The sequence below is a fragment of the Macaca nemestrina genome, chromosome X (assembly GCF_043159975.1).
Source record: "Macaca nemestrina isolate mMacNem1 chromosome X, mMacNem.hap1, whole genome shotgun sequence".
Classification (NCBI taxonomy): Eukaryota; Metazoa; Chordata; class Mammalia; order Primates; family Cercopithecidae; genus Macaca; species Macaca nemestrina.
Genome location: NC_092145.1, coordinates 112,373,060 through 112,517,238, shown reverse-complemented (window position 1 = coordinate 112,517,238; position 144,179 = coordinate 112,373,060). Strand labels below are relative to the sequence as shown.

General features: G+C 42.3%; 3 protein-coding genes and 2 long non-coding RNA genes across 21 annotated transcripts in view; 3 read left to right on the top strand and 2 right to left on the bottom strand.

Moving 5' to 3' along the window:
- LOC105463999 (zinc finger protein 81) overlaps window positions 1-3,278 on the top strand; it is a 101,412-nt gene extending 98,134 nt beyond the window's left edge. For all 8 annotated transcript variants that reach the window (XM_024787350.2, XM_011711592.3, XM_071088893.1 and 5 more), the window contains one exon: window positions 1-3,278. This exon is cut by the window's left edge and continues 15,743 nt beyond it. The gene's annotated coding sequence lies outside the window, so the exon portion shown is untranslated.
- Window positions 3,279-24,376: 21,098 nt separating this feature from the next.
- On the top strand, window positions 24,377-49,177 carry LOC139360814 (uncharacterized). Its single transcript, XR_011618323.1, has 3 exons — window positions 24,377-25,430; window positions 34,784-34,920; window positions 47,649-49,177. It is a non-coding gene; the product is annotated as an uncharacterized lncRNA (long non-coding RNA).
- On the bottom strand, window positions 42,581-138,428 carry LOC105464041 (zinc finger protein 182). 10 transcript variants are annotated; one of them, XM_071088885.1, is made up of 9 exons: window positions 138,068-138,428; window positions 133,929-134,117; window positions 128,032-128,158; window positions 127,663-127,758; window positions 108,456-108,563; window positions 71,348-71,406; window positions 50,994-51,120; window positions 50,657-50,746; window positions 42,581-45,524 (listed from the first exon to the last, which is right to left on the bottom strand). In XM_071088885.1, exons 2-9 carry the CDS (start codon window positions 133,941-133,943, stop codon window positions 43,894-43,896), a joined length of 2,253 nt encoding a protein of 750 aa, XP_070944986.1. In that variant the 5' UTR covers window positions 133,944-134,117; window positions 138,068-138,428; the 3' UTR covers window positions 42,581-43,893. The 10 variants fall into 10 exon arrangements, with proteins under 10 accessions (XP_070944986.1, XP_070944987.1, XP_070944985.1 ...); XM_071088886.1 differs by lacking the exon at window positions 138,068-138,428 and adding an exon at window positions 137,852-138,032; XM_071088884.1 differs by lacking the exon at window positions 138,068-138,428 and adding an exon at window positions 137,650-137,802.
- Window positions 76,379-78,383, top strand: LOC105464033 (sperm acrosome associated 5). Its single transcript, XM_011711657.3, has 4 exons — window positions 76,379-76,637; window positions 77,046-77,204; window positions 78,011-78,089; window positions 78,194-78,383. Exons 1-4 carry the CDS (start codon window positions 76,493-76,495, stop codon window positions 78,288-78,290), a joined length of 480 nt encoding a protein of 159 aa, XP_011709959.1. The 5' UTR covers window positions 76,379-76,492; the 3' UTR covers window positions 78,291-78,383.
- LOC139360815 (uncharacterized) lies at window positions 95,242-100,913 on the bottom strand. Its single transcript, XR_011618324.1, has 2 exons — window positions 96,631-100,913; window positions 95,242-95,704 (listed from the first exon to the last, which is right to left on the bottom strand). It is a non-coding gene; the product is annotated as an uncharacterized lncRNA (long non-coding RNA).
- Window positions 138,429-144,179: the final 5,751 nt, after the last annotated feature.

Genomic DNA, 144,179 nt, shown 5'->3' with positions numbered 1-144,179 from the left:
CTAGGAGCCAGGAACAAAAAGCCAAAACTTCTTTGAGCAAGATTAATCCTTTACTGCATACTGACCCTTTTCTGTTCCAGGATCCAATCCAGGATACCACATTGCACTTAGTTGTCATGTTTCCCTAGTCTCTTCCAATCTGAGACAGCTCTTGGTCTTTCTCTGTCTTTCATGACCTTGATGCTTTTGTGGAATAGTCATGAATATTGTAGAATGTTCCTCAATTTTGTTTTGTCTGATTTTTTTTATCATGAGCAGATTGAGGTTATGAATTTGAGGGATGGATATCACCAAATCTTGGTCCCTTTTTAATGAATTATTTCAGGAAACAGATGATATCAACATGATTTATTACTAGTGATGTTCATCTTGATCACTTTGTTGTGGTGTTGTCTCCTGAGTTTTTCTGTTGCAAAGTTATTATTTTTCCTCTTTCCATACTTTTCATTAGAAGTGAGCCAAAGTCCCACTCATACTAAAGGGGAGTGGCATTAAGCTCCACCTTCTGGACAGAGGGGTATCAAAGACTTTGTGGTCATATCTTAAAACTACCACAGGGGAATTGCTTTGATGTCACACAGATAATCTGTTTCTTCTTAAAGTTTTGCCCAGTAATTTCAGCATTCATCAGTGAATTGTGCCTTCAGCAACTACTGTTTTTCTAATAGTGATTTTCTGTTTCCTTCATTGCTTTCACAATTGTTAATTGGGATTCTTCTGTAAGGAAGATACATCCTGTCTCCCCTGCCTATTTGTTTATTCAGTCATTTACTTATGTCAGTACGGATGAAGGGACATTTATTTTATTCTTTGTGTTATAATCGAATACTACATTATTAATTATGTGGCACAAATTGTTACAGGTTTGGCTATTGTTAGATCTTTCAGGTTGGTTCCTGTGTTCCTTGTACATGACCCCATCCTTTTATTGGTAGTTGAGGGGCACTTTATTACTTCCTGGAACTATAAGGTGGTCCAGGCTCATCTTGTATTTTCCTTGTCCAAGACAAAGAATCTGCTATTTATTTCTCCAAGGAGATGTGGTTCCTTTTGCTGGAAAATGGCATTTGGAAATCAAGCTCTTAAGATTAGGTGTGTTCATTGTTACTGGTGTGTCACTGCTAGGAGTGTCACAGAGCTAGGAAATTCATGTATGTATTCTAATCCGTGTGTGCACATATACCTATTTTTATTTCTTTAGCTATTTATCTGTATACATTTAAACATAAACATAGCTGGGTGCCGTGGCTCATGCCTGTAATCCCAGCACTTTGGGAGGCCAAGGTGGGCAGATCACCTGAGGTCAGTTGTTAGAGACCAGCCTGGCCAACATGGTGAAACCCCATCGCTACTAAAAATACAAAAATTAGCCGGGCATGGTGGCAGCTGCCTGTAATCCCAGCTACTCGGGAGGCTGAGGCAGGAGAATTGCCTGAACCCAGGAGGCAGAGGTTGCAGTGAGCCAAAATCTTGCCACTGCACTCTAGCCTGGGTGACAGAGTGAGACTCCATCTCAAAAAAACTAACTAACCAAATAAATAAATAAGAACATAAGTTCATACTGACATCTCCAACTCAAACCCAGCACTACAGGGTTCCTTCTAGCCTTCTCCCTGCCCTTGCTTATTTGTACTTCTTTCTCCATAAGTCAGGAAAGAAAGACAGTTGACTACATTTGTGTTGGCCTATTTGGGGGTTCTCTCTTCTGTTCTTTTGATCTTTATTTCTGGCTTTTTGTCAATACCACACTGTCTTCATTACTGTAGCTCTACAGTGAGTCTTGAAATTGGGTAGTTCGAGTTCTCCAACTTTGTTTTCTTTTTTCAGAATTGTTTTGGCTATTCTTGCTCCTTTATTTTATCATGTTAATTTTAAAATCAGCTTGTTGGTACCTCAAAAGGGCTTTCTGGGAATGTGATTGAGATTATGTTGCATCTATAGATCAAATTATGGAGAACTGCTATTTCAACTATATTGAGTCTAACAATTCATGAGCATGGTCTGTCTTTCCATTTATTTAGATCAGGGGTGTCCAATCTTTTGGCTTCCCTGGGCCACATTGGAAGAATTGTACTGGGCCACACATAAAATACACTAACAATAATGATAGCTGATGAGCTAAAAAAAAAAACAAATCACAAAAACATCTCACAATGTTTTAAGAAAGTTTACGAATTTGTGTTGGGCCACATTCAAAGCCATCCTGGGCTACATGTGGCCCACAGGCTGTGGGTTGGACAAGCTTAATTTAGATGATCTTTTATTTTTCTTTAAAAATTTTTTCAGCATATAGATCTCACACATATTTACGTATATACACACACACCCCTAAGTACTTCATTTTTGGCAATATTGTAGATGTTTCAAAATTTCAAATTCTGATTGTTCATAGATAGTACATAGCATACAACTGACTTTTGTATATGACAATGTATCCTGTAACCTTCCTAGCTCACTTACTAGTTCTGGGTAATTTTTTTGTGGATTTGTACTATTTTCTACATAGACAATAATGTCTGGAAATAGAGTTATATTTCTTCTTTTCCAATCTGAATGCTTTTTATTTCTTTTCCTTATCTTATTGCACTATCTAGAACTTGTAGCATAATGTTGAATAAGAATGATCAAAGAGGACACCTTTGCCTTGCTTCTGATCTTAGGAAGAATGCATGCCATTTCTCTTCATTCAGTATGATGTAACTTGTAGGTTTTTGTAGATGCCACTTATTGGGTTAAATAATTTTCATTCTATTCCTAGTTTGCTATGAGTTTTTAAAAATCACAAACGGATATTCAGTTTTGTCAAATCCTTTCTCTGCATCTACTGAGAAAATTATATGATTTGTCATATTTAGTCTGTTAATATGGTGAACTACAATGACTGATTTTCAAATGTTGAAACAGCCTTGCATTCCTGGCATGAACCCCTCTGTTGTGGCATGTTTTTATATCTATATATAAAATCATATTTCCATATATCTATATATATAACAAATATCTTGGTGAAGATTTTTATGTCATACTCATGAGGGATATTGGTCTGCAGTTTTTTTCTGTCATATCTTTTTCTGGTTGTGGTATTTGGGCAATGTTGGCCTAATAAAATGAATTGGGAAGTGTTCCCTCTTCTTTTTTCTGGAAGCATTTATGTATTGTGAAATGTTGGCAAGGATGTGGAGAAATTGGAACTCTCATGCGTTGTTTATGGAAATGTAAAATGGTACCGCCTCTGAGGAAACAGTTCGGTGGTTCCTCAATAAATTAAATGTGTAGAATTATCATATGACCCATTAATTCTACTCCTAGGTATATACCCAAAATACAGATTCTCGTTGACTTATGATGGGGTTATGTCCCGATAAACCCACTATAAGTTGAACTATCACAAGTCAAAAATGCATTTAAACATTCTAACCTACTGAACGTCACAGCTTAGCCCAGCCTACCTTAAATATGCTCAGAACACTCACATTAGCCTACAGTTGGGCAAAATTATCTGGCAACACAGAACACAATAGAGTATTGGTTGTATATGTTGGGTTATTGTAAACCACAAAAATAACCAAATTTCTTTGTCAATTGTGTTTCTAATTGTATCCAAACTGGACATTTTGTTATTTACAGACAATTGTTATTTTGTTTTAATTCTCTTCAAAACATAGTTTATATTCAAGCTGTGGGACTTTAACAAGTACTCTCAAATGCAGATTTCCAACAACAACACACACACACACAAAGTACAGAACTCATAAAATGCTAAAATGTTTATAAATATCAAGCAAAACGAAAGTTAATAAAATGGACTATAATAAAAAACAAAAACAAGTTTTTACCTTTTGCTTAGAACACTGCTAATCCTTATTTTACTTTTTGAAGTCAAGAAAACTTGTCTTGAGCTAGCTACAGCCTTTAACAACTAAGTAAATTATACTCTTGTAAATAGGATTTAAAGTGTGTTTCTCTCTACCTAGTTCCTCTAGAATTTGAAAACTAGTTATAAGTATTCTTAAATGACAATATAGTTGTTTGCATCAGTGCAATAAGAATCTGTTTTCTTTTGTAACAGAACACAATTGGAAAAACTGGTTATTTTACCAAGGCTTTGACCGGAATGGTGTGTTCTCCTTTAACTTATGGATCCAATAAAGCCCTTGGAAAACTGGCCTCATATTTTGTGTACACGGTCCCTGTACAGGGTTTCTGATCTGTAGTAAGTAAAGAATGTCACTTCCTAACAGGCCAGGAACCCCAAGTTATCTTCTTAAAACCTCAAGAGAAAAGGAATTTGCCCACCTCATAGGTATTTGATTGTACAAATCCATGGCTGGGCTCGCTTTAAAAAGTCTTATCCCAAATTCCTTCTATGGAACAAAGTTCCATCAAAGCCAATTTAAAAGGCCTATGTAGCAAATAATTATTCGTGCTGCACTGTATACAAATAATTAAGCCAAGTATAATAAAGCAAACCAGTCCTACCATAATTTGTCTTTTAATAAAAATGGGAAACTGGAGAATGAAAATTGTTTCAAAAACTGTAGCACACCTGTTGTTAAATTCTAGCCTTGCCTAATGTTCAATTTTTATCATTTGCTACAGTTTAAATTATATCTGTTACAAAAACCAACTCCTGGTTATATCACATTCAAGTCAAAGCCTAAAAAGCTAAGGAAGCAACCCCTAACAGCCCAGAGAAACATCCTAAATATCAATGTAAAGAAATAAGAAATCTTAAGCTGAAAATCATAAAAAATAAGTAACTGAGTGAGAATTACTCATCTTACTCAGTCTCACCCCTACTTTCTACGTCTCCTTTTAAGCCAAATATTAAAACCTTTTTAATGTAAATTATTTACTATGCTCCCCCGTTGTGGGAATTGCTTTACTCACTCTACTATTTGCAGTAGGACTATATGCTGTAGCACCATCAGGGTGGAATATCAGAAAATCTCAATTACTGTAGCATTTTGCTTAATTATTAGCCTCATAGCAGGAATAACAGTTACTAACAAAAAATAACACATGGGCCTTTCCAAACATGTGAATCTGCCTCTCATTGGGTGAGGAATGTTTCTATCTTAGCCAGTTGGGCCTAGTAAAACATGCTGTTGAAAAACTAAAAATAATAATAAAAAAGGAGGAGCTAAAGAGCTAAGGAAATACCAAAATAACCAAATAAATTATTGGTTTAAAAACAAAATCATAGCATGGGTCAACCCATTCTTGGGCCCTCTCCTAATAATATGCCTGGGACTAATGTTCTTGCCCTGCCTAAGTAACATTTTTCAAATATTTTTAACTGACAAGATCTGGCCATCTCACAGGCAAGTACCCAAAAACATCTACAGATGGTGTTGCTCCAGCAGTCAATCCGAGACCAAGAAACTCTCCACACACCCCCTCCCCCGCTCAACAGGAAGTAGCCAGAAAGAACACATCACCTGTCGTCCTTTTATAACTATAGGGTCTGCAGTGACAGAGCAGGAGCACCATCATCTCAGGCAAACACCACCACTTTAAGTTCCAGCTCCCTTTCTAGCCTCATGCATTTCAAGGAAATCACTTCTCTTCTAACTACAAGCAACCAGAAAACAGCAGACAGTAAAACACAGATAAGACAGCTCAGGCACTGAGCGGGGGTGGGGACAGGGTGGGGGGTTGAGCTGGGGAGTCTCTTGGGTAACTGCCAAACTTTACCCTCATACAATGTGGGCCTTAATAAGCACATTCCTTTCCCTTCGGGTGCATTAAGATAGGGAAGCTAAAAGCAGACTCTCTTGGGGTGTCAGGGGGGGATGCCTGCAGCTGCAGGAAGATGTATGGGAACAGACACACAACTCTCCCTCCCAGGTAAGCCCAACAAAGAGACACAAAAGCAGTCCAAGCCTCTGATAAACTCTCCTGCCCTGAATCCTTAAAAACTCTTACCCCTCTCAGGTGTATTTCTCTAAAATGAACCTGTCTTTGACTGTCAAGCCACCTTTCATGTTTCTTTCCTCTTTCTTTAATTCTTACAGTATACCCTTGTGAACACAGTGGCTCACTGCCACTGCCCAGCATCGTGAGAGACTATCATACCACTTTCTACTCAGTGTGTCATGTTTACACCATTGTAAAATTGAAACGTTGTAAGTTGGGGACCATCTGTAATTGAAAACAGGTGTTCAAAGAAAAACTTGTACACTTGCATTTGTAGAAGCACTAGTCACAATAACCAAAAGATAGAAATTTCCCAGTGTCCATCAACCAATATATAAACAAAATGTAGTATATCTATACAATGGAATATTATTCAGTTATAAAAAGGATTGTGTCATTAATATGTGCCATGATATGGATAAACTTTAAAACTATGCTAAGTGAAAGAACCCAAACACAGAAGGCCACAGTATTTTATGATTTAATTTATATGGAATATCCAGAATAGGCAAATCTGTAGAGACAGAAAGCAGTAGTGGTTGCCAAGGGTTGAGGTGAGAGGGGAGTGGGAAGTGATTGCTTAGTGGGTATAGAGTTTCCTTTTTGTAGTGATGAAAATGTTCTGGAATTAGAAAGTGATGATAGTTGCTCAAATTTGTGAATATACCAAATGCTACTGAATTATACACCTTAAAATGGTTAGCATGGTGAATTTTATATGTATATTTTTGACCACAATAAAAAATGGATCATAGATCTAAATGTAAAATAAAAGTATAAAACTTCTAGAAGAAAACAAGGAAGAAAACCTCATGATCTTGGGTTTGCAAAGATTTCTTAGATATGACATGGAAAAGCACAATCATTAAAAAGTATTGATAAATTGGATTTTTAAATAAAAACCCTGTGCTATATTAAAAGAAAACAAGCCAAAGACTAGGGTAAAATAATTGCAACACATATATCTGACTCATATTAAGAATATATAGATCAGGCATGGTGGCTCATGCCTTTAATCGCAGCACTTTGGGAGGTCAAGGCAGGAGGACTGCTTGAGCCAGGAGTTTGAGACCAGCCTGGGCAACACAGTGAGACCTCATCTCTATAAGAATAAAAAACTAGTCAGGCACTGTGGTGCATTTCTGTAGTCCCAACTACTGGAGAGGCTGAGGCAAGCGGATCTCCTTGAGCCTAGGAGATCGAGGATACAGTGAACTATGAATGTGCCACTGCATCCAGCATAGGCAACACAGCAAGACCCTGTCTGAAAAAAATATGTAAAACAACTCTCAAGATGCTATAAGTAAACAACCCATAAAAATGGGCAAAAATCTTGAGCAGATGCTTTACCAAAAAAAATGACAAATAAGCACATGAAAATGTGTTCAACATTATCTGTCATTAGGGGAATGCAAACTAAAACCACAATGAAATACCCCTACACACCTCTTAGAATGGCTAAAATGAGAAAGTCTGACCATACCAAGTGCTTCAAAGGATGTGGGCCAAGTGGAGCTCTTATACATTACACAGTTTCATATAAAATTAATCATACCACTCAGCAATCCCATTTTTAGGTATTCCACCCAAGATAAATAAAAACTTATATATGCACTAAAACCTGTGCATGAATGTTTTAAGCAGTCTCACTCACAATTGTCAACCTGGAAAGAACTCATACACCCTTCAACTAATGTATCATGACTGTGGTGATGGCTCCATGCATTTGTCAAAACTTATAGAAATGTATACCACAAGAAGCAGATTTTACTATATGTAAAAATTTTAGGAAGGATTTGGGGGGAACCCAAAGTGGAACACAAACTTTAAAAAATGAACACAACTATCTTTGGCTGGGCACAGTAGCTTGCACCTGTAATCCCAGCACTTTGGGAGGCCGAGGCAAGCAAATCACTTGAGGTCAGGGGTTCAAGACCAGCCTGGCCCACATGGTGAAACCCCATCTCTAAATACAAAAATTAGCCGGGCATGGTGGCGCATGCCTGTAGTCCCAGCTACTCGGGAGGCTGAGATGGGAGAATAGCTTGAACCTGGGAGGCAGAAGTTGCAGTGAGCTGAGATCATGCCACTGCACTGCAGCCTGGGTGACAGAAAAAGACTCCATCTCAAAAAAAAAAAAAAAAAGAAAAATCTTATAAATTAATAACATTATACTGAAGGGCATAGAGCAGAAAAGACAGAAATACATAACTTAGAAATAATATTTTTACTGGATACTGTAAGGATATAGACAAAAATAAGTGAACACAAATACTATTTTCTAGTTAGTAAATTTGTTGTTCCCAGGGGTATGAGTTAGCAATTCTGAAAGTTCTTTATGTTAATACTAGAGTTGAACAAATAAGTAAATATATCATAGTTAGTGAGAGCTAGATTTCTCAGTGTTATAATTAAGGAAATGAGAAAGGCTAGAATGAATCCTGTGGTGTTGGATTGGAATCAGAGGCGGAGAGAGACAGAGAGAGAGAGAGACAGAGAGAGAGAGAGAGACAGAGAGAGAGAGAGAATGAGAATGAATATATGTGCATGCATAGGTTACTATATATACATATATTTCCAAGCTTTCAAGTTAGCTGAGAGGGTCTGGAAGCAATAATAACTCAGTACCAATGAGCATATATAGCAGTCAGATCTTTGTTTCTAAATACCATTCTCTAATAAAAGGAACCAGGGTTCCATGAAAAAGTAGTTGAATTGGAGCACCTTGTAGTCTGAGAAGGTAATGAAGCGCTTTTTAAAAAAGATGGAGGCATATCAAAAGAGCACCATAAACTAAACGGAAAGAGCTTGCAGTGGCCAAAGCTGGAATAATTTGAGACAGAAAATAAATAATGATAGATTACAATCCATAGATTAAAATAAATATGTGTGAGTCTAAATTGTTATAAATAAATAATTGAATAAATAAATAAATGGGGGTAAGAGGGACAACTCTTCCTTACTGAATAATTCTAATTAACAAATGTAGAAAGAGTGAGGGAAGTAGAAAATTGCTATTAGAATACTACAGTAATAATTGTTGCAGGGAAGATCCACCTATGAGTGCTAAAATTAGTGGGTAAAACCTTGATGAGAAAGTGTATTTGCATAGTTTCAAAGTACCTTCCCAAGATATTTATTAATTACAAAGGAAAAAATAGTAACTGTATGGTGAAGGAACCTAGTAGATACCACTGGGTTAATCAAGTGATCTAAGTTAATATCGCCAGTAAGATGATGTAGCCATTATGTGACCACTGATATAATGCACTGAGAAGGACACATTGCTTCTGTAGTATTCTTGCCAAAAATGTGTAACCTCAATCTAATAATAAGAAGACAGGCCGGGCGTGGTGGCTCACACCTGTAATCCCAGCACTTTAGGAGGCCGAGAAGGGTGGATCATCTGAGGTCAGGAGTTCAAGACCAGCATGGCTAACATGGTGAAAACCCATCTCTACTAAAAATACAATAATTAGGTGGGTGTAGTGGTGTGCACCTGTAACCCCAGCTACTCTGGAGGCTGAAGCAGGAGAATCGCTTGAACCCAGGAGGCAGAGGTTGCAGTGAGCCGAGATCGCACCATTGCACTCCAGCCTGGGCGACAAGAGCAAAACTCAGTCTCAAAAAAAAAAAAAAAAAAGACATAAGATAAACTCAAATTACAGGACATTCTGCAAAACAGCTGACCAGTACTCTTCAAAAGTGTCAAGGTCATGAAAGATAAAGAAAGAGGAAGGGCCTGCCACAGATTGGTGGAGACTAAAGTGACATGAAAACTAAATTCCATGTGGTATCTTGAATTGGATCCTGGATCTGAATAAGGGCATTAGTGGAAGAACTGGTGAAGTAGGAATAAAGTGTGTAAGTCAGTTAATAATATTGTTCTAATGTCAATTTCTACTTTTTATCATTACATCACAGTTATGAAACATGTTAACATGAAGGGAAACTTGGTGAAGGGAATATAAGAACTCTGTACTATTTCTTCAACTTTTCTGTAAGTCTGAAAGTATTTAAAAATAAACAGTTAAATAAAAGTTCATGAATGATCATGATTTAAGAAATCTAGGTGTGGAATTGTTGGTCATATGGTAAGTATATGCTTAACTTTACAAGAAACTGTTGAACTATTGAACTGTTGACCTTTACAAGAAACTGCTGAACCGAGGTGGTTATACCATTTCATACTCCCACCAGGAATTTATGGGAGTTCTAGTTGCTGTACATCTTCACCAACATGTGGTAGATTAATGTGTATTAATGGTAGTCAGCTTCTAAGATGGCCACAATGATACCCATCTCCTCATATTCACTCTCTTGTGTAATCCCTTCTCCTGAGTATAGACTGGACTTACTGATTAACTTTCAATGAAGAGAATACAGCAAAGATTAAGTTATGAAAAGATTGTGGCTTCTGTCTTGGGTACTCTCTCTAGCTTGGATGACTTGCACTGGCAAAAGAAAGATCCCATGTTTTGAATAGCCCTATTAAGAGGCCCACGTGGTATAGCAAGGACCAAGGTCCTTAGTTCATCAGCCCACAGAGAATTGAGGCCCTCCATTCAGGACCCATGTGAATGAGCTTAAAAGTGTCTCCTCCAGGTCCAGTCAATTGTTCAGATGACTGTATCCCCAGGTGACATCTTGACTGCAGTCTCGTGAGAGACCTTGAGTCAGAAGCACCCAGCCATACCACTCACAGATTCGTAACCCACAGAAACTGTGACATAATTACTATTTGTTATTTTAAACTGCTAAGTTTTGGGGTAATTTGTTACTCAGTGAAACCACACTGAGATATTATCCTTTACCTATAACGTTGGCAAAAAACAAACAAACAAACAAAAACACACAGTTTATGAGAGAGGGGGGCACATGCAGTCTCATACAGTGATGTTGGAAGTGCAAAATAAAAATAGTACAGCTCTTTTGGGGCTAATTTAGCACTTCTAACAAAATCAGAAAATTATTTACCTTTGACCAAGCAGTCCCACTTCTGGAAATTTATCCTACAGGTGTACAATGTAAAAAAAAAATAAAACGTGTCAAGAGAAGAAAAAGACAAGCCACAGATTCTGAGAAAACATTTGCAAAAGATATATTATTCAAAAGATACAAAGAACTCTTAAAACTCAACAATAAGAAAACAAACAACCCAATTTAAAAATAGGCAAAAGACCTCAACAGATACCTCACCAGAAAAGATATACGGATGGCAAACAAATAAGCATATGAAAAGGTGTTCTACATCATATGTCACTAGGGAATTGCAAATTAAAACAACAATTAGATGCCATCACACCTGTTAGAATGACCAAAACCAGAACACTGATAACACCAAATGCTGGCAAGAATGTGGAGCAACTCTCATTCATTGCTTGTGGGACAGCAAAATGGTACAGTAACTTTAGAAGACAGTTTGGCAGTGTCTTACAACACTAACACACTCTTATCATATGATTGAGAAATTGTACTCCTTAGTATTTACCCAAAAGATTTGAAAATTTGTGTCCATACAAAAACCTGCACATGGATGTTTGTAGCAGTTTTATTCATAATTCCCCAACTTGGAATGAATAAATTGGGGTATATCCAGACAATGGAATATTATTCAGCACTAAAAAGAAAGATGCTAGTAAAGCCATGAAAATGTAAGGCTGAAACTTAAGTGCATATTACTAAGTGAAAAAAAGCCAGTCTACAAGGCTATATACTGTATGATTCCAACTATATGACATTTTGGAAATGCACAACTATGGAGACAGTAAAAAGATCAGATTGTCAGAGGCTGGGGAGAAGGAGGGATGAATAGGCAGAGCACAGAGGATATTTAGGTCAGTAAAACTACTCTGGATGATACTATAATGGTGCGTACATGTCATTTTACATTTGTTCAAACCCATAGAATGCACAACATAAAGTGTGAATCCTAATGTAGATGAGGCACTTTGAGTGATAATAATGTGTCAGTGTAGGTTCATCAATTCTCACAGATGTATCTCTCTGGTGAGAGGTATTGATAGAAAGGGAAGCTGTGGGGGAGGACAGAAGGAGAACGGGAACTCTTTGTACTTTCTGCTCCATTTTGCTATAAACCTAAAACTTCTCTAAAAATAAAGTGTATGAAAAAATGAAATATAGACATAGTTATATTGCAGCATTGGAATACATTGAAACCATGTAGAGACAGATCTCTAGAATATATTGAGAAGAGAAAACCAGACTAGGTATAGAACAGTGTAGTAAGCTCAATTTTGTGTGAGAAAGGGAGTTTTATATATATATATATATATATATATATATATATATATATATATATATGTTAAATATATATACAATATACATTTATAAATATATATTTTTATCTATTTGCAAATTATACATATTTGCAAAAAGCAATCCAAGTAAACCCACGAGCTAATGAAGTAAAATTTTACCAGGATCTACACGTCTGTATGTGTTAGACTTATGTGTTTTTATATCACGTTGCTTTTTGAACCACATAAATGTATTACCAATGTATTACCTATTCAAGAAAAATAAAATAGTATAACCCTAGTGTGGGGGGAGTGGGAGAAGCTGTTAGAGTTCCAAAAACACTCCCCCACCGTCAGTTTCCCACTTAGGTAGGAAGTTATAGGTATGAGTTCTAGGGAGGATTAAACAGCAAGAATATGGTTCACATGGACAGCTACCACCCAGGCCACAGTCCACTGTTGTTGGGTTTCCTGATGAATGTTTATGGAGAGAAAACACTAACAGAGATGGGGCCATTGTGTCCAGGGCACCAGATTAGTGTCCCTTCCTCCACTGGAACACAGGGTCCAGATCCCCTCCCCATCCTCACAGGCCTCTGAAAATCAAGAGAGGTAGATGCTCTCTGAGATAATCCTTGTCTTCTGCTAGAGGCAGATGGCAAGCTCGGCTGGGAGAAGTCATGCCTCAACTTCCCATCTTTGTTCCTGAAAGCTCCTAAGGTGGACTCCACCCAACTTTCTTGCTGACCTCTGCTTTGTTCCTCCTTCTGTCCATGATCACTCATGGGCAGGTCTGCAAATGTTACCTACTGCACATCAAGTCTGCTTAATGTGACTTGAACTTGAGTAAGTCTGGACAGACTCCTGAAAATCTCCTGTGATGTATGTCACAACAGGAGGCTCTAGAAGGACTGGGAATGCCACCTCTTGATATGGCTGTTTGGGAGTAGCCTGGGAGATAGGTCTGCACATTGTCTTCTAGAGACCTTGAATCTGTGAATCCCTGACCCATTTCTGCCCCCGCTGCAGTTATTTTGACTCAATTCCTAACCAAACCCTCCATCACCTAGGCCATATACTATTACCTGACAAACTTCAGCAAGACCACCTGCCTACCTTTTATCCACATCTGTCTACCCACCAGAACACAAGCACCTCAACTCTGCTCTGGTAGTGGGAGTGGGGTGGATTACTGGAGTCCAATAGCTCCTACTGAACTGCTAAGAACTCAGCCCCTGACACGATAAACATCCCTCAGTCCCAGTGTTCCTTTTCCTCTTACCCTTCAAAAACAATTAAGGCTCTCGAAAGGGCCAGAACCTCTGGTTCATGGAAAAATCCCAAAATAAAGATCAAAGTGGTTGTATCTATCAGAGTACATACCCCAGCATGATATTTCTCATTGCAGGCACAAGTCTCATTCCCTTCCTGATAAGGTTTGGTTGTGTTCCCACCCAAATTTCATCTTGAATTGTAGCTCCCATAATCCCCACAGGTCATGGGAGGGACCCAGTGGGAGGTAACTGAATCATGGGGGTGGGTTTTTCCTGTGCTGTTCTTGTGATAGTGAATAAGTCTCACAAGATCTGATGGTTTTATAAAGAGCAGTTCCCCTGTACATGCTCTCTTGCCTGCTGCCATGTAAGACATGCCTTTGCTCCTCCTTTGCCTTCTGCCGTGATTGTGAGGCCTCCCCAGCCATGTGGAATGTGAGTCCATTAAACCTCTTTTTCTTTATGAATTACCCAGTCTCAGGTATGTCTTTATTAGAAGTGTGAGAACAGACTAATACACTTGCCCTCTGTCTTTTCCTCTGTAGAGAACTCTCCCTCTGGCCCAACTCCACCAGTGCAGGTATCCAGGGCTGCCCTCCTAGGAACTCCCCCTACTCCCAAGACACTGCCCCAAGCACCAGCCAACCACAGCTGAATCTATCCCCATCCCAGTATGTCCTGGCCCTCTGGAGCTGCACACTCAGAGACAGATACTTTGTGCTGACCATTGGGACATGGCCACTGTCCCCTGAAGGATCTTTAGGAATGGGTCCCACAATCCTTTCTATTATCATTTTTGCTGTCCCAAATTTGATTTAGAAATATCAATATGAATTCATGATATATCTTCTCTTAAAATGTAAATTTTCTCACTCTGTTTCATTAAAAAAAACTGGAAATCCAGAGCCATGAGCATGCGTAGCACCCAGATTGTGATCTCACATATCATTTATCGCTAAGGCTCCTTGGAGAAATGTTTGATTTCAGGTCTGGACAGCAAAGATACATGATAAACCTGGAAACTGGAACATCAGAAAGCAAAGAAGCTCTCAAAAAGTACTAAATTCATGTCAGACTCAGAAGCCAACCCAAATATGTTCCCATCAGCCAAAGATGGAACAACTATGCATCAATAGGAATAATAACTATAATGGATTAAAATACACCAAATGTGTTTAAATTCATGAATTCACAATGATACTTTTAAAATATTATTGGTCATCTTTGGAGGATGCTAGAGAATCATCTCATTATTTGATAATTGGCTTGAAAAAGAAATAATTAAGCATTTATCCTGACTTTCTTAAGTGAAATATACTTCAATGAAATGAGACAGTTATAGAAAGAATGAGAGAATTAGACTTCACCATGGTGAATTAATGGATATAGAAAGTGATCATCAACAGGCGATACCATTATAACAAGAGAGATGACCAACCGGCTGTGGTGGCTCATGCCTGTAATCCCAGCACTTTGGGAGGCTGAGGCAGGTGGACCACTTAAGTCCAGGAGTTCAAGACCACCCTGGGCAACATGGCAAGACACTGTCTCTACAAAAAATACAAAATTAACCAAGCATGGTGGCGCATGCCTGTGGTCCCAGCTACTTGAAAGGCTGAGGTGGGAGGATCCCTTGAGCCTGGGAGGCAGAGGTTTCAGTAAGCTATGATCGTACCACTGCACTCCAACTTGGGCAACAGAGTGAGACCCTGTTTCAAAAAGAGAGAGAGAGAGAGAGAGATAACTAGTCAATATGCGTCTCTTGTCTACTATGTGATGGTCTTGCAAAAAAAAAAAAAAAAGAATAAAATTTGAATACGATCAACCTCTAGATAAGACTATCTATTTGTAGGAAATGCAAAGGATAGAAAAACGTGTTTGACAACATCATAGGGATGTAACCAGCAATATGCATACTGTGGGAAACTGTACAGGACAAATGACCTGGGTTTTGCAACAACAAATAAAATGTAAGAAAAACCATTATAGAGGAGAATCTATAGATTAAATACATGTAAAGAAATATCAACCATTTACAATGTGGTGCACCTTGTGGTGTATAGACCCTATGGTTACCTCATGATTCCTGTCACTTGGTATTCATGCCTTTCATAATTCCCTCTCCTTGAGAATGGACAGGACCTATGACTTGCTTCTAGCCAAAGAATATAGCAAAGGTGAAGGAATTTTGTATATATAGTCAAAATCACAGATCAGTTGATTTTGAGTTAATCAAAAGGAATACTGTAGTCAACTGTAACACAATGGTAAGTATTTGTGTATCTAAACATAGAAAAAGTATAGTATAAAAGTTAAAACTGGTATACCTGTACAGGGTACTTACCATGAATGGAGCTTGCAGAACTGAAAGATGCTCTGGTTGGGTCAGTGAGTGAGTGGTAAGTGAATCTGAAGGCCTAGGACATTAGTATATACTACTACAGACTTTATAAACACTGTATATTTAGGCCACGGTAATTTTTTTCAAAATGTTTTTCTTTCCCTAATAATAAATTAACCTTAGCTTACTGTAATTTTTACCTTATAAACTTTTCGTGTTTTAAATTTTTTAGAACTGTTTTACTCTTTTTTAAAATAACACTTAGCTTAAAATACAATCACATTGTACAGCTATACAAAATATTTTCTTTCTTTATATCCTTACTATATAAGCTTTTTTCTATTATATTTAAATATTTTATTTTACTTTTTTTCAACTTTTTGTTAAAAACTAAGACAGAAACACACAGGGTCAGGATCATCGAGATGTCACTAGGCAATAGGAATTGCATCTCTGTTATAATCCTATGGGACCACTGTCATATATGCAGTCTCTCATTGACTAAAACATTTTTACATGGCACATAATTGTAATAACAAAAAACTTCCCACAGAGGAGTGAAATGAACATGTAGGTCTATGATGCCCAAAGAACCCCCAATAGGCTGAACATTAAAAGATCTTCACTGAGATACATTATAATCAAATTATCTAAAGTCAAGGACAAGGAGAATTCTGAATGCAACAAGAGAAAAGAGAGTATGTGTAAACTATCATATATCAGAGAATTCCCATAAGACTATCAGTAGCTTTCTCACCAGAAACCTTTCAAGCTAGGAAAGAGTGGGATGACATATTCAAAGTACTGAAAGAAAAAAATTGTTGTCCAAGAATACTAAACCTGGAAAAAATATTCTTTAAAAAGGAAGGAGAGATAACATCTTTCCCAGACAAATAAAAACTGAGGGAGTTCATCACTAGATCTGCCTTATAAGAAATGTTCAAGGGAGTTCTTCAAATTGAAATGAAAACATGCTAAACAACATCATACATATCAAAGTATAAATCTCACTGGTGAAGGCAAATATATAGACATATACAGATTAATATAACACTCTAGGGGATGATGCATAATTTGATTTTAACCCTGATATAAAAGTTAAAAGATAAGAATATGTTAATGGATACACAATATAAAAAGAAGCTAACTCTGACTAAAAGATTAAAAAGCGTTGGGGCAGGGGGAGTAAAGGTGTAGTGTTTTGGGGTGGGATTGTACTTAAGCTGTTATCAACCTAAAATAGAAGGGTGTAACTACAAGATATTTATGCAAGCCTCAAGGTAACCACAAAGAAAAAGCCTATAATACATTTAAAAAAGATAAAGGGAAAAGACAATACAAGAAAGTCACTATAAAAAAAAATCACCAAATAACAAAGGAAGACAGCAAGAGAGGAAAAGGGGGCAAAACAACTACAAAATAGACAGAAAACAATTAACAAAATGGCAATAGTAAGTTCTCACTTATCAATAAGTACCTTAAATGTAAAAGAATTAAAATAACTAATCAAAAAGCACAGAGTGGCTGAATGGATAAAAATACAAAACAGGATCCAGCAATATGCTCTCTACAATAGACTGCGTTTAGATTTTAAAAGACACATAGTCTGAAGTGAAGGGATGGAAAAAGATATTTCATGCAAATGGTAACCAAATGAAAGCAGGAATGGTGATACTTATATCAGAAAAAGTAGATTTTATGTCTAAAACTGTCTATAATACATGAAATGTCATTAAATAATGACAAAGGGGTGAGTTCAACAGGAAGATTTAGCAATTATAAATATATACACACCCAACATCAGAGCACCTAAATATAATGCTATGGTTTGAATGCTTTTGTCTCCTCAAAAACCCATGTTGGGTAGGACATGGTGGCTCATGCCTGTAATTCCGACATTTTGGGAGGCCAAGGCAGGTGGATCACTTGAAGTCAGGAGTTCAAGACCAGCCTGGGCAACATAGTGAAATCCTATCTCTACAGAAAATACAAAAATTAGCTGGGCATAGTGGCACACACCCATAGTCCCAGCTACTATGGAGGCTGAGATGGGAGGCTTGCTTAAGCCTGGGAGGTTGAGCCATGATCATGCCACTGCACCCCAGCCTGGGTGACAGAGTGAGACCCTGTCTTAAAAAAAAAAAAAAAAGAAAGAAAGAAAGAAAGAAAAAGAAAAGAAAAATGTTGAAACTTAATCCCCAATGCAAATAGCATTGGGAGGTGGGGCCTACTGGGAGGTGTTTAGGTCATGAGGATTCCACCCTGATGAGCGAATTAATTCTGCTATAAAAAGGGCTTTTAGGAGTGAGTTCACTCTCTCTTCTGCTATTCTGCCATTTCTGCAATGTGAGGATGCAGCAAGAAGGCCCTCACCAGACACTAAATGCCAATGCCTTGATCTTGGAATTCCCAGCCTTTAGAGCTGTGAGAAATAAATTTCTGCTATTTATAAATTACCTAGTCGCAGGTATTCTGTTGTAGCAGCACAAAATGGACTAAGACACATGTAAAGCAAATATTGACCGATCTGAAGACAGATATTGGCAACAATACAGTAAGAGTAGAGGGCTTCAATACCTCACTTACAATAATAGATAAAACATTCAGACAGAATATCAATAAAAAAACAACTGACTTGAATGACACTACAGACCAGACGTACCTAAGTGACATACATAAAACTTTCTGCCCAAGAGCAGAAGAATACACATTCTTCTCAAATGCACACAGAACGTTCTCAAGGATAGATCACATGTTAGGTCACAAAACAAATCTTAACAAATTTACGATCAAAATAATTTCAAGTATCTTTTCTGACCACAATGGAATGAGACTAGAAATCAATAATAGCAAGAAAACCAGAAAATTAATTAGAAAAAAAAACAGAAAATTCACCAATATGTAGAAACTAAACTACACGCTTTTGAACAACCATTTGGTCAAACAGAAAATCAAAATAAATTTTTAAAGTATCTCGAGACAAACAAAAATGAAAACAAACATACCAAAAACATATGGGATACAGCAAAAGCAGTACTAGCAGGGATAAATGTCTACATTAAGAAAGAAGAAAGATCTCAAATAAACAAACTAATTTTACATCTCAAAAAACTGGAAAAAGAACAACAAACTAGGCCCAAAGTTAGCAGAAGGAAGGAAATTATAAAGATTAGAGGAGAAATAGAGAATTAGAAAACAGAAAAAATTAACAAAACTAAGAGTTGATTTCTTGAAAAGATAAACCAACCTTTAGCTAGAATAACTAAGAAAAAAGAGAGAAGGTACAAATAAATAAAATCAGAAATGAAAAGGAGATATTACAGCAGAAATGTCAGACATTGCCTGAGAAACAAAAAGGATCACAAAGGACTATTATGAATAATTATATGGCAACAAAGTGGGCAGCTTAGAAGAAATGGATAACTTTCTAGAAACATATAGCCTAGCAAAACTGAATCAAAAAGAAATAGGAAGCCTGAACAGACCAATTACAAATAAGGACTTTGAATCAATAATAAAAAATCTCCCAACAAAGAAAAGCCCAGGACTAGGTGCCTTCATGGGTAAATTCTACCAAACATAGAAGAAGGAGAAGGAGAAGGAGGAGGAGGAGGAGAAGGAGGAGAAGGAGAAGGAGGAGAAGGAGAAGGAGGAGAAGGAGGAGAAGGAGAAGGAGGAGGAGAAGGAGGAGAAGGAGAAGGAGGAGGAGAAGGAGGAGAAGGAGGAGGAGAAGGAGGAGAAGGAGGAGAAGAAGAAAGAAGAAGAAGGGGAAGGGAAGGGGAAGGGGAAGGAGAAGGGAAGGGGAAGGGGAAGGAGAAGGGAAGGGGAAGGGGAAAGGGAAGGGGAAGGGAAAGGGGAAAGGGAAGGGAAAGGGGAAGGGAAAGGAGAAAAGGAGGAGAAGGACAATGAGAAGAAGAGGAGAAGGAGAAGGAGAAGAAGGCACACCTCCAAATTCATTCTATGAGGCCAGCATCACATTGATACTAAAACCAGACAAAAACACTACAAGAAAATAAAACCATAGGCCAATATCCCTGATGAACACAGATGCAAAAATCATTAATAAAATACTAAAAAACTGAATTCAAATGATCATATACCATGACCATGTGGGATTTATCCTGGGATGGAAGGGTGATTCAACAACCTTCTAAATTAAATCAATGTGACACAATACATTAACAACATGAAAGAAAAAATAATCATCTCAATAGACACAAAAAAAGCATTTGACAAAGTTCAATATCTATTCATAATTAATAGAACAAAATTCTCAACAAGATGGGTATAGAGGGAACTTACCTCAAACAATAAAGACCATATATAAAAACCACACAGTTAATACCATAATCAATGGGGAAAACTGAAAACTTTCCCTCTAAGATCAGGTAGAAGTCAAAGATGCCAAAGCCACTTCTTTTCCACATTGTTTTGGAAGTCCTAGCCAGAGCAATTAGACAAGAAAAAGAAGTTAAAAGACATCCAAATTGTAAAAGAAGTTAAATCATCTCTGTTTTTGGATACCATGATCTTATGAATAGGAGAAACCCTTAAAAAGCCACCCAAAATTTGTAGAATAAATACATGAATTCAGTACAGTTGCAAGATACAAAACCAACCCACACAAATCAGCTGTGTTTCTATCCACTAACAACAAACTAGCAGGAAAATAAATTAAGAAATAAACTCATTTACAATAGTGTCAAAAAGAATAAAATCATAGGAATAAGTTTAACCAAGGAGGGAAAGGTCTGTATGCTGAAAACTATAAAATGCTGATGAAAAAAAAATGAATAAGACACAAATAAATGGGAAGATATCCTGTGCTTATGGATTGGAAGAATTAATATTGTTAAAATGTCCATACTACCCCCAAGTGATCTACAGATTCACTGCAATCTCTATCAAAACTATAATAACATTTTCCACAGAGATTGAAAAAACAATCCTAAACTTTGTATGGAACCACAAAGGATGGTGAATAGACAAAGTAATCTTGAGAAAGAAAGACAAAGCTGGAGCATCACACATCTTTTTCTTTCTTTCTTTCTTTTTTGGAGATGGAGATCTTGCCATGTTGCCCAGGCTGGTCTCAAACTCCTAGGCTCTAGCAATCCTCCCACCTTAGCCTCTGGAGTAGCTGGGATTACATGCAGAAGAATGAAATTACACCCATATCCTACACCATACACAAAATATAACTCAAAGTGAATTAAAGACTTAATGTAATGCCTGAAACCATAAAACTCCTGGAAGAAAATATAAGGGTTTGCTCCTTGACATGGTTTTGGCAATGATTTTTTTTTGCTATGACACCAAAAGCACATGTAACAAAGCAAAAATAAACAAGTGGTACTACATCAAACTGAAACCTTTCTGCATAAAATATATACAAACTATATATCTAATATATTTAAGGAACTCATACAACTCAATAGCAAAAATCAACCTGATTTTAAAATAGGCAAAAGACCCAAATAGACATTTTTTTCCAAAGAAGACATACAAATAGCCAACAGATATACGAAAAGGTGCTCAACATCACTAATCATTAGGAAAGTGCAAATCAAAACCACAATAAGGTGTTATCTCACACCTGTTAGAATAGCTATTATCAAGAGGACAAGAGATAGCAAGTGTTGGTGAGGATGTGGAGAAAAGGGAACCCTTGCATACTATTGGTGGGAATGTAAACTGGTATGGCCATTATAAAAAACAGTATGGGTGTTTGTCAAAAATTAAAAATAGAACAATCTTGTGATCCAGCAATCCCACTTCTGGGTATATATTCCAAAGGAAATGAAATCCATACCTCAAAGAAATATCTGCACCCCCCTGTTTATTGCAGCATTATTCACAATAGGATAGCCAATACATGGAAACCCCTGTCGGGTTTTTCTCAACTTACTTTCAGTGACACCTTACTTCCATTTAAACCAATTCCTTGTAATAGATCAACCACTCCTTGTAATAAATCAACCAACTTTTAAGGTAACTGGACTCAATCTCTGAGAGACTTTTTAGATGTCAAACACTATAGGCCAGAAGAACAAAAAGCTAAACTCCGTATCGTATCATTCCTAAAGATGGAGATTGCTCTCTCCACTGAAACAATACTTGGGAATATTTTGTGAATTTTGAGTTTTAGAACTGATCTTTCACCAAAATGGAATTGAGAAAGTTTTGAGGAAGAGATGGTATATATTCAGAGGCTACCTCACTTTTGTACAACTTACCAAAAAGGCATATTATACAGACTCAATCCAAAGTTCTTTAGGTTTAGATCTACCTGAGGGTACCTATTACTAAAAGTGTCAATGCTTGGCACCAGACCACTCTTGCTAAATGGTTCAACACATTATGATACTATTTGACACTCTATAGGGGTTATTTTATTTTGGTCAAAGACTGATCACTGGAAGACCCCTGATGACCAGTATTCAGGCTGGGTGCAGTGGCTCACACCTGTAATCCCAGCACTTTGGGAGGCCGAGTCAGGTGGATCACCTGAGGTCAGGAGTTCGAGACCAGCCTGGCCAACATGGTGAAACCCCGTCTCTACTAAAAATACAAAAATTAGCCAGGCGTGCTGGCAGGTGCCTGTAATCCCAGCTACTCGGGAGGCTGAGGCAGGAGAATTGCTTGAACCCAGGAGGCAGAGGTTGCAGTGACCCAAGATTATGCCATTGCACTCCAGCCTTGGTGACAAGAGCAAAACTCCGTCTCAAAAAAAAAAAAAAAAATACCTTGGTCAGCAGTAGGGTGTAGATATCAGAGTAGGGTGATCCATCAGTGGATGTGTACTTGATACTGGCGAGGGTACGAGCTTCTCAGGTAAGAAAAGGGCACAGTAACAGAGTAAGGGTTAAAGTCAGAGGTCATCTGTGGCCAGGAATAGGGATCAGATTGTCCTTTGGGTATCGCTCAAGTGGTATTAGTGGTTCAGAGGTGATGAGTGCACGTCCTGCGTGTGGGGAACAGGTCCAGGTGTGTCCCATGGTACCTTTGGTGGAGGACGTGGGTGACAGATGAGGGCGTCTCTCTCTGCAGATGGTGGCAGGTGGTTTGCTGCTCCACAGGGTGAGGAGACACAGGCTGAGGATGGTCCTGGTGGGTGGTCCTCGCAGATCCTCGTCGAGATTGAAGGGAAGTGGCTCGGCTCTGCACTCTCCAGGAGGCAGAAGGTAAAGATGAAAGTACCAGCTGAAAGTTCCTTTGCTGTGGGAACTACATCAAGGCTCCTGAGTCTTGTGAAAGCCGGTAACTATCTCTGGTGTGGGCGTGTACGCCAGCAGGGGTGGCAGTGTCCTGTTGGCAGTCTCTTCATTTATTGTGAATTTCAATATGGTATAGTTATGGTATAGGCATGTGAAATAATGATCAGGCCTATGGGCAGGTTTTTGTTTTTGTTTTTACCATTTGGGGGGCTGTTTTCCTACAGGTTCTCTCAATAGCCCTTGTTTTAAAAGCCCAGAACTTTGGGAGGCCGAAGTGGGAGGATTCTCTGAGCCCAGGAGGTCAAGACCGGCCTGGGCAACATAGCAAGACCTCATCTCCAATTCTTTAAAAAAATTAATAAATAAAATCCCATCATGTCTCTCTATGATATCTGCCTCTGTAGGGTAATGGGGTAGGTGGAAAACCCAAGCAATGTGATTTTGTAACATCCACTGCTGCATTTGTTTGTGGTGAAATAGGAGCCTTGATCTAATCATACACCTTGTGGCAAATCCAAATGCTGGAAAAGCTGATGCGCTAATCCCGCAATAACATAAATAGAGGCTGCTACCTTGCATGGGTAAGCCGATAGATGCCTCTGTAGGTATCCACCCGCTCTTCAGGCATATTTCACGTTCCAGCTGCTGCAGGGAGATGCCCAATGGAATCGATTTGCCAGTTTTGATGTAGCCCTTCTTCTCTCTAAATGTTTCCTCCCACTGGTGGTCCCAATGTCTGGATTGCTGGCACCTGGTACGGTCCCTAGTGACTTTGTTTAAATGTCCCTCCCTGGGTCAACTCCTCTCTTAACAACATATTTTCACAACCTCATGGTGCCCAAGTGCCTTGACCTCATGTGCCCATTGGTGGAAGGGGTCAGGTGGCTTGTTTCCAGGGTCTGAGGACTCGTCCTCCTTCGCAGCCCTGCCTGCTTGGCTGGTTGGGTTAGCTCATGTTTGGCATGGTGTCGCGCCTCCTCTGTGTCTTGTTTAATGTGAGCAGGGGTATGGTACACAACCATGGGCAGAGCAGGGTGAATATGGCAATTTCCACCCCGCCTCCCGCCCCATCTCTTTATCCCAAATGTCTGGGCCTTGTATTTTCAGCCTTGATTCTGCTAACGCCCCAACTATGTAGTCAGCCCATTAGCCTCTGACCTGGTACCAGTGAAATATCTTGGGAAAATATTTGCCAAGAGCACGGTCTGTTGCTAGGAGTATTGCGCACGGCTCAGCCCGCTGGCACTGGAGCCCCTCCCCCACATGGAAAGTAGACTGGTGGCCTGGGGTGCGGGGCTGTGGGTGTCATTGCCTGACTCTCGTATTTCCTGTGTTCCCTCCATCTGTAAAGAAAGAGCGTTGCTTTTCTTGTTTTGAGAGTGCTGTGGCTTTCCTGCCTCTGGTCCTCCCCGAGCAAGGGGTGGAAGCATTTCTAGGGTTTGGCAAGTTTGCCTCACCAGCAGGGCATGTGGCAATTTGCTCATGGGCTTGTGGCACTCCAGGAGGGCCGAGTTCAGCCAGAGCCTGTGGAGCCCATGGAGCCCGTGGAGCCCGTTTCTATTTTGATCTGGGGTCCTCTGTTGCAGATTCGGTTTTAGGGGGAGCTTCTCCCACTGTGCAGGGCATACTAGGAATCTCAGCATACAGGGTGATGGACTGTGTCCCAGGAAGGGCTTCCGTTTCCAGAAGCACCCAGGGTGCTGCCAGGTGATGTCTCTCTTGTGGAAAATACCTTTGGGCTGAGGCTGGGAGCCGCCTACAGCAGAAGCCCATGGGTAGGTGCTTGCTTGTGCATTTGGGACAGACACTCTGGGAAGTAAATTTGGAGGCGGCTGGACCTTCTCACTTTGTGAGTCCTGCCCTCAGGGAAGGTCGGGGAGCTGACATAACAGCCTCCATGCGTTTGTGTGGTGTCTGTTGCTCAGGTCCCTGCTGGAGAGTGGAAGAGGTAAGGGAGACTCCACAGATAGCGCCCAGCAAATATTGGAAGTGGGGGATGTGCTGGTGCCAGAATCCAAACACGCCTGCCACAGTTGGGCGTCCTTGCCAGTGTGGGAGGCTGCAGCTCTGGGAACTTGTCTTTTACAGGATCGGGGACAGTTTGCCCTTCTGAGTTCTACACGTAGCTCCCGAATTCAACAGACCGGGAGGGGCCGTGGACCTTTTGGAGGGGCAGTTGCCCATCCCCTTGCAGTAAGGTACACACTCAGGACTGCGACTGCCTGTGGGACAGCGTCTTGGTTCCTTTCAGTGAGGAGGATGTTGCGGATGTGATGGCAAAGCCGAGCTCTGCTGGGTGTGCAGGCAGCACTCAGGTCCCGTGTGCAAAGCCTGTGTGCAACTGGGGACCGGGGTACTGAACAACCACAGAGGCGACCAGTATAAGGTGTCCTGTTGGCCCCCAAAGGGGAAGACGATTGTGGTGAGTCTCCTGGGACATTTTCACAGAACAGAACATGTCAGCAGCCTCTTCAACTCCAAACTATTTAGCCAGGTTGTTTTGAATGTCGTCCTAAGGCAAAGATGTCTGGTAGAAGCGCTCTAAGCAAGGGGACAGCCTTGTTTAAGGCTCCGTAGTCTGGAGTTAGCCTCACACCTTAGTAGTGGCTTTCAGCACAGCTCGTACTGGGGAGCTGGAAGGTGAGAAGGTGAGATGGTAGAGTTCGTTCCACTTCCCTAACCAAGTGAGCACGGCAGGACTTGCCTCCGCTACTATGGGGGCTACTATGGGGCGTGTGGACCCCCACACTGGCAGGGGAAGGGGCTTGGTTAACCGGCTCCCACCTGGCAATGGCAGCAATAGTGCAGGGCCCTTAGGGGATTCTCTGAGGACACCCGCTGACTGAGAGGGCCTGTTCCAGCGATGGGAAAAGGGGCGGATTGGGGACAACAACCAGGACAGAAACGTCTTTTAGCAACCCTGAGCCAACCTGAATAGGGAAGAGGGTGATGATGCTTTCCTGGTTCCTCCTCCCAAGCGGGCCACCTCCTGGGGAGGGCCCTTTAAAGCTGGAATGTTACCTGAGGTGAGGGAGATTCCAGCACTCCTGTTGAGAGCCAGCCTGTGGCATTGATTTGCTGGAGTCCTCCTGTAGGCGTTGACTTGCTGGAGGGCAAACCACAGTTGATGTGGTAAAGGCTGATTGTCTGCCAGAGGGACCTGCTTCCATGACCACGGGATCCGTGTGGGGCGGGTCCCTGTCCCTGGCAGAGATCAAGGCAGGTGCTGAAGGTGAGGCTGCCTCGGAAGTGGAGGCCTGCCACGGCTGTCCTCCCACCCTGGCTCGTATTGTGTTGTTCCACTGATTTATCAGAGCACGTCTGATTTGGGATCCTCTTGTCCCTTAGGGCTCCATACCACCCGTGATGGTGAACTGTACGTGTCAACTTGCCTAGGCCACAGGGGTGCCCAGACATTGGGTCAAACTGTTCTGGGTGTGGCTGTGAGTGTGTTTCTGGGTGAGATTAACCTTTCCCCGGAAAACTGAGTGAAGCTGACCTCCCTCCCCGATGTGGGGGGCCCCACCCAGCCAGTTCAAAGCCTGAGGCGAACAAGACTGCTGACCCTCCATGAGTCAGAGGGGACTCCTCCTGCCTGAGTGCTGGGGCTGGGACATCAGTTTTTTCCCACCCTGGAGCATGAACTAAAACATCAGCTCTTCCTCGGCCTCAAGCCTGCTGGCTGTCACACTGGACCTGCACCACCCACTCTCCTGGGTCCCCAGCTTGCCAACTACAGGTCTTGGGACTTGTGGGCCTCTGGATCCATGTGGGTCAATTCCTTGTAATAAATCCTGCATATCTCCACATCGACATAGACGTATCGCCTCCTGTTGGTTCTGTTGCTCTGCAGAACCCTGACTAATAGATGACCTCTTCCGTGCATCTCAGGGCTCCCACTCAACTGGGGGCCTGGCTGGTGGTGGTTTATTTGCACTATGAGGGTGCAGCCTCACCGGTGATGTTCCTTGTGATTTAGGCCAGGTGGGGCGTTGTCTTCATAACTGCCGGCAACACTGGGCTGTGAGTTTGTCCTCCATGAATTTCTGTTCCATCCAGGGCAGCCATGGCCTGGTGGATTGTTTAGCCTTAGCCGTCACTGACAGAAACTACTGTGTGGACTCAGCATTCCATTCAGCCTCCTCAGACTACAGAGTCCTCATGCCGCGCCATCTGTCACCAGATAATCCCACTGGAAGGTGCAGAGCTGATGGAGGACATCTTTGGCCTCAGCTAACGTTTTCCATCGCCAGTCTGCCCAGGGGGTTGTGAGGCCTCGTGTAGTGTGGGCAGCTTTCCAAGCCACCACAATTCACAAAAATGCAAAATCCGTACTGACCAGGTGTATGTGGACTGTGGTGCAAAGCCTCCTGGGCGTCCCTCCCAGCTTTTGCGCTAACTGTGCAGAATCCTTTAGTAGGGAAGCCACTTTTCCATCCCGTCCTGGGGCAGCCAAGTCCTTCACTTCAGCCCCTGTCAGGTGGAGCTTACTTTCCGGGTTCCTCCTCCCAAGCGGGCCACCTCCCAGGGAGGGCCCTTTAAAGCTTGAATGTTGCCTGGGATGAGGGAGATTCCAGCACCTGTGTTGGCCACTGGTGTTGATTTGCTGGCGGGCAAACCACAGTTATTGTGGAAACGGCTGATTGTCTGCCAGAGGGGCCTGTTTCCTCTTTGGAATACATTCTCTGTAGCCAGGCAGTCGCTTTTTCATTTGGTTCCTGGGCTAGGTTCTTAAGGACAGGCAGGGCCTCCGGGTGAGACAGAGGGTGTCTCCTCCTCCAGATAAGAAATGGCCTCTCCTTCTTGACCCTCCCCTGTTGTCTCTTCTGTTCTTTTGACTTTGCAGGTGATCACTGGCAAAGGAGAGGGTCAAGTTCCTCACTCTCTCATGGTGGTATTGTGCCGCCTTATCCTCTAGAGGGCGCAAATCCTCTTCTCCAGGGTCCTCTCCTCCTGGTGGTCCGTGGAGGTTGGGCTCCCACCTCCTCTCTGTGAGGTGTCCTGGTGAGCAGTTGTGAGCAAGCCCAACACGCAGACCCTGGTTTGGATTCAATAGGACAGCCACCTTTTTTGGAGGGCCTGGAGGCTCTGGGACTTAAACTTCCTTGCCTTTGGTCACTTTAAGCAATGCTTTATCTGGCTTAGCCCAAGGGTTGGGTTATCGATATTCCTCTGCAAAGGGGCTACAAAGATGACATCCACAAGAGAATAACGGAACGTCACAACAGCTGTGGCATGCTAACTGCTTGTAAAGGCATCTCCCCCAGCTGTGCATATGGGAGTGGCCTCAGCCTGGCGTCTCTGCCTGATTAGCTCATGTACCTGCCATAGTGGTCCTCAACAATAAGCATGTCCTCTTGTCTCAGAGTACCCCATATCACTGGCCTGGCCACAGGGAACTCCTCCCACTCTAGCCCATCCTGGGGTGAGGGTAGGCCACCTTCAGTCCAGAGATGTGTACTCCTCTCCTTTATGTGTGCCGGTCTACAGGCCTTACAGTGTTCAGCGCCTGCCTAGTGGGGCCTCAGGTGGGCAAGCTGACCTTCTTCCCCAGGCAGTACCACACCTCTGACCCCAAAAGTCAGTTCTAATGAGATGAATTCACTCAAATACTGGCATGACCAGGTTAATGAAGCACAGGAAGAGACCACAAAAAAATAGTGTAACACAGGCCGCATGCAGTGGCTCATGCCTGTAATCCCAACATTTTGGGAGGCCAAGGCAGGAGGATTGCTTGAGCCCAGGACTTTGAGACCAGCCAGGGCAACATAGTGAGACCCTGTCTCTACTAAAAATAAAAATAAATAGCCAGGCATAATGGCGCACGCCTGTAGTCCCAGCTACTCAGGATGCTGAGGCAGGAGGATTACATGAGGCTAGGATTTTGAGGCTGCAGTGAGCTTTGAGTGCACTGCACTTCGAGTGCAGTGATCATGTTACTGCACTCCAGCCTGGGCAACAAAGCTAGACTCTGTCTCATAAATATAAAACTGAATAAATAAATAAATAGAGGCAGGAGAATAGACACAGTCAGTCCAAGACCCGCCTAGAGAGACTTAAGAGATTATCTCTAAAATTATCACAACATTCTTAGAGAATATAACACAGCACAGAGCAATGTCATGCCAAACTGATATGGAGGCATTCCAGAATTGAGCCCCAACTACTTGAAGCCATCCAGTATCGATCTGCCAAGTGATGATCCTACTGACCAATTCCTTGATCACTGCCAAAATCCCATCCTTATCACCCCACGTAGCAAGTTTGAAGATTTCAGGGCTGATCTAAGAAAAGACATAATCATGAGATGTCAGTATTACAAAACAAGCTGTGATTTGGGTGGCACCAGGACACATTGCACAAGAGGGGAAGTTCCCTACAGCAGGAGACCTCCTGAGACAGTGGCATGGGGCCACTGCTCAAAAAGGGAAGACGGCAATGGAACTCCCGGTGGAGAAGGGAATTGGAGAAGGGGTTATGTGTTCAGGTGATGTGGCTCAGCAGCAAGATGGGGCGTCTGTGTCAGAGAACTCTGAGGGGCAGCAGCAGCTTGGTGTCTTTTCTAGCCCCAGAATTTGTTTTATCTATGGCTGGCAGAGGCTAGGTGCAGTTTGGCAGGGTATGCAAAGCAGGGAGGTTCTGAATGGCTAAAAATATTACTTGGGCTATATTTAAAGCAACTGATGTGTAAGAATTTGAATTTGGCACCAGCCTGCTGTGAGGAAGTGAACAACAAAGAGTCAATATACAGGGACCATCTTTGGCTTGTTTATGTAACAATCTTTAATTCTCGCAGTATGAGGTAGAGATCAAGATTATTTTTTCCAAGGCTATTCAGTTGCTCCGGCACCAAAAGAGTATCTGTTCCCCATTGAATTTTACTGTGGCCTTTATTGTAGTTCAGCCAATAATCTATGTGTAGATCTATTTCTAGATTGTTTACTCTGATCCATTTATCTATTTGTCTATCCTCGTCCCAGTACTTGACTGTCTTATTTAGGTCTTTACATTCTTTCAATAATATTTTGTAATTTTCTCTACAGTGGGTTTTGTATGTATTTTGTTAAATTTTTTCCTAGTTTTTTTTTGTACATTTCTTGATGTTCTAGTAAGTAGCCTTAAAGTTTCATTTTCTTATTATTGTTCCTGATACGTAGAAATATAGTTGTATGTATACAGTTTTATATGTTGACATTTTATTCAATGATCCTGATAAGTTCACTTATAAATTGTACTAGGTCATCTGAAGATACTTTTAGGCTTTTTTACATTCACAAAAATGTCATCTGCATATTATGGCACTTTTATTTCCTCCTTCCTATCCTTTACATTTTTAGTTTCTTTTTCTTGATGATTGCATTGGCCCTTTAATACAATGCTGAGCAGAAATGGTGATGGTAATAACAGATATTCTTTCCTGGCTCTTAATCTATGGAGAAACTGTCACTCATTCACCATTAACTATGATGTTTGCTGTAGGTTTTATATAGATACTCTTTATCAGATGAGGGGAGTTCTTATCGATTTCTAGTTTGCTAAGTTTTTAAAACATGAATGAAAATGCTTCTCCCAATCCCTTCATTCTGGTGGGTTTATAAATTTAAAAAAATACATATTATTTTAAGGGCAGTATATTTGTGTCTAGGGAGAGAGAAGACTAAATGTTTGTGGCCAATTCCCCTTTTTAATTGGAAGACTTAGATTGTTTCTTTTTTATTTTTAATCTCCTTGTATGTGTAATAATGTTCCCTTTCTCGTTCCTAATGTTTATCTTTTTTCTTAGTCAGATGTCATTGACCTATTACTTTTAAAATCTACCCTAGTGATTTTGTTAATGAAACTTAATATTTTGTTCTGTGTGTTAATGTCTCATTTTATCCTTAATTCCTACTTTTTACATTATTTGGACTAATTTTGCTGTTTTTATATTAAATGTTTGGTTCATTTTTTTCTAGATTCCACTTATAACGTATGCAATGTGCACATTTTCAATTCAGTTTTTGCCACATTCTACATTTTTATATTTATATTATTTTATATTTAATGTGTACTATTGTTGTTCATTTCTAATGTTCATACTTTTATTCTTGATTTTTTCTTTAATAAAATAATAATTTTATTAAAGAAAGAGACTTTTTCCATTTCTAATTTTTTTCACATTGTGCTTAAACAAAGTGTCCCTACAATTTGTTGGGATTCTCTTTGTGATCTTCTACTGAGTCATCTATGTTTGTAAATGTTTCCTGTGTATTCCTCATTGGATTTAAATATGTGTATGTATACCCATATCCATGTATCATACATAGATCAAGCTTAATAATTGTGCTATTCAAATGAGTCATTAGTTTCTGTCTAAGACATGTGTGATAATTTCTGTCTCTGTAATTGAGGGTTCATCACTGACTTTAAATCTATGCTGTTAGGTACATAAACATGCATTACCATCATGTCTTTTGATGAATGTTACCTTTTATTATTATTAAAATATCCTTCTTTGTCCCACTTAATGTTTTTGCTATCAAATTTTATGTCCATTTTTCACTGTTAGCATTTTCCTAATATTTTTTTGAGACAGGATCTTGCCCTGTCACCCAGGCTGGAGTGCAGTGGTGACACAATCTCAGCTCACTGGAGCCTCAACTTCCTGTGCTCAAGCAATCCTCCCACCTCAGCCTTCCGAGTAGCTGGGACCACAGGCACGCAACATCATTCCTGGCTGACTTTTACATTTTTTTGTAGAGATGGGGTTTCGCCATGTTGCCCAGGCTGCTCTCGAACATCTGAGCTCAAGTGATCTACCTGCCTCAGCCTCCTAAAGTGCTGAGATTATAGGTGTGCCTGGCCTTTTTATTTTTAAAGTTATTTTTAAAAATTATGAAATATTTCAAACAACCCAAAAAGTATAGAGAAAAGTAGTTGGGTAATGTGCAGATCACATGTTTGTGTCCCCTTCCCCTGTCCAACTCATATGTCAAAACCCTTAACGTTAACCTTAATGGGATGGTATTAGGAAGTGGGGCCTTTGAGAAGTAATTAGGATTAGATGAGGTCACAAGAGTGGAATCCCCGTGATGAGGTTAGTGTCTGATATGGTTTAGGTGTCTATCCCCTTCAAATCTCATGTTGAAATGTGATCCTTGATGTTGGAGGTAGGGCCTGGTGGGAGGTGTTTGCGTCATGGGGGCACATCCCTCATGAATGGCTTGGTACCATCCTTGTGGTAATGACTGAGGTCTCACTCTATAAGTTCATATGAGATCTGACTGTTTAAAAGAGCCTGGCATACAGAGTGATATAATAGACTTTAGAGACTCAGAAGGGGGAGAGGGAAGGGGGGCCAAGGATTAAAAAAAAAACAAACTATACATTAGGTAAAATATTCGCTACTTGGGTGATGGGTGCACTAAAATCTCAGAATTCACCACTATAAAATTCATTCATGTAACAAAAAAAACACTTGTACCCCAAAAGCTATTGAAATAAAAAAATAAAAGAGCCTGGCACCTCTCCCCTCCCCCTCTCTTGCTCCCTCTCTCACCATGTGACATGCTGGCTCCCCTTTACCTTCCATTATGATTGTAAGCTTCCCCAGACCCTCACCAGGAGCAGATGCTGGCACTATTCTTCATGTACAGCCTGCAGAACCACAAACCAAATAAACCTCTTTTCTTTATAAATTACTTGAGTCTCAGGTATTCCTTTATAGCAATGCAAAAATTGACTAACAGAAAATTGGTACTGAGAAGTGGGGCATTGCTATAAAGATACTTGACAATGTGGAAGCAGCTTTGGAACTGGGTAAGGGGCAGAAGTTGGAAGAGTTTGGAGGGCTCAGAAGAAGACAGGAAGATGAGGGAAAATTTGGAACTTTAACGTTAGAGACTGGTTAAATGATTGTGACCAAAATGCTGATAGATTGTGTTGAGTCTTGACAATGAAAAAAATGCTGATAGAAACATGGACAGTGAAAGCCAGGCTGATGAAGTCTCAGATGGAAATTAGGAATTTATTGGGAGCTGGAGCAAAGGTCACCCCTGTTATGCTGTAGCAAAGAATTTAGCTGCATTGTGTCCATGCCCTAGGGATTTATGGAAGGTTGAACTTAAGACTGATGACCTAGAGTATCCAGCAGAAGAAATTTATTTTTTCTGAATGTGATTTTTTATTGTCAAGAGAGTAAAGAAGACATATTATGATTTGTGGATATGAACAAGTAATATGATCGAAGGAGATGACAAATATTTTCTCAGTCATATGTGATCTTTAGTTAAAGTTTTTTTGTGTGTTTGAGACGGAGTCTCACTCTGTTGCCCAGACTGGAGTGCAGTGGCACGATCTTGGCTCAGTGCAACCTCTGCCTCCTCCAGCAGAAGAAATTTCTAAGCAGCAAAGCATTCAAAAAGAGGCACATGGATAGATATGGGAGCAAAGAAATGACTTTAAAGTTGGAACTTATATCTAAAAAGGAAGCAGAGCATAAAAACTTGGAAAATGTGACCAGGCATGGTGGCTCATGCCTGTAATCCCAGCACTTTGGGAGGCAGAGGCGGGCAGATCACCTGAGGTCAGGAGTTCGAGACCAGCCTGGCCAACATGGCGAAACCCCGTCTCTACTAAAAATACAAAAATTAGCCGAGTGCGGTGGTGGGTGCCTGTAATCCCAGCTACTTGGGAGGCTGAGGCAGGAGAATCACTTGAACCTGGGAGGCAGAGGTTGCAGTGAGCCAAGATCACGCCATTACACTCCAGCCTGGGTGACAAAGTGAGACTCCGTCTCAAAAACAAACAAACAAACAACAACAAAAATAAACTTGGAAAATTTGCAGCCTGGCCATGTGGTAGAGAAGGAAAGTGCATTTTCAGGAGAGGAATACAAGTGGGCTTTGGAGCACCCGCTTGCTGGAGAGATTAGCATGACTGAAAAGGAGCCAAGTGCCAACAGCCAAGACAGTGGGGGAAAGGCCTCAAAAGCATTTCAGAAACCTTCGGGACAGTCCCTATCATCACAAGCCCAGAGGGCTAGGAGGAAAGAATTGTTTCATGGGCCAGGGCCGGGGCACCACTGCCCTGTACCACCCCAGGAGGCTGCTCCTCACATCCCCGCTGCTCCAGCTCTAGCCTTGGCTCAAAGGGCCCCAGACACTGCTCTTGCCACCATTCTAGAAGGCAAAAGCCATAGCCTTGGTGGCTTCTCTGTAGTGTTAAGCCTGTAGGTGCACAAAATCCAAGAATGAAGGAAGCTTGGCAGCTTCCAGTCAGATTTCAGAGGATGTATTGGAAAGCCTGTAGGGCCAGGCAGAAGCCTTCCACAAAGGTAGAACTCCTGCAGAGACTCTACTAGGGCAGTGCCAAGGGGAAATATGGGGTTGGAGCCCCCATAAAGAGCCCCCACTGGGACACTACCTAGTGGAGCTGTACGAATGAGGCCACTGCCCCCCAGACCCAAGAGTGGTAGAGCTATCAGTGGCTTGCACCCTGAGCCTGAAGGCACTTAACTCCAACCTGTGAGAGCAGCCAAGCCACAGATGCAGAGTTGCCCAAGGCCTTGGGAGCCCACCCATTGTACAAATGTGCCCTGGATGCAGGACATGGAGTCAAAGAAGGTTATTTTGGAGCTTTAAGGTTTAATGTCTGTCTTGCTGGGTTTTGGACTTGTGTGGAGCCGGTTGCCCCCATTTTTTGGCTGCTTTCTCCCTTTTGAAATGGAAATGTTTACCCTATGCCTGTACTACCACTATATCTTAGAAGTAAATAACTTGTTTTTTATTTTTACAGGCTCATAGGTGGAAGGACTTACCTCACATCTCAAATGAAACTTTGGACTTCTGAGTTAATGCTGGAATGAGTTAAGACTTTGGGGGACTATTGGGAAGAAGAGTTGCAATGTGAGAACTCATTGCACATTTTGCAATGTGAGAAAGACATGAGATCTGGGAGGCCAGGTGGGCAGAATGATATGGTTAGGATGTTCGTCCCCTCCAAATCTCACATTTAAGTGTAATCCCCAGTGTTGGATATGAGGTCTGGTGGGAGGTGTTTGGATCATGGAAGTGGATCCCTCATGGATGGCTTGGTGCCATTCTTGCAATAATGAGTGAGTTCTTGCTCTATGAGTTCATGCAAGATCTGATTGTTGAAAAGGGCCTGATACCTCCTCCTGTCTCCCTTGTGGCATGCTGGCTTCCCTTTACCTTCCACCATGAGGCCCTCACCAGAAACAGGTGTGAGCACCATGCTTCATGTACAGACTACAGAACCATGAGCCAAACGTCTTTTCTTTATAAACTACCCGAGTTGCAGGTATTCCTTTATAACAATGCAAAAACAGACTAATACAGTGTGCTTATAAGAGAAAGAGATTAGAGCTGTTTCTCTTAGCCATGTGAGAACACACGAGATGATGCCATCTGCAAACCAGGAAGGTGGCCCTCAACAGATTTCAGATCAGCTGGTGCCTTGATCTTGGAATTCCCAGTCCCCAGAACTATGAGCAATGTCTGTTGTTTAAGCCACCCAATCTACAGTATTCTGTTATGGCAGCATAAGCTGACTAAGACAGGTTCTCTCTGCCCAGTGTTGATAGATCTTTATATATTTTTTGCCACATTTGCTTCAGATATATACACACACATATATATGTACATACATACATATACAGATATACACACACCATTATAGATAAATGCAGTTGAAGCTCCCTGTATACACCTTCCTTCTTTCACCTCATTCTCTCCATAGAGTTCATTTCTCCATGTCTGATATTGGTATAAACATACCTACTTTCTTAGGTTAGTCTTTGCGTAACATATCTTTCTCCATCTTTGCTCTCTACCTTTTTGTGTACTCATAATAAAGGCACCCTGCTGTCCTCAGATGCTGGAGACCAAGGCAGCACTACAGTCATAACATTAACAGATGAGCCAATACATGAGCCCACACATGTATCTCAAGCCCAAGGATTGGTGGCAGATCCTTTATAAGCCCAGAACATATCCTGTGCTCAATGTGAGCCTCACCCCAACTTGGCATGAGCACCATTCTAGTGGCTTCATCTCACAAAATCCTATGAAAGAAATATGGGACATGCAGCAAAAGCAATCTTCTTGCAGTACTAGAACCAGGTCCAGTGACCTATCCAGATGCAAGGGCCCAAGCTAGTCTTAGGCATTGGAGAGAGACTTAGAAAACTTAGAGGCAGGCCCTTGCACAGGGACTGGAGCCCCGACTTGTGGGTAGCACTGAAGAAAGCTATGACTCTTAAGGGTAGCACATGCTGTAGTCGGGCTTAGTCTTCATTTGCTCTGACAACCTTGGTCTTTAAAAAATTCTCTGGCTTCTTGGCCCCCCAAATCTCAGGTGCCTCAGCAGCTTTCTGATGACTCCAAATAGTTTTTGTCTTTTATCCAGTTGCTCTCAATAGGAACATTGGTATGCCAACAGCTTGTCTGTCATCACCAAAAGAAGTTTCTCTAATAAGATTTTTGTTTCTCCTCCAACGTGTAACAAAACCCAGATTGAGTGCAAGCATCCTTTGTGTAAACAGAGAAGAATAAAGATCCCATATATCTTTTTCTTATCACCCAGGGATACAGCCATCATGTGTTGTTGCAGGATTAGTAGCATTGGAGGATGAGGAATGAAGGTAGCTTTTAAAACCTCAGTCTGCAGTGGGCCGTCACGTATTGATGCAGGGACCAGTGACATTGGAGGATGAGACTGAGGACTTCACCTGGCAGCAGTGGCACCTGGACCCTGCTCAGAAGACTCCGTGTGGAGACCTGATACTAGAGAATTAGTCAGCTGGTGTCTGGGGAGGGAAGACTTTCCAGGGTAATTTGGTATTTATGATTATTGTGTCTAGGTTGATCCCTTTGGCATACCATTGACATACCGTGTCTTTCTTAAAGGAAGTGGGTCTCTGGTCGTTAGGAAGTGGGTCTCTGGTGGTTACAGGACATGGATACAAGCTCCTCAGATGAAAGGACACCTCCACGTCTTCCCCCATTCTTTGCCTAGCTTTGAGAAAGAACCCTGCTTCTCTTCCTTGTCCTCAGGATCTCATCCCTGCCTCCTTCAGCTGGAGCAAGTCTTTCTAGGTCATCCTTCCTTTCCCTAACCCTTTTCACTTTCCCTCCAGCCACTTGTCATCAACTCCATTCCTTATGCACTCAGACATTTATAGATCTGTCGTTTTTCAAATTTGTGACTTGTACTTCTACTTCCTTTTCTCATTCTTGTGAAAGGCTCAGGTGTTTTCTACTTGTGTTATACAACCAGATTCCACCACACCCCTTAACTCCTCCTTTCAAGGATCTCCATTAGGTGGCCCTATCAGTTGTTTCTGTTCTCCCAAACTGAAGTTATGTTATTGTATTAGTCTACTCTCCCACTGCTATAAAGAACTAACTAAGACTGGGTAATTTATAAAGAAAAGAGGTTTAGGCCGGGCGCGGTGGCTCACGCCTGTAATCCCAGCACTTTGGGAGGCCGAGACGGGTGGATCACGAGGTCAAGAGATTGAGACCATCCTGGCTAACACGGTGAAACCCCGTCTCTACTAAAAAATACAAAAAACTAGCCGGGTGAGGTGGCGGGTGTCTGTAGTCCCAGCTACTCGGGAGGCTGAGGCAGGAGAATGGCGTGAACCCGGGAGGCAGAGCTTGCGGTGAGCCGAGATCCGGCCACTGCACTCCAGCCCAGGCGACAGAGCGAGACTCCGTCTCAAAAAAAAAAAAAAAAAAAAAAAAAAAAAAAAGGAAAGAGGTTTAATTGACTCACAGTTCCACAGGCTGTACAAGAAGCATGGCTGGGGAAGCCTCAGGAAACTTACAATCATGGCAGAGGGTGAAGAGGAAAGAGGCACATCTTATATGGCTGGAGCAGGAGGAATAGAGAACAGGCAGAGGTGCTACACACTTTTAAACAACCAGATCTCACGAGACTTCACTCACTATCACAAGAACAGCAAGGGGGAAATCCACTCCCATGATCCAATCAGCTCCCACCAGGTCCCTCCTCCAACACTGGGGATCACAATTTGACATGAGATTTGGGTGGGGACATAAATCCAAACCATATCGGGTGTCTTTGTTTTCTAGTTGTTTGTTGCTGATGCAAAGAAAAACAATTTCTATAGTTTGAGCTTATATTTAGCAACTTTGCTAAATTCACTTATTAATTCTAACAATTTATCTATAGATACTTTGGATTTTTCTATGTACACATCATCTGCAGAAATTGAAAGTCTTATTCACTTCCAGTCATTACTCCTTTTCTTTTTCTTGCGTTAATGCACTGCCTCCGACCTCCAATACAATGTTGATTAGAAGTGAGCATACCAGGTGTCCTTGTCTCATTCCCAATCTCAGGAGGAAATATTTTCCATGTTACCATTAAGTTTTGCCATGCTTCTTTTAAACACACCCTTCATCAGGCTAAGGAAGTTCTCTTCTATTTCTAGTTTGCTAAGAATTTATACTGTGTTGAATTTTCTCAAATCCCTTTCTCTTTAGAGAAATTAGTAATAGATCATATAATTTATTATGAATATATGAATTCATATATTCATATACATTCAACACAATATCATCAAAATAATAGGTTATATGATCTCTAAGAAAGAACATAGAACCTATTATTAATTACATTGACTTTTTAAATTTATTGGCATATTTTCCATAATTCCCTATCCTTTTAATGTTTGTAGAATCTGTAGTGATGGATATTTATCATGGACATTTGAAAATTTGTATTTTATTTGTTGATCAGTCTAGAGTTTCTTGCATATATTAATCTTTTCAGAGAACTAGCTTTGAGTTTTGCTATTGTTTGTCCTCTAGAGGTCATGAAAACAAATGTGAAGGAGGAAATTCACAAGAAGTGCCAAGCATATATAGTAAGCTAGACACTCATGAGACATGAAGAAAATGCATAGGATGTGTAAAGTATAGATAAGTAAACAAGTAGCTTTTAGACAGGCAAAATTCATAAGATGTGTTATAGTTACCAAGCAAGCAACTTGTAAGACGTACTAAAGATAAATGGAATACATAGAATATGATAGAACAAATGAGTATATTACTTATAGATAGAAAGGGACAGGAACACCAACTCATAAGGTATCCTACCACCTTGGTTATATTATACTTAAATTAACCACCAACTGGTGACACTCAGTACTGTTCCATTGAACACAGATAAAACCCATCACTGTTCAGGCTAATTGGTAAGCTATAAGCTGAGGTAAGCAAGGTATGTCATTGACCTTGAGCACCTTCAGTCTGATTGGGGCCCTTTTTCAAACCTCAACTCTGGTCCTTGTAACCAATAAGGCTGATGGAACAGAGACAGACAGAGGCAGAGGCAGGGTCTATGAACATTCCATAACATAGGACTCAGGAAATGTAATCCTTCACCCTGTTTGTACCCTAAGTCTGTTAACTTACTCCATCTCTTTGCTTCTTCATGTGTATATATACACACATATTTGTCCTATACGTATATATACACATATATATGTATACATGTCCACATATATGTATACATATATGTGGATATGTGTATATATGGATATTTATATATGTATACATATTTGCATTTTTCAAAAAAATTGATTTAATAAGCCATGTGACTCAACAATTTTATTTTATTTTATTTTATTTTAAGGCAGTCTCACTGTGTCACCCAGGCTGGGGGCAATCTCGGCTCACTGCAACCTCCACCTCCTGGGTTCAAGCAATTCTCCTGCCTCAGCCTCCCAAGTAGCTGGGACTACAGGCATGTGCCACCACGCCTAGCTAACTTTCGTATTTTTAGTAGAGACGGGGTTTCACCATGTTGGCCAGGCTGGTCTTGAACTCCTGACTTCAAGCAATCCACCTGCCTTGGCCTCCCAAAGTGCCAGGATTACAGGCGTGAGCCACCATGCCCGGCCTGACTCAAGCATTTTAATTTGGTCTGTGAGCCTTTCTATTCTGAGACTTCTAGGGTAGCTTGCCTGGTCACATATTGAACACTATCACTGTATCAAGGGAATTTCTCACATTAACAGAGCCCAAAGGATAAAGTGGGAAGGGATCATAATTCACAGTTTGGAGTTTACCTAAAGAAACAGGACAATAATATGAAATAATTGGCTAAAATATTGGGGGCCCAGTATTGATCTGGGTGGTTATAGGGCCAATCAAGGGTCACGGGGCTGATCTTAGGAAACCAGGATAGTTTCGGGAGCCCTAAGAATAAGGTGAAGAAGGACCATAATTAATTTTATTTTAGACATTTTATCTAAAGCAGTAAGACAAATTAAGTAACCGGCATAAATAACGTGGGGGTGGGGCTTAGGGCTGGCCAAGGGGGCACAACAGAGCTGGTATGGGGGAGATATCAGGGACACCTCTTGCAGTGGGTCCTCTCCCCCTCTGAGTATATATAAGTAACAATGGCAAGGAAATTGTATTAGTCTGTTCTCACACTGCTAAAATACCTGAGACTGGGTAATTTATAAAGAAAAAAGGTTAAGTTGGCTTACTGTCCTGCAGGCTGTACAGCAAGCATGGAAGCATCTGCTTCCAGGAAGGCCCGAGGGAGCTTTTACTCATGGCAGAAGGCAAAGAGGGAGCAGGCATCTTACATGGCAGGAGCAGGAGGAAGAAAGGAAGAAGGTGCTATACACGTTTGCACAATCAGATCTCATCAGAAGTCACTAACTATATGGTACTAAGGCGGGATGGTGCTAAACCATACATGAGAACTCCACCCCCAACATCCAATCACCTTCCATCAGACCCCTCCTCCAACATAGGATTACAATTCGACATGAGATTTGGATGGGGACACAGATCCAAATGACATCAGGGATGGAACACAGAAGTGACATTCATTGAGCACTGTGTCCAGAACACAGGCTGATCCCATCCCATACACCTGTGGTCACTGCAGGGTCTTCAGCGCAGCTCCTCGTTGTGCAGAAACCCCAGGGATCACCTCCCACCTCCACCCAACTCCCCATCGCCAACAACGCAAGGTCATGCATCCCTAAGACCCCAAGACCCTATAACCTCTGACACCATAGATCCCCATCACTCACCCCAGAGTGCCTCCCATTCCAGCACAGTCTTCCCACCTTGACTGCCCGGGGTTCTTCCCCTCTTCACTCATTAGTGTCATGCCATGCTTTGCCACTTTCCTGCACTGCTCTTCACCCAACACCATTAACCACTGTCATTTACACTGTGCCTCATATCACTCCCAATTTCCTCCACTCTCCACTCACTCACTGCCACTCTACTCCCTCCTTCTCTCCCCAACACTACTCATGTTTACTTACACTCAACTGTTTCTTCTCCAGTAACTCACACCACTGGATATTTCCCCCATTTCACCCTACTTTTCCCTGTTCACCACCCTTCTGCCCCTCTTTACTCCATTCACTTCCCACTTTGCCCTTCGTTACCCTCCTCTCTCTTCCTCCAATCCCAATCCTTTTATTCACATGCTGATGTTCATCTCCATCCATCCCCGTCTTTGCTTCACTCACCTCCATTCACCCACATGTGGCCATCAGCTTGCCATTTGTGTTCCAGGAAGCAGGAGTCCAAGATCTACCTGAAATGGTGAGATATGACCCTCACTCCCACCCCACTACAGGATGACCTTCAATGGACCTGAAACCCTAGGAAGATTCTCTATAAGTAGAAAGGCAAAATAGCTTTATTTCCAGTGCCCTTGGGCATCTTTCAAGGAGACTGTACCAGGAGCAAGCCAGTCTGCCCCACATTTCCTCTCCCTGGAAAGGCACTGAATGTGACATGTTTACTTTACATAGTTCATAAAGTGAGCCCACGGCTTGTTTCCTTGCAGTATTACTCAGGGAAAAAAGAAGGCCTGGAAGGGCACAGGCAGGGTCTCAGGTCTAACTCACCCACCTGTTTTGATAAATCCAAACATTGCCCATCCCTAGTTTTTCATAGCTTAAGTTGTCCAGTTCCAGCAAAGAGATGGCCCCAGTGAAAAGCCACAGAACCATGAGGGCCACAAATACAGTAATTCACAAGCAGGACCGCTTGTTCTGAAGCAAACGTCCTGTTATGTGGTCTTTGGCTATGTCCATTCAGACCATCACTCTCAATCTGTCTCTCACCTTAGAAAATATGTATCACCAGCACTAGTGCCACCTTAGAGGAGCAAGTTATTCAACCTCTCTATGGATTAGTGTTTTGCAGCACTTGTAAAAACCGTTTGTATGAATGATGTAATAAAAATCATTTCGTTAAGATATGGAAAGTCCTCGGTGGGCTTTAGTACAGGATCTTTTCACAGATGTCACTGTACATACTAAATATGTTCCAGTCTCAATCATTTTAGTGGTCCCAGCTGACCTGAGAATCACTTGATTTGGCAATCTCAGGAAAATAATGCCTATGTGCCTCTGGAATTGATTGAATAACTGTTGTTCTATCTGCTTGGTTATTCAATTGATTCACTAAAAAATAAACTCTACATTGAGCATATCTATATTAAATATTATAAAATCCTGTACCTAGACTGTGACTTTACTATAACAGTAGAACAAAATAGCTTTTAAAATGTTTTATTTTTGAAAAGGTAGTACATCCACATAGTACATAGTACATCCACATTTTCAAAAGCTATGAAAGGATACAGTTGTCTCCCTCTCAATTCCATCCCCACAGCCACCACTGCTCCTTCCCCTTCCAGCGTAATCAGGGTTACCAGGTTCTCGTGTCTCTTTCCAGAGATAACTTATGAATTCACAATTATGTACTTACCATTTTTCTCCTTTTTATATACAAATGGCAGCATATTATACTCACTGTCCTTAACCTTGTTTTTCCTACCTAATAACATAAACTGAAGGTTATCCCACATCACTACATAAATGGTATCCTAGTTCTCCTTATTTATTCATTGTTGTCTACCCAGGAGTAGGCTGTATGAATATACCACAATTTAGGGAACCAGAACCCTGATACGGTATCATTTAGACAGCTTCCAATCTTTTGTTTTCACAAACAGTGCATTAATGAATACTTCTGTATGTTCATCATTTTGTACATGTGTGAGTATGTACATTCCTAGAAGTGGAATTGCTGGCCCCAAAACCAAATGCATTTGTGGTTTTGATTACTTTTGAATCATTCCTCTTCGAATGAGAAGAGTTTTTCCTGGACTTGCTATTTGCTGGAGGTTCATGTGGGAAAAGAAACCAGGGCCACATTCCAAGCAGATCAGTTTTTTTTGACAACTGAGATTTTTTCCCCCCACGTTAGTTCTAACTTTACTTCTCCCAAGTCAGTAAACGGGCAGCTGTGGGGCTCTTCACAAGGAAAAGTCCCTTCTCTTCCCCCAGCACCCCCATAACTGTTTCTCCCATCAGTAGACTACTTTCTACAAATATGGCTTGTCTGAGTGACTCCTTCTCGAGGCCCCAGCCTGTTTCTCCTCGGACCCCAAATGGTCTAGGAAACATCCTACCTCCTACCTGCCCACGCACTATTACCACTGTTATATTTATGGTTCCACGCCTCGGTGTATATCCCGAACCTCAGCTAAGAGTCCTTACCAGTGCTGTCTCGCATCTGCAGCCTTGAGCACGCTCGCTCTGAAATCTCCTGCACCAGTGCTTCATTTCCTCTGCCTGTGGCAGCCCTCTTATCAGGGTTGCAGCTGTCTTCTAATTTTGTCAGATACAGAGATTACACTTCTGCTTTTTCTCCCGTAGCTTTTGGGTTATGACCGAGATGAAAAGAAGAAAGGCTGAGTTTACTCCCATATTTAAACCAGAAGTCGGAATATACTTTTCAAATGTGAATTAAATTGACACAACTTTCCTTCAGTGTCCATAATATATACTGTTGATTAGCTCTCTAATGTGCCATGAACTTTGACTTCCGAGTGTGGCCTCTTCCATGGGCTTTCTTTCCTGTATGGGTTCGTTGATGTACAATAAGGTTTGATTTTTGGGTAAAGGCTTTCCCACATTCCGTACATTTATAGGGTTTCTCTCCAGTATGAGTTCTTTGATGCACAGTGAATGTTGACTTTTCTCGGAAGGCTTTGCCACACTCAGCGCATGCATAGGGTTTCTCTCCTGTGTGCGTTCTCTGATGTATTATGAGCTGTGACTTCTGGCTAAAAGCTTTCCAACACACAGGACATTCATAGGGTTTCTCTCCTGTATGGATTCTCTGATGTATAATGAGCTTTGACTTTTCTCTGAAGGCTTTGCCACATTCATTACATTTATAGGGTTTTTCTTCTGTATGAGTTCTTTGATGGATAATGAGATACGATTTCTGTGAAAATGCTTTTTCACATTCATTGCACTCATAAGGTTTCTCTCCTGTATGACCTCTCTGATGTAGCATGAGGTAGGACTTCTGAGAGAAGGCTTTCTCACATTCATTACATTCAAAGGGTTTCTCTCCTGAATGAGTTCTCTGATGTACACCAAGGTTTGACTTTTGCGTGAAGGTTTTCCCACACACATCACATTCATAGGGTTTCTCTCCTGTATGAGTTCTTTGATGCACAATGAGGGTTGACTTCTCATTGAAAGACTTCCCACATTCAGTACATTTATGAGGTTTCTCTCCCGTATGAGTTCTCTGGTGTATAATGAGAGTTGACTTATCACTGAAAGTTTTCTTACACTCATTACATTCATGGGGTTTCTTTCCTGTATGGGTACTATGATGTATAATTAGATCAAGCTTCTGTATGAAAGATTCTCCACATTTAGTGCATTCATAGGTTTTCTCTCCAGTGTGGGTTTTCTGATGGACAATGAGATTGGACTTCTGAGTGAAGGCTTTTCCACATTCATTACATTCATAAGGTTTCTCTCCTGTGTGAGTCCTGTAATGTATGATGACAGTTGACTTTTCTCTGAAGGCTTTTCCACATTCAGGACACTCAAAGGGTCTCTCTCCTGTATGAGTTCGCAAGTGTATAATGAGCTGAGATTTTTGGCTAAAGGCTTTTCCACATTCGGTACATCCAAAAGGTTTCTCTCCTGTATGAGTTCTCCAATGTACAATGAGGTGTGACTTCTTGCTGAAGGTTTTCCTACATGCAGTACATTCAAAGGGTTTCTCTCCATTTTTAATTCTCTGATGTAGACTAAGGCCTTTCTTTCGCCTAAGACCTTTCCCACACTCTTTATAGCCATAGGGCTTCACTCCAGGATTTGCTTTCTCATACTCAGTATGGAAGAATAATTTTGCACATCCATTATCATATTTATTTTCTGCAGAACGTCTACTAAATAAGTCTAAATTATCTACCATATTATTTCCAAATGATTCGTGTTTATCGGGTCTTTGTATTGAAGCAACAAGGTTTGTACTCAAATGAAGTATGTTTCCAAACTCATGACAGTCACGACCGCTCTTGGTGGTAATTGTTTTCTTGTCAGAAAATCCAACTTGCATCAGCAGACGTTTATCTTGGTCATCCTGATGTTGCCTCTCAATCTGTTCATCAACTTGACAGATTTCTAGAAAGAAGTACAATAAACCACCTTTATGCTTTGACATTATGGAACGGACCTTCTTTAGAATTATTCTGCCATATGAAAGCTGACACTATCATCTCATTTTATCAGAGTTCCTGGAGACAGAGTTTTTACTAAACTCCCACCTGCTGGTCTTTTTGTTACCAAGAACAATCTTACCCTGACACCTCAGTCTTTCTTACCTGTATTTATACATCACACCTGACTTCCATTAACTCTGGGAAACTTATACCCTTAATCTTCAGTTATCATATAAACTTTTTTTTTTTTTTTTTTTTTTAAAGACAGGATCTCAGGTCTGTTGCCAGGCTGGAGTTTAGGGGCAAAATCACAGCTCACTGCAGCCTTGACCACCTGAGCTCAAGCAGTCCTCCCACCTCAGCCTCCTGAGTAGCTGGGACTGCAAGCACGAGCCACCACATCTGGCTAATTTTTGTATTTTTTGTAGAGACAAGGTCTCACTATGTTGCCCAGGCTGGTCTCAAACTCTTGGTCTCAAGCAATCCTCCCGCCTCAGCCTCCCAAAGTGCTGGGATTACAGGCACGAGCCACCACACCTGGCCAGTATTATATGAAGTCTTAACTGTACCTGACTTACAGAATTTCTGTCTAGGTGGAAATGCAACAGCATGATTCTCAGACTCATGTCTTACAATAGTAACACCAAATCCACATTCTCAATGAATGAAAGAAAAATATAGAATGATTAGCTTGACAAAAACAAAAAGCTAAAAATATTTGCACAATCTGGGTTCACCTGTGTATCCATCAAAGCTTCCATTCACAGTTCTTCAACACCACCTTCTCTGCTCCCGTCTATACTATTTCCACTAAAACCTCTGCCTATTCTGTACTCCAAACCCTTCTTTATGTTCCATCACCCACATAGCCCTGTGTTCTGTATTTTGCTATATTCAGAATCTAGATAACTTTCAAGAGGCAGGTCAGTCTTTTCTAAAAAGCTTACTCTGATCTTCCTATATAACTTAAATTTTTTTATTAACTTCTAAAGTGGTCAGTCATCTGTATCACTCATTTAAACAGTTAAAATTGCAAAGCCTTGCCCTTAATTTCATTTCATCAATTGCAAGCAGCACATTATTTCACATTTTAACATCTCTGAATTCAGATGCACCTTACAATCAATGTCATAGGTTAATTGGTGGCAATTTTTCTTTCTTAGTGGTATGTCTTTAAATCTATGGCAAGTACTTTTTGTACATATGGTGAGTTTTTAATCTTTTTTTACAGTTTACTTTTCTTCTTACTTTTCCCCAAATTTTTATATGAAAATTTTCAAGCATAGAAAAAGTTGAAAGAGTACAATAACTACTCATATTACCACTTAGATTCAATAGTGTTAATGTTTTGCTACAGTGATACTGAATTTTAACATGGATTGTGCAGCTGTGATTTTTCTTCCTGTGGCTTCCTTTCTTTGGCTAGCTAAGCATTAGTTCTTAGCCAGAGATGAACACAAAATCATATGAAGAACTTTTTACAAAATGCTCTCCATGGGACCCAAGCTCCACCAAAGATCTGCTGAATCTGAACCTTCTTAGGTGGTAAGAAGCAGTATGGCCCATGTGGTTAGGGTCCTGGGCTCTCTAGCCCAGGAGAAAATCCTGGCTCAACCTTTCACTTGGTCTGTGACCTCAGGCAAGTGATCTAAACTATTTGTATCTTACTTCCCCACCCATAAAGGAATTGTAACAGTGCCCACCCAAATGGATGTTGAGAGAATTAAATTACTTACAACAGGGCTTGCAGGGTACACAGGAAGTGCTTTAAATTGTTTACCACCACTGTTACTATTACAACTACTACTATTATGATTTTTAAGAATCACTACATTACTGTAAAAAGAAAGAGTATCTTTATATATTTAACATGTTATAGAATATTAAGTGAAAAATGGTGAATAAAACTGTGCATACACTGTTACCTGAGGCAGGAAACAAAGGGAAAAACTGGGTGATGCTGGAGGTTATTTTGAGCCATAGGACAGGGAAGCTGAAGGGTTTTTAAAGTGTGGTGTGTGGTGTATGTGTGTGTGTTTGTGTGCTATGATATGGTATTAGTTTCATCACTTTGCTTCTTTTACAGCAAGGAATGAGATGAGATCATTTGCTAAAAGAGGGAAAAACAACTTGGAGTGGAGGTTTGAAGGAAGCAAGAAAGGTGTTAGAAGACATGGAATCAAACCTAAGTGTCCATCAAGGAATATCAATGGATAAAGAAAATGTCATCTGTTTACACAGTGGAATACTGTTCAGCCATAAGAAGGAATTAAATATTGTTATTTGCAGCTACATGGATAAGCCTGGAGGACATTATGTTAAGTGAAATAAGCGAGGCACAGAAAGACAAACACTGCATGATCTCACTCATATATGGGAGCTAAAGGAGTTGATCTCATAGAAGTAGAGAGCAGAATAGTGACCAGACACTGGGAGGTGAAGAGGGGAAGAGAGGATAGGGAAAGTTTGGTAAATGGGTGCAAAGATATAGTTAGATAGGAGGAATAAGTTTCAGTGTTACATTGCACAGCAGGGTGTCTATAGTTAACAATAATATAGTGTATCTTTCAAAATAGCTAAAAGAAAAGATTTTGAATGTTCTCACCACAAAGAAACAAATGTTTGATGTGATGAATATACTAACTACCAAAATTTCATCATGACACACTGTATATATGTATCAAAACATCACACCATACTCCATAAATATGTACAATTATGTGTCAACTAAAAGTAAAACTTTTAAAAATGTTTAAAACACTGTGCATAGTAGGAAATGAATAAATATATATTCCTACAGGCTCATGTTGTAAAAAATGATGGAAGAATAAACCTTTAAATTTTAATAAAGATTACCTATGAGGAAGGAAGGAAGGGAATGGAATGGAAAGGGAAAGAAGCTGGACTTTTCTGAATATACCTTGTTTTCTGTATTGATTTTGGAACCAAGTAAATCTTTTGTAACTATTTTATATAATCATAAAGCAAAACTGAACATAAAAGATTCCTTAATAATAGTAAATATTCTTTCTGCTGCATTTGCTAATGACCATGCTGAAAAGTCTTGATTCTCAATGGCACCGAAATGATTCCCTCAATTCATTCAACTCGCTATACACAAGCAACAGTCTCAAGAAGAATACTAACAATACTACTGTCAGATGTAAGATTAATAAATTAAAAACATTTAAGCCCAAAATTTGATTTGGAAATATTAATTTGAACACATGAGATATGTTTTCTGTAAAACATTTATACATAATAGTTCCTAGCTCTGTCAATGAAAAGGCCTCGAAACAATTCTCTAACCTCTAAATCATGGGCTTAAAACATTATTTTCCACTAAAAAGAGCCAGGGTCCCTTGGAGAAATCACCAATTCTAGGTCAGAGGCAGGAAATATACAAATGGAGCCTGGGACATGTTGTAACACCAGAAAGCAAGGAAGCTACCAAAGACTCAGGAGCCAATTTGAAGGAGATTCCACCGGCCAAAGATGGGACAGTGTAATGTATAATACGGAAAATAAGACAATGGATTAAAACATAGAAATGTATACACCCATAAGTCCATAAATGATTCACAAAAAAGATATAACTTATTGGTCACCTTTGGATGATGCTACAAAATCAATTCATTATTTTGAAAACTAGTAAATAAATGGAAAAGCTCAATCACTGAGCCTGTCTTTTCTGTATGATATGTAACTCATGGTAGCCAAATAATAGATGAGAAGCAATTTCTCTTTATAGAATTATTCCAGTGGGGCCAGGTGCGGTGGCTCACGCCTGTAATCCCAGCATTTTGGGAGGCCAAGGCAGGCGGATCACAACATCAGGAGATTGAGACCATCCTGGCTAACACAGTGAAACCCCATCTCTACAAAAATTTAGCTTGGCGTGGTGACACACACCTGTAGTCCCAGCTACTCGGGAGGCTGATGCAGGAGAATTGCTTGAACCTGCGAGGCAGAGGCTGCAGTGAGCCAAGATTGCACCACTGCACTGCAGCCTGGGTGACAGAGCAAGACTCCGTCTCTTAAAAAAAAAAAAAAGTTAAACATATAGTTCCTTTTATACCACCATATGGTATAATTCCAATCCTATGTATCTACCCAAAAGAAAGAAAAACATGTATCACCACAAAAATGTGTACATCAATGTACACAGCACCATCATCCATAATAACCAAAAAGTAGAAACAAGCAAAATGTCCATCAACTGATGAATGGACAAACAAAATTTGTTCTATCCTAACAATGGAATTTTATTCCTCCATAAAAAGGAATGAAGTACTGATACATGGTACAATGTGGATGAACCTTGAAAACACACCAAGTGAAAGAAACCAGACATAAAAGGCCACATTTTGTCTGACTCCATTTAAATAAAATGTCCAGAATAGGCAAAACCATAGAGACAAAATAGATCAGTGGTTGCCAGGGAGTGAGGGGAAGAGGGAAGAGAGAGTGACTGCTGGGGAGTAGGGGCTTCTTTTCAGTGTGATGAACATGTTCTAGAATTAGGTAGTGGTGATGGTTGCACAACTCTGTGAATACACTAAAAACTACTGAATTGTATACTTTAAAAGGGTGAATTTTATGGTATGTGAATTTTATCTCAATAAAGCTACTTTTAAAAAAATAGATAACCAAGATGTTTTAGGAGAGCAAATCTGACAAATATCTAAACTGAACGAGAAGACTGGACTCAGGTTGTTCAATCTGAAATTAGCACATTAGAGTCCAGGCCTGTGACTAACGTGGGCCTGGCTTCAGATAAGTCAGTGACAGGTGACAGTCGTGGAAGTGGCAGGGCCAGGAGGTTGTGGCATTTAAAAGACACTTCCATATGGGACAAAAGGAACTGTGCAGAAACTTGCAGGTAAGCACCAACTTACGGAGAGTGGCCTGGTGTATGGGGGACAGCGGGAGTGTCAGTTTTGTGTCTGAGGTGTTCATGTTCCTGTCCTCCAACAGTGCCAAGGGCCAGAACCTTTTCCTAAGATATTCCTGAAAGCCCTGTCAGAGGGCCTCACCTCTGACTAACAGGGTGGAACTTCATGCCCCCAGAGCCTGGGTCAAAATTCCACTTACCTGGAAAGTTCCAAAATGGGATTTTTCCTTCTGCCGGGTATTCTTCTACCTCCAACTTGAGGATGAGGTTTGGTTTGGTAACCTGCTGCCCTGTTGATGAGAAATGACAGTGATACCTCCTTGGCTTTCAGAGCCTCTGAGACAGAAGAAGTTACATATTAGGGGCAGCACAAGGAATCTATTGCTTGACATAATGGTAAAGTCAAACCATTTAACCTGCATTTTGAGCTTACAAACACTTTTTCAGGAGAGAAAAGGGGAAAACCGAGAAAGGAAATGCCTTCCATTGGATGCAATAATCATAAATAGCAAAATTACCTAAGGAAGCCATTCTTACCCACAAAGACCAAGTTGCTGTAGGTCTCCAGCATCACGTCTCTGTACAGGGTCCTCTGTGGCGGGTTAAGGTACTGCCACTCCTCCTGGGTGAAATCCACAGCCACATCTTCAAATGTCACTAGCCCCTGTAATGGTACATTCCTTTTATTTTAAAATGCTGACCACTAGGTGATGAGGATAAAATGCAGGGGAACTTCTGATTGGGTTCCTGGTTCATCATGACGACTCAATACTGGATGTCTATTTCATATCAAGTTAGTGATCTACTTTGTGGGAGAATCACAAATCATGGTAAAAAAAAAAAAAAGTAAGTAAGAGAATATTTGAGACAATGCCATATCAGCACAAGGATAGACAAACAGTCCAGTGGAACTAAAAAGGGAATCCAAACATGTATAGACACCTGATTTATGACAAAGTTGGCACAGTAAAGCAGTAGGGAGAAGATGACCTTTTTAATAGATGTGAATGGGTTATTAGATATCTATATGGAGAAAACGAAATTTAACCCCTCTAGCCATACATAAAAATCAGCTACAGGTAAACTGTAAATCTAATGTGAGAGGAAAGTGTCTATAAAATAATATGGGAAAATGTTTTCATAAGCTTTGGAGTAGGGAAATAATTCTATAACAAAACATGAAAAGCACCCCTCATAAAGGAAAAGACAAGTGTTACAAGATCAAAAGTACTACAATGAAAAGGCAAGCCACAGATAGGGAAATTACTGGCAATCTTCATGAGGAAGAAAGGTATCGTATCTAGAATATATAAAATAGCCCCTTCAAATCAATAAGAAAATCACACACAAAAGAATGGATAAGAGAAGTGAACAGGTACTTCAAATCATACACAAAAGAATGGATAAGAGAAGTGAACAGGTACTTCACTAAAAAGCAAAACCAAATGATCTATGAACATAAGATAATGTACTCAACCCCATTCGCAATCAGGTAAGTGAAAAATTAAGCCACATTGAGACAGCACTATACACCCACAAGAAAGGTTATAATTAAACAGACTAAAATCACATAATATTGTGTTGAAATGAGAACTCTTACACACTATTAGCAGGAATATAAACTGGTATAATCGCTTTGGTAACAGTTTGGCATTATTTACAAAGGTTAATGGTTTGCATACACCATGACCCAGCAATTCTACTCCTAGGAAAATCAGGCACATGTGCTCTAGAAAATAAATATAGGGATGTTCATAGCAGCACTATTTCTAATACTAGATCACAGATAAAATCCAAATGTCCATCAAGAGTAGAATGGGTAAATTGTGGCACAATCATTCAATGGAATGCTGTGTAGTAATGAAAATGAATGGACTGCATGCTGTGAAGCAGGTTCACTGTGCACTCAAAAAAGAAGAAATTCTTTTTAACCTTGGGTTGGACAAGTATTTCTTAGATGTGACACCAAAATTCAAAAGACACTTGTTAAGAGATTAAAAAGACACAGAATGGAAGAAAATATCTGCAAATCAAATATCTGGCAAATAACTTGTATTGAGAATATATATTAAAAAAAACTTTCAAAATTAAAACAACTGGGCAAAAGAGATACTTCACCATGGAAGATAAACAGATGGCAAATAAGCACATAAAAAGATGCTCAACATCATTAGGCATGAGGGAACTGTAAATTAAAACCACAATGAGATACTATTACACACCTATTAGAATGGGGAAAAAACTGACAATACTAAGTGTTGGTGAGGATGTAGAGCAACTGCACTTCTCCTATCATAGGCAGGAATGCAAAATGGCACACGGCTACTTTGGAAAATGATTTTCCAGTTGTTTATGAAGTTAAGCATATACTACCATACAACCCTGTAATCCCACTCCCATGTTTATTTACCTCAGTGAAATGCAAACTTAGGTAAACCCAAAACCCTGTACATGAACATTTATATAGCAGCTACATTTTTAATTATCAAAACCTAGAAACATATCAAAGGCTTTCCAACCAGTGAATGGATAAACAACCTGGAATCCTCCATACAATATAATACCACTTGGCAATAAAAATGAGAGAACTAATGATTTATGCAACAACATGGATGAACCTCAAATGTATTATGCTAAGTGAAAGAAGCCAGACTCAAAAGGCTGCATACTGCATGATTACATTTATATATTACATTTATGGGAAATAAAAACTACAAAGACTGAAAATACATCTATATTTTCCTTGTCAACAATACTACTTCCCTGGTCAGCAATACTGTGCATACTGTCACATCTCAATGTGTTGGGAGGGTGACATGAAGGTGAACAACAGAAGCTTCATGGCTGGGACCCTCTGAGACCTCACCCTATGCATCTCTCCCTTTGTTCTACTTGTATCCTTTTGCTATAATAAAACTGTAATCATAAGTATTTACTTTCCTGAGTTCTATGAGTCATTTTACCAAATTATTAAACCTGAGTGTATACTGAGAACTCTTAAGTTGAATCAAGGTGTGGAAGTGGAAGTGGCACCATTCACCATCACCCCTAGTGACCCACTAGCAAAAGTTTTGCTTCCTGTTCCTGCAACATTATGTTTTGCCGGCCTAGAGATCTTAGTTCCAGAGGGAGGAATGCTGCCACCAGGAGACACAACAATGATTCCCTGAAACTGGAAGTTAAGATTGCCACCTGGCCACTTTGGGCTCCTCCTACCTGTAAGTCAACAGGCTACAAAGGGTGTTGGCTGGGGTGACTGACCCACACCATCAAGATGAAATCAGTCTAATACTCCACAATGAAGGTAAAGAAGAGTATATGTGGAATACAGGAGATCCCTTAGGGCATCTCTTAGTATTACCATGCCCTGTGATTAAGGTCAATGGGAAACTACACCAACCCATTCCAGGCAGGACTACAAATGGCCCAGATCTTCAGGAAAGAAGGTTTGGGTCATTCTACTGGGTAAAACACCACAACCCACTGAGGTGTTTGCTGAAGGCAAGGGGAATACAGAATGGATAGAAGAAGGCAGTTATCAATATCAGCTATGACCACATGAGCAGCTGCAGAAAGGAGGACTGTAATTGTCATGAGGATTTCCTCCTTATTTTGTTAAAAATATGTCTGTGCATGTTTACACCTGTATTAAGAAAATATCTTCATTTTATTTCCTTTTTTCTTTATCATGTGACATAAGATTTATTGACTTCATATCAGCACTTAATTGTTGTTAAATTTATGTAACAGCATTTAGGCTAAGAATTAGTGTGCTTCCAGTTGTGACAGGGATAGCTGTATCGTGTTAGAAGTAATTATGACCTTATTATTGTCTTTACTTGAAGATTTATGTGTGATTTCAGATGTGTACAGTTTTAAGTTGCCAAGGGGTAGACTTATAATGGTTAATATTGAATGTCAACTTGATCGGATTGAAGGATGCAAAGTATTGTTCCTGGGTGTGTCTGTGAGGGTGTTGCCAGAGGAGATTAACATTTGAGTCAATGGAATGGGAAAGGCAGACCCACCCTCAGTCTGGGTGGGCACCAGGGCAGCCAGAATAAAGGGCAAAAGAAGGTGGGAGGAGCTGGCTTGCTGAGTCTTCCGGCCTTCATCTTTCTCCCATGCTAGATGCTTCCTGCCCTCAAACATCAGACTCCAAGTTCTTCAGCTTTTGGACTCTTAGACTTAGACCAGTAGTTTGCCAGGGTCTTTGGCCACAGACTGAAGGCTGCACTGTCGGCTTCCCTATTTTTGAGGTTTTGGAACTCAGACTGGCTCCTTGCTCCTCAGCTTGCAGAAAACCTACTGTGGGACTTCATCTTGTGATCGTGTGAGTCAATACTCCTTAATAAAACCCCCCTCATATATTCATCTATCCTATTAGTTCTGTCCCTCGAGAGAACCTTGACTAATACAGAAGTCATTGCAACATAATATACATAATGATTATAAAATAAAACAATATGTCAGTTTAGACCAAACATACCAGCCAAATCAATCAATGTGATTAGGCCTTAAGAAGGCTTATTAAAAAAAGATCTCCAGATTGACTCACAAGCAAGATCCGGCTGTATGTTGTATACAAGAAATACAACTAAAACAAAGTGATTCAAGAAGGCTAAAAGTAAAGGGATAGGCAATGGTCAACCAGACAAATAAATGGAAACAATAAGAAAGCAGAGGTTGAGATCCTGACATTATCCTTAGTCTAAAGATAAAAGGCATACAAACAAATTGTGTATTATATTCAGCAGGTTGGTTTTCCACAGTGATGTGGGTGCAGCAATTCTGACTCTACTTTATGTATACTGTAGACTGAACAAATGAGTGAATTATTGATGCTAGGAACCAGTGCTCTCACTGTTAAAGAAGGGAGATGCAAATATGCAATGAGGGATGACTAAGATTCCCAGGATGCTATATGAACTCAAAATATGTATGTATGTGTGAGTGGTGTATGTGTGTACACATACAGATGTAGACATATAGATGTAGATATATATGTCCATACACACATCTCTGTTCACTGAAAGGGCCTAGAAGTAACGATGCCCCAGCAGTAATGAGCACAGCTAGCACCCAGATTTTGGTTTCTAAATATAATTATCCATTAACAGGAACCAGAACTCCTTGGAGAAATGGCTGATTCCAGGGCTAGGGCAAGTAAAGTTAAAGATGAAGGCTGGAACATCTTGTGCCAGAAAATAAGAAAACGCTCAGAGCTCAGAAATGGACCAAACCTACCAAAGCCTTAAAATTCGACTTTTAGGACTGATATAGTTTGGCTATCTCTCCCTTCAAATCTTATGTTAAAATGTGATCCCAGTTGGATGTGGTGACTCATGCCTGTAATCTCAGCACTTTGGGAGGCCAAGGTGGGTGGATGATTTGAGGTCAGGAGTTTGAGACCAGCCTGGCCAACATGGTGAAACCTCATCTCTACTAAAAATACAAAAATTAGCTGGCAGTGGTGGTGTATACCTGTAATCCCAGCTACTCGGGAGGCTGAGGCATGAGAATTGCTTGAACTCAGGAAGTGGAGGTTGCAGTGAGAGCTGAGATCACGCCACTGCACTCCAGCCTGGGCAACAGAGTGAGAGACTGTCTCAAAAAAAAAAAAAAAAAAAAAAAAATGTGATCCCCAGTGTTAAAGGGAGGGCATGGTGGGAGGTGCTTGGGTAATGGGGATGGATCCCTCATGAATGGCTTGGTGCCATTCCTTTGGTGATGAGTGACTTTTCACTCTATTTGTTCAGACAAGATCCGGTTGTTAAAGAGTCTGGTGCCTCCCTCCCCGACTCACGCTCCCACTCTTGCCATGTGACATACCTGTTCCCTCTTTGCCTTCTGCCATGAGTAGAAGCTTCCTGAGACCTCACCAGATGCAGATGCTGGTATCATGCTTCTTGTACAGCTTGCAGAACTGTGAGCCAAACAAACCTCTTTTCTTTATAATTTTTTTTTCTAAAGAAAATGTTCAAAAAATTATAGGGATGTGTCAAAAGGACACAAAAGCCAGCTTAAAGGGACTCCCACAGGCCAACTCAGGGACAACTGAGCATAGAAATAATGACAGTAATATTCATTGAATAAAATAAAAACCCATAAAAATAAAAATTTTCTATTCCTGATTATAAATAAAGGAGATAAAGAAGGTTTGCCTCATAGTAAAATGACAATAAATACAGAAGAAATAATAAGAGTTAGAAAATTGTCATTTGGTACCCATCACAATAACGGATTCAGGCAAGATTCATCAATGGATATTAATACTAATAGGTGAAAAGTTTGATGAAAAATGGGACAATTATGTAGCCTCAAAGTATCATCCACACATTAGTTATTAATTACAAAGGAAAAATAGTAATGTTACAGCAGAAAAACGTGGCTAGTGACAGAAACAAGTGATCAGTAAGTTAATATCATCAAAAAAGAGACAAATTGGGCTGGGTGTGGTGGCCTCACACCTGTAATCCCAGCACTTTGGGAGACCGAGATGGGCAGATCACTTGAGGCCAGGAGTTCAAGACTAGCCTGGCCAACATAGTGAAACCCCACCTCTACTAAAATTACAAAAATTAGCCAGGCACAGTGGCGCACACCTGTAATCCCAGTTACTTGAGAGGCTAAGGCGCAAGAATCTCTTGAACCCGGGAGGCGGAGGTCACAGTGAGCCGAGATGGCGCCACTGCACTGCAGCCTAGGCAACAGAGTGAGACTCTCAAAAAAAAAAAAAAAAAAAAGAAGACAAATTGACATCATTTGCCCCTGATGTGATACAACAAGGACACATCACTTACACTGTTTTCCTGCCAGAAATGCACGAACTCAATCAAACCATGAGGAAACATCAGACAAATCCAAAGTGAGGGACGTTCTGCAATATGGATGGCCTATGTGCTTTAAAAATGTCACAGACATAAAAAACGAAGAAATGCTAAGGAAGTCTTCCAGATTAAAATATAAAGAATATATACTGCATAATAGTATTATATCAATGTTAACTTTCTGAGTGTGTTCAGTGTAATTTAATGATATAGGAGAATGTCCTTGCTCTTAGGAAATTGAGGAGTCCAGCTCCTGGCTAAAACTCTATGTGTGAAAAAGGTCTGACCAATGACAATTACAAAGACTTCAGCTGTCAGGCTTTGTAGGAGAAATCTGCCCCCACATCAGACTTGGAATATATAGCCAAGACATTATAGTCTCTAAAGAGACTTACAGTCCAGGACTCAGGCCCCTCTGGCCAGCCCCACTCTTACAAATATCTGTATTCCTAGGCCAGGCACCTTCATTGGAGAATGATGATCATTATTTCAAATTTCTAGGTTTGTTTATGCCACTCCTGCTGATTATTGAGCCAGAGTAGCGTTCATCAGGAGGTCAGGTCAATTAGTCCACAACAAAATCCGAATCATAGCTGACAAATTCTCAGGCATTTAAAAAAACAGCTACTGACAAAATAATAAAAATTAATCACCAACGTCTACAAATATATTTTTGTTGATATCTACAATATCCATAAAAATACAAATCAGGTACCCTTCCCTAAATAATCTGGGCAACAGCCTTCCTCCAAAAATCTGGGTCTGGTTACTCAATAACAGGGTCTCAAAATAAGAGACTGATGGGCTTCTCACTAAAAAATTAATGGACAGGTACTAGGTTGTACAGGGCTCAACATACAGCCCCACTAGGGTCTGCACAGTGATGACTAACATAAAGACTATCTGAAGTGGCTAGCAGGAGTAAGCTGTCATTATGCTACTGCGTCTGCCATTAACTATCAAACTGTCACCCCCAAAATAAATGCATACATATGTGTGTATGCAGACACACACATACGCATATGTATACAGAAATAAAGTAAAAATAAATGTGGGAAAAGGTCAAAAACTGGTGAATCTAGATAAAAGCTATACAATTATTCATTGAACTATTCTCTCAACTTCTCTACAGGAAATGGCTAGCACATGTGGAAATTTGGTCAAGCTCATTAATAAATAAATGAAAGTGAGCAATCATCCATCAATTATATGATTGGCAAGGTATAAAAACACTGATAATACATGCTTGTGGGGAAAATATTCAGAAACAAGCATTCTGTTGCACTCTTAGTGACAGCATGACCTTGTTAGGCCTTTTTAGAAGATAATTTGGCAAGTCCTCTTAAAAATTAAAACAATTTCTTTATTTCAGAAATTCCAGTTATAGGAATCTATCCTACAGAAATGTCTCCACAAGAATACAGACATACACATTCATTCCCTTCCTAACTCTCTTTGTTAAAACAAAAATGGAAGCAACCCAAAATTCTATCAATAAGGGAACAAAAGAAAAATGATGGTTTACGCTTGAATTATAATTGTTATGGGTTGAATTATGTCCCCCCAAAATCTGTATGTTGAAATCCTAACTCCGAATGTGACTATATGTAGAGGGAGAGCCTTTAAGGAGGTAATTAAGGTTAAATAAGGCCATAAGGGTAGGTTCCTCATCCAAGAGGACTGGTGTCCTTATAAGAAGAGAAAAAGACACCAGAGCTCCCTCTCTCTCTCCCTGCACCCAAAGAAGAAAGGCCATGTGAGGCCACAGCGAGAAGACAGCCCTCAGCAAGTCAGGAAGAGCAGCCTCACCAGAAGCCAACCCTACTGGTGCCTTGATCCTGGACTTCCAGCCTCCACAGCTGTAAGAACACACTCTCTGTCCCCACTCACTGGCTAAGCATGTATGTCGTGGACAGCTCTCTGCATCCCATTGTCCCTGCGAGGTGTGTTGCCCTCTTCCATCTGGACCTGTAAGGAATGTGCTGCCTCTGTGACTTCCTGTGTTCTGTTGAGTTGCCTCCTCTGCATCTCACTTGCCCCACACACCCAAACCTAACTTCTCTCCCAGTCAGGGCTCTCCTAGAGAGTAGCTATCTTGGTAGGAATAAGCTGTACCCAGGTCAGACAAGAGCCACAAGGGTGTCTGCCAGAATAAACAGGTTTCCTGGGAGAGGAACACCTGGTCATGGGTCAGACACAGGCACTAAGCCGCTCACCAGGATAAAGAAGAATTCTCTGAAAGGCACATGTGTCAACACGCACAACCACATTCCCTGGAGCCCCACCAGGATGGGGTTAGAATTTAAAGCCAAGCATATTATTAGAAGGTTAGAACTTTCAGGCCAACCCCCAGATCTCTAGGGAGGGGACAGGGGCTACAGACTGAGTTAATCACTAATGCCCAGTGATTTAATCAATCATGCCCATGTTATGGAACTGCCATAGAAACCCCTCAATGGCAGGGTTAGGGAGCTTCTGGTTTAGCGAACACACTGTGTTGGGAGGGCGGCACACCCAGAGAGGGCATGGAAGGAAACTCTGTACTCTTCCATCCCTTGCTCTATAGAACTCTTCCATTTGATTGTTCCTGAGTTGTATCCATCATAATAAACTAATAATCGTAAGTGCTTTCCTGAGTTCTGTGAGTTGTTCTAACAAATAACTGAACCTGAAGGGTACATGAGAATCTCTGAATTTGTAGTCAACCAGGCAGAAACGCAGGTAGCCTGGGCACCCCACTCATGGCTGGCATCTGAAATGGAGGTAGTCTTGCGGGAATAAGCCCTTAACTTGGACGTTCTGCACTAATTCTGGTACTTATGTAGGAATTTGAGGAGGACACAATTCAGCCCAGTAACAATTTACAAAGATTTGTAGCAGCCAACACAAAAATGCTCCCATGATTACAAGTTCTTCTGACACAAAATCTCAGCAAAGAAACAGAAGTTATGAAACAGAGAACAAAATGGAGATTATAGAACCAAAAAATACAAGCAAATAAAAACTCACTGAATGAGATCAATAGTTTAGTGGTGATGACAAAGGACAGAATCAGTGAACCTGAGAAAAGATCAATAGAATTTACTCAATCTGAAAAACAAGTGAAAAAAAACTGAAAAAAAAAAATGAAAAGAATCTCAGGGACACATGGGACTATAACAGAAGATCAAACTTCATATCATTGCCATTCCAGAAGGAGATGAGGAGAAACAGAAGGCGGTTACAAGAGTATTTGAAGAAATAATACCTGAAAACGTCCCAAATTTGGCAAAAGACATAAACCTGCAGATTCAAGAAGCTGACCAAATCCATAATTCATGCCAAGACATGACAAAATTAAGCTTCTGAAAACTACAGAAACAGAAAAAATTTTGAAAGCAACCAGAGAAAAACAATGCATTATAGGTAAAAAATCAAAACAAAAAATAACAACAAAAAAAACATTTGAATGACAGCACATTTCTCATCAGAAACATGGAGGCTAGAAACAAGTGGCATATTTTTCAAGTGCTAACAAAAAGGGACTGTCTACCACCAATTCTATATCTGGCAAAGTTATCCTTCAGGAATGAAGGGGAAATTAAGACATTCTCAGGTGAAGGAAAACTAAAAGAATTTGTCTCTGGCAGACCTACTCTTAAGAAAATGCCTAAAGGAAGTTCTTCTAACACAAGGGAAGTGATAAAAGAATGAATCTCAAAGCATCAAGAAAGAACCAGGAACAACAGAGCAGAAAAATGACCAATTCTATATAAATACATAGGGAGGAGAAAGGGAATCAGAGGAAGGGGTGGAAAGAATGAGAGACAAACTTCCCTAGGGACTTTTAGCAAACTGTGAAGATGAGTCCCCTCCTCTCCAGAGGGTGATTTAACCAATCATACTTTTTTATGTGTGTAAGATGGAGTCTTGCTCTGTTGCCCAGGCTGGAATGCAGTGGTGAGATCTCTGCGCACTGCAACCTCCGCCTCCCGGGTTCAAGCAATTCTCCTGCCTCAGCCTTCTGAGTAGCTGGGATTACAGGCACCCGCCATCACACCTAGCTAATTTTTGTATTCTTAGTAGAGACAAGGTTTCGCCATGTTGGCCAGGCTGGTCTTGAACTCCTGACCTCAGGTGATCCACCTGCCTCGGCCTCCCAAAGTGCTGGGATTACAGGCGTGAGCCACCGTGCCTGGCCAATTGTGCCTTTTTATATTCACATCTTTTTTAGATTCCTGAGTAGTTTTTGTGCAACCGTTCCATCTGCAATGAGAGAGTTCCATTTCTTTTGTAAGACCAGCAGAAGAGGCCGGGCGCAGTGGCTCACGCCTGTAATCCTGGCACTTTGGGAGGCTGAGGCGGGCAGATCATGAGGTCAAGAGATCAAGACCATCCTGGCCAACATGGTGAAACCCCTTCTCTACTAAAAGTAAAAAAAAAATTAGCTGGGTGTGGTGGCACGCGCCTGTAGTCCCAGCTACTCGGGAGGCTGAGGAAGGAGAACTGCCTGAACCCGGGAGGTGGAGGTTGCAGTGAGCCAAGATCATGCCACTGCACTCCAGCCTGGCAACAGAGCAAGACTCCATCTCAAAAAAAAAAAAAAAAAAAAAAAAAAAAGACCAGCAGAGGAGAAAAAAATCCCACAATGAAACAACAATAAAAAGATATGTGAGTGCACAGCCAACCTTCCCATTGCTTGCAGAATCTGCCTGGCAGTTCAGCAGCATGGCAACTATGGTTTGTCAAAGGCCCACAGTGATGGTGGTAAAACGCAGCTGAGATGGCAGACAGGTTTGGGGCAGTGCCTTCTGGCTAGTGCGAGGCAACTGGAGCACACAAGTACATACCCAAGATCTTGGTCCTGTGGGCAGTGCAGTATGGCACAAGCAAGATGGAGGAAGCACATTCTACCCTGTCTTTCCCAATGAATACAAGTATAGAACTTGGACAAAGGCCAGGCGTGGTGGCTCACGCCTGTATTCTCAGCACTTTGGATGGCCAAGGTGGGCAGATCACCTGAGGTCAGGAGTTGGAGACCAGCCTGCCCAACATGGTGAAACCCTGTCCCTACTGAAAATACAAAAATTAGCCAGGTGTGGTGGTGGACACCTGTAATCCCAGCTAACTGGGAGGCTGAGGTAGGAGAATCACTTGAACCTGGGAGGCTGAGGTTGCAGTGAGCTGAGACTGTGCCACTGCACTCCAGCCTGGGCGACAGAGCAAGACTCCGTCTCAAAACAAAACAAAACAGAACAAAAACTTGGACAGAACACATGAACTAGCAGTTTCATGACTCTGAAAATTAAAAAAAAAAAAAAAAAAAAAAAAGGAGCAAGTAGATTATGGGAAAACATCAGAATTTAAAGTACCACTAAATGGACTGTGAGTTTGCCACTTATTCTCTGGTATCTCCCAGCCCAGGATCAAGGCATTATCAAACCAAGAAGAGAGCACTGAGATGCAGAGAGAGAGAGAACTCAAGAAGCAGCCCTCTGGATCTGGCTTGAAGAGTGGTAAAAAGAACCAGGCACAGTTGGGGAAGTGTGTAGCATAGCACAGTAAGTAGAGTCTCAGTTTTCTGTCAGGAGGATGGACAAGGAGGGCCACAGGGAACCAAAAAGTACACAGGAAATCATGGAGAGGAGGAGTTCACCCCATACAATCATTTATCCACTCCCGGGCTCACCCTCAAGCTGTGCATGGATGGATCTAATCCTAAACAGAAAAGCGAACACTTTGAGAACTGAACTAAGGGACAAACCACTGCCCGCCTCTGTCCCAGAATGGCCACAGGGTCACACACAGACAGGACAGGTCTGAATGGCACTGCATAGGTTTGAAAACTGAACTGACACTGAAACCACAAACCACAGAAGGCTGATTAGAACGTGCAGCCGGAACTCAACCAGGCTGACTGACTATCACAAACAAAAACATCAACTTTCTCCTCAGGATTTAAACATAACCCCAACTTATAACAGCATCTTCAAAATGTCCAGGACACGATACAAAATTACATGGTACACAAAGAACCAATCAAATCTCAACTTGCATGACAGAAAACAATCAATAGACACCATCACTGAGATTACACAGATGTTGGAATTATTTGAGAAAGTATTTAAAATAGCTATTATAAAAACACCCCAAGAAGAAAGGGCAAACACTCCAGGAACCAAAAAAAAAAAATAGAAAGTTTCACCAAAGAAACAGAAGATATAAAGAAGAACCAGGCGGGTGCGGTGGTTCACACCCGCAATCCCAGCACTTTGGGTGGCTGAAGTGGGAGGATCATGAGGTCAGGAGTTCAAGACCAGCCTGGGCAATATGGTGAAACCCCGTCTCTACTAAAAATATAAAAATTAGCCAGGCACGGTGGCAGGCGCCTGTAGTCTCAGCTACTTGGGAGGCTGAGGCAGAAGAATCACTTGGACCCAGGAGGCAGAGGTTGCAGTGAGCCGAGATTGTACCACTGCACTCCAGCCTGGGCAACAGAGCGAGACTCTGTCTCAAAAATAAAATAAAAAAAAGAACCAAATGAAAATTTTGAAACTGAAAAAGATAATAACTGAAATAAACTCTCAATTGATGGACTCAACACAACAGAGATAACAGAGAAAAGAGCAAGTAAGCTTCAAGGTAAACCAATAAAGATTATCTAATCCCAAAAATAGAAAAAACACTGCAGAAACATGAACAGATTCTGAGACCTGTGGGACAATACCAAAAGGTCCAAAATTCACGCCATCAGAGTTCCAAAAGGAAAGGAGAAAGAGGATAGTACAGAAAAATATCTGGAAGAAATAATTCCTGAACACTTTCCCAAATTTGGCAAAAGACAAAAATCTGTATGTTCAAGAGGCTCAGCAAGTTCAAAACAGGATAACCCCAAAGAAATCCACACTCAGACACATCATCACCAAACTGCTGAAAACTAAGGACAAGTGAAAAACAACATATCATTTACAGGAGAACAACTATTTAAATGACTGTGGATTTCTCATGAGAAACCAGGGCATGCAGAAGAAGTGGAACAGCATTGTGAAAGTTCCAAAAGAAAACAACAGTCCACTGAAAAATCTACAGGCAGTAAACATCTCCTTCAGAAATGAAGGTGAAATGAAGACATTCTCAAGGAAGGAAAACCAAGACTATGTTGCCAGCAGACTTGCTCTGAAACAACTGCCAAAGGCAGTTCTTCATAACAGGCAAATGATATCAGAAGGAAACTTAGGTTATGAACAATGAAGGAAGAACATCAAAGTGGTAAAAATCTGGGTAAATAGAATAGATTATCCTTGAGTTCTTTAAAATACATTTGACAGTTGGAAGAGAAATAACATTTTATGGTAGAACTTTCAGTATATATGAAAGTAATATTAATACATAAGACAACAAAAACATAAAGGGGAGAGGGAAAAGGGGCTTAAAAGATGGTAAGGTTCACACACTCCACTTAAAGAGGTAAAATATTGATTATAAGCATGTTGTGTAAACTTAAATATACACAGTAATTTGCAGGGCAACCACCAAAAAAAAATATGTAACTCTGTAAACAGATATAGTAAAAAACACAACAGACAAATAAAAATGCAATCTAAGAAAATGTTCAAATAACCCAAAAGAAGGCAGAAAATGAGAAACAGAGGAACAAAAAAGGGAGAAAAACCAGAAAACAAGTAATAAAGTGGTAAATACCTAAATCCAAGAGCATCAATAATTACATTAAATGTCAATGGACTGAATGTACCAATTAAAAGGAAGAAATTTTTAAAATGGATTAAAAAAATATTACCCAACTGTTATGGACTGAATTGTACTCCCACCTACAAATTCATACATTGAAGCCCCAACCTGCAATGTGACTGTATTTAGAGACTGAGCCTTTATAAAGGTAATTAAGGTTAAATGAGGTCATAAGGGTGGGGGCCAAACCCAGCAGAACTGGTATACATATAAGAGAAATGGACATCAGAGCTTGCTGTGTGTGTGTGAGCAGAGGAAAGGCCATATGAGGACACAGCAACAAGGTGGCCAGCTGCAAGCCAGAAAGAGTGCCTGAGGCTAAAACCAAATCAGTCAGTACCTTAATCTGGGACTTCCCAGCTTCTGGAACTGTGAGAAAATTGACTTCTGTTGTTTAACCCACCCAATCTGTGGTACTTTGTTATGGCAGCCCGAGCAGACTAATATACCTAGCTACATACTGTCTAAAAGAATATCCTGGTGGGGCGCGGTGGCTCACGCCTGTAATCCCAGCACTTTAGGAGGTCGAGGTAGGCGGATCACCTGAGCTCAGGAGTTCGAGACCAGCCTGGGAGACATGGCAAAACCTCATCTCTACAAAAAATTAGCCAATTGTGGTGGTGTGTGCCTGTGGTCCCAGCTACTTGGGAGGTTGAGGTGGGAGGATCACTTAAGCCCGGGAGGTCAAGGCTGCAGTGAGCCGAGATCATGCCACTGCATTCCAGCCTGGGTGAGAGGGAGACCCTGCTAAAACACACACACACACACACACAACATACTTCAAATATAATAATACAGGTAGGATAAGAGAAAGAATGGAAAAAAGTATACCACTGAAATACTACCAAAGGAAAACTGGAGTGACCATATTTAATAACAGCCAAAGTAGACTTCAGAGCCAAAACTCATCCAGGATAATGAATGACATAAGGATAAAAAAACTCACCAGCCAAGCACAGTGGCTCACACCTGTAATCCCAGCACTTTGGGAGGCTGAGGCGGGTGGATCACCTGAGGTCAGGCGTTCAAGACCAGCCTGGCCAACATGGCAAAACCCCGTCTCTACTAAAATACAAAAATTAACTGGGCGTGGTGGCGGGCGCATGTAATCCCAGCTACTTAGGAGGCTGAGGCAGGAGAATCACTTGAAACCAGGAGGGGGAAGTTGCCATGAGTCAAGATCGCACCACTGCACTCTAGCCTGGGTGACAGAGCAAGACTCCATCTCAAAAAAAAAAAAATTAATTAATTAATTAATTCACCAAAAAGACATAACACTCCTAAAAGTGTATGCATCTAACAACAGAGCTTCAAAATATATGAAGGGATACTGATACAACTGACAGGAGAAACAGGCAAATCTGCAATAATAACTGTATACTCAATACTTTTTTCTCAGTAACTGATAGAACCAGTAGACAGAAAATCAGCAAGAATATAGAACTAAACACCATCAACCAACTGTATGCAATTGAGATATACAAAACACTCCTGTAAAACAACAGAATATACATTCTTTTCTTTTTTTTTTTTTTTGAGACGGAGTCTCGCTCTGTCGCCCAGGCTGGAGTGCAGTGGCGTGATCTTGGCTCACTGCAACCTCTGCCTCCCGCATTCAAGGGATTCTCCTGCCTCAGGCTCCCAAGTAGCTGGGACTACAGGCACGTGCCACCACGCCTGGCTAATTTTGTATATACATTCTTTTCAAGTGCACATGGAACATTCACCAAGAAAGACCATGAGTCAGAAAACCAAATTTAACAAGTGTAAAAGACCTGAAATCATACAAAGTATAATATGTTCTCAGACCATAATGAATTTTTTATAGTAACAGATAACAGGAAAATCTCTAGGTACTTGAAAATTAAACATCATTCTTCTAAATAATATATTGGTCAAAAAGGAAGTCTCAAAGAAAATTAGAAAATACTTCAAACTGAACAAAAATGAAAATACAACATATGAAAATTTGTGGGATGCAGCTAAAGAAGTGCTTAGAGGAGGCCGGATGTGGTGGCTCACACCTGTGATCCCAGCACTTTGGGAAGCCGAGGCAGGTGGATCACCTGAGATCAGGAGTTTGGGACCAGCCTGCCCAACATGGCGAAACCCTGTCTCCACTAAAAATACAAAAAAATTAGCTGGGCGTGGTGGTGGGCGCCTGTAGTCCCAACTACTCAGGAGGCTGAGGCAGGAGAATCTCTTGAACCCCGGAGGCAGAGGTTGCAGTGAGCCGAGATCGCACCACTACACTCCTGCCTAAGCGACAGAGCAAGACTCCATCTCAAAAAAAAAAAAAAAAAAAAAAATCACCATATGATCCAGTAATGTCACTCCTGGGTATATATCCAAAGGACCTGAAATTAGTATGACAAGGACATATCTACAATCCCATGTTTACTGCAGCATTATTCACAACAGCCAAGTTATGGAATCAACCTCAGTTTCCATCAGTGGATGAACGGATAAATAAAATGTGGCATATATACACAACGGAATATCATTCAGCCTTTAAAAAGAAGGAAATTCAGGCCAGGAGCAGTGGCTCACGCCTGTAGTCCCAGCACATAGGGAGGCCAAGGCAGGCAGATCACCTGAGGTCAGGAGTTCAAGACCAGTTTGGTCAACATGGTGAAACCCCATCTCTACTAAAAATAGAAAAATTAACCGGGCATGGTGGCAGGTGCCTGTAATCCCAGCTACTCAGGAGGCTGGGGCAGGAGAATCACTTGAACTTGGGAGGCGGAAGTTGCAGTGAGCCAAGCAGCCTGGGCGACAAAGCAAGACTCCATCTCAAAAAAAGAAAAAAGAAGGAAATTCTGCCGTTTGCAACAATGGATGAACCTGGGGAACATTATCCTAAGTAAAATAAGCCAGGCACAGAAAGATAAATACTGCATGTGCTCACTCATATGTAGAAGCTTAAAAAGTTCTCACAGAAGTAGAGTTGTTCTCATAGAAGAACAGTGGTTACTAGAGGCAGGGAAGGGTTGGGGGGTGGGTAGCCAAAGGTTGGTTAACAGATACATAAGTAGAGCTGGATAGGAGGAATAAGTTCTAGCATTCTACAGCACTGTAGGGTGACCATAATTAACAACAATTTAGTGTATATTTTCAAATAGCCAGAAGAGAGGCTTTTCAATGTTCTCAATACTAAGAAATAAATGTTTGATATGGATATGCTAATTATCTTGATTTGATCATTACACATTGTAGACATTTACCAAAACATCCCAGTATACCCCATAAATACGTATAATTATTATGTGTCAATTTAAAATAATAAGGCCGGGCACAGTGGCTCACGCCTGTAATCCCAGCACTTTGGGAGGCCGAGGCAGGCGATCACCTGAGGTCAGCGGTTTGAGACCAGCCTGCCCAACATGGTGAAACCCCATCTCTACTAAAAATACAAAAATTAGCCAGGCATGGTGGTGCATGCCTGTAGTCCCAGCTACTCAGGAGGAAGGCAGGGGAATTGCTTGAACCTGGGAGCCGGAGGTTGCAGTGAGCCAAGATCACACCACTGCACTCCAGCCTGGGCGACAGAGCAAGACTCCATCTCAAAAAAAAATTTAAGGCCGGGAGCAGTGGCTCATGCCTGTAATCCCAGCACTTTGGGAGGCCGAGGCGGGTGGATCACGAGGTCAGGAGATGGAGACCATCTGGGCTAACACGGTGAAACCCCGTCTCTACTAAAAATACAAAAAATGAGCCGGGCGTGGTGGTGGGCGCCTGTAGTCCCAGCTACTCAGAAGGCTGAGGCAGGAGAATGGTGTGAACCCAGGAGGCGGAGCTTGCAGCGAGCTGAGATCGCACCACTGCACTCCAGCCTGGGTGACAGAGCGAGACTCCGTCTCAAAAAAATAAAATAAAATAAAATAAAAATTAAATAATAAAATAATAAAAGCAAAAAAAATTATTAACAATTGGGGTTAGAACAATTGGAAATCCATATGCAAAATGAACCCTGACCTAATCCTCACACCTTACACAAAAATTAATGCAAAAGGGCCAGGCGCAGTGGCTCATGCCTGTAATCCCACCACTTTGGGAGGCCAAGGTGGGTGGATCACCTGAGGTCAGGAGTTCGAGACCAGCCTGGCCAACATGGTGAAACCCCAACTCTACTAAGAATATAAAAATTAGCCAGGTGTGGTGGTGCATGCCTGTAGTCCCAGCTACTCGGGAGGCTGAGGCAAGTGATTCTTATCACTTGAACCCAGGAGGTGGAGGTTGCAGTGAGCCGAGATGGCGCCACTGCACTCTAGCCTGGGCAATACAGTGAGACTCCATCTCAAAAAAAAAAAAAATTAATGCAAAAGGAATCATCTATCTAAATGTAAAATCCAAAACTATAAAATTATAGAATAGGAGAAAATCTTCATGACCTAGTGTTAGGCAAAGTTCTTAGACATGACACCAAGGGCATGATCCATAAATAAATGATTCATAAATTGGAAATTTTCCAAATTAAAAAGTTTTGCTCTGCAAACAACAATGTACGAGAAGAAAAGGACAAGCAATACACTTGGAGAAAGCATTTGCGAACCGTGTATCTGACAAAGGACCTGTATAAAGGATATATAAAGAACTCTCAAAACTCAACAGCAAGAAAATCCAGTTGAAAAATGGGCACAAACTTTTGAACAGACATTCATCAAGAGGATAGACCAAAAGTAAATAAGCATATATAAAGATGCTTAACATCTTTAACCATTAAGGAAATGCAAATTAAAATCATTATGAGATAAACGACTACATAAAAAATACTGACAATACCAAGTACTGACAAAAATATGAAACAATTGGAACTCATACATTGCTGGGAGAAATGAAAAATGGTTCAACCGCTCTAGAAAATAATTTGGCAGATTCCTAAAAAGTTAAACATACACTTACCATATGACCCAGTAATCCAATATTTACTCCGCAGAAATGAAAACCTATGTTCACACAAAGCCCTGTGCATGATTGTTTAAAGTAGCTCTACTCATAATTGCCAAAAACTGGAAATAACCCAAATGTCAACAGGAGAATGGATAAATACACTGGGGAACATTTATACCATGGACTACTATTCAGCAATAACAAAGAAACAACTACTGACACACACAACTTTGATGAATCTCCAGGGAATTGTGCTGAGTGGAAACAAACACAAAAAAATCCCAAAAGGTCACATACCATACGATCCACTTCTATTACATTCTTGAAATGACAAAATTCCCAAAACGGAAAACAGATTTGTAGCTGCCAAGAGTTTAGGAATGGGTATGGTGGAGGAAGGGTAGTGGCTATGGCCGTAAGGGACAACTTGAGGGATTCTTGCGATGATGGGGCTTGACCATATCAGTGTCAACATCCTGACTTTGATATTGTACTATGGTTTTTGCAGGATGTTATCATTGGGGGAATCTAGGAAAAGAGTACACAGGATTTCTCTGTATTATTCTTTCAATTGCATGTAAATCAATCATCTCAGAAAGAAAAGGTTACATAATACATGACACCCCACTTATATGACATTCTTGAAAAGACAAAACTATAGTGACACAGAACAGACCTGCCACTGCCTGAGGTTACAGGTTGGGGAAGATATGACTATTAACAGAGTAGCATGAAGGAGTTTTTTGGGGTGATGAAACTATTATCTGTCCTATAGATTAGTTACACCAATCTAACAGAAAAATCAATTTCACTGTATGTTAATTTAAAAAATAAAAATGTTTAAAGTGAAAGAAAAAATATGGTGGGTTGCAGGTATCTGAAAAATTTTTGTCTCTTGGACAGAAGATAATTCAAAGTCCAACTAAGAAAACTGCTTCAGGAAAATCATTGGAAAGACAAGCAGGTTCCCTAAGAGATTTCATTCCCAAGTTACATTTTGATGTGGTATCTCCAGCTCACTGAGGAAAGCTATAGGACATATCTGCAGGAAAGCATTTGTCACCAGGCTGTGGTTGAGGGCAACTGCACTATCCACATGAAGACCCAGCAAAGAAATACCTTTAAACACAATTCCAGGCAACCTTGACTTCCCATGAAGGCTGTGTTCTCTCTCCTGATGAGTAAGGTGAGCCAAGGTACTGCTTATGTTTCTTTTGGCTACCAGAAGGCTCAAAGAGAAACTGACAACCCAACATCAATATCTGTTACACCCTGAGTCCTGCACACCTCTGCATTCTAACTTGGCCTTGATCTGTTGTCTCTTATTTTGTCTAATCCTAATCCTTATTTACAAATACTTTCCTATTTTATGGCAGGGATTTCCACATATTTCGCTACATCCACAGTAAAATAGAGGAATGAAGAAACAGACAACATACTTACCTGGGGTTTGGCCATTTCCTGCTCTTCTTGGGAAAAAGCAGATATGTGTAACGGCTGAGCTGGAACAAGTGGAGAAGAGTAGAGCAGATGAGGAGACCCCATCAGACTTTCAGTGCCCAGAATTAGCTGCCTAGCAATCCCCTCACATCAGCTGGCCATCAGACTGCTCTCTGGAACCAGAGTCTGGGCAACCATGTGATTTTAACAATCTATGTATTATTCACTCTTCATGCGAACATTGAACACAAAAGGTTTTATACACACATCTTAAATTGTGTACTGACCTATAAAGTGTATTTCTAGGTATTTTCCTTAAGGAAATAATTTATCCTAATGTATCATAATTTCTCTGTACGTACCCACGTCTCAGCATTGATTTTAATAATGCCAAACTTAAACGATCGTCTATGACACATAAGGGATTAATAATAACAAAATATAAAAGATAAAATGCTACAAAGCTGTTAAAAGCGTTATATGGAATTGTACAGTATCTATGCACTTTGTGGTACATATATCTCAACTAAACGTTTTTTAAAGGTGTACAAAAAAATCTTAAGCTGAATTACATTAAACTTTTATATGAAAATAAAGTAGGTTTTAAAACTGTGGGAATCCATTTTAAAGCTATATGTTAAATGTTTAAAAGGCATACCCCTATACACACCAAAAATGTCTAAAAATGCACATTTAAATGCGTGGGGGAAGAATTAGTTCCTTTTGATTTTCTTTTCCTCTATTTCTGAATTAATCTATACTTCAAATGTTATTTATTAAATGCCAAAAAAACCACACTCTAAAACTATTGTCCCAATTACATTTTACCCCCATCTCCCTCAGACCCCGCACCTACCCCTCCTCCCAGGTCCCCAACTCTGGGCGAGGCCCGGGGTCAGGTGAGACCTCGCAGGTGCCTCTCCTTCCTTCTGCTCACCTCACCGGGGCCGCCTTGCCCAGGAGCCGGAAAGAGGCCTTCGGGTGCGGGGGTGCAGGTTCACTTCGGCCGGAGCATTCACACCAGGTCCCCACCTCGGGGCTTGGGCAAGGGGATAGAGCAGAGGGAGGAGCGGGGCGCGTCTAAAGAGGGGCCTGAGGGATGGGCATGAACCCTTAGGGGCAGGTCACTGTGCTGGGAAATGTGTAAAAGTCAAAGTTTAATAAGCCCCATTCAATCCTGCTTAGCCCCCATAACTTTGTTCACCAGCGAGCCCCTAGAACCTCGTCCACTGACCTCTCGGTTCCCCATCACTCAACCCCCAGCTCCCTCTTTACTCATCCCGCAGAACTCCCCATCACTCGGCCCACGACCCCTAGCACTTGCCCCCTCAACCTCACTCTCTCTGGATAACAGATTTTCTGCTCGCTGCTCAGGAGACCGTTACAAAGCCCGGCCCCAACAAGCACTTCCGCTTCGGGACCGACTCTTTGGCACCGCAGCCTAAAGGGCTGCAGCGGTCGGTTCTGCGCACGCTCAGTGGCGCCTTTGAGACCCCGTCCGCCAATAGTCAACATGGGGCCGCAGCGCAGGCGCAGAGGGAAGGTAGTCTTGCCGGTGACGTCACTCCTCCAGGCGAGAGGGCCGCGGTCACCGTGTCTTTTTGCTTCTGGGGCTGCGTCGCAGAGCGGATGTTTACTTAGTTCTGCAGAGGCCGGTACTCCTAAGACTTCAGACACCAATTTTCTTACGGCAAGGCGGGGAGGGGAAGTGCCCAACTAAGGAAAAGATTCTAGCAGGCGGCAGTTTCGCACTTTGAACTTTGAGGGCAGCAACAGGGTTGCAAGTGTAAAAGAACGGGATGGCGGGGTCTGTGGCTAAATTGCTCTGCGTGCACAAAGAGTAGGAGGTAGGGAAAAGCCACTGGCTTCATCCAGTGGCCAGGACTGGGAGTTTACGTTGTAGCATTTGAAGGACGGTAGGTCGGTATGCAGACAAGCTGAAAAATAAACGGCGATATGGGACACACACACCAGGGGTGAAGGGGTGTATTAAGTGGTGGCTAACAGGTTGCTTTTTCTGGATGAGTAGACAGTGTCAGTGTGTTGGGAGTGTAGGAGGTGTAGGCTGGGGCCAGGTGCTGTAGGGCCTCCTTGGCCAGGGAGCTCATATTTCATTCTGGACATATAGGAAACCATAAAAAGGATCCGATTTGTAAAGACCAGTCTGAAGCAATCTAACATTATATAGTAACGTTAAAAATACACATATATTGGGCTGGGCGTGGTGGCTCATGCTTATAATCTCAGCACTTTGGGAGGCCGAGGTAGGCGGATCACCTGAGGTCAGGAGTTCAAGACCAGCCTGGCCAACATGGTGAAACCCTGTCTCTACTAAAAATACCAAAAATTAGCCGGGCTTGGTAGCGCGCCTGTGATCCCATCTACTCGGGAGGCTGAGGCAGGAGAATCACTTGAACTCGGGAGGAAGAGGTTGCAGTGAGCCATGATCACACCACTGCACTCCAGCCTGGGCAACACAGTGAGACTCCATCTCAGAAACAAAAAAACAAACAACAACAAAAAGGAATGGAGCTTCCCAGCAGACAAGACAAAGAAAGAAAGTAAAAAAGGAACTCACATCTCTTGCTCCCTGACACAGCAGCACCTCCTGGGTATACAAGTTATCCACTCTCTCAATGCATTAGGAGGTAGAAAATAGAAAGGGCTGGTCCTTTAGGGCTCATCACAGTGTCGCCCCTTCTAGCACCTAAACGTCATCTCCAACCACCTTGTACACACACACCTACACAAAGGAGGAAATCCTTTAGGGTTGGTGGGAGTTGGGGGGCAGAGGAGCCAGTGATACAGCGCCTCAGAAACTATCCCAGGGCCCACGGTGTGCATGCACAAGCTATGTGAGGCTAACTTTGCTGCTGCAGAGCGAGGACCCCCACTGTCTGTCCTGGGTAACCTCTACCATCAGTCCCTACAGGTATGACCTCCTCATACAGTAACCTAAGCAGCAGGTAGCTAGGTGAAGGAGAGTGAGAAGCTGATAGGTGGCTGGTCCCACCACAGAGTCTGCATGATATGACATTCCCATTGAAAGACAATGAGAGAAGCCCCCACGTGGCTGGCGAGTTATCATTACAATTGCTCTTAAGATACATTTTATCAAGACCACAAAAGCCTTGCCAATTGTGAGCAGTCATTTTGGACCAGAGGCAGCAGGTGAGGTTGACAGAACAACAGCACAAAAGGAGCCAGGTCTCTGGTGACCTTGGAGCCACCACACTAGGCCTGGATTACCTGCCTCCAAAAGAGGAGTCTGCTTCCCTCCTCTTGAAGCCACTGGTGTTTGTGGTGGGATTGGTGCGTGCAGCCAAATCAAATCCTGTGCAATCCATCAGACTTTTCTGTGTTGGCCAATGTGAGTGTCAGCGAACAGGAGACACATGGGACTGGTTGGTGAGGAGCATGAATAATGGTGACTGAAGGGCAAATTGGGAGTAAATGAGAGCAAGGAGAGGCAAAGGGCAATGGAATGGAGGTGAATGAACACCAGAGTGGAGTGGATGTGGGCCAAAGTGAGGGAATGACTATGCATACATCAATTATGAATGAATATGAGATTATGATGAGATTAAGTAAATGCTGGGAAATAAGGCACAGTCTCAGTGGAAAAAAGGTGAAAGTGGGAACAGACTCTGAATGGGGCAACTGAAGGGGGTGAATGTGAGTGGAGTTTATATGAGTACTAAGGATTAGAGTGTGAATGAATGGTGGTTTTATGAGGCACAAGATGAATGAAGAGAGGGGAATTTAGGGAGACAATAGGAGTGAATGTGGGTAATGTGGGATGGAAAGGGAAGAATGGGGTGCGGGAAGGACAGAATAAAAGAGTGGAGATGGAGACATGGTAGAATGTGAAGCAGGCCGAGTTTGAGTGCGGGTGCTATGAGGGAGAAGGGTGACTAGAGATGACTGGGATTAGATGGGCGTAATACAGGGTAGTAGCCCAGGAACGTGGGTGTACAGGGATCCCAGTGGGAATCGGCAAATATGAATGAGCTGAAGAGTGCGCATGAATGGAGATGATGTTGGGCAGAGTGAGAGGGAATGAAAGTGAAGAGCAGAGGATGGGTGAAGGTGGGTATTGCGAGGCAGAGAGTGGAACTCACCTTTACTTGGGTGAGTAAAGCGAGGAAACATGGGGAGCCCGATGTGAGCAAAAGTAACGAATTTGAGGCACAGTGTGACAGAATGTGGGTACTGGGAGGCAGAATATGAGCAAGAAGAGGGTGATAGGGGTTACAATGGGAATAGATTTAAATGAATGAGGCAGTGAGAGGCAGAGTAAGAGTAAATGGAGGCAATGAAGAGAAAACTGAGAAAGAACAGTGACCAAGCGTAGGCTAAGTATATGTGAGTAACTTCACCTAGTGTTTGGGAGTAATAGGGACAGAGCTCCAGGAAATGGGGGTGTTCCTGGGACGGCATCTGAGAGAATAGAGGTGAAGGAGGGGCAGAAAGGGAATGAATGGGGGAAATAATGAGGCCCCGGGTCAATGAAAGAAGCTGAAGGCTGGGCCACGTGCGAGTAAGCCAGAGTCATTTGATGCAGGGGTGGGAAATAGAGATAAATATAGGAAAGGAAATGAGTCTGAGCGAGAGTGAGTGGGGTGAAGAAGGAATATGACATGAGAGAATTTGGGTAATGCTAAGTAGACTGTGGGGAATTGTGATAATATGAGGCCCAGTATGGGTGAATATAAGTGGCTGAAAGGCAGTGTAAGTGAATGGAGGAACAAAAGGCAGAATGAGAATGAAGTTGAAAAAGCAGGCATAAGAATGTATATGTAATATGCCATTTGTAATATGAAACGTGGGGCACATTCCAGTAAATTAGGATGGAACAGCACTTTAAGTGCAGAGAGGTGAACCAAGGATGAGTGCTATGGTTTGAATATGTCCCTTCCAAAATTCAGATGTCAGAAACTTAATCCCCAATGCAACAGTGTTGGGAGGTAGGGCCTTTAATCCCCAATGCAACAGTGTTGGGAGGTGTTTAGGCTTCTGTGCTCTGTGTTCCAGAATCTACCACTTAGACCTTTGCTCATAGAGCCCAGAGTTCCAGAATGCCCCTAATTCCGAACACCACAGGGTGAGTCTGGAGCAAGTCACCTGGGAGGGCTTACAGGTGCCATAATGCAGGCCTGGGGCACTGTGGTAGTGACCTTGGCCACACTGATGGTTGTCACTGTGGATGCCAAGATCTATGAACGCTGCGAGCTGGCGGCAAGACTGGAGAGAGCAGGGCTGAACGGCTACAAGGGCTACGGCATTGGAGACTGTGAGAATCCCAGTTGCCCCTGAGCCACCCACCACATTCAGACCCAGACCCCCCTTGTCCTTTATCACCTCTCCAGGCCAGGGCATGAGCCCTTGAGTCACTCCCTGACTGACTATGCTGAGTAGTTTAACTAACTCTAACACCACCACCATTATGGCCTTCACAACCATCACCTCCATCTCTGCCATCAACACTATCACTACAATCAATATCACTGCTGTTACCATCATGAATACCATCGCTACCACCATCACTGACGTCTCACCAGAATCACCAACATCACCACCACTAAACCAAGATCACCACCCTCACAACTGAGATGACAACCATCCCTGTCCTCCCCCCATCCTATCCTTCCCTATTCCCAGGCTCTATACCTACTCCTTGCCTCCCTTCTCCCTGCCCCAGGGCTGTGCATGGCTCATTATGAGAGTGGCTTTGACACCGCCTTCGTGGACCACAATCCTGATGGCAGCAGTGAATATGGCATTTTCCAACTGAATTCTGCCTGGTGGTGTGACAATGGCATTACACCCACCAAGAACCTCTGCCACATGGATTGTCATGGTAAGTCAGCACTGGGGACACACTGAAGCCCTGCTGGGCCCTACTCTCCCACACTTGGAGGGCAAGGTTGTTTAAGCCATAATCTCCTGCAACAAGAGAAAAGTGATGGGAAAAGGAGAAAAGTTGCCTGAGCAACTTTTGGTTGTTTAGGACAGAAGAGCTCAGAGCTCAGAGCTCAGAGCTCCCAATCCTCACCCAGAAAGGACACTGCAGTTTTCTTAGACTCAGGAAACAGGAAACTTACCTCCATGTGGAATAGAGATAGAGACTGTCCTGATTTGGGGTTGAAGTTACCCAGGCCCCGAGGAAAGAAGCAAATACCTGATTCTAGAAACAGAAACAGATAACCTCCATGCAGAAATGACAGAACTTTCCAGATAAGACTGGTGTTGTTGAGGACAAAATAGAATAGCAGTTAAAGTTGTTCAGTGTTGGCCAAAATGGCGGTTGAGGTTGTCCAAGACAGGAAAAAATGGAGACTGAGGTTATTTGGGGCCAGCCCAAATGGAAATTGAGGTTGTCCAGGACCAGATAGTATGGGGGTTGGGATTATTCATAACTAGCCAACATGACCATCCAGATAATCCAGGATCAGTCAACATGAGTTAAGGTTGTACAGAACCAGCTAACATGGTGATTAAGATCATTTATAACCAACTGACAAGAGAATCAAGGTCATCCAGAATCAGCCAACATAGTGGTTGAGGTTCTTCAGGCCCCAAAGAACCCAAAACCCCTGGGCCCTCCATTCACTGTTACCCTATCCCCAATGCACTAGATCAGCATGTCCCTCTCTTCCCCCTCAGACCTGCTCAATCGCCATATTCTGGATGACATCATGTGTGCCAAGCAGATTGTGTCCTCACAGAATGGGCTGTCTGCCTGGTAAGTTCATGGGGATGACCCGGACTGTGGGCAGCCAGGGATAGTGTCACTGCCACCCCATCAACCTGTCCACTTCATGCTCTCTCTTTTCCTTCATTTCCCAGGACTTCTTGGAGGCGGCACTGTTCTGGCCATGATTTATCTGAATGGCTCAAGGGGTGTGATATGAACGTGAAAATTGATCCGAAAATTCATCCATGACTCAGATTCGAAGAGACAGATTTTATTTTCCTTTCATTTCTTTCTCTTGTGCATTTAATAAAGGATGGTATTGATAAACAATGCAAAAAATGCTGTGATGTCTGACTCTCTTCATTTATTCAATGCCCGGAAGTACCCTTCCGTCACAGTATTCTGTCACTTCCTCCATATATTCAAAGCTCTAATTAAGAAATACCAGATCACTCAGGGTGGGGAAGGAAGGGAGGATAGTGTTGTGAATCAAGAGCATGTGTTCTCCTGGGTTCAAAAACCATCTCTACCACCTACTAGCTGTGTTGCCTTGGAAGAGATACTTAATTTCTCTGTGCCTCAGTTTCCTCATCTGTTAAATAAGGATGATAATAATAGTAACTACTTGATGGGGTTATTGGGAGGATTAAATGAATTAGTATTTGTAAAACGCATAAAGTGCTTGGTACATAAGACAGTTATAGGTTTGGAGATAGAGGAGTGGGATGGGAGAGATGAAAATTGGCTTCCCTTAAAAAGAATCAGTCTCTTAAAAAGAATCAGGGTGCGGTGGCTCACGCCTGTAATCCCAGTACTTTGGGAGGCCAAGCCAGGCGGATCATGAGGTCAGGAGTTCGAGACCAGCCTGGCAAATATGGTGAAACCCCATCTCTACTAAAAATACAAAAAAAATTTAGCCGGGTGTGGTGACACGGACCTGTAGTCCCAGCTACTCAAGAGGCTGAGCAGAAGAATTGCTTGAACCCAGGAGGCGGAGGTTGCAGTGAGCCGAGATCGTGCCACTGCACTCCAACCAGGGTAACAGAGCGAGACTCTGTCTCAAAAAAAAAAAAAAAAAAAAAAAAAAAAACACTCTCAGTTCAGGTCACTACAGGGTCTTTATTTAAGGCAGATACAGTCTCTTCAGGGGAGAATGAATCCAAAAGGATTGTGCTTACACAGGAAGCTCAGTGGGAATTAGGAGTTAAAGGTACATTTTCCTGCATCCTGCCACACAACACCATTCTTCCAGCCCCCCAGGCCCTCTTTCATGATCGAAGCCTGAAGTTTCAAATGACAGAGCGGGAATGTAGGCAAAACATTCAATGGACATGCATGGTAATAATTTCTTCTTACAGAATGCCTGAGTTTCACTTTGTGTCTTGAGCAGAGAATTTAGGAATTTCAATTTGCCATTCTTTGCAACGACCAGCACCTTTGGAAGCAGCCACTCCCATAAGGAAGCAGTCCCTCATGTTCTTTGTACTCTTTGGTTGGGGTGGATACTCAAGTACCTGAGGCCTTGAAGTGTTCACTTCAACCAAGATAATCACAGATGATCATGAAAACAGCTAGCTGTCACTGCATGCCAAGGAATGCCAGAGCCCCCTTCCTTAATGCCAACTGGATTTCCCCTGCCTTGTGCCCCAACGAGCCTAGGTAATCAAATCTCACATCTCCCTATGGGTCCATAAAGGGTGCCAACGCTTTGGATACTGATTTCTTGTTTTTTTCTTCTTTTCTTTCTTTCTTTTTCTTTTCTTTCTTTTTTTTCTTTTTCTTTTTTTTTTTTGAAATGGAATCTTGCTCTGTTACCCAGGCTGGAGTGCAGTGGCTCATTGCAATCTCCACCTCCCGGGTTTAAGCGATTCTCCTGCCTCAGCTTCCTGAGTAGCTGGGATTACAGGCACCCACTACCACACCCAGGTAATTTTTGTATTTTTAGTAGAGACGGGGTTTCACCATGTTGGGCAGGCTGGTCTTGAACTTCTGACCTCAGGTGATCCACCCGCCTCAGCCTCTCAAAGTGCTGGGATTACATGGCCTAAAGTATATTTTTAATTGCTGTTCTTTAGTGGCTATTTTTAAATCTGTAGCTACCTATCATTTGATAAACCCTTTTGTTCTTGTATCGCACTTATTCTCCATTATGACAAAACAGCGATTCTTAATAATAGTAGATTTTATTAATTTTTCTGTGAGAGTTTGTTATTAAATCTGGAGACATTTTTCCTAAGTATCATTTCCAAGGACTATGCTTATTTAATTAATTAAATTGGGTTTCCCTTAATACCTGCGGCTAGATTTATGGTGAGGTTTGGCTTCCAACTGACAGCCCTCATATCTTCAAGGCCTCAAGATGTGCCTCTCTAGCTGGTCATCAGCTTGCCAGGCTTCTAGAAAGAATAATAATAATCCACACTCTAGCCTGTGAATACAACTTTGTCAGAAGCAGGTCTCTGGTGGGACTGACTTTTCTTTCAAGCCTATATACCAGTCAGAAAGAAATTCCAAGTACATTTCTTTCCTACACTCTGAGCTTGAGAAAAAACAAACAAACAAACAAACAAACAAACAAACAAACAAACACCCAAGTTGCTGTAATAGAAATTGGAATGGGAAAGTGATCATAAATATAAACGAATTTTATTGTTTAAGAAAAATACTTTAAAACTGGGGAGAGGCTAGGCACGGTGGCTCATGCCTCTAAGCACTTTGGGAGGCCAAGGCGGGTGAATCACTTGAAGTCAGGAGTTCGAGACCAGCCTGGCCAACATGACAAAAACCCGTCTCTACTAATAACACAAACACACACACACGCGCATACGTGCACACACACACACACACAAATAGTCATGCGTGGTGGCATGCACCTGTAATTCCAGGTACACAGGAGGCTGAGGCATGAGAATCACTTTAACCCAAGAGGCGGAGGTTGCAGTGATCTGAGATTACGCCACTACACTCCAGCCTGGGCGACAGAGTGAAATTGTGCTTCAAAAATACATAAATAAATAAAACTAAAATAAGGGAGAGAAGGTAAAAATAGGTTTAGGGAGCCATGAGCAGGGGAAAGGGAGATTAGAAGGATACCACATCCAGGATTTGTGGGGAGAAGGACTCAAACAGAACGCAAAGAGCCTTTTAGGAAAGCTGGAAGCAATTGAGGTGAACAAGAGAATAAGCAGAAGGACGAGGCCAGATTGTGGTGAGGCTAGCTCTTCACCATCTCACTCCAACATTACTGTGACACAATAGCTCACAAAACTAACAATTTGCAGTTAGCAATATCCTTTAAGAAGATATTTCTGAGCTTTCAAAGATGTCCAGCCCTCACTGACCCACTGCAGTATCCTTCTCATCACTTCCCTTCTTTCTTTCTTTTCTCTCTCTCTCTCTCTCTCTTTCTTTCTTCCCCTCTCTCTCTCTCTCTCTCTCTCTCTCTCTCTTTTTTTCTTTCTTTCTTTCTGACAAGGTTTCATTCTGTCACCTAGGCTGGAGTGCAGAGGTGCGATCTCAGCTCACTGCAACCTCCGCCTCCTGGGTTCAAGCGATCCTTGTGCCTCACCCTCCCAGGAAGCTGGGACTACAGGTGTGGCCACCACACCCAGCTAATTTTTGCATTTTTAGTAGAGAAGGGGTTTCACCATGTTGGCCTAGCTGGTCTCAAACTCCTGACCTCAAGTGATTCGCCTGCCTCAGCTTTCCGAAGTGCTAGGATTATAGGCGTGAGCCACTGTGCCTGGCCTGCTCATTTCTTTCTTATCTGTACAACTCAAACTTGGGACTTCTCTGTCTGTGATCCAAAGTCCTCCCTCCTCCAAAGAGGCAATCACATCTGGTTTGGTCACAGGATACCCTGTAACAGAAAATGATACAAGACTTGGGCACGTCTGTGTGGGCTTTGGGATCTCAAAAAGTTAGAAAGGTACATATTCACGAGGGTAAATTTCACATGGGAGATGAAAATAGAAACACATTGCTCAGTCTAGGAGGGATTAAGAATCTTTAATCCCTAGAACCTGAGGTCAAAATATTGAAGCACTTCAGAGATGGAAAGTTATTCTACTAGATATACCATGAATTACTCAGGGAAGCCATCCTCACCCACAGAGACCAAATGGCTAAAGTTCCATAGTATCACATCTCTATATCTCTCTATAGTTCTCTAGCATCACAGGGTCCTCTGAGGAGGACCAATCAGTTCCACTGCTCCTGGGTGAAATCCACAGCCACATTGTCAAATGACATGATCCCTGTAATTGAATGCTTCTATTCAATAGGTCGGATAAAAATCAAAATGATAATACTTTCAAAAATAAAGAACATATTCTTCAGAGAGAATATTTCATTTCAAAAAGGACTTTTTCATTTGAAATGAAATATTTCATTTCAAAAAGGGCTTTTCTGAGATATTTGCAATACCTATCTACAGCAAAGGACTTTTATACTATAGAAACTATAAAGAACTCCTACAAACAATAAGATAAATATAGATAGATAATCCAATAGAAAAACCAGAAAAAAAGATTTGAACAGGTAATTCACAAAAGAGAATACCCAAATGGCCAATACATATGTAAAAAGGTGCTCACCATCACTAGTCATCAGAGAAAGGCAAACTTAAACCACAATGAGATACCACTATATGCCAACAGAAAACTAAAATTAAGACCAACAATCTTCAGCTTTCCTGAAAGGCTTTTTGAATCCTTTCTTTCTTCCTTCCTTCCTTCCTTCCTTCCTTCCTTCCTTCCTTCCTTCCTTCCTTCCTTCCTTCCTTCCTTCCTTTCTTTCTTGAGACGGAGTTTTGCTCCTATCACGCAGGCTAGAGTACAGTGGCACGATCTCGGCTCACTGCAACCTCCGCCTTCCGGTTTCAAGTGATTCTCCTGCCTCAGCCTCCGAAGTAGCTGGGATTACAGGCGCCTGACACCACGCCTGGCTAATTTTTGTATTTTTAGTAGAGATGGTGTTTCACCATGTTGGTCAGGCTGGTCTCAAACTCCTGACCTCGTGATCCGCCCACCTTGGCCTCCCAAAGTACTGGGATTACAGGCGTGAGCCACCCCACCAGGCCCAGCTATCTGCATTCTATTTGAGTCTTTCTCCCCCTAAATCCTGGATCTGTTCAACCCTTCCAATTTCCCTCCAAATGTTGGCTGGAGGTAGAGCAACTGAAGCTCTCATACATTGTCGGTGGAAGTAAAATGGTGTAGGCACTTAACAGATTGGTAGAATCTAATAAAGCTGAACATCTAAATTAACATCTAAGTTAGTTTATCTAACTTATCTGCAAGAGGTAGATGATACACCTAACCTAGGATTCAGCAACTCCACTCTTAGGTATATACCCAGTGGAAATGCACACGTATATTCACCAAGACATGCACAAGAATACTCACAGAAGCATTATTTGTAATAGCTAAAATGGAATATCCAACAGCAGGGGAATGGATTAACAATTGTGATATGTTTATACAAAAGGAATAGTGAATAGTATGGAAAAAGAACAGACTACTGACACATAAAGTAACAAGGATGGATCTCAGAAACATTATGGTAAGTAAAAGAAGCCAGATCCAAAAGAATAATAATGTGTGATTCCATTTATACGACATTCAAGAACTGGCAAAAATAATCTATGGTGGTAGAAATCAGAAAGTCGTTAGCCGTGAATCAAGCGATAGTGATTGGAAGTGGCATGATGGAGGCTTCTGGGTGGCTTGTCATTTCCTGCTTTTTGATCCAGCTATGGGTTACAAAGGTGTTTTCACTTGGCAGAAGTTCATTAAACCGTATACTTTATACGCTTTTCTCTGTATGTTCTGCTTCAATAAAAGGTCTGACCCAAAACATTTTCATCTAAGTTAGTTTTCCCTAAAAGGTTTTAAAAAACAGTAAGAGGGTCGGGCACAGTGGCTCACACCTGTAATCCCAGCACTTTGGGAGTTCGAAATCAGACTGGCCAACATGGTGAAACCCTGTCTTTACTAAAAATACTAAAAATACAAAAATTAGCAGGGCATGATGGCACGCGCCTATAATCCCAGCTACTCAGGAGTCTGAGGCAGGAGAATGGCTTGAACCCGGAGGCAAAGGTTGCAGTGAGCCAAGATTGCGCCACTGCACTCCAGCCTGGGCAACAGAGTGAGACTCTGCCTGAAAAAAAAAAAAAAAAAAAAAAAAAAGTAAAGCAAAGAAAAGAAAAAGGCTGGGCGTGGTGGCTCATGCTTATAATCTCAGCACTTTGGGAGGCCAAGGGAGGTGGATCACCCGAGGTCAGAAGTTCAAGACCAGCTTGGCCAACGTGGTGAAACCCCGTCTCTACTAAAAATCCAAAAAATATTAGCTGGGCGTGGTGGCGCATGCCTGTAATCCCATCTACTTCGTAGGCTGAGGCAGGAGAATCACTCGAACCTGGGAGGGGGAGGTTGTAGTGAGCTGAGATCGTGCCCTTGCACTCCAGCCTGACCAACAAGAGCTAAACTCCATCTCAAAAAAAAAAAAAAAAAAAAAAAAGTAAGAGAAAGATTTAAAACTCCCACAGAAAAAAAAGTAGCATTTGTCAACTTCTTTGACAAACACACACAAAAGAAATGAGATATTTTCAACTATCAAATGGCAAGGATTAAAACCATGACAAGAAGATTAGAAAGGGTATTTTCATTCATTATTAGTGGGGGGTGTCAACTTGAACTAACTTTTCAAAAGGCAATTTGGCAATGTCTATGAAAGTTCAAAACATGCCCACCTTATGAACCAGACATTCTAGAAATGCTCACCACTGTGTACAAAGATAGATGACAAGATAAAAAAATAACAGATACTGCTGAGGTTGTAGACAAAAGGGAATGCTTATACACTGTTGGTGGGAATGTAAATTAACTCAACCACTGTGAAAAGCAGCGTGGCAATTCTTCAAAGAGCTAAAGAGAGAATTACCATTCAACCTAGCAATCTCATTACTGGGTATATAGCCAAAGGAATATAAATTGTTCTACCACAAAGATGCATGCATGCATATGTTCATTGCAGCACTATTCACAATAGCAAAGACATGGAATCAGCCTAAATGCCCATCAATGGTAGACTGTACAAAGAAAATGTGGTGCATATGCACCGTGGAATACTATGCAGCCATCAAAAAGAATGAGATCAGGCCAGGTGCACTGGCTCTTGCCTGTAATCCCAGCACTTTAAGAGGCCAAGGTGGGAGGATCATGTGAGCCCAGGAGTTCAAGACCAGCCTGGATGACATAGCAAGACCTCATCTCTAGACTTCGTCTCCACAAAAAACAATAATAACAATTTTGAAAAGAACAAGATCATGTCCTTTGCAGCAACATGAATAGAGCTGGAGGCCATTATCCTTGACAAACTAACACAGGAACAGAAAACTAAATACGGCATGTTCTCACTTATAAGTGGGAACTAAATGATGAGAACTGATGGACACAAAGAGGGGAACAACAGACACTGGGGCCTACTTGAAGGTGGAGGGTGGGAGGAGGGAGAGGATTAAAAACATAACCATTGGGTTTAGTACCTTGGCAATGAAATAACCTGTACAACAAATCCCCGTAACATGAGTTTACCTATATAACAAACTCGCACATGTACTCCTGAACCTAAAATAAAAGTTAAAGAAAAAGACAAGAGAGATCACTGCCGCACTGTAGCAGAAATTACACAGAAGTCCTTCAATATGGGGCTGATTAATAAATCATGATACATGCATACAAGAAAAAAAAAAGCATCTCTTAAAAATATCACTATGTCCTGATACTGAAATACCTTCCATCAACAAGTGTTCATTAAGTCGGGGCTATTCCAGCTCTAAGTTCCAGTGAGCAGCTGTGCAAGCCCATGCCATCTGCTTATCCACTCTGGTACTCAGCTTCCTTATCTGTAAGAGGTAGATAACAATGGTACCTACTTCCTAAGGTCATTATGAGAACTAAAAGTGATCACGCATATATAATGCTTAGTAAGGTGTCAGGTGCAGTGTAAGTTCACTACATGTTGGCTCCTGTTGTGTCATTTCTATTATCATTATCATTACTACTGTGACCATTATTAATATTATTCTGGAAAGGGCAAATGGAATGACAAAACAGTTTTACCTAATGAGCAGATTTTAGCAAAAGGAAGACATTTACATACATATATATTTATATGTGTATGTAAATATAAAGAGAAAGAACAAGGGGAGAGAGAGGTGTATAGGTGGAAATTAACCAAATTCATCAGAAATTGGTTATTTGGAATGAGTGGTGATATGGGATTATAAGTGAATTTCCCCTTTTAGATTGTATATTCCTCAAGAGTTTGGATTTTTGGTGTGCCACTTCTAAATCACTTCTGTAGCAAGAGAAAAAAATGACAAAATAATATAGACTTTCTTAAAAAGGGCAGAAGGGAAAGTACTGAACATGCTTAGGGACATCATGAATTCCGAGCCTAAAAAGGAAAAGGGCAGACCTTCGGGTTGCTCAGGCTGTACTGAAACCCCAGATGTGGAAAAACTACATATAGATTAGAAAAGAATTTGAAGGGCATGGGGTTTACTGATTCTTCCTGATGATCAAGGTTTTATCCATATATTGAGCCAGAACATAAGAGGTATTTATGCAGACATGACTTTGATTTCCTGAAGAGTCACATCTTTTTAGTTCTGCTTTAGCAGGACACCTTTGGTTCACATGAAGACATATTTTAAGTCACAGCAGAGCAATCCTATCCCTGTATTTATCACAAGATTGCTGATAAGGGACTTGGCTGATGCATCAGAGAACTGTCTTATCAAGGAAATCTTTGCTTCTGAGGAAGTGGCTTACTTTCTCTGTATGGGTGAGATAAAGAAAGCAAATGAGCTTTTTCCCCCTCTACGTTGTGGCTTCTAGGAAGCTCAGAAAAATAACTGTAGCTCAACATAATTATGTAGAATCCTATGATATATATATATAGACATTTCAGCCTGGCCCTGGTTTTGCTCTACTTCCGTATTCCTTTTTATGTGTTTATATGTATCCATTTTATGGTATTAATAATAATATAATAATATTAAACTCATGTATGTGCTAGGCATTGTTGTAAACACTTATATTGACTCAATTGATATACACAACAACCATACAAGGCAGGCATTATTATTATTATCATTAACATCATCATCCCCATTTTACAGTTAGGGAAACTAAGGCACAAAGAGGTTAAATGACGGCTCTGCCCACAGACCACCAGCCCTCTCACTTCCGTTCTATGTGAACTCTGCCCTGCCTCATACCCTGCTCTGATGTTAAGATCTGAATTCCTATTCGGGCAAGGTCCCCTTGTGTTTCCACAATCAGTCACAACTTCCTCTGACAGCCACCTTTTTCCGACCTTTACCCAGGATTAGGTACTGCCAGTCACTATATTTGCTCATGCACAGTACCGTTCCCAAAGCCATTGGCACTAGCAGCCAAAGTTGTTTTGTGGTTTTCTTTAATTTAAGGATTAAATTTTAAAAAATTGTACATATTTGTGGGGTGTAGAGTGGTTATTTCAATATATGCATACAATGTGTAATGATCAAATCAGGGTAATTAGCATGTGCATCGCCTCAAATATTTATCATTTCTTTGCGTTGGGAATATTCAAAATCTTCTCTTCTAGGTATTTAAAAATGTACAATAAATTATTGCTAACTATAGTTATCGAACAGTGCTATAGAACACCAAAACTTTTTTGTTCCTTAACTGCAATGATTGTACGTCTTTGGCTGGCAAGAAAAATGGCCGTGCCAGTAAACCAGCTTGTCAAGGGAGCAGGCATCTTTAGAGCCCTTACCATTCCGTACAGGAGAGTAATATGCCTCTTAAGGTTTGGAAAAGATAGAACTCCGAGAGGACTTTGAAGCCTTGGCGATAAAAGTGGGGCCCTTTGTGCAAAGTTAGTGACGGGCAAATTATGGGCGTGTATGGGGTGTTTCAAGAGAACGGGTGTGTAAAAATGTAGAGTTCAGGACCACAGACCCCTCCGCTGGGAGATACCACTGAGGAGATGGGGGAGGCCTGAAATGGTACGGACCTCCCCGGTACCTATCGCCGGGGAGAAAGGATGCAGAGTCGGTGAAAATACATTCCTCCCTCCACAGGTCAGTATCACTGGGCAGACAGGGAGAACGTGTGGAGCTGGTAGTTCTTTCAAGAAAACAACAGTAGGGAGATAAATACTATTAACCTAGCGGTGGCGAAGGCTCAGGTTGGTACAGTCCGTTGTGGAAGATACCACTGGTGCAAATAGGGAGGTGTGGTACAATCTGTCCTCGGAAAAAGAAACGTGAAGAAAGTGACATTGGTAAACATAGGCGCAGGGAGAGTTGGAGACAGAAGCCTAGGGATAAAGGAGCCCGGGTGAGGTGGAATCTTAGTCGGAGACTAGGTGAGAAGACAGATCTGATTGTGACCCCGCCAGGCCTCCTGGGAACCTGTTGCAGAGAGATTTGAGAGGGCGGAGATTCCAGAGTCCCAGTCCTATGGGGCCTTCCTGAGGCCTAGGGGAATAACCGGGAGACAGACAGTGATCAGGTTCCGGACCTCAAACACTCTGCCCTATTAATCACATTCTACCAATTGATCACCTGAAAGAAAATGCACAGGTGAGCCCTTTCAGGCTATTGCAATAGGGAAAACTTTCCTTAATGAGGAACATCCCAAAGACAAGGAAGGAGACCTCGGGTTGTATAGAGGCAGGTAAGGAAAGGAGTCCTCCTTGAGTCATCAGGACAGATAGAGATAGGTCTTATCTCAGAATATGCAGATACATTAGGGACTACTATAGACTGAATTGCGCCCCTCCCCCATTCCCCAAATTCGTATGTTGAAGCCCAAACTCTCAATGTGATGGTATTTGAGGATGGGGCCTTTGGGAGGTAATTAAGGCTATATGAGGTCATGAGGGTGGGGCCTTGGTGTAATGGGATTAGTGCTCTTTTAAAAACAGACGTCCAAGAGTTTGCTCACTCTCTCTCCATTTGCACAAAAAAGAGGTGATGTGAGAACAGAGTAAGAAGGCAGTTGTCTGCAAGCCTTATGGCTTTCTTTTTAGAGAACCCTCACCAGGAACCAAATCAGCTGGCCTCTTCATCTTGGACTTCTCCCAGCCTCCAGAACTATGCCAAATAAACCTCTGGTTTAACCCATCCAGTCTGTGGCATTTTATTATGGTAGCCTGAGCAGGCAATCCAGAGACTTTTAAAGTTAGCCCTTTGCTGGAACCCCAAAGGGAGCTGGGAGCTGTGAGAATTTTGTAACCATGACTGCTTTCCAGGAGCACAGGACCCATTCAGATATAAAGTAACACCGTCACTCCCCTTCCAGCTCACTCTGCCCTCATGGCTCCTACTCCTTCCCACTCTACCAATCATTCACATCTATTCTCTCCCACGGTGCCCCCAGTTTCCCCCCATTCAGTCACACTGCCATTTGCTTTCATTCATTCTGCTTCATGGCCACCGTTCACACATCTTGTACCTCATATAAACACCTTTTTTTTTATTGTGGTAAAATACACATAACGTGAAACTTAGCTATTTTAACTATTTTACATTGTACAATTCAGTGCCATTTAGGACATTCACAGTATTGTGCAACTATTACCACTATTTAATTCTAGACCGTCTTCACCACCCCAAAAAGAAACCCCATCCCCATTAAACAATCATTCTCTATTCCCCTTTCCCCCCAGTCCCTGGCTACCACTTAATCTGCTTTCTGGTGCTATAGATTTGCCTATTATGGCTATTTCATATAAGTAGAATCATACACTAGGTGGTCTTTTGTGTCTGGCTTCTTTCACGTGGCATAACGTCTTCAAGGTTAATCAGTAACAGTACTTCATTCCTTTCTGTGGCTGAATAATATTCCATTGTATGGATATACTATACTCTATTTGGTTTACCCACTCATCAGTTGATAGATATTTGAGCTGTTCTACCTTTTGGCTATTATGAATAGTGCTGCTATGAACATTGGTGGATAAGTTTTTGTTTGAATGCCTACCTGTTTCCCATTTTATTACATATATAACTAGGAGTGGAATTGCTGGATCATATAGTATTTCTATGTTTAACTTTTTGAGGAACCACCAAACTGTTTCCTACAGTGGCTGTGCCATTTTACTTTCCAACCAGCAGTGTATTAGGGTTCCAATTTCTCCACATCCTCTCTAACACTTGTTGTTTTGTTGGTTTTTTATTGTAGTCATCCTAGCAGATGTAAAGTGGTATCTAATTGTGGTTTTGATTTGAATTTCCCTGATGACTAATAACAAATCTTTTCATGAGCTTATTGGCCATGTGTATATCATGTATATCTTATTTGGAAAAATGTATATTCAAGTCCTTTGCCCAGTGTTAACTGGGGATTTTTTGGTTATTAGATTGTAAGAGTTCTTTATATATTCTGGATACCCTTATCAGATTATAATTTTCCCATTCTCTGGGTTGTCTTTTCATTCTCCTGATAATGTCATCTGATACACAAAAGTTTTCATTTTTATTAAGTCAAATTATTCATTTTTTTATTTTGTTCCTTATGCTTTTGGTATCATATCTAAGAAACAATTGCCAAGTCCAAAGTCATGAAGATTTATTCCTTCATTTTCTTCTAGTTATTTTACAGTTTTAGTTCTTATATTTAGGTCTTTGATCCATTTTGAGTTAACTTTTATATATGGTATGGGGTTATGGTACAACTTCATTCTTTTACATGTGGATATCTATTTTTTCCAGTGCCATCTGTTGAAGGGACTATTCTTTCCCCATTAAATGATCTTGGCATCCTAATCAAAAATCATTTGAGCTGCATGGGTTTTTTTCTGGACTTTCAATTCTATTCCATTGATCTATATGTTTATCCTGGTGCCAGCACCACACTGTTTTCATTACTGTACCTTTGCAGTAAGTTTTGAAATAGGGAAGTGTGAGTCTTCCAACTTTGTTCTTCTTTTTCAAGATGATTTTGGCTATCCAGGGACTCTTGCAACTCCATATAAATTTTAGGATTAACTTTCCCCTTATGCACAAAAGGGATTTGGGATTTTGCTAGAGATTACATTGAATATGTAGGTTGCTTTGGGGAGTATTGCCATCTTAAAAATGTTAAGTTTTCCTTAACTATCCACGAACACTTTCCTTTTATTTAGTTTTATTTTTTATTTAGTTTTTCCTTTTATTTAGTTTTCCTTACTTTTTTTTTTTTTTTTTTGAAGTCTCGCTCTGTCACCCAGGCTGGAGTGCAATGGTGTGATCTTGGTTTACTGTAACCTCCACCTCCCAGGTTCAAGCAATTCCCCTGCCTTAGAACCTCCTGAGTAGCTGGGATTACAGGCGCCCACCACTACACCTGGATAATTTTTTTTGTATTTTTAGTAGAGACAGAGTTTCACCATGTTGGCCAGGATGGTCTTGAACTCCTGACCTCAGATCTTGAACACCTGCCTCGGCCTCACAAAGTGCTGGGATTACAGGCGTGGCCACCGCACCTGGCCTTCTTTACTTTCTTTCAGCAATGTTTTGTACAGGTCTTGCATCTGCTTGGATAACTTTATTTCTCAGTATTTTATTCTTTTTATCCTATCATAAACAAAATTGTTATCTTAATTTACGTTTTGGATTTTTCTTTTTTTTTTTTTTTTTTTTTTTTGAGACGGAGTCTCGCTCTGTCGCCCAGGCTGGAGTGCAGTGGCGCGATCTCGGCTCACTGCAAGCTCCGCCTCCTGGGTTCACGCCATTCTTCTGCCTCAGCCTCCCGAGTAGCTGGGACTACAGGTGCCCGCCACCGCGCCCGGCTAATTTTTTGTATTTTTAGTAGAGATGGGGTTTCACCGTGGTCTCGATCTCCTGACCTTGTGATCCGCCCGCCTCGGCCTCCCAAAGTGCTGGGATTACAGGCGTGAGCCACCGCGCTCGGCCTGTTTTGGATTTTTCATCGATAGTGTATAGAAAAGCAATTGATAGTTGTGTGTTGATCTTGTATTCTGCCATTTTGCAAGATTTGTTTATGAGTTCTAATAGTTTTTTTTTGTGGATTCTTTAGGATTTTCTATATATATAAAAATCATATCATCTGGGAATATAAATAGTTTTACTTTCTTTCTAATTTGGGCACCTTTTCTTTCTTTTGCCTGAAAATTTATCTGGCTAGAACTTTGAGTACAATCTTTAATAGAAGTGACGAAAGCAGGCATCCTTATCTTGTTCCTATGACTCTCTACCCTTAAACTTTTATACCAGAATTTCTAAGGACCAGTTAGGATGAATTACACCTTCACTGTTATATAAATGAGCCAAACATGGTCTACGTATTGACCCCCAGGTTGTTTATTTCTTCACTGCAGGCTGAGACCCCTTAACTCAAAAGTTTGCTGGCACCAAACAAATTTTTACACACCCAATTATTTTATAATTAGCCCAAACAAATAGACTTTTATCCATTGAGAGCCTATTGAGAGCCTTCCTGCTTTACATACCCCAGAAAACCTGGCACTACATCTTTCATCTTTGGAGAATAGATAAGTTAGGCCCCAGGCCATAAAATACCCAAAGCTGCTGCTGCCACCCTTCAGAGTTCTCTGACCCAGAGACTTTTCTCTTTGCTGCTGAGTGACATCACCTAGACAAATAAAACCCCGTCTTGATGCCCAAGCAGTTCCCTTGTCGTTCTGCCCTTCCGAATAGCTGACCAGTGTCCATAACCTCTGTACAGACTCCTCCTGTGAGGGACTTCATGCAAACCTGTCACAGAATCACCCCATAACCCTTATTATGCTATGCCACCTTGTGGTCATATATTTCCTTCATCAACGCCCTAAATTGCTCAAAATCCCTGTAAGTGACAAGGAGGAAAAGGGAAGGATTTCTGGTAATCATGAAATAGATAGGAGACAGTAGGACAATTAATTGGTAAAACAATCCTGGGTGGTCTCAAGCGGTGGAACTCAAAACTTGGAATGCCATTACATCCATCAGTTTGGCATGGGATTGCTCTGTGCTGTGTCCCATACTCTACATTTGTGGGTTTTCTCTGTGCCTCACTAGCCTGGCTAAGCAGTAACACCAGTATTTGAATGAATCTACTTCATTAGAACTGACTTTTGGGATCAGGTGTGGAACTGCCTGGGGAAGGAGGTCACCCTACCCGCCTGGGGCCCCACTAGGCAGGGAACTGCTGGGGCACCCACAGGACACTACAAGGCCTGTGGATCTGAACACAAAAGGAGGGGGGAGTACACATCTCTGGACTGAGGGTGGGCTATCCTGACCCCATGACTGGCTAGAGTGGGAGGAGCCCCGTGAATTGGCCCTGTGATTTGGGGTACTCTGAGACGCATATGACACGTGAACATGGCTCTAAGGCAGCAACGTCGGGCTGACGTGGATTCCCTAAGCACAGCTGGGGGAGGCGCTTTTGTAAACAGCTAGCATGCCTCTGCTCTTGTCACATTTGAATTTGCTATTACAGACGACATCACTTCTGTTCCTTTCCGGAGCAATATCAGGACCACAGATTTGTTGAGGTGGGGCAAAACTGTTACTTCACGTGACTAAAGACAAGATGTTTATATTGTTGTCCCAACCAGGACTCCAAAGGAGGTGGCTGTCCTCTTGAATCCAAACCGGGGACCCATGTTGGGCTTGCTCGCTTCTCACCAGGACACGGCCCAGAGGGTAGGTCTCATTCATACTAGCCACATCAAGCCTGGCTGTCTATTCTATGATTGGGGCATAGAATAATAATAACCCTTATTGTGCTACGCCACCTTGTGGTCATATAATCTTTCATCAGAGGAGACTAGAAGGCAGAGAAGACCCCGGAGAAGAGAACCGGCGCCCTCTAGAGGATGACGCAGCACAATACCACCATGAGAGAGTGAGGAACTTGACCCTCTCCTTTGCCAGCGACCACCAGCAAAGTCAAAAAGACTTTGAATCCACTTCAAAGCCCCCGTCTTGATGCCACAACAGTTCCCTTGTCGTTCTGCCCTTCCGAATAGCTGACCAGTGGTCATAACCTCTGTACAGACTCCTGTTGTGAGGGACAACAGGGAAGGGTCAAGAAGGAGAGGCCATTCCTCATTTGGAGGAGGAGACACCCTCTGTCTCACCCTACCTGTCCTTAAGGACCTAGCCAGGGAACCAAATGAAAAAGCTACAGACGGCTGGGGGCGGTAGCTCACGCCTGTAATCCCAGCACTTTGGGAGGCCGAGGCAGGCAGATCACGAGGTCAGGAGATGGAGACCATCCTGGCTAACACAGTGAAATCCCGTCTCTACTAAAATACAAAAAATTAGCCGGGCGAGGTAGCGGGCTCCGGTAGTCCCAGCTACTCGAGAGGCTGAGGCAGGAGAATGGCGTGAACCCGGGAGGCGGAGCTTGCAGTGAGCCGAGATCGTGCCACTGCACTCCAGCCTGGGTGACAGAGTGAGACTCCATCTCAAAAAAAAAAAAAAAAGAAAAAAAGCTACAGACACAGCAAGCTCCACCTGACAGGGGCTGAAGTGAAGCACTTGGCTGCCCCAGGATGGGATGGAAAAGTGGCTTCCCTACTAAAGGATTCTGCACAGTTAGTGCAGAAGCTGGGCATGACCCCCAGGAGGTTTTGCACCACAGTCCACATACACCTGGTTGATGTGGATTTTGCATTTTTGTGAATTGTGGTGGCTTGGAAAGCTGCCCACACTACACGAGGCCTCACAACCCCCTGGGCAGACTGGCGATGGAAAACGTTAGCTGAGGCCAAAGATGTCCTCCATCAGCTCTGCACCTTCCAGTGGCATTATCTGGTGACAGATGGCGCGGCATGAGGACTCTGTAGTCTGAGGAGGCTGAATGGAATGCTGAGTCCACACAGTAGTTTCTGTCAGTGACGGCTAAGGCTAAACAATCCACCAGGCCATGGCTGCCCTGGATGGAACAGAAATTCATGGAGGACAAACTCACAGCCCAGTGTTGCCTGCAGTTATGAAGACAACGCCCCACCTGGCCTAAATCACAAGGAACATCACCGGTGAGGCTGCACCCTCGTAGTGCAAATAAACCACCACCAGCCAGGCCCCCAGTTGAGTGGGAGCCCTGAGATGCACGGAAGAGGTCATCTATTAGTCAGGGTTCTGCAGAGCAACAGAACCAACAGGAGGCGATACGTCTATGTCTATGTGGAGATATGCAGGATTTATTACAAGGAATTGGCCCACATGGATCCAGAGGCCCACAAGTCCCAAGACCTGTAGTTGGCAAGCTGGGGACCCAGGAGAGTGGGTGGTGCAGGTCCAGTGTGACAGCCAGCAGGCTTGAGGCCGAGGAAGAGCTGACGTTTTAGTTCATGCTCCAGGGTGGGAAAAAACTGATGTCCCAGCCCCAGCACTCAGGCAGGAGGAGTCCCCTCTGACTCGCGGAGGGTCAGCAGTCTTGTTCGCCTCAGGCTTTGAACTGGCTGGGTGGGGCCCCCCACATCGGGGAGGGAGGTCAGCTTCACTCAGTTTTCCGGGGAAAGGTTAATCTCACCCAGAAACACACTCACAGCCACACCCAGAACAGTTTGACCCAATGTCTGGGCACCCCTGTGGCCTAGGCAAGTTGACACGTACAGTTCACCATCACGGGTGGTATGGAGCCCTAAGGGACAAGAGGATCCCAAATCAGACGTGCTCTGATAAATCAGTGGAACAACACAATACGAGCCAGGGTGGGAGGACAGCCGTGGCAGGCCTCCACTTCCGAGGCAGCCTCACCTTCAGCACCTGCCTTGATCTCTGCCAGGGACAGGGACCCGCCCCACACGGATCCCGTGGTCATGGAAGCAGGTCCCTCTGGCAGACAATCAGCCTTTACCACATCAACTGTGGTTTGCCCTCCAGCAAGTCAACGCCTACAGGAGGACTCCAGCAAATCAATGCCACAGGCTGGCTCTCAACAGGAGTGCTGGAATCTCCCTCACCTCAGGTAACATTCCAGCTTTAAAGGGCCCTCCCCAGGAGGTGGCCCGCTTGGGAGGAGGAACCAGGAAAGCATCATCACCCTCTTCCCTATTCAGGTTGGCCCAGGGTTGCTAAAAGACGTTTCTGTCCTGCTTGTTGTCCCCAATCCGCCCCTTTTCCCATCTCTGGAACGGGCCCTCTCAGTCAGCGGGTGACCTCAGAGAACCGCCTAAGGGTCCTGCACTATTGCTGCCACTGCCAGGTGGGAGCCGGTTAACCAAGCCCCTTCCCCTGCCAGTGTGGGGGTCCACACGCCCCATAGTAGCCCCCATAGTAGCGGAGGCAAGTCCTGCCGCGCTCACTTGGTTAGGGAAGGAGAACGAACTCTACCATCTCACCTTCTCACCTTCTAGCTCCCCAGTACGAGCTGTGCTGAAAGCCACTACTAAGGTGTGAGGCTTACTCCAGACTACGGAGCCTTAAACAAGGCTGTCCCCTTGCTTAGAGCGCTTCTACCAGACATCTTTGCCTTAGGACGACATTCAAAATAACCTGGCTAAATAGTTTGGAGTTGAAGAGGCTGCTGACATGTTCTATTCCGTGAAAATGTCCCAGGAGACTCACCACAATCGTCTTCCCCTTTGGGGGCCAACAGGACACCTTATACTGGTCGCCTCTGTGGTTGTTCAGTACCCCGGTCCCCAGTTGCACACAGGCTTTGCACACAGGACCTGAGTGCTGCCTGCACACCCAGCAGAGCTCGGCTTTGCCATCACATCCGCAACATCCTCCTCACTGAAAGGAACCAAGACGCTGTCCCACAGGCAGTCGCAGTCCTGAATGTGTACCTTACTGCAAGGGGATGGGCAACTGCCCCTCCAAAAGGTCCACGGCCCCTCCCGGTCTGTTGAATTCGGGAGCTATGTGTAGAACTCACAAGGGCAAACTGTCCCCGATCCTGTAAAAGACAAGTTCCCAGAGCTGCAGCCTCCCACACTGGCAAGGACGCCCAACTGTGGCAGGCGTGTTTGGATTCTGGCACCAGCACATCCCCCACTTCCAATATTTGCTGGGCGCTATCTGTGGAGTCTCCCTTACCTCTTCCACTCTCCAGCAGGGACCTGAGCAACAGACACCACACAAACGCATGGAGGCTGTTATGTCAGCTCCCCGACCTTCCCTGAGGGCAGGACTCACAAAGTGAGAAGGTCCAGCCGCCTCCAAATTTACTTCCCAGAGTGTCTGTCCCAAATGCACAAGCAAGCACCTACCCATGGGCTTCTGCTGTAGGCGGCTCCCAGCCTCAGCCCAAAGGTATTTTCCACAAGAGAGACATCACCTGGCAGCACCCTGGGTGCTTCTGGAAACGGAAGCCCTTCCTGGGACACAGTCCATCACCCTGTATGCTGAGATTCCTAGTATGCCCTGCACAGTGGGAGAAGCTCCCCCTAAAACCGAATCTGCAACAGAGGACCCCAGATCAAAATAGAAACGGGCTCCACAGGCTCCACGGGCTCCATGGGCTCCACAGGCTCTGGCTGAACTCGGCCCTCCTGGAGTGCCACAGCCCATGAGCAAATTGCCACATGCCCTGCTGGTGAGGTAAACTTGCCAAACCCTAGAAATGCTTCCACCCCTTGCTCGGGGAGGACCAGAGGCAGGAAAGCCACAGCACTCTCAAAACAAGAAAAGCAACACTCTTTCTTTACGGATGGAGCGAACACAGGAAATACGAGAGTCAGGCAATGACACCCACAGCCCCGCACCCCAGGCCACCAGTCTACTTTCCATGTGGGGGAGGGGCCCCAGTGCCAGCGGGCTGAGCTGTGCGCAATACTCCTTGCAACAGACCGTGCTCTTGGCAAATATTTTCCCAAGATATTTCACTGGCACCAGGTCAGAGGCTAATGGGCTGACTACATAGTTGGGGCGTTAGCAGAATCAAGGCTGAAAATACAAGGCCCAGACATTTGGGATAAAGAGATGGGGCGGGGGGCGGGGTGGAAATTGCCCGATTCACCCTGCTGTGCCCATGGTTGTGTACCATACCTCCTCTCACATAAACAAGACACGGAGGAGGCGCGACACCATGCCAAACATGAGCTAACCCAACCAGCCAAGCAGGCAGGGCTGCGAAGGAGGGCGAGTCCTCAGACCCTGGAGACAAGCCACCTGACCCCTTCTACCAATGGGCACATGAGGTCAAGGCACTTGGGCACCATGAGGTTGTGAAAATATGTTGTTAAGAGAGGAGCTGTCCCAGCAGAGGGACATTTAAACAAAGTCACTAGGGACCGTACCAGGTGCCAGCAATCCAGACATTGGGACCACCAGTGGGAGGAAACATTTAGAGAGAAGAAGGGCTACATCAAAACTGGCAAATCGATTCCATTGGGCATCTCCCTGCAGCAGCTGGAACGTGAAATATACCTGAAGAGCGGGTGGATACCTACAGAGGCATCTATCGGCTTACCCATGCAAGGTAGCAGCCTCTATTTACGTTATTGCGGGGTTAGCACATTAACTTTTCCAGCATTTGGATTTGCCACAAGGTGTATGATCAGATCAAGGCTCCTACTTCACTGCAAACAAATGCAGCAGTGGATGTTAGAAAATCACATTGCTTGGGTTTTCCACCTACCCCATTACCCTACAGAGGCAGGTATCATAGAGAGACATGATGGGATTTTTCTTTTTTTTCTTTTTAGGATTGGAGGCTGGGCACGGTGGCTCACGTCTGTAATCCCAGCCCTTTGGGAGGCCGATGCAGGTGGATCACCTGAGGTCAGGAGTTCACAACCAGCCTGGCCAACATGGTGGAACCCATCTCTACTAAAAATCCAAAAATTAGCCGGGTGTGGTGGCGCATGCCTGTAGTCTCAGCTACTTGGGAGGCTGAGGCAGGAGAATTGCTTGATCCCGGGAGACGGAGGTTGCAGTGAGCCGAGATCACACCACTGTACTCTAGCCTGGGGGACAGGGCAAGACTCCGTCTAAAAAAAAAAAAAAAAAAAAATTGGAGATGAGGTCTTGCTATGTTGCCCAGGCTGGTCTTGACCTCCTAGGCTCAAGTGATCCTCCCACTTCAGCCTTCCAAAGTTCTGGGATTACAAGCACGAGTCAACGTGCCCTGCCCACAGTGGGCTTTTAAAACAAGGACTATTGAGAGAACCTGTAGGAATATGGCCCCCCAAGTGGCTCGGCCCTGCACTCTCCAGGAGGGAGGAGGTAAAAAGGAAAGTACCAGCTGAAAGTTTCTTTGCTGTGGGAACTACGTCAGCGCTCCCAAGTCTTGTGAAAGCCGGTAACTCTCTCTGATGTGGGCGTGTACACCAGCAGGGGTGGCAGTGTCCTGTTGGTGGTCTCTTCATTTATTGTGAATTTCCATATGGTGTAGTTATGGCATAAGCATATGAAATAATGATCAGGCCTATGGGCAGTATTTTATTTTTTGCCACTTACTAACCACCTTAGAATCACTAATTTTATGAGCAGTAGGAACAGCATATGTGCAGGACACTATAATTTAAAAAGAAATGCAGATAGCTATGTCCAAGGAGTTATCTACGTGAATTAGACAATGGCCCAAGAACCAGAGCTCTTGGTCAAATCCTGTTGTACTGTCCAACCATGGGGGCCGTGGTGTTAGATAACTGCATATTCCTAGATTACCCACTGGCTGCTGAAGGGGAGGTCTGTGCACTTATTAATACATCTTGCTGTATGTGAGTTGTCAAAGAAAAACAAATCAGGGCTTATTAAGGAGAAACTTTTGTTCAAAAAGATTATTGTGGGGAAGGAGAAGAGACTATTGCAACAGGGAGAGGGGGGATGATTGCAGTAGGGAGAATGCTGTGACCATAAGGTCTCCAAGGCAATAAAAACCAGGGAGAAAAAAAGGCTTTTCTTGTAGAGGGTAAGGAGGCAGGCAGGGATAAGCAGAATCTGTGGAGAGGAAGCTGCACAGACAAGGGGGAATGCCCAGTGGGGCCTGCCAGGAAAGTGTCCCACCGTGATTGGCCCATTCCCGGGAAAGGCAGAGAAGCAGGGGCACACTCCTCCTTTTCGTGTGTTTGCACAGGTTTAGGGGCAGGCAGAGTTTGGGGGCCTGTAGGAGAGAGAGAAGCCTGGCTCAAGTTTGGTCGGGACTAAGTAGACAGTAAGCAATGCACGACTGTGAACCCTTGATCTGTTTCCCCTGTTGTTTCAAGTATTTTTCTTTGACAACTCACATAAAGCAAGATGTATTAATAAGTGCAAAGTCTATCCTGAAATTCTATTAAGGATGGAATAAGAGGCATTGTGAGGTTGAATTTTCTCCAAATAGTGTCCATGAGTGTGTTAGCCTTCACATTCTTGTTACTGAAGGACGACTGTATTATCTGTTGAGTATGCTATCAGACTGACAGCTGTCAGAAGGACTTTGAGACTAGGCGCTCAATGAGAGGTATACATAGGAATAAAATAAAAATAATAGTTTTTAAAAGTTGAATAAGGCTGGGCGTGGTGGTTCATGCCTGTAATCCCAACACTTTGGGAGGCCGAGGCAGGCAGATTGCTTGTACTAGTTCAAGACCAGTCTGGGCAACATGGTGAGGCCTCACGTCTACAAAACAAAATCCAAAAAAAAGGCCAGGCACGGTGACTCACACCTGTAATCCCAGCACTTTGGGAGGCCAAGGTAGCAGATCGCTTGAGGCCAGGAGTTCAAGACCAACCTGGCTAACATGGCAAAACCCCGGTCTCTACTAAAAATACAAAAATTAGCTGGGCATGGTGGCACATGCCTGTAATTCCAGCTACTTGGGAGGCTGAGGTACGAAAATCACTTGAACCTGGGAGGTGGAGGTTGCAGTGAGTTGAGATCGTGCCACTGCACTCCAGCCTAGGCAACAGTGAGAGACTCCCTCTCATTAAAAAAAAAAAAAAAAAAAAAAGTAGAATAAAGGAGTAAAGCCAAAATTTGAGATTTGAGGTTTGGAGGAAGTCAGTCAAGAAGATTCCTAGCCCTTGGTCTACAGTGTATTCATAGAGTGGAATGAGGATGACAGTAGCAATCTGACGAATTTCCAAGTTTGCAGCCTGTTTTTGGTGATGGCAGAGACATCAAAGAGGTTTCTGGGAACATATGTACAGGAGTTGCTTCTGATCATTTCACAGGTGCCCCCTCGAGAAGCCAAGATCATGTCCTATGCCAGTTGATTATGAAGGATCACTCTGCTTGCAGAAGTACTTATCATCCTCTGGCAATGATGGTGGTGGTTTTGGTAAGATTGTCCATAGTTATGGTTATTTCATCTAGCAGAACATGGAACATGCAGGAGTTCCAGTGAACTGAGTGGCCCACACAGCAGCGGCTCTATGCATAAAAGTTGCCCATATATGATGTTGCAGCAATCAAGATTTTTTTGGTTTATTCCCAATCTCTTAGCCTCTTGTTCTAAGGCTTCTTGAAAACCTGATGAGAAAGGAAGGTCACAGCCTCCCTCTGGGGCTGGGATTCTTTCTGCCTAAACTTGTAACAGGTTTCCATGGACCCTGTGGCTCATCTAGTGTCTGGAAAACTTTAGATATAATAGAGTAGTTGAGGTGAAAGAATAAGCCAGTCAGTCTGGTTAAGCATAGATTGTCCTTTTCGAAAAGTTTTGAAGTTGAAAAAAGCTTCCTTTAGAAGACTTGGAAACAACCAGATGCCCATCAGTGATAGACTGGATAAAGAAAATGTGGCACATATACACCATGGAATACTATGCAGCCATAAAAAAGAATGAGTTCATGTCCTTTGCAGGGACATGGATGAAGCTGGAAACCATAATTCTCAGCAAACTAACACAGGAACAGAAAACCAAACACTGCATGTTCTCACTCATAAGTAGGAGTTGAACAATCAGAACACGTGGACGCAGGGAAGGGAACATCACACACCAGGGCCTATCCGGGGGTGAGAGGCAAGGGGAGGGAGAGCATTAGGCCAAATACCTAATGCATGCAGGCCTTAAAACCTAGATGACGGGTTGATAGGTGCAGCAAACCACCATGGCACACGTATACCTATGTAACAAACCTGCACATTCTGCACATGTATCCCAGAACTTTAAGTAAAATAAAAAAAAAATTTTAAAAGGTGCTGTGGAGAAAAGCTAAAGGAACTTGACTGATAGCAAAGCTAAAGGAACTTGACTGATAGCAAAAGGATGCCTTTAAATCTGAGACAGGTATAGGAACTTAGGGAAAACTGCAGGCTGCCAAAGGGAAGGAAACACACAGCAAGCAATGAAAAGCAGGGTTGTGAGACTGAGATTGAGATGAGTTGAATGAATGAATGCCTTAGATTCTGGGGTCTTTGCAGAGATGGTGGAATTGTTAAGAGGGAGAATAACTTGGGTGAAGGGGAAGAGGGTATAATACAAAGCAACCCTCATCACAGAAAACTGCAAGTCGCAATGGAGGAAGTTATACAGAGAGTGAAGGTGATGCTGGAGGGGATGGAGAAAAAAGAGAGCATAGCAAAGGACAGTAAAAAGGTTAAGAATAGGGCGTTGGCAAAGGAATCCTGCAGGGTAATGTTCCAGCATCTTGGGTGGAAATTGACCACCTCATGATGTCACCTACTTGGTCTGAAGTTCTTGGGAGAGCTGTCTACTTCGAGACACTGTTTCTTGGGGACTCTCGAGAGAGTCTCAGTTTAAAGTCTCTGGTTGGGGCAGATTTCCACTTAGAGTAGCTTTTAATATATTTTCAGTTGAGAAACATCAATCCAGGGTTAGACCTCCCAGGTTTTGGCAGCAGTGTTAGTGATGTACAGAGGACAATGCAGACGCCCTTTTAACGGGGTTTAAGATTAGTTTTCTGGTGATGTTGACTTTAGAGAACGAGGTCTCCAATTTCTAGGTTGTACAATGGTTTGGATAGGAAAATTGGAGGAAAATCAGCCTCAACCTATTGAAGGTAAGTTTGAGTATAATTGATAAATATTTTGAAGTAATTTAGAATGTCCGAATTGACCAGGTAAGGATATTTGAAAGCCTAAATAGAATAGGGAATTCTCAAGGGGCTTGCCAGTTATTATTGTATATAGGTATAGTTGGTGTGATCTGGCAGGAGAGGATCAGAAGGCAATCAGGGCTAAGGGTAAAACTTTAGGCCATTGCATATTGAGTCTTTCCATCAGTTTAGTAAGCTTTATTGTTTGTTTTGTTTTGGTTTGGTTTGGTTTTTTACAGATAGGATCTCACTATGTTGCTCAGGCAGGTCTCAAATTCCTGGACTCAAGCAATCCTCCCACCTCAGCCTCCCAAGTAGCTGGGACCATAGGCGTGTGCCACCACACCCAGCTATTTAAAAAAATTTTTTTGTAGAGTTAGGATCTTGCTTTGTTGCCCAGGCTGGTCTTGAACTCCTGGCCTCAAGTGATCCTCCTGCCTTGGCCTCCCAAAGTGCTGGGATTACAGGCGTGAGCCACCATACTCACTTTAGGAAGTTTTAATTTTAATAGTCCATTAGGTCTGTCTATCATTACAGGAGAGAGAGATGACAAAGGATGATCTGGAGAGATAACAAGGACAACATATTTTTGTGATACAGGAAGAACGACTTGGATTTCTTAGATTACTTTACTGGTGAAATGGGTCCCTCAGCCACTTAAAAAGAGCTGATGGAATTGTCCATGTGCAAAACACTTGCCCTGTTAATCTAGGGAAGGCTAAGTGTTTGTTTTTTTTTTTAACAACACTTCCCATATACTTTATATAATATTAACTAAATCTAATTATTTTAGTACCTCCTTTTAAAAAGTGAAAGAACAAATCCTTTTGTGATTTCCTTGGGACTCTCTGGAAAATCTCAAAGGCAGGTTTAGGTATAAAACATATCATTTCATATTAGATTTGGAGCTGGGTGCAGTGGCTCATGTCTATAACCCCAGCACTTTGGGAGGCCGAAGCTAGTGGACCACTTGAGGTCAGGAGTTTGAGACCAGACTGGCCAACATGGTGAAAACCCATCTCTACTTAAAACATACAAAAATTAACCAGGCATGGTGACACATACCTATAATCCCAGCTACTCGGGAGGCTGAGGCACGAGAATCGCTTGAACCCGGGAGGCAGAGGTTGCAGTGACCCGAGATGGAGCCACTGCACTCCAGCCTGGGTGACAGATCGAGACTCCGTCTCAAAAAAAAAAAAAAAAAAAAAAGAGAAAAGAAAAAAGATTAGATTTGGGGAAGGCAAACTGTCAAAAATCGTCAGGATACTTGAAAATGTGGTTAAATAGGATCATAGGTCACTGATAAACAATACTGGGCTACCATTTAACTAAAGTGATTTTAAAGTAAATATAGGACGTAACATGGTTGTCAAAAAATATCTTAGCTCTTTAAAAAGTGGAAAAACTTGATTCTCTTAAATAACTAAGGATATGAAAAAGTCAACATAAAGCACAGGTATGAAGAGTTGGGTGTCCTCTAATTCAATTCACTACTGACTACCTACCTGGAGATAGAGTGAACTCCCGCAAGTTGAGGACTCAGTCTCACAAGACTGTCTCCCACTTGAGATGCCAGTCACGATCACATATTGAGACCTGTACTTCTGACTAACTGGCTATAAGTCGGGATTCCCACAATCCCCTTGAGGTTCAATTAATTTGCTAGAGCAGCTCACAGAACCCAGGCAAGCACTTTACTTATGTTTACTGGCTTATTAATAAGGGATATAATGAAGGATGAAGATGAACAGCCAGATGGTGAAGATGCATAGAGCAAGGCATGAGGGAAGGGGCATGGAGTTCCCATGCCGCCTCCAGGGCACCACGCTCCAAGAACCTACACATTTCCAGCTATCTGGAAGCTCCCCAAACCCTGTCCTTTTGGGTTTTTATAGAGGCTTCATTACCTAGATGTGATTGATTACGTCATTAGCCATTGATGATCAATTCAACCTTCAACCCCAGAGTTGAGGGATGGGGCTGGAGGTCCCAACCTTCTAATCACATGATTGATTCCCCTGGCAACCAGCTCCCATCCTGAGGCTATCCAGGAGGCCATTAAGAGGTCACCTCATTAGAGCAAAAGATGCTTCTTCACCCAGGAAATTCCAAGGGATTTAGAGGCTCTGTGTCAGACACTTCTATCACACGAGAAACTACAACGGTCTTAATAGCCTTGTATCAGAAACTGGGGTCAAAGACCAAATATTAGAACAGAATATTCTTATCATCTATCGCCCCTGTAATGATAGACCGACCTAATGGACTATTAAAATTAAAGCTTGCTAAACTGGGCATAGTGGCTTATGCCTGTAATCCCAGCACTTTGGGAGGTCAAAGTGCCAGGAGTTTAAGACCAGCTTGAGCAACATAGTGAGACCCTATCTGTAAAAGACAAAACGAAACCTAAAACAAACAAACAATAAAGCTTAAACTGATGGAAAAACTCAATCTCCAATGACCTAAAGTTTTACCCTCTCTGGGACTCTCCTTCACCATCTGTAAAATGAGGCCAGGGCTCATTTACATGAGATTCCTATGAGGATCAAGTAAAACTGTGTTGGAAGACTTTAGCACAACACATTCCTGTCTGGCAGCAGAAGGGGATCAGCCTTGAAGTACAAAATCCTGGGTTGCAATCAGTGGTGTGCTGGTAACAGCTGGCCCCAGCGAACTGGCACAAGCCAGCTCAGCACGGCTCAATTTATGTGAAGTTTCTAGAAGAGGCTAAACTAATCTATGGTGAGAAAAGTCAGGACAATGCTTGCCTCTGGAGGGGGTGGCAGCAGGGATTGATAAGGAAAGGGCATGAAGGAACTGTCTGGGGTGATGGTCATGTTTAATGTTTTGATAGGGGTTTACATTTGTCAAAATTCTTTGAATGATACACTTGAGATTTGTACATTTCACTGTATAAAATTTTACTTAAAACTGTAAATGGATTGATGGACAGATACATGGATAGATGAAAAAAGATGAGATAAAGCAAGGTTAACAACATGTCACAGTCTGGGTGTAGGGTATATGGGTGCTTACCGAACAATTCTTTGTATCTTCTGTGTGCTTGAAGATTTAATTGTAAAAAATGTTGAGAAAACATACTTAGCATATCTTACATACAAAGTTGTTTATCTTTGCCCCATTGCTTCTAGTAGTTTCACTTACATATATTGATTATAATTTTAACCACAAATGACTTTTGCTTTGCAGAGAAAACTAGGAAGTAGATAACTGTGAACAGTCTATCATAGAGCAGGCTAGCAAAGCTTATGAATATATATCTCATAATCTAGTAGATACAATATTGGCTTATTTGACTAGTAAACCTGTATACATTTAGGAAGAACATACCAAGTAGAATAAAAGTGTATACTTCTGTTATACTTAATGGTAATAACTCATAAAACATAGCTATTTTTATTAAACCAACAATATTAAGCTAATTTTGTTTGCCAAAGATTTACCTAAATTATGTAACTTGAATTTTTTTTTTCTTTGAGATGAACTTCATTCTTATTGCCCAGGCTGGAGTGCAATGGTGTGCTCTTGGCTCACCACCACTTCTGCCTCCTGGGTTCAAGCGATTCTCCTGCCTCAGCCTCCAGAGTACCTGGGATTATAGGCATGCACCACCATGCCTGGCTAATTTTGTATTTTTAGTAAAGACAGAGTTTCACCATGTTGACCAGGCTGGTCTTGAACACCTGACCTCAGGTGATCCGCCCGCCTCAGCCTCCCAAAGTGCTGGGATTGCAGGTGTGAGCCACCAAGCCCAGCTGTAACTTGAATTTTTAAAACATTTATGTTAGGTTTTAGAGAATACTTTTTCCCCTACACTGGAAGTATTAGATGTTCAGATTTTTTTTCTGAGAGTTTTAGGGTTTTTAAGGAATTCTACAAATTTATTTGACAGTATCATCCAGAGGTAGAAAAATATCACATATGCATAAAATAAATACATAAACATACAGACAGATGCAAACAAAGATCTTACAGTTTTCATTCTAAAATTTTAGCCACGATTCAGGCATAAACACAGAAATACAAAACTCACTAGTCAATACAACAGAGTTGGCTCTTGTCTTTGCCCCACTTTGTATTTTTATCAGAATTCTGTTTCTGGCAGATGGGACAAGTTGAGGTTTACCTATTCAATATGAGGGCTAAAGCTTCCCATCAATATTTGTGGAGGAGACTTTTTTTTTTTTTTTTTGAGACGGAGTCTCGCTCTGTCGCCCAGGCTGGAGTGCTGGAGTGCAGTGGCGCGATCTCGGCTCACTGCAAGCTCTGCCTCCCGGGTTCACGCCATTCTCCTGCCTCAGCCTCCAGAGTAGCTGAGGCTACAGGTGCCCGCCACTACGCCTGGCTAATTTTTTGTATTTTTTGGTAGAGACAGGGTTTCACTGTGTTAGCCAGGATGGTCTCAATCTCCTGACCTCATGATCTGCCCGCCTTGGCCTCCCAGAGTGCTGGGATTACAGGTGTGAGACACCGCGCCCAGCCTGGAGGAGACTTTTAAGATTTTCTTTGCACTGATGTGTAATCTGATGGATGTTGTGGACCAAATGTTTGGTGAGGGACTGAACAGACACCTGGCAGCCATCTGGGTATCTCCAAAGGCCATCTGAGTAGCTAAAATATCCAGTATGTTTCCAGTTAGCTTTTTCAGTCTTTGATGCTTGCTCTTGGAGTCCCTGAGTCCCTCAGTGGTGGCAGAAGGACTAAAGCTCTAATGCCTATAGGGAGTTGAGGTACTGGTTTGAGAAGGGAAAGGTCTGGCAGGGGTAGACAGAGAGATGGAGGAGGTAGGTGTATGAATGGGGACACATCAAAGGATCCAAGGAAACTGAAGGGAAGATCAAAGGTGTTAAGGGAAGAAAGGAGGAGTAGAGGCCATGGAAAGGGAAAGGTCTTAGATGAGCTAATTTGGGGAGATCTCAAGTTCCCTAAATAGGCTACTGAAGTTCCAAATTCCCTCTGGTAATTTTTTGGCCATTTATGAATACATTAGACTGAATCAGTGCCCCAGCGGCAAGGCATGTAGTAAACAGGAAAGAAGAGGAGGGAAGGCATCTGAGAGAATGTGTTCCCCGCGGGATTAACAGATAGTTAAGCCAAGATTGAAGAGCCAAGGGAACACTTCATATAATCTCCACGGCAGAAATCCCAGAGAACTCCCACGGACAATTTCTGGGGTGGAGTCAAGTGGACCCCCTGCCCCATGCAATCACCAGTGATTGAGGAGATGAGGAAATTCCCACACACAATCCCCATGTTTGAGATGCCAAGAAAATTCTTATGCATAATCCCCCAGTTTAGAAAGCCAATAAAAAAACAGCAGAGGCTTCACAGAAAGGGATAAAGAAGTCACTTTGCCAGGAAGAATAAACGTAACTCCTGATTACCACATTACAACAGATAAACGTCCAAAGCACTGGATTAGATTAGGAAGTATGACTCACCACCATGGATTCCTACTTTTCCAGGCAGAAAAAGACACAAAGGGTCCAGGAAGCCAGCATGAATACCTGGGTGAAGACACAGGTTCCGAGGGACAGCCAGCACTCCGTCTGAGTCACGGCACCATTAGTATTCAAAGAAACACAAATCAGGATTTAGTAAGGAGAGACTTTTATTTAAAAGGGTTATTACAAGGGAGGGAAAAAGACTATTGAAATATGGAGAGGAGGATGATTGCAGTAGGGAGAATGCTGTAACTATAAGGTCTGCAAGATTCTCAAAGCCAAACAGAAAAAGGTTTTTCTTTTATAGAGGAAGGAGGAGGCAAGCAGAGATAAACAATCTTTGGAATGGAAGCTGGACAAGCAAGGGGGCATGCTCTGGTTCTTTGTGTTCGGGTTTAAGGACAAGCAGAGGGTAAGCAATAGACAACTGTGAACCCTTGATCAGGGTAGATGACACTCTCCAAGGCTTACAGCTAGCCACGTGCACCAAAGGGACAAACAAATCACAGTCTTCTCCCTTTCTGATCTTTTCTCCTGGCTTTCCCCAACTGAAAGGGCAGACTGGCTGCAAACGGGCTTTGAAATCTTAGTTTGTGGACTGTAAGACCAAGAATCTTATATGAGTCTCATAGGTTGCTTTATCACTGACACAAAAATCAGGTATTATGAAATAACATGCAACTAAGATTATAAAGCCATCTGGGTCCAGGGCATGGATTTTTATTTTTATGTATTTAGTTATTTATTGAGACATGGTCTCTCTGTCACCCAGGCTGGAGTGCAGTGGCACAATCGTAGTTCACTGCACCTATGTCACTGAAGCTGGTCTCAAATTCCTGGCCTCAAGCAATGCTCTCAAAGTGCTGGGATTACAGGTATGAGCCACCGCGCCCGGCCCAGGATGGTTTTCTCATATATAAATGAGCCAAACATGGCCTCTATGTGTTGGAAAAAGGGCTAAGGTGCCTGTACAAACAGATACACAATGGCCAGTTTATGCAGGCAACCCACAAGTCCTTTTCCCAACATCTGTGTATTAACGCCCAGGTTATTTCTTCCCTGCAGGCTGAGTTCAAAGGCCCACCAGTGCCAAACTTAAATATTTGCACATCCAATTATTTTTATTTTATTGTTTTTTCTTTGAGACAGAGTCTTGCTCTGTCACCAGGCTGGAGTGCAGTAGCTCGATCTCGGCTTACTGCAACCTCTGCCTCCCGGGTTCAAGTGATTCTCCTGCTTCAGCCTCCCGAGTAGCTGGGACTACAGGCACTCACCACCATGCCCAGCTAATTTTTGTATTTTTAGTAGAGATGAGGTTTCACCATGTTGGCCGGGATGGTCTCGATCTCTTGACCTCGTGATCCGCCCTCCTCCGCCTCCCAAAGTGCTGGGATTACAGACGTGAGCCGCTGTGCCCAGCCTCAATTATTTTTTAAACTAGACCAAAGAGGCAGATTTTTAAGCAATTTACATCCTGCCTGTTTTGCATACTCCACAAAATCTCACCCCACATCTGTTGACAATAGGTAAGCCCTGGGCCATAAAGACCCCAAGCCTCTGCTGCCCTTCTGAGCTCTCTGACCCAATAACTCCACATTGCGGGCTGAGCAACATCATCTAGACACGTAAGTTCCCTCTCTGACCCCCATCTCCCCTAAGAATGCCTTGCCTTCCTTCCCTTCTCAGTAACCTCTGTACATATTCCTGCTGTGAGGGACTTCTGCCACATACGAGCCTGTTGATGCACCACCCACTAAAGCTGTGTATGCTACCGCCACCTCATGATAATATCATTCCTCCATCGGCCCCCAAATCCCTCAAATCTCCTACATCTCTGGCAAAATTGGAGTTGACAGTGAATACGGCTGTATTACCTAGTGGCAAAATATTAATAGCTCAGTAGTTCTGTACCTATGTAACCCTACCCCCATATGAATGGGAATGGACTGAGGGGGAGGCACTTGCTAGACTGGCATTACTGACAGAAATCCGAGTCAGTACAGTGACTGAACCTAACATCCCTTCCAAAGGCAAAAAAGTTTGGATATAAATAATTGACAAATGGAGAGAAGAAGAAATGGTAGTTGAGAGGAAATGAATGAATAAATGGTTTATGCAATGGGGGAAATCCAGTATTACACTGGTGCCTCAAGAGAGGCTCAGATCAAGAGAATGATATTGTCTCCTAGCACGATTATGCCAGATCCCTGAAAGGTGAGGCCATATGTCTGCTGAAACTACCTCTCCTTTTGGAACCTGACAAGGTTGAATGGAAGCCTGCAAACCTGAGTAACATCATTCTGGGAGACATTTTGGGTACATCATTTGATGATGAACTGGATCAATTGTTGATGACTGAGTGAAACTCTACATGACATTATCTTTAGACTCTTGTCAAAAGTATATCATTTGGGGCCAGGCACGGTGGCTCACGCCTGTAGTCCCAGCACTTTGGGAGGCTGACAGGGGTGGATCACCTGAAGTCAGGAGTTCAAGACCAGCCTGGCTAACATGGAGAAACCCTGTCTCTACTAAAAATACAAAAATTAGCCTGGCATCTGGCAGGTGCCTGTAATCCCAGCTACTCAGGAGTGTTGAGGCAGGAGAATCACTTGAACCCGGGAGGTGGAGGTTGCAGTGAGCTGAGATCACCACCACTGCACTCCAGCCTGGGCAACCAACAGAGCGAGATTCTGTCTCAAAAAAAAAAAAAAAAAAAAAGAGAGATATCATTTGGGAAGTAGTTTCTAGGAGCTACACCCTGCCAGGCCATCAGACTGTGTGGTGTAAAATTCCCAGCGGACTGATTATTGTGTAACTACAGACCTTAATGATAGAGTGCTTAGAAAGGTCCCTGGTTTTAAGAGGCAAAATATAGCGGCAGCATGTCTGACATGCTACAGTTAGCCATGCACAAATGTATATCACCCTTGTTTTGTGGACAGAAAGTTATCAGGTTGATGCAAAAGTAATTGCAGTTTTACATTACATTAAAAGTAATGGTAAAAACCGCAGTTACTTTTGCACCAACCTAATATTAACCAGAATAGAAAAAACAATGGGTTTCAGATGGGATTAAAGCAGTAAACATCAGGTGGTAGGCTCAGATTCCCTAGGGAAATGCCCCACCCTGAGATGAGGAAGGTTATGTGAGACTTTATGTCATACTCAGACTAAATTACCTCTAGATTTACCAGTCATCTAACCCTGTTATGGGGGTCCCAACATTTTGGGATACACAATATGTGTCCTAGCTGCACTCAGGTCAGCAGTGCACAATGGCAACAACATGCATAGTGGATTAAACAACATTGACCATGGAACAGAAAAGGGCTTTAGGGGAGATAGGTGCTGGTCTAGGCATCGTGGGACAAGTTGAATTTGCTTTTAAGGAGAAGCAGCATTCAGAGGAAAAGATGTATTAACTAGAATAAGTAGACTAGAGAGATTCTCTTCCAGGTGAAAGACAAAGGATGGGTGTCAGCCTGGAAAGATAACAAGGCCTTAGTGAAGTGGGGCAGGCAGACTCAACAAACAATGCTGGGTAATGCTAGGATCCAGTATTGGGAAAGGGTTTGTACCCAGACCCAGCAAGGCTTCTTGACTGTTTTAATACAGATGGAGGCTGAAATGGCCATAAGGACACCTGTGTCTTCCCCATAGAAGGGAGATGGGCCCTAATTTATAACAGCACATAATGGAAATCAGTCTCAGTACAAGCCTGTGGATTGAGATAGATGATGGGTTTTGTCCTCAATTGTCTTAGAACTCAGAAATAACCCATAATCGAGTTATAGTTAATTGTAATAATACTCGTCAGGAATAATATCTGGTATATGCACAAGTGCTGATTCTGTTAGGAAGGCAGCAAATACCTCTATAATTCTTACTGACATGAAATGAACCATACTCTGACCATACTGTGATAAGGTGTAACACTGACATTGTTAGCAAGATTAATTTGCCTTATATAAATAACTCATGTGATAATACAGATATTAATAATCAAATTTATTGGAAGATTGAGTTAAAGCTTATTAAGAATGCGATACTGATGGGGGATCACTAGTCCGAGGAAGAATTAGATTTACCTAGCCATTAGCTAATGTTTATCCTAAATAGTTCTGTACTAATTTATCATAAGGTACAAATAGCAGTAGATCAAGAGGGTAAATGAATAATCAAATTCGGCTGGGCACAGTGGCTCACGCCTGTAACCCCAGCACTTTGGGAGGCTGAGGCGGATGGATCACTTGAGCCCAGGACGCAGAGGTTGCAGTGAACCAAGATCGTGCCACTGCACTCCAGTTTGGGTAATAGAGCAAGACTGTGTCTCAAAATAAATAAATAAATAATCAAATTAGTATGAAATGTAATGGTTTTGTAAGGTGGATTGGTTGTTTCTTTAAATCTACCCCTACCCTACACTGGTTTTTTCAAATGTTAGGAATATGCAAACTGATATTACCACTGTGCCTGGTATATGCTGTGTTAAATACTATACTAAATGTAGATGCTCAAACAAATTTTATCATTTTGCTGTAAGGAAGCCTAGGCCAAGGGCCAGAAGAGTGGACTATGCAGTAAAGTGTTAACTCAGCAGGCCTGGGCTGCCCAAACCCTACACATTCCAAATGTCCTTAGAGTTGACCCTGGATCAACTCCTAAGAAATAATTTCTGAGCCCTTGGAATATCTTGCCTGATTAGAGTGTCTTTGTATACCTGAAGCCTTGGGGCAAGATAAATAGTTTATGCTAACAATGTGATCTGTGTGAATGCCTATTTTTGTATGCTTGGACTTTGGGTCACACTGTATCAGTCTGACCTCTGGCGAGCTGGGGTTTAAATGGCTAAGGTCAAGTCATATGCATTCCATGCCTACAGAACTGGTTCTCAATAGAAAACCCTAGACATCAAGACTCAGGTGAGTTTCCCTGGTTGGCTATACTTTATATGTGTTGTCACATATCATTGCTGGGAAAATTAAGTGCTATTCACGTGATTCTACTCAGAAAGGATAACCTGAAGCTTCTACCTGGTTTCTCCTGAACTCTGCTCTATGCACATTTTTTCTTTGCTGGTTTAACCTGTATCTTTATCTATAATAAACCATAACCATGAATAGAACCATTCTTCTGAGTTCTGTGAGTTCTTCTAGTGAAATATCAAGTCTGAGAGTGGTTTAGGGGACCCCCAACATAGTATTCCCCACTAGGTTTTCCACACAACAAACAAAATAGAAAAAGAAAAATAATTGAATAACCGGCATCAGAGAAATTTAGAGAGAATAGAGATTAGTAAGTTCGAGACCAGCCCAGCCAACAAGTTCAAGACCAGCCTGGCCAACATGGTGAAGCCCTGTGTCTACTAAAAATATAAAAGTTAGCTGAGCATGGTACTAGGCACCTATAAACCCAGCTACTCAGGAGGCTGAGACAGGACAATTGCTTGAACTTGGGAGGTGGAAGTTGCAGTGAGCTGAGATTATACCACTGCACTCCAGTCTGGGTGACAGAGTGAGACCTTGTCTCAAAAAAAAAAAAAAAAAAAAAAAAAAAAAAAAAAAAAAAAGAAAAAAGAAAAAAAAACAGAGAGAAATTCATAGCTCATATGACCTTACTTCTGTATAAACTGCACATTTGTCTGCGAAAAGGGCACACATCATCAGCTACATGATTTCATTCTCCATAAAGAAAAAATAGATCAACTTCTTAGGAAGTAAAAATTTCCAGGCCGAGTGTGGTGACTCACACCTGTAATCCCAGCACTTTGGGAGACTGAGGCAGGCAGATCACCTGAGGTCAGGAGCTTGAGACCAGCCTGGCCTACATGGTGAAACTCCATCTCTATTAAAAATACAAAAAATTAGCCGGGTGTGGTGGCGTGTGCTTGTAATACCAGCTACTCAGGAGGCTGAGGTAGGAGAATCGCTTGAACCTGGGAGGTGGAGGTTGCAGTGAGCCAAGGTTGAGTCATGAGCCAAGGTTGAGTCATGAGCCAAGGTTGAGTCACTGCACTCCAGTCTGGGCAACAGAGCGAGGCTCCATCTCAAAAAACAAAACAAAAAAACCCAGACACTTAGGCCTAAGAAATGTTATTGTTGGTTCTTTCTAAAGGTCAGTAGTGATTTTCAGCTCAGGATTCTCCCGATGAAACTGTTTTAAAATTTTTCTGGTAGATGCTTGCAGAGCAGAGAGTGGGATTTCCTGGTTTTCTATGGCTTCTTTGCTGTTGTCTCTCTTTGTGAGTTTATGCCCAACTCAAGGCAAATTCCTTCTCCTACACTCTTCCACTAGAAAAGTCTTTATTGTTTTTTCTCCCTACAAATATGATCTACATGTGGAGCAAAATATGTAAACAGCATAAATATGTAAACATCAGGAAAGGAAAAGCCTCTATAAATGGACAAGGAAAATCCTCTATAATCTAACTTTTGACTCCCAACTCAACCTGACCACGATTATCTGGTTTGAAATAGACCCTAACAGACTTTATTTACTAAACATATAATCCCGTCTATCTGTGAGTCATTTTGTGTAAAATGAGCGTGCTGTTCATTATATTCTGTATTTTCCTTGACAAAAAAAAAAAATTCTGCTATATATTGTGTCCTGCAATTTGCTTTGTTCATGGTAGATTTCAGCATAATTTGAAAAAAAAGTTTATAAAGCAAAACCTACCAATCTTCTCTCTTACGAAACCTAGATTTTCTGTAATGCTTTAAAAGGGCTTCCCCACAAAGAATTTATAAGCAAAAAATTATCTTGTTTATCTTGTGTTTCTCTTATTACTTTTACAATTTCAATATGTTAGGTTTAAATTTTTGTCATGTGGAACTTTTTATGTAAGGTTTCTTCTTTTACTAAGGAAGGAGACCATCACTTCTCCTACTGCCTTCCTCTCCCCTTGTCTTGCCTAGTTTATAAGACAAAAGGAAAGGGAGAAAACAAGAAGTTGGAAAGAAACAGAAGATAAATGGCCAGACAACCTTGGCACCACCACCTGGCCTTGGTGGTTAAAAAAAATAATGATCACGTCTGCACGCTTGCCTGATCTATCACGACCCTTTCACATGGACCCTTTAGAGTTGTAAGCCCTTAAAAGGGCCAATAATTTCTTTTTTGAGGAGCTCAGCTCTTAAGACGTAAGTCTGCTGAAGCTCCCAGCCAAATAAAGCCTCCTTACTTCTTTAACCCGGTGTATGAGGAGTTTTGTCTGTGGTTTGTCCTGCTACATTTCTTGGTTCCCTGACCGGGAATCGAGGTGATTAACGGATGGTCGAGGCAGCCAACTTAGGCCTGCCCTGTGGAGCATCCCTGTGGGGGACTCTGGCCAGCACGAGTGAGGCGGATCCTAAGAGCACTCCTGGGTAGGCATTTGCCCCAGTGGAACGCCTCATTACAGCAGTGCACGGCAGGCCCCCCGCGGAAGATCAACGCAGTGGTTGAACACCAGGAAAGAACTGGCGCTTGAAGTCCAGACATCTGGAATATGGTAAGACCGGTCCTAGGAACTTGCACACTCCATAGAGTAGAAGCCTGGCCTGATCACCCACAGCGTGCCTTTATTGGCACTTTAGTTTCCGTTTTGATTTTGACTTGACTTGAATTGCTTGACGAACAGTCGTGCCTTTAACGACACTTTAGCTTTAGTTTTAATTTTAATTCAGTGTAAATTAGACAAGTAAGTAACCTTTTACCCTCTCCTTCTTGTAGTGTAAATGTTGTTTTGTCTCAAGGGAAAATGGGTCAGACACAAAGTAAGCCCACTCCGCTAAGGACTATGCTAAAAATTTTCAAGAAAAGATTTGATAAAGACTATAAAGTTACTATGACACCAAAAAAAACTTAGAACTTTGTGTAAGATAAATTGGCCAGCATTAGGAGCAGGTTAGCAGTCAGAAAGAAGCCTAGATATGTCTCTTGTTTCAAAGGCATGGCACAAAGTAACTAGAAAGCCAGGACACATAGACCAGTTCCGGTATATAGACACTTAGTTACAGTTAGTACTAGACCCCCCACAGTGGCTAAGAAGGCAGGCAGCAGCAGTGCTAGTAGTATAGAGACAGATAGCCAAGGAAAGATCCGACTCCACCTGACGAAATAAATCAATTCCTAAAGTTCTGTCTGACCCAACACCAGAAGACCCATGGCAGGAGATGGCACCAGTGATCTCGGTGGTGCCTTCTCCTCGCCAGAGAGCGAGCCTCCCCACTCCTGAGACCACAGCATTTGCATCTCTGCAAGATGCACACACCTCTAGGCCACCCGAGGTAGACAAGAGAGGATGTGAAGCCTCAGAAGAAACCCCTCCCTCGGCAGCTCATTTATGACCCTCATAATGATAATAATAATAATAATAATAATATCAACCTCTAACCTAAACTACTTGTGTCATCTGTAAATTCCAGACATTGTATAAGAAAGCACTGGAAAACTTTCTGTTCTGTTAGCTGATGCATGTAGCCTCCAGTCATGTTCTCCATGCTTGCCTGATCTATCATGACCCCTTCACGTGGACCCTTTAGAGTTGTAAACCCTTAAAAGGGCCAGTAACTTCTTTTTTGAGGAGCTCGGCTCTTAAGACATAAGTCTGCCAAAGCTCCTGGCCAATAAAGCCTCCTTACTTCTTTAACCCGGTGTCTGAAGAGTTTTGTCTGCAGTTCGTCCTGCTACATTACAACTTCTGTAGTTTCTGGATTTTTTAAATGTTTATATTTTTGTTACATCTGGAATTTATTTCATGTATGGTATGAAATAGGTAGAAGGTCCAGTGGATAAGGGTCCAACTATATATTTTTTTCTGATGACTACTCAGTATTGAATAATCTATCTTTCTTCCAGGTACATGAAATGTCACTGTATTAGTCCGTTCTCACACTGCTATGAAGAAATACCCAAGATTGGGTCATTTATAAAGGAAAGAGGTTCAGTTGACTCTGCAGTGCTGGGAAGGCCTCAGGAAACTTACAATCATGGCAGAAGGGAAAGCAAACACATCCTTCTTCGCATGGCAGCAGCAAGGAGGAGTGCAGTGTGAAGGAGGGGAAAGCCCCTTATAAAACCATCAGATCTCATGAGAACTCACTATCATGAGAACAGCATGGAGGTAACCGGCCCCATGATTCAATTACCTCCCACCAGGTCCCTCCCACGACACATGGGAATTATGTGAACTATACTTAAAGATGAGATTTGGGTGGGAACACAGCCAAATCATATCATCACTTATGTTAGTAAATTCTCACTTGTGTTTGGTTCTCTTTCTGGTCTCTATTCTCTTTCAATGACTACTCTGCTAGTGGCAGAGTGGTCATTCCCTAAAAGCCTCAGAAAAAGCTAACCCTTCCAACACCTTGATTTAGGACTTCTGGCTTCCAGAACTGTGAGATAATACATTTCTATCTTTTAAACAACTCAGTCTATGGTACTTTATTATGGCAGCCCTAGCAAACAAGCACACCTTCTTTTGTTACTTTAAATGTGTAATTTTTTTTTGAGACATAGTCTTACTCTGTCACCCAGGCTGGAGTGCAATGGTGCAACCATGGCTCACTGCAGCCTTAACTTCCCAGGTTCAAGCAATCCTCCCACCTCAGCCTCCTGAGTAGCTAGGACTACAGGTGCATACCACCAGGCCTGGCTAACTTTTCTATTTTTCATAGAGATGGGGTCTCATTATGTTATCCAATCTGGTCTTGAACTCTTGGCCTCCCACCTTGGCCTCCCAAATTGCTGGGATTACAGGTGTGAGCCACCACACCCAGCCTATACTAAACAATCTATGTCTAATAACTTCAGTATCTAATAACAACAGTTTGACTGTTGTTTCTTATGAGTCTTGCTAATAGTGTTTTGTGTCTTGTTTTCTTGTGTGCGCTATGATTTTTTCCACTGTGGGTTCCTATATTTTGAAATTTTATCTGTGGATTGAAAGGTGGCTTACACCAAAAGTAGATTTATGTTTACTTCTCTCAGGCATCTTGGGTCACTACAACCTGGGACCATTTCAAGTAAATCCTTGAGGTGTTTTGCTGATACACTGGAGATGTGACTTCAGGCTGCGAAGAAGCATGACGGCAGCTATTCCTCTGGCTCAAGGCTTTTGTACTTGCTATTCCCTCTGCCTGGCATGCCCTACTTCAAATCCTCCCTCACTTCCTTCGGATCTCTGCTCAAATGGCACCCTATCATTGAGACCTTCCCTACCCACCCCATATCCACAAGTGATTCCTTGTTCTCCTATCTTGATTTACTTTCATCCATACCATCATCAGAGGATGAATACTTATACACACAGACACACACACACGCACACAACAAAAACGTATAACTATCTATATATCACCTTTTTATTACCTATGTCCCCACAAAGCAGGAGCTATTTTTTCTGCTTTGTTCACAGTAGAATACTCAAAATAGGCTGGGCGCGGTGGCCCATGTCTGTAATCCCAGCACTTTGGGAGGCAGAGGTGGGCGGATCATGAGGTCAGGAGATCGAGACCATCCTGGCCAACATGGTGAAACCCCCGTCTCTACTAAAATACAAAAAAATTTACCAGGCATGGTGGCGTGCATCCGTAGTCCCAGCTACGCCAGAGGCTGAGGCAGGAGAATCGCTTGAACCCGGAAGGCAGAGGTTGTGATGAGCCGAGATCTTTCCAGCCTGGCAACAGAGCGAGACTCCATCTTAAAAACAAACAAACAAACAAACAAAAAACAAAAACAAAAACAAAACACAAACAAACTTCAAAATAGTGTCTGCCATGCAGTACATGCTCAGCAAAGGTTTGCTGAACATGAAAAAACAACATCTGGCTGGGTGCAGTGGCTCACGCCTGTAATCCCAACACTTTGGGAGGCCAAGGCGGGTGGATCACGAGGTCAGGAGATCGAGACCATCCTGACTAACATGGTGAAATCCCGTCTCTACTAAAAATACAAAAAGAAATTAGCCAGGTGTGGTGGCGGGCACCTGTAGTCTCAGCTACTCAGGAGGCTGAGTTAGGAGTATGGCGTGAACCCAAGACGCAGACCTTGCAGTGAGCCAAGATCGTGCCACTGCACTCCAGCCTAGGCGACAGAGCGAGACTCCATCTCAAAAACAAAAAAGCAAACAAAAAAACAATGCCTATCCACACCATGGGAGATTTTTAGGAAATTCTTCACTGTTCCTGTGGTTTGCTGCAAAGCACTGACTTCACAGGAAATCAGACAGCAGAAGCTCAGCCACAGCAACCTCAACAAAACAGACACTCCACTGTCTGAGTCTACTCAGGCTGCTATAACAAAGATACCATAAACTGGGCAACTTATAAACAACAGAAATTTCTTTATTACAACTCTAGAGGCTGACAAGTCCAATATCAAAGTGCCAGCACATTTGGTGTCTGGTGAGGGCCCATTTATCATTGATGGCATCTCCTTGCTGTATCCTCACATGGTGGAAGAGGCAAACGAGCTCCGTCAGGCTTCTATTATTAGGTCACTAATCTCATTCATGAGGGCAGAACCCATGAGATCAAATCACCTCCCAAAGGCCCCACCTTCTAATATCATCACTTTGGTAATTAGGTTTCAGAATATGAATTTGGGGAGTACACAAACGCATCCACTATTGCTACCCCTTCACTTGGAGAGTATCTGCCAAACCAAGATTACTGAAGTTGCAATTCTCAAGAACATGGACTGCTCAAAGTGAGTAAAGACTGTTGACATAAATCTGGGAACAAAAATGGCTTCAATTTCAGTGAAAGAATGAGCTTGAAATAAAACCACCTCTGCCCGACCTAATAGACATCTACAGAACTCTCCACCCCAAATCAACAGAATATACATTCTTTTCAGCGCCACATAGCACTTATTCCAAAATTGACCACATAGTTGGAAGTAAAGCACTCCTCAGCAAATTTAAAAGAACAGAAATTATAACAAACTGTCTCTCAGACCACAGTGCAATCAAACTAGAGCTCAGGACTAAGAAACTCACTCAAAACCGCTCAACTACATGGAAACTGAACAACCTGCTCCTGAATGACTACTGGGTACATAACAAAATGAAGGCAGAAATAAAGATGTTCTTTGAATCCAATGAGAACAAAGATACAACATACCAGAATCTCTGGGACACATTTAAAGCAGTGTGTAGAGGGAAATTTATAGCACTAAATGCCCACAAGAGAAAGCAAGAAAGATCTAAAATTGACACCCTAACATCACAACTAAAAGAACGAGACAAGCAAGAGCAAACACATTCAAAAGCTAGCAGAAGGCAAGAAATAACTAAGATCAGAGCAGAACTGAAGGAGATAGGGACGCAAAAAAAACCTTCAAAAAATCAATGAATCCAGGACCTGGTTTTTTGAAAAGATCAACAAAATTGATAGACCGCAAGACTAACAAAGAAGAAAAGAGAGAAGAATCAAATAGACACAATAAAAAATGATAAAGGGGATATCACCACCAACTACACAGAAATACAAACTACCATCAGAGAATACTATAAACACCTCTATGCAAATAAACCAGAAAATCTAGAAGAAATGGATAAATTCCTGGACACATACACTCTCCCAAGACTAAACCAGGAAGAAGTTGAATCCCTGAATAGACCAATAACAGGCTCTGAAATTGAGGCAATAATTAATAGCCTAGCAACCAAAAAAAGTCCAGGACCAGACGGATTCACAGCTGAATTCTACCAGAGGTACAAGGAGGAGCTGGTACCATTCCTTCTGAAACCATTCCAATCAATAGAAAAAGAGGGAATCCTCCCTAACTCATTTTATGAGGCCAACATCATCCTGATACCAAAGCCCGGCAGAGATACAACAAAAAAAGAGAATTTTAGACCAATATCCCTGATGAACATCGATGCAAAAATCCTCAATAAAATACTGGCAAACCGAATCCAGCAGCACATCAAAAAGCTTATCCACCATGGTCAAGTGAGCTTCATCCCTGGGATACAAGGCTGGTTCAACATATGCAAATCAATAAACGTAATCCATCATATATACAGAACCAAAGACAAAAACCACATGATTATCTCCATAGATGCAGAAAAGGCCTTTGACAAAATTCAACAGCCTTTCATGCTAAAAACTCTCAATAAATTCGGTATTGATGGAACGTATCTCAAAATAATAAGTGCTATTTATGACAAACCCACAGCCAATATCATACTGAATGGGCAAAACCTGGAAGCATTCCCTTTGAAAACTGGCACAAAACAGGGATGCTCTCTTTCGCCATTCCTATTCAACATAGTGTTGGAAGTTCTGGCTAGGGCAATCAGGCAGGAGAAAGAAATAAAGGGCATTCAATTAGGAAAAGAAGAAGTCAAAAGAAGAAGTTTTATTGTGTCCCTGTTTGCAGATGACATGATTGTATATTTAGAAAACCCCATCATCTCAGCCCAAAATCTCCTTAAGCTGATAAGCAACTTCAGCAAAGTCTCAGGATACAAAATCAATGTGCAAAAATTACAAGCATGTTTATACACCAATAACTGACAAACGGCCAAATCATGAGTGAACTCCCACTCACAATTGCTTCAAAGAGAATAAAATACCTAGGAATCCAGCTTACAAGGGACGTAAAGGACCTCTTCAAGGAGAACTACAAACCACTGCTCAGTGAAATAAAAGAGGACACACAAATGGAAGAACATTCCATGCTCATGTTTAGGAAGAATCAATATCGTGAAAATGGCCATACTGCCTAAGGTAATTTATAGATTCAATGCCATCTCCATTAAGCTACCAATGACTTTCTTCACAGAATTGGAAAAAGCTACTTTAAAGTTCATATGGAACCAAAAAAGAGCCCGCATTGCCATGACAATCCTAAGCCAAAAGAACAAAGCTGGAGGCATCACACTACCTGACTTCAAACTATACTACAAGGCTACTGTAACCAAAACAGCATGGTACTGGTACCAAAGCAGAGATACAGACCAATGGAACAGAATAGAGCCCTCAGAAATAATACCACGCATGTACAACCATCTGATCTTTGACAAACCTGACAAAAACAAGAAATGGGGAAAGGATTCCCTATTTAATAAATGGTGCTGGGAAAATTTGCCATATGTAGAAAGCTGAAACTGGATCCCTTCCTTACACCTTATATGAAAATTAATTCAAGATGGATTAAAGACTTAAATGTTAGACCTAAAACCATAAAAACCCTAGAAAAAAACCTAGGCAATACCATTCAGGACATAGGCATGGGCAAGGACTTCTTGTCTAAAACACCAAAAGCAATGGCAACAAAAGCCAAAATTGACAAATGGAATCTAATTAAACTAAAGAGCTTCTGTACAGAAAAAGAAACTACCATCAGAGTGAACAGGCAACCTACAGAATGGGAGAAAATTTTTGCAATCTACTCATCTGACAAAGGGCTAATATCCAGAATCTACAAAGAACTCAAACAAATTTACAAGAAAAAAACAACCCCATCAAAAAGTGGGTGAAGGATATGAACAGACACTTCTTAAAAGAAGACATTTATGCAGCCAACAGACACATGCAAAAATGCTCATCATCACTGGCCATCAGAGAAATGCCACAATGAGATACCATCTCACACCAGTTAGAATGGCGATCATTAAAAAGTCAGGAAACAACAGGTGCTGGAGAGGATGTGGAGAAATAGGAACACTTTTACACTGTTGGTGGGATTGTAAACTAGTTCAACCATTGTTGAAGACAGTGGGGCAATTCCTCAAGGATCTAGAACTAGAAATACCATTTGACCCAGCCATCCCATTACTGGGTATATACCCAAAGGATTATAAATCATGCTGCTATAAAGACACATGCATACATATGTTTATTGCAACACTATTCACAACAGCAAAGACTTGGAACCAACCCCAATGTCCATCAATGATAGACTGGATTAAGAAAATGTGGCACATACACACCACGGAATACTATGCAGCCATAAAAAAAGATGAGTTCATGTCCTTTGTAGGGACATGGATGCAGCTGGAAACCATCATTCTCAGCAAACTATTGCAAGAACAGAAAACCAAACACCACATGTTCTCATTCATAGGTGAGAATTGAACGATGAGAACACTTGGACACAGGAAGGGGCACACCACACACTGGGGCCTGTTGTGGGGTGGGGGGAGGGGGGAGGGGGGAGGGATAGCATTAGGAGATATACCTAATGTAAATGACGAGTTAATGGGTGCAGCACACCAACATGGCACATGTGTACATATGTAACAAACCTGCACGTTGTGCACATGTACCCTAGAACTTAAAGTATATAAAAAAAAAAAACCCACCTCTGCCCAAGGGACAGTGCTATGGTTTGAATGTGTCCCTTCCAAAATTCAGATGTTGCCAATGTGCTAGTATTAAGATGTGGGGTCTTTAAGAGGTGGTTAGGTCACAAGGGCTGCTCCCTCATTAATGGATTAATGCCCTTTTAAAAGAAGATTCAGGAAGTGTTCAGTTAGCTCATTAGCTTATTAGCTTGCCCTTCTGCCTTCTGCTATGTGAGGACATGGCAAGAAGGCCCTCACCATTCCAAATACTAGTGTCTTGATCTTGGACTTCCTAGCCTCCAGAATAGTAAGAAAGAAATAAACTTCTATGCTTCATAAATTACCAGTCTCAGGTATTCTGTTGTAGAGGTACAAAGTGAACTGAGATAAACGATAAGGGAATCATCCATCTAAAATCTTGGCACTAAGTGGAAAGGTAAAAACGTCCTCTGAACATTTATAGCCACTGGCCTGCCATCATGCTTCTTTGCAGCTTAAACTCTCACCTTTCAGGTATTATGGACTATCAAGATTAAGAATATCAGGATTAGCTTCCTGAAAACCCTTTGGGAGACTCCCTCCCTTTGTTACACCCTGGAACAAAAGTAACACATCTAAAAGGGTACAAATGAAATCAGGACCACATGATGAAGGGTCAGAAGACAATAAAGCAACAAAAACAGGATGCACAACAGGAAATATGCTGGGAGTCCTAAGACCAAATAGATTTGTTATACCAACAAACACAATTGGGCTGAACAATAGGATTTACCTACTGAAAAACAGAGTGCTCTCAGATTGGACCACAATGTCTAAAGTAGTTCTCAGATTAAGATACATAATCCAAATATACCTATAATAAATCAGAAAGGGTGAGATTAATTGAATTACACATTAAAGAAGTTAGAAAAAGAAAAAAAATTTAAAAGCAGATGGAAGGATTTTAGTGAAATAAAAGCATAAATGAATAATTAGAAAATAGAAAAATGGCAAAATGCATGAACTGCAATACAGGTGAGGAAGAGTAAAATAAATAAAATATTAGCATTTATTTACCTAATTGAGGGAAAAATCACAAATACACTCTATGAGAACTATGTTGGAGAAATAACCCCAGATATAAAGGAAATTAATCATGAGACTACTTTACCCAAAATTATACAAATATATTAAGAACCTTGAGGAAATACATGATATTTAAAAATTACAAAGAGTCCATATTTCTACATCTATATATTGATATATCAATATCTCAATCTAAATGCATATATAGGCCGGGTGCTGTGGCTCATGCCTGTAATCCCAGCACTTTGGAAAGCCGAGGTGGGCAGATCACCTGAGGTCAGTAGTTGGAGACCAGCCTTGCCAACATGGTGAAACCCCATCTTTACTAAAAATACAAAAATTAGCCAGGCCTGGTGTTGCATGCCAATAATTCCAGCTACTCAAGAAGGTGAGGCAGGACAATCGCTCGAACCTAGAAGGTGGAGGTTGCAGTGAGCCAAGATCGCACCACTGCACTCCAACCTGGGTAAGAGTGAGACTCCATCTCAAAATAAATAAATACATAAATGCATATATAATCTAAACAGAAAAATATGATGGAAGAAATAGAGAAAGATGACAAAGAGATACCCTTCAAATAATGCACCATGCCCAAATAAATTAACAAGAGAATTCTATAAAGCATTTTAGGACCAGACAACATCAAAGTAGTGCTAATTCTTCCAGATACATTTATCCTGTGAAGGGGGCCAAGATAGTTTTGAGGGTGAGCAAATCGATTCCATATTTGTGGTGTTGAAAATATTCTGAGGGCCTAACCAGATCATTCTGTGGAAGGGTAATCATATATACTGGGGAACATATGAGTCTATTCTACAGCTGAGAAGTTGTCACTATTTCTGTTCAATGTGAGTTTTCCCATGCACAGTGAGGACTGATTTCTGGGAATAGACCTTCCCACAATCAGCACATATACAAGGTGTCTTTACTATATGGATTCTGATGCCCAGTGAAGTATACATGCTAGCAGAAGGCCTTCCCACAGTCACTGCATCTGGAGGGTTTCTCCCCAGTGTGTCTTCTCTGATATGTAATCATCTGTGATTTCCGGAAAAAAGTCATCCCAGACTCAGCACATTCAGGGGGTTTCTCCCTAGGATGGGTTTTCTGATGTATAATGAGTGGAGACTTCCCACAGAAGGCCTTTCCACATTCACTACATTCATAGGGTTTCTCTCCAGTATGACCTCTCTGATGTAGAACGAGATGTGACTTCAGGGAAAAGGCCCTCCCACACTCGGTACACTCATAGGGTTTCTCCCCTGTGTGAACTCGCTGATGAATAATGAGGGGTGATTTCTGGGAGAAGGTTTTGCCACATTCACCACACTCATAAGGTTTCTCCCCTGTATGAATTCTCTGGTGTATGATAAGAGGTGATTTCTGAGAGAAGGATTTTCCACATTCAGTACACATGTAAGGTTTCTCTCCAGTATGAAGTCTTTGATGACCAGTGAGGTGTGACTTCTGGGAAAAGGCCTTCCCACAGTCAGTACACACATAAGGTTTTTCTCCTGTATGAATTCTTTGATGTCCTATGAGGTGGGACTGTTGGCAGAAAGTTTTCCCACATTCATTACACTTGTAGGGCTTCTCTCCAGTATGCGTTCTCTGATGTATAATGAGCTGTGTTTTCCGAGGGAAGGTCTTCCCACATTCGGTACATTCATAGGGCTTCTCCCCAGTATGAGCTATCCGGTGTATAAAAAGATGAGACATTGCACAGAAGGCTTTCCCACATTCACTGCATTCAAAGGACTTCTCTCTGGTGTGAACTCTCTGATGTATAATTAGATGTGACTTCTGGGAGAAAGCTTTTGGACACTCAAAACATTCATAGGGTTTCTCTCCAGTATGGACTCTCTGATGAACAATGAAAGGTGACTTCTGGGAGAATGCTCTTCCACACTCAGTACATTCATAGGGTTTCTCCCCAGTGTGAATTCTCTGATGCACAATGAGGTGTGATTTCTCACTGAAGGCTTTCCTGCAATCTCCACATATATATGGTTTCTCTCCCGTATGAATTCTTTGATGTATAATGAGCTGTGACTTCTTGATAAAACCTTTCCCACACATACTACAAACATTGGGTTTCTCTCTGGCTTGAACTTTCTTATACTGAACATGGGCTTGCTTATGACTGAGAACTTTTTCACTTTGACTGTCTCCATAGGGCTCCATTCCAGTATGAATGAAGCCTTCCTTCTCAGGCACAGAACAGGAAACATTATACCTAGGTGGTCTCCCACATCCAAATCTCTCAATGGGATTCTTTCTTGCATAGCTCCTATTATAATTTAGTAAGTCTGAATTGGACTTTAAGCTATTTTCACATGAATCAAGCTTATGGAATTTTTGACTTGAAGGAGCAAGGTCTGTGCACTGATTGAACATTTTCCCAAATGCACTATACTTGGAACCCGTCTCATCAGTCAATGTTTCATGACTGATGACTGTGACTTGCCTCAAAACTCTGTCTTGATTTCCTTGATATCTATCTATCTGCCAGATTTTTAAAACAGAGTACAATGAATTATCCTTTGGGGCTCTTTCTAGTATCTCCCTTTGAAATAAAAGTTCTCCAGAAATGATCTGCTGGGAAGATTCAAGGCCTTTCACTCTGTCTGAAGGAAGAAGAAAGAGGCAAAATCAAATACACACACACACACACACACACACACACACACACACCATTTGGCAATGAACAGAGGTACTAGGAAGGTGGCTGTTGTAGAATGAATGTTATAAAGGAGGCCTGATAAATTTTAAGGAAGAAAAAAGGTAACAGATGTCAGAGATGCCAAGGAAGAAGAAGATGCCCTCTTGACCATCTACCCACTTCTCACTTACCTGAGTAGATCCACCTTGACAACTCACTCTCTATGATCCATGGGTCCTTTCCATGTTCCAACTTAAATATTACATCTGGTTTTATACCTGAACACCCTGTTAAGAGAAAATTGTAGTGGCTTTGGACTTGGCAGCTCAGAAATTCATGAAGAGAAGCACTTGCAGGGGCCTCCCAGCAAAGTTGAATCCTTAACTCACACCATAACATAAAAATTAATTCTAGATATAACAAAAGTATAAACATGAAAAATCAAAACTATAAAAGAACACACTCTATTAAAGGAATATCATAAAGGTCATGGTATTGACAGCTCTAAAAGAAGGATGAGGAGGATTTGATTCATTGGTACACAGGGAATCTGCCCTTACCCACGGAGACCAGGTGACTATAGATCTCCAGCATCACATCCCTATGTAGGGTCTTCTGAGCAGGATTCAACTGCTGCCACTCTTCCTTGGTGAAGTCCACAGCCACATCCTCAAATGTCACTGGTTCCTATAACAGCACATTCTTGTACAATCTGCTCATTCTGGTCATTTTTACCATAGCAATACATGTAGGATGCCTACTTTGCACTTTGCCCAGCATACTTTATGAGAGAAACAATGTAAAACCCTGCCATTAGCAAGCATAGTTAATGGAACAGAACAGATAGTCTAGAAATAGATACAAATAAAAATATGAAATTTAATATATAATAAAAGTAGCATTTTAAACAGGTATGGAAAAACAGATTATTCAAAACTAGAGAGCTATCAGAAAAAAAATGTAACTGAATCCCCTACCTCACACTACATACAAAAATAAATTCAGGACAAAAATTTAAATGAAAAAGAGAAACTATAAAATAAAGACAGGACAGGTTTTAAAAAATAATCTTTGAGTGGAGAAGACTCTTCTAAGCATGCCCCAAAGCCCAGATGCCACAAATGAAAACACTGATAAATGTGACTACTTTATGTATTACGTGGCAAAATATATCAAACAAACCCAAAGGATATGACTAACTAGGGAAAAAATATACACAAAACAGATAGGATGGACAAGGAGTTAATTTATTCCATGTATAGAGAGAACTCCTGCAAAGCAAGAAGAAAACAACCAACAACTTTTAAAAAAATGGTTGATATGGTTTGGCTCTGTGTCCCCACCCAAATCTCATCTTGAATTGCAATCCCCACTTGTCAAGTGAAGGAGGTGATTGAATCATGGAGGCACTTTCCCCCATGCTGTTCTCGTAATAATGAGTGAGTTCTCACAGGATCTAATGGTTTTATAAGTGTCTGGCATTTCCCTTGCTGGCATTTCTCTCTCCTGCCACCATGTGAAGAAGGTCCTTGCTTCCTTTCTTCCCCTTCCACCATGATTGTAAGTTTCCTGAGGCTTCCCCAGCCCTGTGGAACTGTGAGTCAATTAAACTTCTTTCCTTTATAAATTACCCAGTCTTGGGTATTTCCTTATAGTGGCATGAGAACAGACTAATACAGTGGTCAAGGGACATGGCCATCATTTCACAGAAAGGAAAATGCAAATGTTTTTTAAACACGTAAAAAGATGCTCAATTTCACTCACATGAAGATAAATGCAAGCTAAAACAAGACACAATTTTTCCCTTACATATTATCAAAGATGGGCATTTGATTAGTCACTGGTCAAATGCTATGACTGGGGATAAGTCACAGTGACTTAGTGTAAGTTAGTAAAGATGTCAAAAAACAGGCATACTCAAATTGTCTGTGGTGTATGGTATATTTTGAAGGCAATTAATTTGGCAATATCTTTCAAAATTTGTAATGTACACATCCTCTGACTTGCAATTTGGTTTCTAGAAGTTATTCTACATAAACATAAACATTCACATATGTGAGCAAATGACATGTGTGAAGACACTGCTTTATAGTACTATTTATAATAGCAAAAGAATGGAAACCATCTCATGGGAGATTGGATGAATAAATTATGCTACGATCTCCATAAGGGAATACTATATGCAATTATAAATAGTAACAAGGAAGGGGCCAGATGTGGTGGCTCACACCTGTAATCCCAGCCCTTTGGGAGGCAGGGGCAGGTGGATCACTTGAGGTCAGGAGTTCGAGACCAGCCTGGCCAAAATGGCGAAATCCCGTCTCTACTAAAAATACAAAAATTAGCCAGGCATGGTGGTGCATGCCTGTAGTCCCAGCTACTCAGGCGGCTGAGGCAGGAGAATTGCTTGAACCCGGGAGGCAGAGGATGCAGTGAGTCGAGACTGTGCCACTGCACTCGAGCCTGGGTGACAGACTGAGCCTCTGTCTCAAACAAAACAAAACAAAACAACAAACAAACAAAAAACCAGCCTGGGCAACATGGCAAAACCCTGTCTCTACAAAAAATACAAAAAATTAGCCGGGTGTGGTGGCACACACCTATAGGCCCAGCTACTAGGGAGGCTGAGGTGAGAGGATCACCTGAGCCTGGGAGGTCAAGGCTACAGTAAGCCAAGATAGTGCCACTGCACTTTAGCCTGGGCAACTGAAGTGAAACCCTGAAAAAAAAAAGGAAAGCAAACAAGCAAGCAAGCAACAAGGAAGCTCTACATTAATTGATATGCTACAATATCTAAGATATACTGTTAAGTGAAAATAAGCATTCATTCACTCAGCAAGCAGTTATTGAGTACCTAGTGAATACCAAGCACTATTCTAGGAACTGGGGATACAGCAGGAAAAAAACCTGGCAAAAATACCTTCCCTGAAGGAGTTTATATTCTAGTGAGGGGGGACAGACAAAAAGATTGAGAGAAAAATCACTACCTGGCAAAAAAAAAAAAAAAAAAAAAAAAAGTTTGCAATGTGCACTTCAAAATCACTCGTATACAAAAAGCTTCTGGGAAACCATAAGCAAAGACAAAGAAAGAGGGATTCACAGAGAAATACAAAATGGAAAATAAATATGTGAAAAGATGCTGAAGCTTATTTAATCCCTACAGAAAAGCAAATGAAAATGAAATATAATGCTTAATCATAAAAACAACAAGAATGAAAAATACAGATGATGGCTAATGGTGGCAGGAGGGAAGGGGAAACTTGGGAAACAGGTGGACTTTCTTGTAAACAATTTGTGGCCACATGTGTCAGCTGATTACACAGGATCGAAATACAATTTGGACCAGGCAGGGTGGCTCACGCCTGTAATCCCAGCACTTTGGGAGGCTGAGGTGGGCAGATCACCCGAGGTCAGGAGTTCGAGATCAGTTTGCCCAACATGGTGAAACCCAGTATCTGCTAAAAATGCAAAAATTAGCCGGGCGTGGTGGCAGGCACCTGTAATCCCAGCTACTCGGGAGGCTGAGGCAGGAGAATCGCTTGAACCTGGGAGGTGGAGGTTGCAGTGAGCTGAGATCACACCACTGCACTCCAACCTGGGGGACAGAGTGAGACTCTGTCTCAAAAAATACATATGTATGATTTGAAAAATATTCTTTAAATTTTAAGCATGTGTGCCTCTGACCTAGCACACTCATGTCTAAGAATGTGGCCTACACAAATACTTCACAAATATAAAAAGATGTCTTTATAAAGTTGTTTTATTTGTGACTTCACTGCTTGAGAGGTCTGGTTAGGTCATGTACTAGCTGTGTGATCTCTGTGCCTCGTTTTCTTCATCTGAAAAATGGGACTAACAATGATACCTAGCACAGAGGGTTCCTGGGTAAATTAAATGAGTTAATTCCATGGTATTTTATAATAGCAGTGCCTGGCACATGATAAGCACTGGGTAAACAGTAGCTATGATTATTCTTATTATTATAACTATTGTATATAAAAGAAAAACTAGAAATAACTTTTTTACAGCCCATCAACAAGGTTCTGGTATCCTGCAAACATTAAATGGACATTTAATGGACATTAATTTGACAATGTAGATCAGTGGACAATGTAGATCAGGACATAGCAAACTATGGCCTGCAGGCCAAATTTAGCCCATAATGTGTTTTTCAATGGTCCACAAGCTGAAGTGGTTTTACACGTTTTCTTTTGAGACAGTCTTGCTCTACCACCCAAGCTGGAGTACAGTGAAACAATCTTGACTCACTGCAACCTCCTCCTCCCAGGCTCAAGTGATTCTCCTGCATCAGCCTCCTGAGTAGCTGGCACCACAGGCGCATGCCACCATGCCTGGCTAATTTTTGTATGTTTTTGTAGAGATGGGGTTTCGCCATGTTGCCCAGGCTGGCCTAGAACTCCTGAGCTCAAGCAATCCGCCCACCTTGGCCTCCCAAAGTGCTGGGATTATAGGCGTGAACAGCTGCGCCTGGCCTGGTTTTTACATTTTTAATGATTAAAAAAAAAGTCAAAAGAAGAATAATATTTTGTGACACATGAAAATTATATGAAATTCAACCTTCAGCGTCCATAAATAAACTGTTATTGAATCATGGCCAGACTCATTGGTTTACATATTGTCGATAGCTGCTTTCTACCTAAAACAGCAGATTTGAATAGTTGCAACAGGGACCGTATGGCCCACAAAGCCTCAGATATTTCGATCTGTACCTCTACAGAAAAAAATTTGCTGAGCCTTGACTTAGAGGAACTGAACAAATTGAAAATTACAATTTACCAAATCGGACATAAAAAGAAATAGAAAATTTGAATGGTAGTATATCTTTTAAATAAATTGAATATATAATTTAAAACCTTCCCACAAAGAAAACTCCATACCCTGATGGCTTCACTGGGGAGCTCCTCCAAACATTTAAGAAGGAAATAGGCTGGGTGCGGTGGCTCATGCCTGTAATCCCAACACTTTGGGAGGCCGAGGTGGGTGGATCACCTGAGGCCAGGAATTTGAGACCAGCCTGCCCAACATGGTGAAACCCCATCTGTACTAAAAACACAAAAGTTAGCTAGGCGTGGTGGTGGGCACTTGTAATCTCAGGTACTTGGGAGACTGAGGCAGGAGAATCTCTTGAACCTGGGAGGCAGAGGTTGCAATGAGCCGAGATCGTGCCACTGCACTCCAGCTTGGGCGACAAGAGTGAAACTCCATCTCAAAAAAAAAAAAAAAAAAAATTAAGGAGGAAATAATACCAATATTACCCCAATTTTCCCAGAGAATATAAAGAGAATACTTTCCAACATGAGGCCAACGTAACATGATGCCAAAATGTGGCAGAAACAATACCAGAAAGTAAAATTACAGGCCCTTATGTCTTATGAACATAGTAGTATAAACCCTAAACAAAATATTAACAAGGGATTGGCTAGATCATGATGATGATAATAGGAGTAGGTGGGGATAAAAGATAGATAAAACAAGCTTGGCTATCAGTTGATAATATTTGCAGATGGATAATTACAAAAGGGTTCACTAAAATCTCTACTTTCGTATATGTTCAAAATTAAAATTTTCCAAATAAAAGGTATTAAAACTACATTTATTGAGTATATTTTATATTAGGCAAGAAAAGAAAGTAGCAGAATAGAACAGAAACAGTGTGTGTATTTTTTTGTGTGGTAAAGAAAAAATACGTGACAATAATGAGATCATTTTCACACATTTACACATCCATCTACACATATAGATGGAGTTATAAATGCATGAAGATCCTCAAACCAGATAATCCTAGTTATGTCAGGGAAGGAGGAAGAAGTGAGATTGGAGATATTTCACTTCTTTTTTTTTTTTAAACTATATTGTTTATATTCTTTGCCCCATGTATAGATTACCTTTTCAGGGAGGCGGAAAAAAAAAAACCAGACTAAAATTGGAAGAGCAGAGAAGGAACTGGTCTTGAGTTGGGTTGAGACCCCACAAACTCTGAGATGACAGCAAAGGAGCCATGGGAAACAAGGAAACTATCCCACTCTCCAAGCCCCTGCCCGAGAACTTTAACTAAAAACATTCTCTTTAGAACAACTACTGACAATACCACCCTGAACTGAAAACCACTGGCCTTCAGGAAAACTCAGTAACAAAATTCCTTAGGTTAAAGTCCCAGAAATCTTGACTTGCTAAGGAGCTGGACTGATTTCTTTTTGTGGAGAATGCAAATCACATAATTGATCATGCTATGTTACCCTTTTCACTGGAGCTGCCAGGAGGCTCATAGTCAAAATGTTTAGTTACGTTTCTATGAAGGCCAGATGATCTGTGTATCTTCACAGCAATTTTGCCTGTTGATCTTCTATTCTTTCTAAATTTCTCTAATCCTTATTTTCAACGAATTGCCCTTTCCCATTTTGTTGTGGGAAAACCAAGTGGCAAACAAATAACTTACCTGGGACTCAATCATTTTCTGTTTCTCTTTGGAAAGCAATTGGGGGCGGGGTGGGGTGCAGAAGAGTCTAGGAGATCAAGCTGAATTAACCACTCTTCAATAGCTGGATGTGACAATGTGTTGCTTGTTAATTCATTGATGACTTGTGTTTCTCATCTGACTTGGTAATTCCATTTCCAGAACTTTGTCCTAAGGTAATAATCATGGATACGTGCAGATATTTAACCACAGAAACCTTCAACACAGTTTTGTCTTTAACACCATATTATTGAAAATAATACAAATGAGCAGCACTAAAGACTGGGAAAATAAATTATAGAACCTCCAAAGGCTTGAAAGGCAGGCAACCCTTAAAAGCAACACTCTAGATGATTAAAAGAGGCTCAGGAAACACCGCCAGCAAATGTAAAATATGGTCTTGTCTGGGTCTTTACTTGAATAGACAAAAGAAATTTTTGAGATAATCGTGAAAGTTTGAACCCTGACTAGATATTTGATAACATTAAGGAATTTAACCATTGATTATCTGAAGATATTATTGTTAATTATTTTACCTTAAGGTAACAGCATCGACCTTTAAGGCCTTATCTTTTACATAATGAAGCGTGTATGGATGAAAAGATATGTCTGGGATTTGTTTCAAAATAATAAAGACTACACATGTAAAAAGTCATTGAATTACATACAGGCTGGGTGCGGTGGGCCAGCACTTTGGGAGGCCAAGGCGGGTGGATTGCCTGAGCTCAGGAATTGGAGACCAGCCTGGGCAACATAGCGAAAACCCGTCTCTACTAAAAAATACAAAAATCAGCCAGGCATGGTGGTGCGTGCTTGTAATCCCAGCATGTTGGGAGGTGGAGGAGGGCAAATTGCTTGAGACCAGGCGTTCGAGACTAGCCTGGGTAACATAGGGAGACCCATCTCTACAAAAAATTAGCCTGGCATGGTGGCGCACACCTGTAATCCCAGCACTTTTGGAGGCTGAAGCAGGCAGATGGCTTGAGCCCAGGAGTTCGAGACCAACCTGGCCAACATGGCAAAATTCCCCTCTACTAAAAATTAGCCAGGCATAGTGGTGGGTGCCTGTAATCTCAGCTACTAGGGAGACTGAGACATGAGAATCACTTGAACCCAGGAGATGGAGTTTGCAGTGAGCCGAGATTGAGCCACTGCACTTCAGCCTGGACTACGAGTGAGTGAGGAAAGAGGAAAGAAAGGCAAGAAAGGCAGGAAGGAAGGCAGGAGGGAAGGCAGGAAGGAAGGTAGGAAGGCAGGGAGGGAGGGAGGGAGGGAGGGAGGAAGAAAGAAGAAAGGAAGGGCATTCTGGGAGGAAGAAGTGAGAGGGTGGCCTAGATGAGGACTTGGAGAACTTTTTCTGTAAAAGGGTCATATGGTAAATGTTTTCGATTTTGTGGGGTCTGTGGTTTCTGCTGTAACTACTCAGCCCTGCCATTGCAGGTTGAAAATAGCCCTACACAATACATAAACTAAAGGTGCTCACTGACTGTGTTCCAATTAAACATCATTTCTGGGCACAGATATTTGAGTTTTATATCATTTTCATGGGTCACAAAATATTCTCCATTTGATTTTTTTCCAAGGATAAAAAGTGTGAAAAAACTATTCTTAATTCCTGGCTGTATTTTTTTAAAAAAGCAGCATGTCAGATTTGGCCCACTGCCCAGTTTTCTAGCCCCTGGTCTAGATAAAACAAGATTGGCCATGAGTTGATGACTGATGAGACTGGGTGGTGGGCATAATGGGGGTCCATTATACAATTCCCTCTATTTTTGTGGATGCTTGAAAATTTCCATAAGAAAGGTTTATATTTAAGTATTACCATAGAAATAATCTAAGTAGTACTATGGAAATTAAGTTAATGGCATGGAAACATCACTGCAAAATGAAGAAGAGGCAGAACACAAGAATGTGTTCCTAATTGTTTAATAACAGAATAATAGGCCGGGGTGGTGACTCACACCTGTCATCCCAGTACTTTGGGAGGCCAAGGCAGGAGGACTGCTTGAGTCCAGAAGTTCGAGGTCAGCCTGAGCAACATAGTGAGACCTCATTTCTACAAAAAATAAACAAAATTAGCCGGGCGTGGTGGTGCACACCTGTATTCCCTACTATTTGGCAGGCTGAGGCAAGAGAGTCACTTGAACCTGAGAGGCGGAGGTTGCAGTGAGCTGAGATCACACCACTGCACTCCAGCCTGGGCAACAGAGCGAGACTCTGTCAAAGAAAAAAAAAAAAAGGAAAAGAAAAACAACCATGTAGATCACACATTCTCATTGGGGGTGATACTGCCCCCAAGGAGGCAAAAATTAGTTCTTGGTGGTCAAAAAAAAGAAAGAAAAATTCTTAGATATTACAATGGTTTGTGACCCTCCAAAGCAACCCTAGCTGACAAAACCTTATTCCTTGGTATTTAATTTCCTTCACCAGATTTTGGTATTACATGAGCAGCAGTAACCTTGAGTTCAAGGAAGATCCATGAAATATATACAAAATCAGTGCTGCAAAACTACGGTGAATAGGTAACATTCAGGTATTTACTCACTTCTCATCCCAAGCCTCACAGGGTAGGCCCTGCTATTATCCTCATTTCGCAGTGGGGAAACTGAGGCCTGGAGAGGTTTAATGAGTTGTCTAAGATCACACTGCCAGTGATTTAGAACGAGGTGATAGAAGAACAAAAAGTAAAGAACTCCTCCCAAGCTGTCCTGGCACTAAAATTTTCAGAGATTCAACACCATTTGCTTCTGGGTGCCCTAAAAAATTAGTTATCCTCCTAAATTCCACAGGACATTGTCTGTTTTTTAACTGAGAATGTGCTTTACAGTTCAAAATTAGCTTAAAATCTTCATATTTAAAGCCATAAAATGAAAAGAGAGGCCAAAAATTGGAAGATTTGCAAAACACATACCACTACTAAAGGAGTGGTATCAGAATATATAAAAACAATTCCTGGCTGGGCACAGTAGCTCACGCCTGTAATCCCAGCACTTTGGGAGGCCGAGATGGGTGTATCACCTGAGGTCAAGAGTTTGGGACCAGCTTGGCCAACATGGTGAAACCCCGTCTCTACTACAAATACAAAAAAATTAGCCAGGCGTGGTGGCGGGCACCTGTAATTCCAGCTACTAGGGAGGCTGAGGTAGGATAATTGCTAAAACCCGGGAGGCAGAGGTTGCAGGGAACCATGATTGCTCCACGCACTCCAGCCTGGGCGACAGAGCGAGACTTCGTCTCAAAAAAAAAAAAAAAAAAAAAAAAAAAAAAAAAAAAAAAATTCCTACAAATCATTAAGAAAAAAGCAGAGTCTAACAGAAAAATGAACAAAAGACAGGCCCCTCACAAAAGAGGATCTCCCAGTGATCAATCCTTATAAGAAAATGTGCTCAAACTTATTGGTCATGAGGGAAATACGAATCAAACCACCGAGTCGGACTCCTCCATGAGAATGTGGACACCACAAGGGCAGAGATTTTTGTTTATTCATGGACATATTATTGATCTGAAAGAGTCACCCATCATGGACCCCACAGAACGTCAACACTGACCCCACACACTCCCATTCTTGTCCCCATAGACCCTCATCCCTCACCCCAGATCCCCCTATCCATTCACCCCACGGACCAGCATCCCTCACCCTACAGACCAACCATCACTCACCCCAGACTCCCTTCACCCATCCCATAGAAGCCCCATCACTCACCCTTACAGACATCATCAAGCACCGCACAGATCCCCCGTCACCCCACAAACTCCCATTCGCGTAACCCACATACTGTTACCCCTGGTCCCACAGACTCCCCTATCACTGTTCTCCACGTCACTCAATCCCCTCCTTAGGCCCTCCACTTGTCCCCATCCGTCCCTGATCACATAGACCCGCAGCGTTCAGCCAGGCCCCTCACCCCGGCTCTGCTCTGAAGCCGGGCTTGGCTTCCCGCCTGCCCAAATGCGTTCAACATCCCCCAAAAGGCCATTTCCCTTTCCAGTCCTCCCGGGGAGATGTCAGGGTGACGCGGGAGCTTATCTTTCGCTGGCTCCGAAACAGCCGCGAAGCCGCGAAGCCGCGAAGCCGAGCTCTACCAGTAATAAAAATGGCGTCATTCCGCCAGCGCCAGGACCTCTGTCGCTGGCCGTGGTCTCGCACTGCTTCCGGAGGCTCCCATTCCAGCCAGAGGAGAGGTGCGTTTGGGGGCCCGGGGGAGTCCTCATGATATCTCCGAGTTTGGGTATTCGAAATTGATCCTACGAAAGCAGTGTGAGGCTTGGAAGGGCCGCGACTGTCCCGGGCGGGTGAGTGGGCGTTCCCGGCCACCAGAAGAGGCACGGCCTGAGCATAGGCGTGGCGATATGGCAGAGTGGGAAGGGGGGAAAGTGGGAAGGCCGGACAGAGCACCCCTCGGGAGATTCCTCTGCAGAAGCGGATTCCTAAAACGTCTGGAGAAAGGGAAGAGACCTTTGACATCATACAGCCATTCAGGGGACTCACACATACTCGCCCACCTCTCCCCACCTGGCCTCGGCGCCCTCCCGCCTTCCTATTGTTCCTCCTAGGCGTCAGGACCCGTCCCCGTCTGTCACTCACTGCCCACCGGTCCTCCATTGGCTCCTTTGAACACGGAAGGGCCTGCCTTCACCTGTCATTTACAGCCTGGACTTCTGCTCACCTTAGTTCAAGTAGGCTTATATGGCCTTTTGCAGCCCATATCAAAACTAAAAGAGTTCATAGAGTCAGAGGTTCGAGGTAAAACCTAAGGGACATTGGTTTTAGAAGAGTTTAACAAAGGGCTGGATTGGAAGTCAGCCTGGAACAGGATTGCAGAGTTAACAAAGGTTCATGTTCTATACAAAACAGGAACTCTGATGGTTGCAATAGTTAAGAAAGTCCTAAGATTCAATACTTCTATCAGGGTGTATGGATGGAGAAAACATGAACAAATACCCTGCCTAAAGATCAAATCAGAGGGGCACTGGTGGTGGAATAGTAACCCAATTCCGAAGTTATTTCAGAGAGGACTTGAATGGAAGGTTAACTTAGACTCAAGTCTGAACCACAGACCAGAGACCCATTAAAGGTGATGTGGTTAACAGAGGCCCAGAATTCACAGCCTATACCAAAGGGATAATGATGGTGGAAGAATTAATCAAGGTCTGACTTCAAAGTCAAACCAAATGGCATTCATGATAAAAATGTTAACTGAGGGCTGGGCACAGTGGCTCACACCTGTAATCCCAGCACTTTGGCGGCTGAGGCCGGAGGATCATGTGAGCCCAGGAGATCAAGACCAGCCTGGGCAACATAGTGAGACTCCATCTCTATAAAAATAAATGTTAACTGAGGACTGGGGTTGGCGGATACAGGAGAAGGGGCACAAGTAGCTAAAAAGTTAGTACAGCTTTGATTTTCTGTACATACCAAAAGATCATAGATGGAGAGGACTTAACTGAAGTCTGCAGTCAGTATAAAGATCTGAGGGATGCAGAGTGTAGTGGCTCACTCCTGTAATCCCAGCACTTTGGGAGTTCGAGGCGGGCAGATCACTTGAAGCCAGGACTTTGATACCAGCATGGCCAACATGGCGAAACCCTGTCTCTACTAAAAATACGAAAATTACCCAGACGCAGTGGCACATGCCTGTAATCCCAGCTGCTTGGATGGCAGAGCCATGAGAATCACTAGAACCTGGGAGGCGGAGGTTGCAGTGAGCAAGACCTGAGGCACAGTAATGGGGAAGGAGTTAACAGACGTGCAAAACGATTCACATGTAAATTGCCCTGGTAATGGAAAAGTGAACAGACCCTCAAGCTTAATACACAGACCCGGGATTATTAATTTTCCACCCTCAAAGCCCTGAATTCTGTCTCTAGATCCAAACCCAGTAATAGTGGAATGGATAACAGATTCCCAGTTCAAGGCAAAATCAAGGGTTGATTTAGATTGGAAGAATTAATAGAAGCCCAAGTTGGAGAGCACAGATAAGAGACTTTGATGGTGGAATTGCTAACAATGGCTGGGGTTTGAGGTGAGGTCAGAGGGATAGGGATGGTGGAAGAGTTAAGAAGGACTTGGTTTGAGTATAGGCAAGATGGGCATCAATGGTGGAATATTTCAAAGATGCCTGTATTCATTTCCTATTGCTGCTCTAGCAAATTATCACAGACTTACTTGATCAAAACAACACAAATTTATTATCTTACAGTCCTGCAGGTCAGAAATATGATATGTGTTTCACTGGGCACTCCCTGTATTCCTTGACTCGTGGTCCTTTCCTCCATCTTCAAAGCTGACAGTGTAGCATCTTCACATCGCTCTCTGACAGTAACCTTCTGCTTCCATCATCACATCATCACATCTCCTTCTCTCTCCTTCTCTAACTCAAACCCTCTCCTTCCCTGTTTTTTTGTTTTTTTAAATAATAGAGACAGGATCTTGCTCTGTCACCCAGGCTGGAGTGCTGTGGTGTGATCAGAGCTTACTGTAACCTTTAACTTCAGGGCTCAAGTGATCCTCTCACCTCCGCCTCTGGAGTAGCTAGGACTACAGGCAGACACCACCATGCCCAGCTAATTTTTAAACTTTTTTTTTTTTTTAAATGGAGTCTCGCTCTGTCACCCAGGCTGGAGTGCAGTGGTGCGATCTCGGCTCACTGCAAGCTCCGCCTCCTGGGTTCACGCCATTCTTCTGCCTCAGCCTCCCGAGTAGCTGGGACTACAGGCACCCACCTGAATGCCCGGATAATTTTTTGTGTTTTTAGTAGAGACGGGCTTTCACCATGTTAGCCAGGATGGTCTCGATCTCCTGACCTTATGATCAGCCCACCTCGGCCTCCCAGAATGCTGGGATTACAGGCATGAGCCACTGCGCCCAGCCGTTTTTTAACCTTTTGTAGAGACAGGGTCTTGCTAGGTTGACCAGGCTGGATTCCATCTGCTGGCCTCAAGCAATCCTCCCAACTCAGCCTCCCAAAGTGCTCCCTCCCTCTTGTAAGGACCCTTGATTACATTGGGCTCATCTAGATAATCCAGGAAAATCTCATCTTAAAATTCTTAATCACATCTGCAAAGTTCCTTTTGCCATGTAAGGTAACATATTCACAGGTTCTAGGGGTTGGGAGAGGGACATCTTTTGGGGACTATTAACCTGTCTACCACAATGCTCAATGTTTAAGTCAAACCAGAGGGCCAATGGGGGTGGAAGATTTGGTTAAAGCATGGGGTATTAACAAGAGAAAGCTATCAATGGTTCGAATCAGCTTTAAATTCACATAAGATGGGCATAGATGAGGGGTCCAGGCTGTTATGTCAGAATTGCATCACGGGCCTGAGTTCAAAGTTAAAACAAAGGAAATTGATGGAATCTCAACAGAGACCCTGAACCCTGGATCAAAGCCCCAGGAGCACTGGTGGTTAAAAAAAAAAATGTTAACAGAGACCCACGTTTAAGATCTAGAATATAGACACATTGATGGTGGAATAATTAACAGGTTTGAGGTTAAAACTGAGGGTCGGTTGGCTGTGGTGGCTCATGCCTGTAATCCCAACACTTTGGAAGGCCAAGGTGGGTGGAACACAAGGTCAAGAGATCAAGATCATCCTGGCCAACATGCTGAAATCCTGTCTCTACTAAAAATACAAAAATTAGCTGGGCATGGTGGTGCATGCCTGTAGTCCCAGCTACTCAGGAGGCTGAAGCAGGAGAATTGGAGGCAGAGGTTGCAGTGAGCCGAGATCGTGCCACTGCACTCCTGCCTGGTGACAGAGCGAGACTCCATCTCAAAAAACAAAACAAAACAAAACAAAAAATCTGAGGGTCATTGATGATTAAAGACTTAACAGGGCTGGGTGCAGTGGCTCACACCTATAATCCCAGCACTTTGGGAGGCTGAAGCAGGAGGATCACTTGAGCCCAGGAGTTCAAGACCAGCCTGGGCAACACAGCAAGAACCCATCTCTACAAATAAAAAAATAAATAATTAGCTGGGTGTGGTGGTACATGCCTGTAGTCTCAGCTACTCCAGAAGCTGAGGCAGAAGGATCGCTTGAGCCCAGGAGTTCGAGGCTGCAGTGGGCTATGATTGTGCTGCTGCACTTCAGCCTGGGTGACAGAGCAAGACCCCTAAAAAAAGAAATTTAACAGCCAGCCAGATTCAATGTCAAAAAATGGGAACATTAATGCTAAAATCTACAACTGAGCTCTAGGTTTAATGTATCAATCAGAGTGGGAAAACTAATGGTGTTAAGAAACCTGGATTTAATTCACAGATCAGAAGAGGCATTGACGGAGGAAAAAATAAAAAGAGGTCAGGTTTGGTTTTCATGATAGAAATGAGTTGATGATGAAAATAGTTAACAAAGACCTCAGTTAGATGCCCCAACAAGTAGGGCATTAGGGCCGGAAGCATTAACAGAAGTAGGCATAAAGAGAAAACTGAACAGGCTGGGCACAGTGGCTCAAGCCTGTAATCCCAGCACTTTGGGAGGCCGAGACAGGTCACTTGAGGTCAGGAGTTCGAGACCAGCTTGGCCAACATGATGAAACCCCATCTCTATTAAAAATACAAAAATTAGCCAGGCGTGGTGGCACATGCCTGTAATGCTAGGTACTCAGGAGGCTGAGGCATAAGAATCACTTGTACCCTGGAGGGGGAGGTTGCAGTGAGCTGAGATCACACCACTGCACTCCAGCCTGGGCAACAGAGTGAAATTCCATCTCAAAAAAAAAAAAAAAAAAAAAAAAGAGAGAGAAAACTGAACAGAGAACCAGGTGCTGAGTGGCAGTGAAGGTGGAAGAGTTAACAGAGGACCAAGACCAAGGCTCAGATCTGAAGGCCGTAGATGGCAGAAATGTGACCCAAGGCCCAGATTCAATGTGGAGAAGAGAGGACACATAATCTGCTGTGTAGTCCTAACTAAAGCCACAATCATGTCTAGACTTAATTAGTGTTATACAGTAGCTGCTGTGGACTGAATTGTGTTCCCTCAAAATTTGTATGTTGTCCTAACACCCTACATGACTGCATGGGAGATACGGCCCATAAGGAGATGATTAGGGTTAACGATGTCAGAAGGTGGAACCCTGATGGGAGACAAGTGTAAGAGACACAAGAGATTTTCTCTCTGCCATGTGACTACACAGCATGAAGGCAGCCATTGGCAAGCCAGAAAGAGAGGCTTCACCAGAAACCAAACCTTTCTGGAACCTTGATCTTGGACTTTCCAGCCTCCAGAACTGTGAGAAAATAAATTTCTATTGTTTAAGCCATCTAGTCTACGGCATTTTGTTATTGCAACCTGAGCAGACTAATACAGTAGCTATGTACATCTTTAAGATTTCTCTCAAATATGTGGGAAACCATGTATGACAGGACCCCTGGAAGTTAAGAATGTTCATGATGATCAAAGCCCTTCTCAATAATTTTTTGATGCTTCTCTCTAGACACATCCACAGGAATTTTTTAAAATAAAATGTTTAGGCAGAGCACAGTGGCTCAGGCCCATAATTCCAACACTTTGAGATCCCAAGGCAGGAGGATAGCGTGAGCCCAGGAATTGGAGACCAGCCTGGGCAACATAGCGAGGTCCCATCTCTACAAAAAATTTAAAAAAAAATAATAAAAAATAAAATAATCTTTACAAAAATGTTTGATGCAGTAAGTAATGCCCTTCATGCATACTCCTGGACTCTAGGCCCAGAGCTTCTGATCCAATAAGTCAAGGATGAGGTCCAATAATCTGCATTTATTTTAATGCTTTATTTGGAAATAATTTCGAACTTACAGAAAAAGTTGCAAAAATAGTACCAAGAACTCTCATGTACCCTTCATCCAGATTCTCCAAATGTGATTATTTTATCCCATTTTCTTTACATATATATAACATATATGTACATATATATGTGTGTATATTATGTGTGTGTGTGTGTGTATATATACACACATACATAATTTTTTTTCTGAGGGAAGGATGGTGGGTAACCTATCCAGTCAGCCTGGCAAGGTGGCTTAGGCCTATAATTGCAGCACTTTGGGAGGTCAGGGTGGGATGATCACTTAAACTAAGGAATTCGAGACCAGCCTGGGCAACATGGCAAAATCCCATCTCTATCAAAAATACAAAAAATTAACCAGGTGTGGTGGCACACACCTGTGGTCCCAGCTACTCAGGAGACTGAGGCGGGGGGATTGCTTGAACCTGGGAGGTGGAGGATGCAGTAAGCCGAGATCACGCCTCTGT

Bases quoted from the DNA above. Each gene is read 5' to 3' on its own strand.
- LOC105464033 (XM_011711657.3), top strand. From the start codon at position 76,493: ATGCAGGCCTGGGGCACTGTGGTAGTGACCTTGGCCACACTGATGGTT. The intron at 76,638-77,045 runs GTGAGAATCCCA...TCCCTGCCCCAG, and splicing joins GGGCTACGGCATTGGAGACT to GGCTGTGCATGGCTCATTAT. The intron at 77,205-78,010 runs GTAAGTCAGCAC...CTTCCCCCTCAG, and splicing joins CTGCCACATGGATTGTCATG to ACCTGCTCAATCGCCATATT.
- LOC105464041 (XM_071088885.1), bottom strand. The intron at 108,564-127,662 runs GTAAGTGAGAAG...GCCGTGACTCAG, and splicing joins GTCAAGGTGGATCTACTCAG to ACGGAGTGCTGGCTGTCCCT. The intron at 45,525-50,656 runs GTAAGTGGAATT...ACTTCTTTCTAG, and splicing joins CCCATTTTGGAACTTTCCAG to AAATCTGTCAAGTTGATGAA.